Source organism: Brienomyrus brachyistius, chromosome 24 (genome assembly GCF_023856365.1).
Source record: "Brienomyrus brachyistius isolate T26 chromosome 24, BBRACH_0.4, whole genome shotgun sequence".
In the NCBI taxonomy this organism is placed as follows: Eukaryota; Metazoa; Chordata; class Actinopteri; order Osteoglossiformes; family Mormyridae; genus Brienomyrus; species Brienomyrus brachyistius.
Window position 1 is genome coordinate 592,196 of NC_064556.1, and position 118,166 is coordinate 710,361.

Sequence of the window (118,166 nt, forward strand, 5' to 3'; positions counted from 1 at the left end):
AACACGTCCGTGTCCTGCCAGGAGCCCCAACCCCACAGAGACACCCCAAAGGCAGATCTCAGAGGGGGGACCTAATTACCGACACCTGCCCTCGTGTCATGCCTGGATCTCCACCCATATTGGAGGAAGGGGCTAAGACTAGACAAACTGTTTACCAAAGCAGGGCTAACTGATCAGCCATGACTGTCCAACGGGTCGCAGAAGAGGGACAAACATCTGCAGGACATTAATGCAGCTAATTTTAAACAGCTACCAAACACGTCCCAGGTAGAGGGAGAGTGATCAGCAAGGGCTATTGATGTACGGTCCAAGCCCAGAATCACCTTTAGAAATGCCACAGAGCCAGTATTAAACCAAGGCGTAGTTACATGGTGATGAAGGTTTGGGTTTGACGGCGGAGGAAATGTAGCAATTCACCAGGTGGCCTTTATGAAACAAGGCTTCAGCTGCATGAACTACTCAAAACTTGTGTTTGCAAGATTTTCTTCAGTATTGGCCTAACAGGAAGGGTTTTTACTTTAAGGTCACAACACACGGAGGAAAGGCATGCAAATCTGGGATGGGGCCACAAACTAGCAGCAGATGAGGCTGTGGGACGGGCGGAGGAGAGTTGGGAGACAGGGGCTGACCTTGGAGTCGTAGGCGGACTGTTGGATGACCTCAGGCGCCATCCAGAAGGGGGTCCCAACGAAGGTCTCCCTCTTGATTTGTGTGTCCGTGAGCTGCCCCGCCACACCGAAGTCAGCCAGCTTCACCTCGCCGGACTCGGACAGCAGCACGTTGGCCGCTGCGCACACACGAGCCAATGAAAGAGCCCCTTATCACACCCAGGCAGAAAAATGCACAAACAATGTCGCCCAGCAACCGGGCGGCTCCACCCCCTGGAAAGCTGAGCGATCAGTGAACCAATCACGTTACAGCAGACTAGATCAAACCAGACCGGACTAATTACTAACAGCCACTTCAAACCGAGACTAGCTTTCACAAAAACGGCCATGAGATTACACAGAAACATCGCCCCCACGCGTCCTCGCGAAATGGAGGGCCGACGTTTTTGTGAAAAAAAACCTGCAAAATTTGCTGCAAGGTAGAGACCAAAAGGAAATTAAAGCAGCAGATCCAGGAAACATGGACAGTCGGTCATGGAGAACCGGCCCACACAGGGGAGTCGTTTGCTTTGTGTTTAAGCGGCACACCGAGCTGATACACACAGACCAACAATTACCATTAACTCTGGCCTTATGAATATTTCATGCAGGGGAATATTGTGCCGTTCGTACTATGCTAATCCAGGGATTCATTCTTAATTAAACAAGTTTTTCTTGCCATTCCAAACTTCACACTCTAGGTTTTATATGTCTGAAACTGTACTTTTGCACAAATGCCAAGACACTGAAGGTTCGATTGATGGCTGATTCATTCCTGATCTTAGGCTCCAGAGCTATATTAATTAAGGTGTATGAACTACTCGTCATTCTCCATTTTTTTAAACAAGGGGGGAGTAAACCGCTATTTTCACATAAGTAAGGAATTTAATAAAACAACAACAGGCCACAGGAGTTGTCAAACTCTGCCCTTCAAAGTCTGAACAAAGCCATTGGTGTTTGTACTAATTGATGCGAACAAAATACTGCATAGCAATTAAAAATAATGTTTAGCCCTTTAACATGGAATTTAAGGAGCCGCTCGGCCGGCCCACCTTTGATATCCCTGTGGATCTTCTTCTCAGAGTGCAGGTAATCCAGCCCCTTCAGCACCTCCTTCAGCATGGTGGCAATCTGCAGCTCATCGAAGGGACCAGCACGTAACTGCCGACGAGCAGGGGGAATAAGGTAGGGGCGTGAGCTGGCCTCCAGGAGCCGGCACCCAGCGCATACACACACAGGCGCACACACACACACACAGGCGCACACACACACACACAGGCGCACACACACACACACACAGGCGCACACACACACACACACAGGCGCACACACACACACACACACAAGCACCTTTTAAATCGCTCGGCGAGCCAGTTATTCTCTGTTGAGTGAAGCTCGATCAGGACCCATACTAGCTACACACACATACACACTGTGCTTATACACCTCCAGGGCCAGTCACTTAATCATGTTAGAAAGCATGTGTCCCTCCTAACTTGCCCCCCCGCCGAATCACTTCTATCCCTTCGTGATGTTAATGCATCTTCACATGTCCCATCCTGACAGGGACCCTTTGGAGAGTAAGGTGTGTATAACTAAACCCTGTTCCCCCGAGTAAATCCACCCCCAGAGTGTCCGTCCCAGTTTAAAACTAAAGCCTCCCTACGCTGAATGAATGACGAGGACTTACCAGGTCCAGAGCTGAGCCACCTCCGAGATACTCCATAATAATCCAGAGTTTACTTCCCTGGACAGGATGGACAGAGAGGGGAGGGGAGGTCAGGGCAGGTCTCCCGGGGGAAGCCCAGACAAACAGCACGTGTGGGACGGCCAACGGGGAGCAGAGGACGGGACAGACAGAGACGTGTGGGACGGCCAACGGGGAGCAGAGGACGGGACAGACAGAGACGTGTGGGACGGCCAACGGGGAGCAGAGGACGGGACAGACAGAGACGTGTGGGACGGCCAACGGGGAGCAGAGGACGGGGCAGACAGAGACGTGTGGGACGGCCAACGGGGAGCAGAGGACGGGGCAGACAGAGACGTGTGGGACGGCCAACGGGGAGCAGAGGACGGGGCAGACAGACGTGTGGGACGGCCAACGGGGAGCAGAGGACGGGACAGACAGAGACGTGTGGGACGGCCAACGGGGAGCAGAGGACGGGACAGACAGACATGTGGGACGGCCAACGGGGAGCAGAGGACGGGACAGACAGAGACGTGTGGGACGGCCAACGGGGAGCAGAGGACGGGACAGACAGACGTGTGGGACGGCCAACGGGGAGCAGAGGACGGGACAGACAGACATGTGGGACGGCCAACGGGGAGCAGAGGACGGGACAGACAGAGACGTGTGGGACGGCCAACGGGGAGCAGAGGACGGGACAGACAAATAGGCTTCCTTCATATTCATTAAAGTCCTTCATTAAACTCCTGTGCTTACACACAACATACCCACAACTAACACGAGGCACAGGCTTGCGAACAGAAAGCAGCCCCTCGTCCCCAAGCCAGCAGGTCATCCCCTGTGTACCAGATCAAAACGCACAAGATCCAAAAGGGTCTTCCGCTGATCTGCTGGGTTTGGCCTAAACAACCAGATCAACAGATCATAGATGGGGGTGGAAAGGACAGGAAGGGGCAGCATGATTAAGAAGCAGAACTGCCCCCCCCCCCCCCACACACACACACACACTGTTGGGACATCCTGACTACACCATGCCAGTATTCTAAGCAAGTTGATTTACACGGATCGCTTTAGAAATGCAAATTACACAACATGACCTAAAGTCAGTTTGGGGGGTGGGGGGGGGGGGGGGACAACAGACGTTTCAGAAATAACATCAAATCTCCACCGTGGTCTGCCAAACATTCACGGTTTGATACCAGGCGGCACAGAGAGAACACAGACCCACGCTCACATAACACACCCCAGACACGCAGGATGGCCGAATCAGCAGCGTGGGGGGGTCCTGCGATAGGCAACTTTCACTCTACGGAAGCAGCCTTTCGCCTCGGAACGAACTCGCAGCAACATCCCAGAGAGCCTCGGCAGGTGAGGGCAGTCAGCAGGTGAGTAAGAAAGCCAGCGGGACAGAGAAGCTGAACCATCACACTTATGAGCAGCACTCTGTTAAAAATCCAACCGTTTCTATAGTTTTGCTGTGGGGAAAAAACACCAAAGTCTGACAAGGAACGATCCATCACACTGTGTTTCAAATATCACAGGAAGTCAGCCTCACTAAACGGCTTAGATCTCGTTAGAACCTTTCTAGTCCTTAAACCTTACGACATTACACTTTAAAGCAAGAGCAAATGCTTGTTTTGGAAATATGTTTAATAGGTTAAAATGCAGTAAAACTGGCAGAACCAATGCGGTCATACAGCAGACAGGAGACATGAAACTTCTCTGAATTTCTTTGTTAGCAATGAAAACACTGAGTGTTTTGTCTGGGTCATGTGTTCCCCTCTGATTTCAGCCATCAAGCAAAGCATGTTTTATGCACCATTAATATGTTGCATTGATGTTAACAGCCAATGGGTGACTCCATGAAGAAGAGGAGCAAAAGGATTGTGGGTGGAGTAGACTGTAGGCCCACCATGAGGATGAAAAGCACAGCTCTGAATGACTCATGGCAATACATCACTAACAGCCTGCAAACATCCATCTTATCTTACTGTCATTTCCTTTTATTGACAGCTAAGGATCCAGATGAACAGCTCGGTGTTTAACGCTCTGCTCTTTAAGCCACTCGGTACAGAGTGGGTGGGACTCCCAAAATGCACCCTGGCACCCCGTATAAATGTCCAGGCAGGCATATACATGCCCGGGCTGGGCGGAAGTGGTCTGACCCTCGAGCCGACCTCCAATCAGGGCCCAGGCTCCCGCCTGGGAATTCATCATTTGCATGAGGCTGCATGCATTTGCATAAGGCACGACGGCAGGCTGGGTAATCGCGGTAATCAGAGGTGTGAGAGCCGCCGGAGTTAGGCTTAGGGCCACCGCCCCTACACAGGAAGCCACAACCATACCTGACCATAACCCCACCATCAAACGCGGTGAAGGGTGCAGAGGCCTCGCACAGAGCAGATACTCGACTGCTGTAAACATCTGGGACAGTCGCCTGGGCCAGCGGGTTCATGGCGGTCTGGGCTTTCCCACCAACAGCTGGAGCAGGATACCTCCGGTGCCACCCAGCCAAAGCCTGCAGGGGGCGCCATGTCCCCAGGGCCCGGAGAGGCAAGCCCATGTAAACACACCACGAGGACGTGGCTACCGACACCAAGGAGCATAAACAAGGTTCCAGAAGGACGGGGGGAGCCACTCCCAAAGGCCCAGAGGAAACACAGACACGCACGCACACGCAATGAGGTGGAGGAGTACTGCGGGCGGCGGGGGGGGGGGGGGGGGGGGGGGGGGGCGTGGCATCATATGGGGATGATCAAGCCGAGGCAGGGGGGCTGGCAGGCACGTTATACAGAGCACAAACATGCGGGCGGGCCAACGGATGTCAGCGGGCTGAGTCACACTCCTTGAAATACAGGTACAATCACATTGCGGGGCTCCGAAAAGGACCCCTCCCGTCCCGCCCTTGGCAGCACCCCGCAGACCCACGCTGGGCATATCTCCCCAGGACGCTCAGACGGGCACGAGATGGTGGGACACCCCCACCAGCCCAGGACAGCGGGCCTCCCTCTCTTCCTCCTTTCCTATACGATACGACCATCTTAAAGCTACACACCACCGAAAAGGCATTCAAAAGCTTTAGGGCTCACCTTCCTCATATTCATCATTTCTAAAGCTCAAAAATACTAAAGAAATTACCGTCCCTGATAAGAAGCAGTAAATCACCTGCACCCCCGCGTGCTGTAGCAGCGCCCTGACACCGAAAGCCGCACTTCACAACTCGCTATTACATTCAGCTCAGTCTCGTTCCAAAACACGAAGCTGTTTGCTCTGATAGGAGAAAGAAAAATAACTCATCTGTCAGAGTGATTACAGCGAGAAAAAGTAGTTCAACGACTGGAGTGAAGCAGAGAGCCAGAGAGAATGAGAAAGACGGTTAGAGGCAGAGAGAGGGGGGGGTCAACTGGGATTCGAGGCCAGTGGGAAGATGGGAACCCCACCTTTAGGTAGGAGCCATAGTACTTGGTGACGTAGGGGCTGTCACATTGGCTGAGCACGGTGATCTCCTGTTGGATGTCCTCGATCTCATCCTCGGCCTCCTCCAGGTCAATGATCTTGATGGCCACCACATTCTGCGTGCGGTTGTCGATGCCCTTGAAGACCTCGCCGAAGGAGCCCTTGCCGATGCGCTCCAGCTTGGTGAAGAGCTCCTCGGGGTCAGCCCGGCTGTTCTGCAGGGGGAGGAGCAAGGACAGGGCTCATGTCCAATCACAATCCAGTTACACAAATATACATAAATATGCAAGCCTTCCATGATTCAAGTGGACAGTCTGGGATTAACGTTGTCGAAAGTGGAGCAGAACCACCATCAAAACAGCTCACCTGGCACGACAACCGCGGCCCGACACGGAACCTGCCGGTCGGATATCCACAAACGGTACGAAGCGCTGATTAACACCGAGCCTTCTGGCCGTCCTCAGATTCGCTCAGCGTGTCCGGAGAGACATTCAAGGTTCAATTAGAAGTTTCTACTCTTTTATATACGGTAAGTTTACTGCTGTTCATTTCCCAACGGAGAGAACATTCGCAGGAGGATAACCATCGAGCTGCTCGTTTTATCATCTACCACTTTCAGCAGCCATGAGGATCAGCAAACAGCTGAAGTGAGAGATGTAGAAGTTATAAATTCTATTCTCCTCCCGATGCGCGTTGCTGGGGCGGGAGGCTTTCATGGCTACCAAACAGAGGAACTAGCAGATTAATTAAATGTCACATAGGAAGTCAAACCCGCGGTGACTCTTAGCTTGTGTTCTGCACCTACTACTGCGCTGTCAGTGAGTCGTCACGTGAAGTGGAACCCGGCGCACTAGCAGCGAAACTGAATTCATACTTGCTTTATTCAGCCAGTGGCAGCGCCATCTCTGGGACGGCTGGCCGCTGGGCTTTCCCGGCACTGGGGAGCGACTGCGTGCCCCCAGGTGCCATGTTCTGCCAGGAGGAACATCGCATCATCGCAGGGACCGCACAATTTATTCACGGCGCCGTCATGGCAGAAAACGTGGCCTGTAACCCGGAAGCGGCTGACCACAGGGATGCCCCCCGGGTCACACGACACAGAAAAATACCACGACCCTCGAAGCAGACCTTGTTGCCACTGGGGCGTGCTTTGACGTGCTAGTGGATGGCCTTCGATTACTGCCACATGCAGACCCGTGGCAAACCATTGGCTGCCTTCGACAGTCACCCCCACCGCCATTAACCATGGTACAGCTTTTTTACACTTTTTTACTGCAGTGCTTCAGAAAAGTCCATCTGCTCTGGATATTGAGGGGAGCACAACAGTAAGCAGAGACTCTAAAATCCGGCATGTCGGAGCCGCGGGAATGACGGCGTGTCTGCTACTCTGGCTTCGGGTTACACCGGCACTCCCATGGTGCCTCTGAGGCAGGCCGGTCTCGCGGCACGTCCTCGCTCCATCGGCCGCGGTGCTCCCAGGCGGCGGCGGTGCGGGGGAGGTGGCGGCTGGGCAGGATTCTTTGCGCTGAAACTCTCGCTGAATGACGCGGGCTGGGCCTCCTGAGAGGGCAGGTTCTCCCTCTTTCAGAGAGACGCCCACTTCCTCCTTTATTACCGAAGGTTATAAACAGCACGGTATAAAAGGTGCAGGAATTTAAATAGCAGATGACATAAAGCGATAAATTCCAGCACGGTAAGCATCCGTGGGTGAGGACTCCATGCTAGACATGGGCTACTGCGGCCGAAGTGAGGAGCACGAACAGCGGCGATCGGAAGGTGCTCCTGAACAGCAGTCGCTCAGCCAGCCATGGTAAAGGGCCGCACCAAGATGGGGGGGTTGACACGCAAACACAGGCTGCCAATGCAGTCAAACATTACCACACAAAGTGCAGCCTGTGAGAATAACCCCCCCCCCTCCCCAGTTGTACCACCCCCAGGAGTAAAAGATCTGCCGTGTACCATTTGCATAATTCAACACCATTATATTTAACCCATTTTTCATGAGTTTTCATTAGTTCAGGCCAATTTTAGGCCGACCCCCCCAGGCACACCGTAAAGACACCATAATCTACAAACCCTAATTTGTTGTTTTACAAATACAAGTGTTTAAAAAATGGTTAAAACCTCCCTCCACTATCCAGGCCAAATATTAAACCCACCCTAGCTCCACCTCCCAAAAGCACACATACAAATACAGACCATGAGCCAACTTTTTAGGGAAAATACTGGATTTCCATCAACGCTGGACGAAAGAATCTAAATATAGACACAGGCTGGCTGAGTGTCTTATCCGAGATCAGAATCAAGCCCAGGCTGTAAATATGGCCTTGGAAAGAAAAAAAGCAAATCCGTAAGAGAACAGCTGACACACATCTGGCCAAAGGTCCAGACAGAACGCGGAGCTCCCAGTGGGAGACCACCATGCTGTCATTACCTCGCCGACTTTGGACCTGGAGTCCAAATAGCACTATGTGGCGCCGGGGGGGGGGGGCAGAATTAAGGACTCGGCAGCCATAGGAGGGTCGGGAGGATATAAGTACACCCAGTGTAAAGCTGGTGGACTTTGACTCCGCCTGTTTTCAACCCAGGCAGAGGCCGAGCCCCCCCCCCAAGCCTAAATTACACAGGGGGTTCCTTCTCCACATTCCAGAAAAACATCCTTCAGCTTTACAGACACAGGGACCAGCTCGAGAGGTCTGGCCACTACACGCCCCCGAGTGAGAGCAAACAACTGGAGAGGAGAGGGCTGTACCCACAGAAGACAGAGCAACAAGGATGGGGACCCGGGGCCCTCATTTCACACCGAGGCTGGCCAATACGCCGACAGCGCTAACGAGCATTAGTCCAGCCTCAAAGCGCTGTGCCATGATAGGCCAAACACGGGCCACGGCCGGGCACGCTGCGGCACACAGCGGGCAGACTGCCTGCCAGGCCAGCAGGAAATATTCCTCATTATCCCGGGGGGGCACTTTAATTGTGCTCACTGAACCGCAAAGTCAGTTCATTAAATGCGAGGCGAGTGGGTGAGTAATGGCGGATGGGTGCGTCCCAGGCCCTGCCCAAAAGGCCGCCCACACCACTGAACCCCGCCACATTTACATTTATTTACTTAGCAAAAGCTTTTGTCCGACACGACATACAAGCGAGGACCAGACAGCAGGGTCAGCCTTACTGTGCCTTACTAATGGGCTCAACTGCATTATAATTACTGACAGTCATGGGATTCGAACCCACAACCTTCCACATATGGCTACACATCCCCAACCCGCTGACCTACCAACCACAAACCCAATATGGGCGGGACCCCAAATGACACATACGTGGACTCCGGGACTAGAGGCACCACCTATGCGAGGAGGACACTGGCATCAAGGCCAAGAAACACACTACACGACAGCACACAGCAAAAAGCCCAGGAGAGACTAAATGACCCGACCTGTTAAAATGGGGGGGAGGGGATTAAGGGACTTCCCGTGATAGAGGCATCCCTCATTCTCCCCGGGCCGAGACACCACAACGTTTCGGCGATTACGTAACGATCTCTGCGATCTGCAAAGGACCTGTAATTTAGGAACCCATCCCAAAAGTACTAATTTACAAAGATCTGTCCCATCCAAAGTGCCTCCATGTGTTCTGTGAGGAGCCAGAGCACCCGGAACGTGGTCTGCACTGCCCACAGCGGCCCCCGGCCAACACGGATCCCAGACCCCCCCTGAGCAGAGCCCGTCTGCAAGACAGGCCACATTCCTGTGCCTGGGCACACTCCTCCAGCAGCCTGCCTGTGTGTGTGTGACTGTGTGTAACAAGTTCCTAAATGTCACTCCTAACTTGTTTTAAGTAGTTCAACCATAAAACCAAGAATTTCAAGAATTTCGAAAGATTTAAACCTCCAGCCCCCGAAAGACACGACAGCGCTGTCATCGTGCCGGGGGGGGGGGGGGCGTCTAATGGTGCTGCCGGCCCGGTGCCTCCGGGACGGCCGGGGCGCATTAGGCGCAGCTCTGCAAACCCACTTCGGGAGGTTATTAATACACGGTTAGACACGCAGGACAGGGCCGGATAGGGCCGACCGCCGGCAGGTATTTATTAGAGGGAAAAACCAGCGTCAAAGGCGCAGTACGAGCAGAAAAAAAAACAAAAAGGCGAGTTATGCAACTTCGGACTGACACGAAAAACTTTGTTCAGGTTGATGCCTCGAAGTCAGACGATGAACCCCCACTTTTAAATAAACAGACTAAACAAAGAGGGTAAAGCGAAAGTCGGCTTGGTGGCCATTCGGGTCCCCCCCGGAACACCTGTCCGCCGCACCTGGCCACGCAGTACGACGGAGCCGCTCCCCGGCCGCCCGCTCCCCCGCTCTCTGGCCGCCCGCTCCCCGGCCGCCCGCTACCCCGCTCCCCGCCCCGTCGGCTGACTCAGCGGCCTCCGCCTTACCTGCATCCCGGGAACTTTCACCGCCACCGGCGACTCGGCCATCGCTGCGCTCGGCGGCCGGGCGCGGCTCCTCCCGGCGTCTCCTTCACGGTCTGCGACAGGCCGGCGGAGAGGGGGCACAGAGGGGGCGGTGAGAGCCGGTAACCCCGGGAGAAGTGCCTCGGAAGTCGGTCCGGCTGCCGCCCGACACTCACCCAGCAGCAGTGGAGGCGAAGCGCCGCACGGCTCCCGAGAGACGGCCGCTCGGATCGCTCACAGCACCATGCCGGCCCCGCGCTCCCCGCCGATACCCCGCATCATCTTTTCATGTCCGCTTCCCGCCGCTCTGCTTTCTTTCTCACTTTCTTTCGTTCTTCTCTTCTTTTCTTTTCTCTTTCTCTCGCTCTTGTCCGGCAGAAGAAGGCAAAGCGCGGCTCAGAGTAGCGACGCCATCGCCATGTTTGGCCGAGCTGCGAGCTGGGTGGAGCCGCCCGCGGCGCAGCGTCATGGCGCTGCCCGGCTCCGCCAGCCCACGGAAAACCTGCGCGGCTCCTCGGCTTCTGCTCTCTGCCTGTTTTACCGTCATTAACCTTAACGTGACATTAGTACTATTTATAAAGGAATGCGCCTATTATTATTATTATTATCTTTTAAAATGCGTGTATTTATGTCCTGAGTGGTTTTTATTAAAGATACACACTTATAGCACATTATTCATAGTTATGAAATATATAACTTTGCATTTAAAGAACTTGGCACATTACGTTTATTAAGAATGGAAATGTAAGCTGCGCGAACCGGGCGAAGTTACTTTTAAGTACTGGCTGAAGAAAACGGGCCGGTGGCGCCCCCTGCTGTTGGAGTTGCGTACAACATGCGCTTCATGTCCCACACGCGTTCGGCCACGTCCCAGATGGCCTGTTACATTTAAAACCTCCCAATGTGCCCGTTAAACGAACATTTGATTAAAATGAGAATATGACATTTTACAAAGTGAAAACTAGTTTCCTCTTCAATTGTGGTATTTGATTAAACGAAATATTTAATTGTTAAAAATTATTACAAAAAAAAAATAAATAAAAAAAACAAGACAAGATACCAGCAACGGGAGGTGAGTCGCGAGCGACTTGGCTGCGGACCAGGAGGATGTAGCGGCTGATTCGGGGAGAGCAAATACTCCCGGGCCTCGCCGAGGTCTGAAAACCAGCAGTATTAAAACAGGGGGTGTTCGGACTTTGTAGCCTTTAAATGTTTTTATTCATCCAATTTCCTGTTCACGGCATTTATGTGAGCTACTGTTATGGAGGTAGGTAGGTAGGTAGGATGTGTGTGTGTGATGAAATATCATCCGTACATCCATGCATCTTTCGACCACGTGTCCCGGATATCCCAGGCCGCAAAGGATCTAAGGTAGGGGACGGGTCGCCATTCCCTCAAAGCCAGTACACGCGCACACACACAGACACAAGTTTGTAATGATATCTTTGTGGGCACTCTCCATTCAGTTCTGTGGGGAAAACATTAATCCCAACATGACGACCGTAAGTCCAAGCCAGCCCTAATCTTAACCATAAGTAACGAAGACTAAGTGCGAGATTTTTGGCATTTTTAGTTTTTTGATAATATTGCGTGCCAGCGCCAGAGGAAATGAACGCACAGAACTGTCCGCTCCGAACCAAAAAGCAGATGGCACCATTTTTAGGCGGAATAATAATCCACAACGTACACAAACACACACACACACACACACACATATATATATATATATATATACATGTATAGACATATGTGTGTGTGTGTGTGTATATATATATATATATATATATATATATATATATATAAACACTGTTCAAAGTCACATGCAAATGCATGGTTTACTTCCCTATTTCCAAATACTACTATGACTGTTCAGGACAAACATTCCCATTGTTGTAAACAGGAGATTCAAAATAAAGACAAAAGTCGGCAGAGACGATGCCTGGTCTGTCTGTGTCTGTGTTACAAGGGTTTCAACAAAGCAGGCCGCGATCCATTGCTATTAAAACAGAAGGTGAATGTTTATCAACAAAAAAAGAAGACATATTTTTGGCAAATGGCTGTAATTGTGTCCTGGGTTTGACGTTAAACTGCATCCGGCCCTGCAAGCAGTCCTCCACCTTGCAGGATTGACACTCCAGCTACCGTAAAACTGCTCACAACTTTGATTTAAGCAAGCATGATACCCTTCTGCTCTCCGCAGGAGTAGCCGTGTTGCAGCCGCCCACAGGGAGGGTTAGGGTTAGGAAGGCTGCACGTACCATGAAGGGGATGGGGGAGAGCCTTTGGGAGCCCCCTCCCGGGATGAGTCATAACCGTTGGACAGCCAATAGGGTTAGGGTTAGGAAGGCTGCACACACCATAAAGGGGATGGGGGAAAGCCTTTGGGAGCCCCCTCCCGGGATGAGTCATAACCGTTGGACAGCCAATAGGGTTAGGGTTAGGGTTAGGAAGTCTGCACGTACCATGAAGGGGATGGGGGAGAGCCTTTGGGAGCCCCCTCCCCGGATGAGTCATAACCGTTGGACAGCCAATAGGGTTAGGGTTAGGAAGGCTGCACGTACCATGAAGGGGATGGGGGAGAGCCTTTGGGAGCCCCCTCCCCGGATGAGTCATAACCGTTGGACAGCCAATAGGGTTAGGGTTAGGGTTAGGGTTAGGAAGTCTGCACACACCATAAAGGGGATGGGGGAAAGCCTTTGGGAGCCCCCTCCCGGGATGAGTCATAACTGTTGGACAGCCAATAGGGTTAGGGTTAGGGTTAGGAAGTCTGCACGGACCATGAAGGGGATGGGGGAAAGCCTTTGGGAGCCCCCTCCCGGGATGAGTCATAACCGTTGGACAGCCAATAGGGTTAGGGTTAGGGTTAGGAAGGCTGCTCGCACCATGAAGGGGATGGGGGAAAGCCTTTGGGAGCCCCCTCCCCGGATGAGTCGTAACCGTTGGACAGCCAATAGGGTCAGGCCTGTTGGGGATCAGGGCTGGTGTGGTGCTGAGGTGTCACCTGCTGTATGCCGGCACTCGGGACCCAGTTTGAGGGCGGCCCATCCGGGTCGGCGTGTGGAACGTCTTGTCTCCTTGGCAAGATGAACTCCTTCCTCTGCTGTGGGGGGAGCTTCATAAACGCCGCATTTCGGTGCCAGCACTCTCTGAGGTACGCAGACCAGGGAGTGGTCAGATCTCTGTAGAGATTGAGTCGGTCTGATGGCTGCCAAACGCAGGAAGTAGCTGATGCTGATCGGCTCCTTCTGATGACGTCTGATGTCACTCCTTTCACTGAGCGTATCAGGAGACTCAGGTTAAGACCCTCCTTGGGTGTCTTGTCTGTTGACTCAGTGTATGCTCCGACCGCGGTGAGCGATGTCTCTTCGAGGGAGACATTCTACTCGCAACTTCAGTTTAGATCCAGTAGGCTTCACCTACTAGGAGAATGAGGCTGGACTTAGCCAGACTCCAAGATCAGGCTGTTTCTAATCAGTTTGCATGAGGAACTTGTAGACTTGGGTGTGACTGCTGACTCTAACGTGATTTGAGAGACCTTCCGTGATAAGATCCTGAAGGTTGCAGAGGGTTGTGTTGGTGTGGCCAGTGTTCCCAGAAGGAGATGTTTCATCTCGCAGGGCACTCTGGATATTATTGAGAGAGGAGTCACAGCGCAGGACTTGGTGGCAACTCCAGTCTGTACCGGGAACTAAGAAGGACAGCAGTGAGGCTCTGAGGGCAGCTAAGGGGGTGTTTGTTAGAGAAAACTGTGAGCAGGTGACACCCTCTGTAGTCTAGTGACCCACGTCCTGCTTAAAGAGGAATTGAAGCATTACACACATCTTTTCTGTTCCTCAAAGACTTGCAGTCAGGGCGGGTGATGGGACGGTCCTTACGGGTGACACCGCCGTTGTGACTCGCTGGGCCGGCTACTTTGAGCAGCTGTTTAAAGCTGACCCTCCAGCTAGGATGTTGGACATCTCTGGGTCGATGGCTCTTGAAGCTACTGCCTTTATAGGTGTGGCACTGTGATTTGTGCTTAATCTGTTTCAGATCAAAGGTCAGGCAGCGCAGCATGTGCCAGTGTGAAGGCGGAGATGTGCCTCGTGTCCCGGGATCCGCTGACGGTGCGGAAGATGAAGCCCAGATACGCGAAGCTAAACGCCGGGGGGGTATTTACACTGTACTGGGAACGGAACCGAGCGCAGGAGTGCGGGAAATCTGGGCTGTAAAGCATAATGGCCAGCCAGTAACGAGACAGCGTACGACATGCTTATTCCTTGTCCACTGAAGTGGTACCTCTCTGTCTGTAGCACTCATGCATGCCACGGCGAATGTATTAGAGAAATATCCGTCCATCCATCAAAATACGAAAATAAAAGACGCAATTTGGCTAAAAGCGATGGTGGTGTTTTTTTGTCGTGTCTTTTCATGCAGGCGCTGTTAGGAGTGACTTTCCACGTGGTCACACAGGGGCTGAAATGTCCCGTCCGGCAGAGCTGCGGGCATTGGGGGCTCTTATGGGTGGGTGGAAAGTGTCTACAGGAATGACTAAAACACCACGCTACAGTGGAATTACGCTTTTCATTTTCATATTTGGATGCTGCTCTGAACCCTGTCTGGAAGAAGCTATTTCTGATATTATTAAATAAAAAAACAGAGAAACCACATCCCATTTCAGTTACCAGTTACCATTAACCTGACGCTTCCCAGAAACAGCCCACAGCAGTTACCAATTAGCCAGGAAATGGAGGAACCTTAAGTGTCAGTACATGCTGGCGATTCTGAGGATTTGTAATGCAAACGTCGGCCCATTAACTGAGCAGCGGCACAACATGGATCAGACTGACCCACAGGGGGGACAAAGGGGGGGGGGGGGGTTTGGGGGGGGGGTGGGTGACGCCAGCTTCGGCGGTAAAGGAGCACAGCGCACTGGCTAATGTTCTCATCAGGCAGCTCGTATGCCGTTTCCGTTTAGCAGTGAAGCAGTCACTGTACAGTTCACAGTATGTTATAAACTTAGGGAACTGTATGGAAAAAAAAAATATTATTGAGAAACTACTTACAGTGTTTTCATGAAGAGGATCTCCTGCTTGACTATTTGCAAACACGCTTTGACATTTGTGTGTATCTGCGAGAGTGATGTCTACCTGATCTGGACCTGGATTCCATAGCAGCAATACACACTTTATACTGGGAGATTTGAACACATATTTTGGTTAGGAAAGTTTCAGGGATGTCGGGGGAGGGGGGTGACAGGTATTGGGGGGTATACCCAGGCGGTCTTACCACACAGAATGGCCAATTCTCAGCTTTCTCATTGGCTGAATTCCTGCATGCATAAAGCAGACATCTTTAAGCCGTTTGATTACGGCTGAACCCAGGTGTGTGACACCATGACTGCCGCGAGAGAATGAGAGTGGCAGCAGGAAGGGAAGAGTAACACAACAGAGACGGGGGAGAGAGGAGGCGAAGGAATCGGTGGAGGTGAAAGAATCAGAGGTGGTGAAGGAATCGGAGGAGGTGAAGGAATCGGAGGAGGTGAAGGAATCAGAGGTGGTGAAGGAATCAGAGGTGGTGAAGGAATCGGAGGAGGTGAAGGAATCGGAGGTGGTGAAGGAATCGGAGGAGGTGAAGGAATCAGAGGTGGTGAAGGAATCAGAGGTGGTGAAGGAATCAGAGGTGGTGAAGGAATCGGAGGAAGTGAAGGAATCGGAGGAGGCGAAGGAATCGGTGGAGGTGAAGGAATCAGAGGTGGTGAAGGAATCAGAGGAGGTGAAGGAATCGGAGGAGGCGAAGGAATCGGTGGAGGTGAAGGAATCGGAGATCAGGCAGCTGCGTTGTCTTCTCAAAGCATTTATTAGCCATCAGGAAAATGATTGCAAGATCAGGCTTTACGTGATACTGAGCCGTCTGTCTGACACAATACTGAGCAATCTGTCTGAAACCATACTGAGCAGTCTGTCTGAAGCCATACTGAGCAGTCTGTCTGACACGATACTGAGCAGTCTGTCTGAAGCCATACTGAGCAGTCTGTCTGAAGCCATACTGAGCAGTCTGTCTGAAGCCATACTGAGCAGTCTGAGGTGATACTAAGCAGTCTGTCTGAAGCCATACTGAGCAGTCTGTCTGACACGATACTGAGCAGTCTGTCTGAAGCCATACTAAGCAGTCTGTCTGACACGATACTGAGTAGTCTGTCTGAAGCCATACTGAGCAGTCTGTCTGATGTGATACTAAGCAGTCTGTCTGACACGATACTGAGCAGTCTGTCTGACACGATACTGAGCAGTCTGTCTGACACGATACTGAGTAGTCTGTCTGAAGCCATACTGAGCAGTCTGTGTGACATGATACTGAGCAGTCTGTCTGAAACCATACTGAGCAGTCTGTCTGACGTGATACTAAGCAGTCTGTCTGACACGATACTGAGTAGTCTGTCTGAAGCCATACTGAGCAGTCTGTCTGATGTGATACTAAGCAGTCTGTCTGACACGATACTGAGCAGTCTGTCTGAGGTGATACTAAGCAGTCTGTCTGACACGATACTGAGTAGTCTGTCTGAAGCCATACTGAGCAGTCTGTCTGAGGTGATACTAAGCAGTCTGGCTGACACGATACTGAGTAGTCTGTCTGAAGCCATACTGAGCAGTCTGTCTGAGGTGATACTAAGCAGTCTGTCTGAAGCCATACTGAGCAGTCTGTCTGACACGATACTGAGCAGTCTGTCTGAAACCATACTGAGCAGTCTGTCTGACGTGATACTAAGCAGTCTGTCTGACACGATACTGAGTAGTCTGTCTGAAGCCATACTGAGCAGTCTGTCTGATGTGATACTAAGCAGTCTGTCTGAAGCCATACTGAGTAGTCTGTCTGAAGCCATACTGAGCAGTCTGTCTGATGTGATACTAAGCAGTCTGTATGAAGCCATACTGAGCAGTCTGTCTGACACGATACTGAGCAGTCTGTCTGAAGCCATACTGAGCAGTCTGTCTGATGTGATACTAAGCAGTCTGTATGAAGCCATACTGAGCAGTCTGTCTGACACGATACTGAGCAGTCTGTCTGAAGCCATACTGAGCCGTCTGTGTGACACGATACTGAGCAGTCTGTCTGAAGCCATACTGAGCAGTCTGTCTGAGGTGATACTAAGCAGTCTGTCTGAAGCCATACTGAGCAGTCTGTCTGACACGATACTGAGCAGTCTGTCTGACGTGATACTAAGCAGTCTGTCTGACACGATACTGAGTAGTCTGTCTGAAGCCATACTGAGCAGTCTGTCTGATGTGATACTAAGCAGTCTGTCTGAAGCCATACTGAGTAGTCTGTCTGAAGCCATACTGAGCAGTCTGTCTGATGTGATACTAAGCAGTCTGTATGAAGCCATACTGAGCAGTCTGTCTGACACGATACTGAGCAGTCTGTCTGAAGCCATACTGAGCAGTCTGTCTGATGTGATACTAAGCAGTCTGTATGAAGCCATACTGAGCAGTCTGTCTGACACGATACTGAGCAGTCTGTCTGAAGCCATACTGAGCCGTCTGTGTGACACGATACTGAGCAGTCTGTCTGACACGATACTGAGCGGTCTGTCTGAGGTGATACTAAGCAGTCTGTCTGAAGCCATACTGAGCAGTCTGTCTGACATGATACTAAGCAGTCTGTCTGACATGATACTGAGCCGTCTGTCTGACATGATACTGAGCCGTCTGTCTGACATGATACTGAGCCGTCTGTCTGACATGATACTGAGCAGTCTGTCTGACATGATACTGAGCAGTCTGTCTGACGTGTATAATGTCCAAGACACCCCCGGTCCGCTTTCCAACAGGTAGAAATCTACCAGCCACAGAGGTAAATGCTTAAATAAGGACTGCTCCTTCTCAAGGAAAGTGGAATGTTCACACCCAACGCATCGACATTGCAAACTGTACAGAAGATCCGGACCCTTTCCTGAAACCCAGAGCAGAGCCCCGAGACCAGCCAGCCACCCAGAGTCACATCGGCTCTATACCCTCCATAAACATCAGCCGTCCTGGGCAGCATTGCACTTTCTTCTTTATACATATTTAATTACAAAAGTTTTCTTCATGGTAAATATCAGCAAATCAATTGCTTAAGTACAAAGACCCACAGCCATTGCAAATAATTTTTTTCTCTCAGATATTTTTTTACACCAAATGATTTCACATTATGTAACGGCAGTCAAAACAGGCTCTACAAAAGTAGAATTAAATGTGCAAATGAACAATGATCTGTCCTAAAGATAATACTTCATATTCAATCCACTGTCTTACTCTGACAAAGACTAGAATTAAAATAGAAACCCTACAGTGAACTGCATTTGATAAACTGCTGGCTAATTGCAGCAAAAGTTTGGGATTTTTGAATCCCCTTATAGCTCAGTAATGATACTGACCTTAGTTTGGCAACCATACTTGTTTTTAAAGCCTTGTTTATATAAAAAGGAATGATTTCATTCTTACCTAAATCCCAGATAAGAACTGGCCTATTAGAACTGCTTATACTGCATATCTAAAATCTTAAAACCAACCAGAAATACCTGAACCAGTTCATTCTGAAGTATTTATTTGTTTCGCTTTTATCAGAAAACGATGTTTATTTAAAAAATGTGCTTTAAAATACGTTCTGTTTGGAGTAGCACCCAAGGTTAACAGCTGCCCCCCCCCTCGCATCGGCTGTGCTCCCTTGCTGCTGCCCTCCCCCCCCCCCCCCACAGCCCTGCACTGGCGGCCCTCTCCAGCTTATCTCCTCATTTCCTGCTCATGTCGCAGCGTAACGTCATGGGCTCCTCCTCCTCCTACTTGGGGGGGGGGGGGGGGGTCAAACCCGACCAGCTAAACCTTCAGAGGAGATTTGAGATCCTGGACCGTAAACCAGCCCTCCTTCGAAAGCACCGCTAAGCGCTAATGGCCGTCCTCGCAAGCCGGAGGCTTCGAAACAGGCGGATCTCCTCTCCGGCTGTGTGCTCATTTCCCCAGGTTGAGTCCTCACTTTAGGAGGATGGAAGGCTGGAGCTGTCCAGTAGTGTGTTCCCTCAGGAGGGCCCCCCCCTAGCAGCTGCTCTCGTGGCCAGTCAAGATGTACAAGTTGCTCATGGCAGAGGGGTTCTCTGTGGGGGTACTCTGCAGGATGATGTCCCTGCAACCCGAGACACCAAACATAATCCAGTCAGGTACGACTCCCTGTGAGCCACACTGATGTCATAATAGCCAAAGATCAATGGAACTGCAAACGGCCACCCAGTAAAATGAATGTTGACAGTGCATTTAAAGGTTATTCGTGACTCAATCATACAGTAAGAGGTGCTACTAAAGTCCACATTCCGTTTAAACCGCAACATACATATGGAAAAAAAAGTGTCGAGTGACGCAAATGCCTGTTAATTGTGCAATAAACAGCAGGCAGAAAGAGCAGGGCGGCCTCTGTGGCTGGGTTCTTCCTGGCTGGTATCACCTGCCTGGAAGTTACACAACTAAGCAAACAAATGCTGTGGCTGAGAGTCACGTACCTGTTTGTTCCCAGGACTCGGAAAGCGTGGCTCTCGTCCGTGATCTCCTGGGTTATCTGCGGGCACAACATGCAGCTCAGCGTTTGACCTTCAGATCCTAATGTACTAATATCCAGTCTGCTGTGTCTGTATCTATTCAGTACAGTGTTTCCTGACCCGGTCCTCGGGAATCCAGACAGTCCATGTTTCTGCTCCCTCCCAACCCATGGTAGGGAACAAAAATGCAGACTGTCTGCAGGGCGCGCCGGTCTGTCGCGGCGCTCAGCCTCACCTCGTTGCTCTGCAGGCTTCTTCCCTGGAGGCCGTGCTTCCAGAAAGCCAGCACGCTGTCCTGCAGACACACTGCACACCACAGCCACATCACTCCCAGTGCCACAGTCCCGTTCAGTGCTTACGAATCTCACAGCATGATCGCGCAGCTGAGTATCTGCTGTACAGCTATCCACGCCTTACCCAGGGTGTCGATGGAGAACGGGAAGGTCAGCTCCGAGGTGAACCCCGTGCTCGGATTCCCCTGCAGGTTAACGATGCGCACCGTCTCTGTGGAGGAGGAGAGAACAGCCTTCACGGCTCCATCCTCCCTGCCCCATCCTGCGTCTCGGAATCAGGTTAATGAGGTATCCTTAATAAGACTGAATGAATGCTGGGCGTGGGGGGGGGTGTGTGTGTGGCTCAGTCCTGTGATCAGAAGGTCACTGGTCCAAATCCCAGGGCTGTCAGTGTGATCTCACCATTGGGCCCCTGAGCGAGGCCCCGAACCCCCAATCGCCCCCAAAACGTGCCCCCTACGTCTGGCGTGTGACACTCACTTTCCAGCGCGATGAGGACCGAGTCTCTGTCCAGCTGCGTCACCTGGGCCACCATCAGGGGGGCGCTGTCTGTTGAGACAGGCAGGTGACTGATGTATCTCAACCACCCGGCTGCCCACCACCCACCTCTGCCCCCTTCTGGCGGGTGCCCGCATTACCCAGCTGGACGCCAGGGTCTCTGTTCAGGTGCACGATGTCAAACTGCAGCGGCTCGTCGCCGCTTCCGGAATGTTCCTTCAGGCCCACACACAGCCAGGGGAGCTCATCTGTCTCCACGACCAGGAGCTCGAAGATGGGGAGGGACTCTGGGAGAGACACTGCAAGGTGCTGGGATGGGGGGGGGAGAGAGAGAGGGACATGCAGTGACCTTAATCCCTAACCAATAATTACACACTATATAGCACAAAGGATGTGAGCTAATTTTTTCATTTGCTAATTAGAGAGCCGATTCTATGACTTTTTAAGGTGCTCGTCATAAGAGGGGCCATTATTCATACACAGGGGCCATTATTCATACACAGGGGCCAACCTCATTATTAGCCAATAATGTGTTTTGAATGGGGGAGGGATGGGGATGGGACACTCGATGTGCCAATCAGATTTCAGCTGGGGCCTCTGTGGCCCCGCCCCTGCATACGCCACTGGATAATTATGTTCTTGTTGTTATACCCGCAGCTGAACAGCCCTCAGCTTCATCCTATACGTCTGAGCATCTTCAGCAGAGAGGCGTGAGCGAGCAAACGCACGGACTCACCTTCAGCTGCATGAACTTCTGCAGAGGTTCATACCACAGCAGCAGGACCAGGCCGGAGGGCAGCGCGCCGCACAGGAAGGTGCTCTCCGTGTAGGGGTTACGCACTGGCAGAGGGAGACACCGCCCGCCGCCGTTTAGGGACGGCCCAGGTATGAACACACCGCACCCCAGGAACCCAGGCACCACACGCAGAGAGCTCACCCACACTGCACCTCCGGCAGCCTTTGGTGTCCGGGATCTTCACGGAGACGGCAAACTTCCTGTCAGCGTAAGATTAACAGAATCTACACACCATCCATCTACTGCCAGGCATCTACTGCTCATCCAAAACAGCATCACGGTGAACTTAGTCCCTCCCTCAGGAAGCACAGGGCACCAATCAGGGGGCACCCGGGACTGGAAGTCACCCAATCACAGGGCACGTACCTGTACACATAATCAATCGGTACGGGGAGACGCTACAGTGCCCTTAGGAAAGCCAAACAAACAGAGCAAGAACATGCAAAGCGCACGCAGGAGGGGAATCTAACCCACGGTGGCGGAGATGGTGTTTCCCCCAGATCCAGGCCGGAATCCTGCATTATCATAACGGTTTGTGTTATCGCATTCACAGGCGCACGGCATTCTGGGTACTGCCTGCGTAGCCAGCACTAAGGCTGAATATTGTAAATATCCTTTCCACACTAGCCACTAAGCAGCACTATTCATAATACAGCTTGATTTGTTTGTACGATCACTGAGATACACTTGTTTAAAAGGCTCAGGCTGTCTCTCGCATGCCATATCTTCTACCCCCCCCGGGGGAAGACGGCCACATCCCACGTATCTGCTCTAATGGAGAGGAAATGGATGACAAGAGCAGGTCATGGGTCAGTGTACATGCTCCGAAAACACAGGAAGGCAGGGGTGACGAGGGCACGGCCGCGCCTGATGGAAGACAGCTGGGCTGGCTGACAGCTTCCCAAACCTAATCTCCCAGCTGCGCTCCACAACAGCACTGCGGCGCCCCCTAGCCACCTAGCCTTGGTAGTACATCTGAGGCCAGGCAAGATTATCAGAAGTAATCGTGACTATTTATAAGAAAACATAACTCGTGAAAATGACATGGAGATGGACAGATGGGTGCAGGACACGGCGCCCCCACCTGGCGTGAATCCTCTGCGACAGGCGGTTGGTGCTGATGGACAGGTGACCCTGCCGCTTCTGCTGATTGGTTCGGTTCTCGAACAGCACGGTCAGGCTGTGGGAGTACAGCTGGGAGGACTTCCCTGAGGTCACATGGGGAGACAGCCAGCTTAGCCCCGCCCTTCAGGGAGGTGTCGACGCCCCAGGGAGGCGGGACCTACCTGAGACGGACATGAGGACGCTGTTCATCACATACAACCAAGTACACCTCTGCGGGAGTAACTGAAGAGGGGGAGGGAAAGACAGGAAGTGAAGGGGGGTTAACAAACTGAGGCAGGAAGTTTATGGCTGTTAGGAAAGCTAACGGGGGGGGGGGGGGGCAGAGGCATCAAATCACGTCATGATGATTCGGTAAGCTTCATTCCACTGGGGGCCAACTGGTCGATCGCCATCGTCAAAGTATAGCGAGGGGGGCCACTAGGGTCGGCAAAATATCCCAAAGCCCCCCCCCACCCCAGTTGTGATTCGGCAGCCCGTCAGAGTATTTCCTTTATAGAAGTAGCTCACACGTAAAAAGGGTTGGGAACCTCATGCCTAATAATATCATCACCCACCCGTCCATCCATCCACCCGTCCATCCATCCATCCGTCCATCCATCCACCCATCCATCCGTCCACCCATCCATCCACCCATCCATCTACCCATCCATCCATCCATCTGTCCACTCATCCATACGTCCACCCACCCACCCACCCATCCATCCACCCATCCATCCGTCCACCCATCCATCCACCCATCCATCTACCCACCCATCCATCCGTCCATCCGTCCACCCATCCATCCATCCATCCGTCCACCCATCCATCCACCCATCCATCTACCCACCCATCCATCCGTCCATCCGTCCACCCATCCATCCACCCATCCATCTACCCATCCATCCATCCATCCATCCATCCATCTGTCCACTCATCCATACGTCCACCCACCCATCCATCCACCCATCCCTCTGTCCACCCATCCATCCATCCATCCGTTCACCCACCCTTCCATCCATCCATCCGTGCTGCCTGACCCTCCCCAGTCAGCATCCAGGGTAAGCACTTCCTGTGTAACCGCCCCCCGGCACAGTACCTTCTCCAAGGTGTCCTCGTGGAGCTCGTTCAGGTTCAGGGTGTAGATGCCCTCCTCCGCTCCCAGGATGAGATACTGATCTGGGGGTGATTCAGAGCAGGTAGCTCAGTGCCGGGTTCGCCTAGGGGGCCAGAGCCAATGGGTCACGTGTCCTTACCGCGCGTCTTGGGCAGCACCCAGGTAGCGGCGCAGTGGATCTTCAGAGGACAGCCGTTAAACACCTTAGAGAAACACGCTCCCATCTGAAACACATAGCAAGTCACCTTGTTTTGTATAAACGTTTGTTTGTTTTAACTTTATTTATGAATTACTAATATTTAGCATCAGCATTATTTTAAAGCTCCGCTATCCGTTACTGGCAGTCAGTGGGGTTCGTGTCGGTCGCTTACGTGCACTTTGGGAGTCGGCGGCAGTCCGTGGCAGACAGCTCGCTGAAATGACGGTAAAGCGAGTCACACGACGTCCACGCACTATTACCACGAAAGAGTGACCGTACAAGAGGCGCACCACTCACAGACTCCTCGGGCTTTCTTCGCAGCGTGCTCCACTCTGCAGAGAGAGTCTGCCGGGAGGGGGAAAGGCTCCCGTCTAGTACCATCTCCTCGCATTTGGCGCCCCCTGCTGGGAAATATGCACAACAGCCGTGCGATTCAAAAAGTTGACGCTGCATAGATTATTACACCTGGCACCTCGCACATCACGTGACCTGGCTGCTTGCCTTTAACGTTTACTGAAATTGTTTTGTACTTACAGGCTTTAATTGTTCTCTACAGCTGGGTATTTAACTGTCCCAATTTCCCTTTCAAAGGTATAACAGCGGTCCCTCGTCTCCATAGCAACTGTATCATCTGCTGCACCAATCAGCTCCCTGTCTCCCTGCCCCCCCCCACCAACCAGCCGATAACCCAAGAAATATAATTACGCAAGCTGTCGGTGATGGAGTCGGAGAGGGCGGAGTCCAGGCAGAGGGCGGAGTTACTCCAGAATCCATCCACGTCCATGTCCTCCAGGCCAGGACACGAAGACTTAAGGGTGGACAAGGGGGAGGGTTTGGACTCTGTGGAGGGGCTGAGAGCGGGACACCTCCGAACCGTCCCGCATTTGTCGGCCTCCTCGGGACTCTGCAGCCAAAAGAGGGGGGGGGGGGTGTCAAACTTTCTATATTCTGAACACTTTACACTGAACACGGCTGTCAGGTATTTCTTAATTATTGTTGCATGCACAATATATAGATGGACCATGGTTTATTTTTATTAATACTGCAGCAATATGCCCTGTAAACTGCCATAAGGATATACGGTTATATTTGGTCCTATTAAAGTTTACAATGCAGGGCAGACATCACGGTGACTCTTTAAAGCTGTACTTCCATCTTACCTCAGTAGAGGGCGATCGCTTTATCGTTAGACTCCTAGAGCAGAGTGTAAAGTTTGGTTAGCTCATGTTCTTGATCTGAAGATTAAATCAGCAGCTAAGAGCTGGTAATTAAGCAGGTAATGAGTCTGACGAGACCAGCTGAGTGTAACCATGACGAGCCCTCACCTCTCCAGCAAAGCCTCCTCTACACATTCCAGCAGACTCCTGAAAGAGAAGCACACCGGCTCCCATCAACACCACACCTTCCAGTCCAGCAACACCCTCTTACCCCTCTGGAGCCCAGCCAAAAAGCACCGGATACCGGATCATCAGCCAAAAGCACATTAGCACTGAGAGTATGTTCAAAGAATATGCTTTAGGTAAGTGATACATCTTACAAAACGCTGTCTTTGGGCTTTTAAAGACATCATTAAGCTATTGTCACTCCTGTAAGCATATCGGGGTGTACAGAATTCTCTTACGGAGAGTTCTTCTCATCTGGTGAGATGCTCCAGTCATCGTAGGAGCCCTGGGAGCAAGCAGAAATCATTGAAGTGCGTTAACAACACTGTCATTTTCAGATTCACTGTCAATTCATGCCCATAGAGCACTTACAATGGAGGCAATGAACAAATGCACACATAGCGCTTTTCACAAAGTGCTATGTTCTCCATGTGTTCCTTGCAGCCCAATGGGGGCTTGTTTGACCTCATCAGGAACCTTGCCATTTCAAGTAGGGACTTGTTTGACCTCATCAGGAACCTTGCCATCTTTAGTGGGGACTTGTTTGACCTCAACAGGAACCTTGCCATCTCAAGTGGGGACACGTTTGATCTCATCAGGAACCTTGCCATCTCAAGTGGGGACTTGTTTGACCTCATCAGGAACCTTGCCATCTCAAGTGCGGACACGTTTGATCTCATCAGGAACCTTGCCATCTTTAGTGGGGACTTGTTTGACCTCATCAGGAACCCTGCCATCTTTAGTGGGGACTTGTTTGACCTCATCAGGAACCTTGCCATCTTTAGTGGGGACTTGTTTGACCTCATCAGGAACCCTGCCATCTTTAGTGGGGACACGTTTGACCTCATCAGGAACCTTGCCATCTTTAGTGGGGACTTGTTTGACCTCATCAGGAACCTTGCCATCTTTAGTGGGGACTTGTTTGACCTCATCAGGAACCTTGCCATCTTTAGTGGGGACTTGTTTGACCTCATCAGGAACCTTGCCATCTTTAGTGGGGACTTGTTTGACCTCATCAGGAACCTTGCCATCTTTAGTGGGGACACGTTTGACCTCATCAGGAACCTTGCCATCTTTAGTGGGGACTTGTTTGACCTCATCAGGAACCTTGCCATCTCAAGTGGGGACTTGTTTGACCTCATCAGGAACCCTGCCATCTCAAGTGGGAACTTGTTTGACCTCATCAGGAACCTTGCCATCTCAAGTGCGGACACGTTTGATCTCATCAGGAACCTTGCCATCTTTAGTGGGGACACGTTTGAGTCAGATGCAGGAGTCCTCGTACTCACCAGGTCAGGACAGGGCTCAGTCTCCTTCCTCATGGGGGGGGTGAACTTCACCTGTTCAACTGAAAGAGTGCAACAGGACTCACAACCAGGGCAGTGAGACTTAAGCGGCAGAGCAGACGATGTTGATGAAGACAACATGCTACATCATGACAGACACTGCCTGACAGTGAGACATTCCTCGGCCCGACCTGAATGGTGCCCCGATGATTCCCTCACTTCCTTCCTGTCAGGCTGACATGTGGGTCACACCCTAAGGCCACAGACAGAAACCGAAAGCAGCTCCTAGTTGTAGCCTTGAAAAGGCTTTGCTGGCATTTAAGCGACGATCACCTTAATTATTTGAGGTCTCACCCTCCTAGATGTTTTACATTAGTGCCTAAAGTAATACCATTATTACGACAGTATTTCAAATCTATTACCATTCAATAAAGTGCTTTCAGGAAAAGAGCTGCATCTTTTCACTGTGATAGATGATGTTATTGCCTGTTTATAGATTTTAGTTCATTTCTGGCATAACTTCCCTTTATCATGTTATTGCAGGTGAGTGTCTATAGAGCCAATTTTTACATTATTGTCACAGTCCAGAAGACACACCTCATTTACGGTCTCGGGCTTCAGTCTGACCCCCTGACCCCTCAGTCCGACCCCCGACCCCTCAGTCTGACCCCCTGACCCCTCAGTCTGACTCCCCGACCCCTCAGTCTGACCCCCTGACCCCTCAGTCCGACCCCCGCCTCCTCAGTCTGACCCCCTGACCCCTCAGTCTGACCCCCGACCCCTCAGTCTGACCCCCCGACCCCTCAGTCTGACCCCCGACCCCTCAGTCTGACCCCTCAGTCTGACCCCCACCCCCTCAGTCTGACCCCTTGACCCCTCAGTCTGACCCCCGCCCCCTCAGTCTGACCCCCTGACCCCTCAGTCTGACCCCCGACCCCTCAGTCTGACCCCCGACCCCTCAGTCTGGCCCCCGACCCCTCAGTCTGACCCCCACCCCCTCAGTCTGACCCCCAACCACGCACTCTGAGGCCTCGACCTTCTCAGGCGTCTCTCCTAGGGAACAGAACCCACTGTGTGCTGCAGAGGGACATCCCAGCCTGCCCATCATCCAGGGCGCACCCCCCCCCCCCCCCATCGCTGTGCTTTCATCGCTCCAAAGAGGCCGCTTTGTCAGGACGTGCCTCACATACCCCCCCACGGTTACTCCCATGTCGGGAGCCTTGACAATAGGCCTTCAGAGTCCATCCCATTCCAGTGCCTCCCCCCGGCCCCATCCAAAATGGAGGGCAGGACTAGAGCGGCCACCATGCACGTAGACTGCCCCCCCCCCCCGATCTGTAAACTCCAGACACTGCAGTTCATGAGAATTATAGAATGTTACAGATAGAAAAAATTCGGAGAGGTCAGCGCCAGCAAACATACCTCGTTCAGGGTGGATTTTACGGTGTGCTGTCTGTGACTCACTGCCCCTGCCTGCAAGCTTTAAATACTGAGCCCCAGCCACATGATTCCCCGACTGCATTAGCAAGCAGGTGTACCTATTAAACTGAGCTCCGTAACCCGTGAAGAAAGAGAGAAGAAGGCAGGGCCCGCGGCACGCAGAGCAGACGGGACTCACACTGCTCCTCAGACACGGTGCGCTGTATGGAGGGCTGTCTGCCCAGGGATGGGATCTTATCGGGGAAGGCATCACACGTCTGCAGGGAAACAGAGACGCCGTTCAGTGATGAGGGTCACTTTGCGACACACCCAGGGAGCAACCTGAGGCAGACCTTTAAGAGACCACATTGGGATTTCCTCCGAGGATCTGCACATTTAAGTGGTTAGCACTGTTGCCTCACACCTCTGGGACCTGGGTTCGAGTCTCCGCCTGGGTTACATGTGTGTGGAGTTTGCACGTTCTCCCCATGTCATCGTGGGGTTTCCTCCAGGTACTCCGGTTTCCCCCCCACAGTCCAGAAACATGCTGAGGCTAATTGGAGTTGCTAAATTGCCCGTAGGTGTGCATGTGTGAGTGAATGGTGTATGAGTGAGCCCTGCGATGGGCTGGCCCCCCATCCTGGGTTGTTCCCTGCCTCGTGCCCATTGCTTCCGGGATAGACTCAGGACCCCCCGCGACCCAGTAGGATAAGCGGGTTGGAAAATGGATGGATGGATCTGCACATTTAGGAGGTGAGCAGGTGACAGCCCAGGGTTGAGTATTACCTCCAGGTCGCTCTCGTCCAGACCGTGAGAGGGGTGGATGTCGGGGTTGCTGGCCATGTCCAGTAGCTCAATGACCAGCGTGCGTGTCAACAGCTGCGTCATGAAAGCGTGCTGCAAAGCCAAAAATACACACCAAGATGAGGCCACACTGTACGGCTCTGTGAACATGCAGGACAGCCAAGAAGGATCGGCGTCCCGCCACTACGTGAGGCTGTAATCAGAAAGCAGAGGAACAGCAGAGAATCAGCAAAGCGGGGGTCCTGTTAACCCGAGCAATGCAGGAAGTCGCGGCACCCAAAAACCTGCCAGGAAATGTCACTCACTCAGGAAATGCAGCATCAGAGTCAGCACCAGGCCTAGAGCTAATGTGCACATAATGTTCCCCCCCCCAGACACACAGAGGACACGCCAGGGGTGGGGGATTAGAGATGGGGAGGAGTGGGAGGGTTAGAGCTGGGGGGTAGAGTGGCCCATGAATGACGGACACACCTGCAGCAGTTTCTCGGCCGTGGGCCTCTTACGGGGGTTCTTGGTTAGAGACGCTTTGATGAAACTGTGGAAATCAGTTGACCTTGGGAAGAGAAGGCAGGCAGGGAGGGGGGCGAAGTACAAACGGTCACTATGAGGACAGGCCAGCTCACTCCACACGCCCCCCTCCCCACACAGATCTTACCACTTGGACTTGTCTTTAAGCTTGGGGGGCTGGAAGCTGCTCTTGGACATCAGCATCAGGGCCCTGGGACAGAACCGGCAGGTTAACTCAGCTGTGGGCCCACAGCGGTACTGACCCGACCGAGCACCGAGGCCTCACCTCATGGGGTGCAGGTCAAACATGGGCGGCTGCAGCTCCGCCAGCTCGATGCCGGTGATGCCCACCGCCCAGATGTCACACAGCTGGTTGTATCCGCCTTTCTTCTCTACGGCGGCCACTTCTGGCGCCATCCTGTAAGTGCAACTCACCACAGTCATTAACATATTCACCCTGGTGCATTGTGGGGAAATCTACAATGCCGGACACCAAAACCACATACCAGTAAGGCGTCCCGATAAAAGACTTCCTCTTAGCCACCGAGGCATTGATCTCAGCCGCCACCCCCGAAATCCGCTGGGAGAGAAGTAGGATTGTATGGATGAGTTTTCGTATAATGGTCATATTACCTCACTGACGCCACCTAGTGTACAGTTTATATAATATTCATTACACATTCTCACTGTAAATTTAGACTGCGCCGGGGAGTTCAATGCTCCCATTTTACAGAATTATCAGTGACGTAAGTCACAGCTTCAAGGTGAATCATGTTGCTTTGTGTGTGTATGTTACCACACTCTTACATGAGCCTATTACTATCCGTGTGCTGTGGGTTAACTGCAGGTTTGAACTGACCCAGTTTGACATCTCCCCGCTCAGTCAGAAGGATGTTGGCTCCCTGCAGGCAGCGGACAAAGACTAAATGAGATCGTGGCCAAAAGAAAACAGAGAGGGCCTCAAAGACACCTCCGCGGTCATGAATAAGACAGTGTAATGACGCAGAGCTGCCAGGGCGAGACACGGGGCCCCATGCGCGTCCTCCCCAGTGTGAGACACGGGGCCCAGCGCGCGTCCCCCTAGGGCGAGACACGGGGCCCCGCGCGCGTCCCCCTAGGGCGAGACACGGGGCCCCGCGCGCGTCCCCCTAGGGCGAGACACGGGGCCCCGCGCGCGTCCCCCTAGGGCGAGACACGGGGCCCCGCGCGCGTCCCCCTAGGGCGAGACACGGGGCCCAGCGCGCGTCCCCCTAGGGCGAGACACGGGGCCCCGCGCGCGTCCCCCTAGGGCGAGACACGGGGCCCCATGCGCGTCCTCCCTAGGGCGAGACACAGGGCCCAGCGCGTCCCCCTAGGGCGAGACACGGGGCCCCGCGCGCATCCCCCTTGGGCCCTACACACATTCCCAGATACCTCTAATCTCAATAACAGCACCGGTGATAAACGCTCATTACACAGAGTAGTTCTTTCGATTCTGTTGCTATGGCTACAGCTGCAAGACTGTGACATGCAGTCCTGAGGGATATTACTGCCCGAGACTAAGCACAGCATGCGACGCCACCCTCCGGCTCACTGCCGTCACTCCATACCTTAATGTCTCTGTGCATCTTGCCTGCTTTGTGCAGGTGGTTGAGGCCCTGTGCGGGAGACAGAGTCAGAGTGACCACACAGAGTCAGAGTGACCACGCAGAGTCAGAGTGACCACACAGCTACACGGGGCCCCTTAAGAAGGCAGCTAGCAGGTTAACACCGAACACTGAACCAAGTCACGCGGCGTTGGCGTGACCGACCGGAACACATGGAGCGAGTACAATGCAGGCCTGCCCTCCCACAGTCACATACCTGGAGAGTTTCCCGGCAGACGAAGGCTATCTGCCTCTCCTTCAGCGGGCCTGTAACTGCGAGAACATCGATTTAGGTCATGGTGACAGCGTCCCCATTCTTTAGCAACATCAGCCTGTGATCTTGCCCAAGGAAACAGAACAGATATTTTAATGGCTACATAGCGGACTATTAATAGGCAGCTTAAAGACAGATGAGGCCGGCATGATCATTAGCCAATCGACGGCTAAGATGTATTAATCAGCTGTAGGTGTCAAACAGAAGCTAAGGACAAGGTTTTCCCAGAGTGACACCCGATGGAACTCGGCTGCAATGAGGAAACGCTACATGCAAAGTGGCAGGCCGGGGAGCAGTGCGAAGGCTCTTACAGTCTCCAGTGCGAAAACACTAAAAACTGTGCTCCCGCACCAAGCTCGAGGGCAGGATCATTCCCAAGCAAAAACAACTACATTAGAGTGTGCAAGAATGCACACAGCATATTCTTTGCACAAGTTTCAAATCTATCGTTGTTTGGTTTGCATTGCATTCAATTTGCATTTAATTTCTTTATTTATCATATGCTTTTTTCTAAAGCAACATAAATATTTCTTGAGAAGGCAAGATCAGGATCAGGCGGTGCCCAGGGGCCTCGCGCAAGGGGCCACTTTGAAATCACTGCCAATGCTGGGATTTAAACCAGCAGCCTTCTGATCACAAGTGCATCATCCAAACCCGCTGAGCCACACACACCTCCTGAGCTCCTCCACCTTTGGGCCTGAGTTTGCCCCACATCATCTCCACCCATAGCTCAGGTTACTTACTGTGGTAGATGTCTTGCAGCGATCCCCCCCCGCAGTACTCCATGCAAATCCACAGCTTGTTATTCCTGAAAATGAAGGAGATGTCGCAGCTCACAACCGCACTTTTATCTGGCATTTTTAGCAGCCGCTTCTGTCCAAAACAGCAAAGCCTCATGTCAGAGAGCAGGGGGAGCCAGTGCCTCGTGCCCCTGGAGCCGTTCAGGGCATAATCACTCAGTTACTCAGCCGGTCATGGGGTTTCTGAAGGCCCACCTGAGGTAGCTGCCGTGGTACGCCACAATGTTCTTGTGTGCACACTCCTTGATCATAGTGATCTCCTGCTGGATGGACGAGATGTCGTCGCCTGAAAGATCAGGGTGAACATGTTATGGACCATACAGGAAAGGCAGGCTGCATCTATAGTACGAGGAAAAGCCGTATACCCTCAACAAATCTCCCCTCAAAAAAGAGGCCTCGGGGGCAGTTTATCATAGGAATTACGGTTTTAGACAGTAAAGCACCCAATTGCCCAGGCAGACAAATTTCTGTGTCCTACCTGGGTCTAGCTTGACAATTTTGACAGCTGCGATCACTGATGTCTTGATGTTTCGTGCCTGAAGAAAATCAATGACAACCAAAGATTTACGAGGAATGCAGACTCAGAGCAGCACCATGTCAAAGAATCAGGAACCAGCTGCAAAGGACTGAAAGTGGCACTTATTAGTTCTGCTTTAATAGTTCGTTGTGAAGGACACAAGCTATCCCTCCCTAACCCAAAGCAGGCATGTATATATGCGCCGTACCCTTACGGTGAACATGAGCCTTACGTGTATATATGCGCCGTACCCTTACGGTGAACATGAGCCTTACGTGTATATATGCGCCGTACCCTTACGGTGAACATGAGCCTTACGTGTATATATGTGCCGTACCCTTACGGTGAACATGAGCCTTACGTGTATATATGCGCCGTACCCTTACGGTGAACATGAGCCTTACGTGTATATATGCGCCGTACCCTTACGGTGAACATGAGCCTTACGTGTATATATGTGCCGTACCCTTACGGTGAACATGAGCCTTACGTGTATATATGCGCCGTACCCTTACGGTGAACATGAGCCTTACGTGTATATATGTGCCGTACCCTTACGGTGAACATGAGCCTTACGTGTATATATGCGCCGTACCCTTACGGTGAACATGAGCCTTACGTGTATATATGCGCCGTACCCTTACGGTGAACATGAGCCTTACGTGTATATATGCGCCGTACCCTTACGGTGAACATGAGCCTTACGTGTATATATGCGCCGTACCCTTACGGTGAACATGAGCCTTACGTGTATATATGCGCCGTACCCTTACCGTGAACATGAGCCTTACGTGTATATATGCGCCGTACCCTTACCGTGAACATGAGCCTTACGTGTATATATGTGCCGTACCCTTACGGTGAACATGAGCCTTACGTGTATATATGCGCCGTACCCTTACCGTAAACATGAGCCTTACGTGTATATATGTGCCGTACCCTTACCGTGAACATGAGCCTTACGTGTGTGTGTGTGTGTGTGTGTGTGTGTGTGTATTTTGAACTTTCATAAGCAGTGTGTGTAAGTATACCATAACATTCTAACAGAGCTTAACAGAACATTCATAAGCAGTGTGTGTAAGTATACCGTAACATTCTAACAGAGCTTAACAGAACATTCATAAGCAGTGTGTAAGTATACCGTAACATTCTAACAGAGCTTAACAGAACATTCATAAGCAGTGTGTAAGTATACCGTAACATTCTAACAGAGCTTAACAGAACATTCATAAGCAGTGTGTAAGTATACCGTAACATTCTAACAGCTTTAATACATATTAATAACAAACATTACATGATTATATATACATGCTGATTCAGAATGTTCTATGAATGCAGTATGAAGGTGCACTGAATCTTTTATGAATGCATTATGAAGGTGCACTGAACGAAGGCATTATGAAGGTGCAGTTCATTTAAAGCATTTAAATATTTACTTTATTATTGCCGTCAGGTAAGCTATCTACTGAGGTATGTGGCTCATTATTAGACCGATGCTGCGGTTACATCGTAAAGGTCCTCGACCGAGTATCATTTCCGGAAGAGGTTGTAGGCGTAAAAGGTCTCAGCAGGCTTCAGACTGTGAAACCTCAGTGTTGTCACTCTGAGCTGTGATGTATGAAATTCAAACAGGGTTTATCCAATGCCAATGCAGGGCTGGCAGTCAGATAGCAGGAAGTCTTACATAATCACAGGATGACATACGGAGATGGCGTATCTCAATGAGACCTTCATATCTGCTATTTCCCACACCCTCAAAGTGCAGTGGGCAGACAACATCTCAGAGGGTCACCACCCTCAAATGTGGCTGAAGCAGCCAGAGAAGCAGGAGTCCAGGCTGAACTCCGGCTCCAAAGTGATAATAAATAATAATAATAATAATAATATAAGAATAATGTTACATTTATACTGGAGCATCATGATACCCTCGGTGCGTAATGGCGACCGGGTACAAAGGAAGTGTTCAACGCGGAACAGAATCTTTACTGTAAGGAGAGCACAGACCCAGACTGAGATTACAGGTCACTGAATGGGGAAGAGACTCTTGGTTTTATTTAGGGGAGCGCAGACCTAGACTGAGATTACAGGTCACTGAATGGGGAAGAGACTCTTGGTTTTATTTAGGGGAGCGCAGACCTAGACTGAGATTACAGGTCACTGAATGGGGAAGAGACTCTTGGTTTTATTTAGGGGAGCGCAGACCTAGACTGAGATTACAGGTCACTGAATGGGGAAGAGACTCTTGGTTTTATTTAGGGGAGCACAGACCCAGACTGAGATTACAGGTCACTGAATGGGGAAGAGACTCTTGGTTTTATTTAGGGGAGCACAGACCCAGACTGAGATTACAGGTCACTGAATGGGGAAGAGACTCTTGGTTTTATTTAGGGGAGCGCAGACCCAGACTGAGATTACAGGTCACTGAATGGGGAAGAGACTCTTGGTTTTATTTAGGGGAGTGCAGACTGAGATAAATTCCCCCTTTTAAGCAAAGCAGGATTAAAACAAATTTAATAGAGAATTCAGACTCAGACCGATTAAGGTTTTTTAAACAAAAACAAAACGAGTATTTATATTAAAGAGAATTCGGATTCAAAACAATTAGGACTTTTCAAGGGAAACAGGGAGTGGATTCTTCTTCAGGAGGACGCAGACAGGCCAATTATCTGCAGTAAGACTTTTTATGAAGAACAACATCATAGTTTATATTAAGGAGACTACAGACTGAGATATATTAACTAAAACTTTTTTTAAGCTAAAGAGAATGATGACTGACTTTAAAGAGAATTCAGACTCGTACCGACTAAGACTTCTTAAGCAAAACAGAATCACAATTTATATGATGGAAAGTGCAGACTGACACCAATTTTGACTGACTCAGACTTTTTAAGCAGAACATGATGCTGATTTATATTTCTGAGAATGCAAACTGAGGTCAGTCATGGAGGCTGGCTGCACCCAAGGCGTGACAGTGCCTCTCAGATAATGTGACAGGAGAGTGGTGAGGCATCTTAATGAGAACCGAGGGCGACTCACGTCACGTGCGCTGGGGGAGGAGCTCGCCTTCGCCTCATTCTCACGACGTGCCTACAGGAGATGAATCACTGCCGCGGCTACAAACAGAACTCAGCCCTGGGGCTCGGACTCGGCCGGCCCAGACAAACCAGTCACACCATTCACAGTGAAGTATGCTCATCCTAAAGCCTCGATTTCTGGAACGGTATAGTTAGCCTTTTCTGCCGTAATTTGTAAACAAAAAATATATAAATGTTTATATGTTTAAGCAAATAAAATGCTATTTAGAAGTTCAATCTAATCACGTGGTTTTTTATATAAAAGAGAGAACTCAACAACACAAAGGGGGAGTTTTTAATACTGGTGATTCCCAGGCAGAGACACCAAAGGCCACTATGGAACTGTAAGCCATTCTCCGGTTGTCATGGTGACAGATGCAGCCAATAGTAGAACATTCTCCAGAAAAAAAAGTGAAATCTGCCCTCACTCACTTCCTGTTTTCTTTCCTGTTATGGTCAGAGACACTATCATGTGGAGGCTCTCGAACATGAAAGGAACCGGCGACAAGCAGCAGGTGACAGAAACTCGGAACAGCGTGAAAGGCGCAGGAAACTTTCGCTGTCTGCGAACTCCAACAATGGTTGCCTGTGATGTATTAAAAATGGAGAAATGAGACAAAGCCAGGCAAAGGAAGGTGACATACTTCGGTGTGTTTACAGTAAATTTCACAGCTGCCACGCTGAGGTCCTCAGCACGGCCCCGTCACGTGGGGATTAAATAGTGCCCTTCCTTCCGCTGCGTCCTCCCTGGCTTTCCTGCCGCAGAAAGGCAGCTTCGGCGCCTTGGACCGTTAAACAGGCAGGACTGCCACTGAGAGACGACGACGCCCATTTTATTTGATATCGCCAGTCATCGTCACGCGTACGAGTACCGCTTCCTGCGAAAACAGAGGAGAGCCACCTCACTCCGCAGTGCTGTGCGTTTTTCAGTCTGCAGCTTACGTTTTACACGCTGAATTCTCCTTAGGCACATCCACACGAAACAATTCACAAATGTTTACATTTTTCAAAGTAAAGGTCATTTCAACACATTGTGTGAACACCACACACACGTATCCATTCATTTATATGAGCATAACCCTAATCCCAACACTGTCGACCTTAACCCCTACCCTGCCCTAACCTTAACCGTATGTAACCAAACAAAATACAAGAGTTTTTGAATTTTTTGTTTTTTTATTGCATTCACCAGAAAAATGTCCCCACAAGGTAAAAAGTTACAGGTTTGTATTACATTGTGGGGACACAATAACTACAAAAACACACACAAACTGATGTCGGACCACGTGCAGCTGCCCCACCTACAAAGTCCCGGGGTCACTGCGGCCTTAACAGCGATCATTATATCGAATTATTGCCTGGTCGCCGACTAACTGTTTCATCCAGAGTAACGTATAATTTCACATATTTATAGAGCAGCACTACCTCACCACCTGTACCTATATCCTTATGTTACTTGGAGCATGATTACTGAGAAATCTAAGAGATGCAGATAGCAAACGGGAAAAAAGCACAATGTGCGCGTTTTAATAAACTATCCCTGTCTTTGATAAATAGCTTGACAAGTGCACGTCCAGGTAGCGCAGAAACGGACGTGAGCGCAGAGGCGGCACGCTGCGTGCCCGACGTTAGTCAGAAAATGAAGGCGGAGCTGGTTTGGAAAGACATTCACCGCGCCTCTAACTTTACACATGAAATTATGACCTCTGTTTGGAGTTCATAAAATTGTAATTAACTGTAATTTTACACTATGAAGCTCGCACTTCGTACAACAGGCCGTGTCAAGGCAATCAATGGGAAAAAACTTTCAGCACAATAAATGGTATCCTTATGCGCACACAACTGTACAAATAGTCACATATCTGTACAAACATTCTAAATGCTGTACGATTATTAAAAATAGATGTTTTGAACAAATTTTTACTGAAATGTAATAACATGACGTATATTTATATACTAATAGAAAATAATCGGCGTAAAACTGACCAGTAAAAGCGGTTAGAAGATTGATAGATGGAGGGATGGAAGGGTAGATGGATAATGAAATATAGCACATGGAACACAAACAAGAGAACTTGTTTGCAACTCTAGAGTTATTAGGCACAGCGGTGGTGACATGAATCACTTGGCCATTGTTAAAAAAGCCGACTAGAAGCAGTGTGTTGATACTAATACAAGGCATTTAAGAGCGACGTCTGACAGCGTTTGTCTGCGGGATTCCTAGAGATCAGTCATGCAAGCTAAGCCAAAACGACGCCTGGCCGTAGATCGATTTAAATCTACTTAAATCTAAATAAGCACCAGCCATAAACCGAAAGCGGTGCTCAGATTCGGCCCCGAGCAGCGGCGCGAGCCCGCATTTATGTGCGCGCGACGGGCGCCTTACCTTAAAAACGTCGCCGTAGGTGCCGCTACCGATGCGCTGCACCAGCTCGTAGTCATCCAGGGGGTTGCTGAAGGAGACGCCGATCGCCTCCATGGCAGCCCGCTCCCCGTCTCACATCCGACTGCTCACGGCACCCTGCGATCCTCATCTACCAAATACGGGCACTTCCCCAGCAGCCCAGCCAAAGTGCCCTCGAAGATGGCAGCCGCAGAGGAAACGGTTTCATTTATTTATTTATTAATTACTTTTGTACGCCAGCACTGGTATCGCTTTCGTTATTATTTTGTCAAAAACCATGCACCAAAAAAAGATTGGACGTTCAGCGGCGAGCAGGAGCTGTTGTGACAGCTAGCGCAGCAAATAACGCGACACGGCGAGTGTCGTCGCGGAAGGACGGCGAGGTGACAGCAGTCTGCATATACAATCATGCGCTCATCAGACGCAGGAAATCTGTTCGCGTAGCTGTCATGCATTTGGCAGATCGCGGTACTGACGGCGTCATTATCTGGATATAAACATAAAATGAGCAATAAACAAGGCCGATAATGATTCAGATTTTCCTCATAATGGTCAGAGAAATTGCCTACCATTTATCTAATTAAATAATTCATTTTATACTATTCTAGAAAAAAAATTTGAATAGTGTTTTTAATTGACAAAATTACTGGCAGCCCTAAAGAATATTTTAAATAAAAAAAAGAGAGAATGCATTCTTTGTGAGAAATATTTATTGATCGAGCTGTCCAGTAAATCCTTTGTCGTCTTTGTCTGCCGTCTTTCCTGTTTCCATGGGGTAAAAATATGGAGTTACACACGAGTAAAATCCTGTTATGGTCCGTAACTGTGGGTCAGTGCGGAGAGCGTTCGCGAACGTCATCGTCATGTTCGGCGGCACACAAAGAGACAGACCTGATACCCAATGTGAAATATGATTGCTGATTGCTAATGCTTTGGGGCTGTTCTGAGTCAAGGGAACTTGGGAAGATTAATGCCAGATTGAATTCCAATAAATGTGAAGAAATTTTGGCTCGAAACTTGGTTGCCTCTGCCAGAAGGTTGAGACCTATCTGTGGATGGATCTTTCAACAAGAGAAATGACCCCGAACACACATCAAAATCAACAGAGGAACGGGATCGAGAGTGTAAAATGATAGCTTCGCAGTGGCCATCTCAGTCTCCAGATCTGAACCCAATTGAAACTGTGCTGCAAATTGAAGACTACAGTACACAAATGCAAAGAGGAGAATTGTAAGGAAGCGGAATTATTCCACATGGAGGAGTGCCAAAGTCCACCATCCCTCAGCAGTGGTGCTCAGTATCACTTCTGTGCTTCCTATTTATGAACAATAATTATTGTTTGACTATGAATGTGTAACATTTTTATGGGGGGTGTAGTAATTCTGGAGGTGACTGAATATAAAATATTATAAGATATATATATATATATGTGTGTGTGTGTACACACATTTATTTGTCTGTGTGTATATATATATATATATATAATATAGACATACACACACACACACACACATATATATATATATATATAATATAGACATACACACACACACACACATATATATACACATATACACATATATACATATATATATATATACACACACACATATACATATACATATATATACATATACATATACATAAAATATATAGACATACGGTTGTGAGGAAACCTGTGTTACGATCCTCAGTCTAGGGTTGAGGACCGCCAGAAAGGTAAAGGAGAGGGGAGGGGAAAACGAGACAACCAGGGTATGGGAAAAGGGAACACGGGACACAAAGGGATCTTTTTTTGTATTTGTTTTATGTTTATTCACAAAGACTTTCACACACAATAGGGCAACAGACTTCGGGAGTGACACCGCCAAAACAATAAACAAAACAGCACTAACGAACACGTCCCAAACTAAGCTAATTCTATACGAAAAGATAAGAAAACGAAATGACACAGACTAATCCTAACTCCCTAACCAAAACACAGAATAAGCAACACGTACTCAAAACAAAACAGCAGTCACTCCCTACGCACTTAACAGAAACGAACATACAGAACACCAAAGCCGAAACACAGTATCCGAGGGGCGAAGCAAGAGAGGAGTCAGGAGGAAGGCAAGAGATCACAAATCAGAAAGCAGTCAAAACCAAAGGCAAAGGTACCGAGGGATAAGGCAAGAGACGAAAACCAGAAAACCAAAAACTGTCATACACAATCAATCAAAAGAAAGCAAGCAAACCAATAACGCAAAAACCAACTGTGAGCAGAGCTCCTGCTACTCTCCCGCCACGGCCTTTTAACTCACAAACGCGGAAGTAACGTCGAAGCTCGGGGCGTGGCCAGGTCCGGGGGGCGGAGACGAAGGCAGCCGGACAACGATCAGGACAATCCCCCCCCCCAAACCTTACAGCCCGTAACACCTGTATGTGAGCCCTTACGTTTAACGTCTACTGTCTTCGCTCCTTTATCGAATGACGGATCCTCCAACACAGAGAGGTGTTGTTGTGGCCCAGTTCTCTGCATTATCCTGTCTCGGTTCATGCCGGTACCTGAATACTCTCCCTCAGGTTACAGCATCGCTCCTCCTCCGGGGATCTCAATCAATCACCCCGGCAGACCCCCAGCTCCTCCCCCTGGGATCTCTATCACCCCTGTGGACCCCCAGCTCCTCCCCCAGGCTATCACCCCTGCGGACCCCCAGCTCCTCCCCCCAGGAACCTCTATCACCCCTGCGGACCCCCAGCTCCTCCCCCCAGGAACCTCTATCACCCCTGCGGACTCCCAGCTCCTCCCCCCAGGAATCTCTATCACCCCTGCGGACCCCCTGCTCCTCCCCCCAGGAATCTCTATCACCCCTGCGGACCCCCAGCTCCTCCCTCAGGAATCTCTATCACCCCTGCAGACCCCCTGCTCCTCCCCTCAGGAATCTCTATCACCCCTGCGGACCCCCAGCTCCTCCCTCAGGAATCTCTATCACCCATGCGGACCCCCTGCTCCTCCCCTCAGGAATCTCTATCACCCCTGCGGACCCCCAGCTCCTCCCTCAGGAATCTCTATCACCCCTGCGGACCCCCAGCTCCTCCCTCAGGAATCTCTATCACCCCTGCGGACCCCCTGCTCCTCCCCCCAGGAATCTCTATCACCCCTGCGGACCCCCTGCTCCTCCCCTCAGGAATCTCTATCACCCCTGCGGACCCCCAGCTCCTCCCTCAGGAATCTCTATCACCCATGCGGACCCCCTGCTCCTCTCCCCAGGAATCTCTATCACCCCTGCAGACCCCCTGCTCCTCCCCTCAGGAATCTCTATCACCCCTGCGGACCCCCTGCTCCTCCCCCCAGGAATCTCTATCACCCCTGCGGACCCCCAGCTCCTCCCTCAGGAATCTCTATCACCCCTGCAGACCCCCTGCTCCTCCCCTCAGGAATCTCTATCACCCCTGTGGACCCCCAGCTCCTCCCCTCAGGAATCTCTATCACCCCTGCGGACCCCCAGCTCCTCCTGGCGGGGTTCTCTATCACCCCTGCGGACTCCCAGCTCCTCCCCTCAGGAATCTCTATCACCCCTGCGGACCCCCAGCTCCTCCCTCAGGAATCTCTATCACCCCTGCAGACCCCCTGCTCCTCCCCTCAGGAATCTCTATCACCCCTGTGGACCCCCAGCTCCTCCCCTCAGGAATCTCTATCACCCCTGCGGACCCCCAGCTCCTCCCCCGGGGTTCTCTATCACCCCTGCGGACTCCCAGCTCCTCCCCTCAGGAATCTCTATCACCCCTGTGGACCCCCAGCTCCTCCCCTCAGGAATCTCTATCACCCCTGTGGACCCCCAGCTCCTCCCCTCAGGAATCTCTATCACCCCTGCAAACCCCCTGCTCCTCCCCTCAGGAATCTCTATCACCCCTGTGGACCCCCAGCTCCTCCCCTCAGGAATCTCTATCACCCCTGCGGACTCCCAGCTCCTCCCCTCAGGAATCTCTATCACCCCTGTGGACCCCCAGCTCCTCCCCTCAGGAATCTCTATCACCCCTGTGGACCCCCAGCTCCTCCCCTCAGGAATCTCTATCACCCCTGCGGACCCCCAGCTCCTCCCCCGGGGTTCTCTATCACCCCTGCGGACTCCCAGCTCCTCCCCTCAGGAATCTCTATCACCCCTGTGGACCCCCAGCTCCTCCCCTCAGGAATCTCTATCACCCCTGCGGACCCCCTGCTCCTCCCCTCAGGAATCTCTATCACCCCTGTGGACCCCCAGCTCCTCCCCTCAGGAATCTCTATCACCCCTGCAGACCCCCTGCTCCTCCCCTCAGGAATCTCTATCACCCCTGTGGACCCCCAGCTCCTCCCCTCAGGAATCTCTATCACCCCTGCGGACTCCCAGCTCCTCCCCTCAGGAATCTCTATCACCCCTGTGGACCCCCAGCTCCTCCCCTCAGGAATCTCTATCACCCCTGTGGACCCCCAGCTCCTCCCCTCAGGAATCTCTATCACCCCTGCGGACCCCCAGCTCCTCCCCCGGGGTTCTCTATCACCCCTGTCTGAACATTACCCAGGGAGCCCTTGCCCTGATCTTTGGAGAGCGCCCCCCTCCTAGTGAGAACAGTAATGATGCCCAATCTGCTCCATTTGTAAATCTGCCTGCCTGTTGACTGACAGAGTTCTAAGTCTTCAGCGATTCTTTTGTAATACTTTCCAGTCTTGTGAGTTTCAACATTGCTTCTGCAGTCTTTGGATTGGGGCTTGTTACATTTCCACATTTGAACTGAAGAGCAGGCAATCAAAAGCTGACATACAGGGACGCACCAGAAGAGGAAGTGGTAAATTATAAAAAAAATCTCATTAGATCAGATCAGATGAGACTCAACTGTTCTGTCATTGTCAGGTGCAATAAAATGCGATTTAGCATCTATCAGGAAAGTGCAAATGGTAGAGTAAGGTGCAGTAGGCAGTTGGGTGGAAGTAGCACAAAGTGCAATACAATTATTTATACCAATAAAAGGTTTCTCCCTTCGGTGTCTAATTAAAATTGAGCTATGAGCAAACAGGCAGGATGAAGAAGTGCTACTGTTAGGACGGTCTGCTGTTAGTGAGCTAAACGGCGCTTTGGGCATTAGGCCTGAAGAAGGTCTGCATGATCCTCTAAGGAAAATACATCATTACCAAAACTCTGATTTTAGGCATGTATCTGCACGATTACTGCAGCAGCCGTGCTGTGCTTTATGTTTCCTTGAAGAGTCAAGTTTTGTGCAAAGCGTGAAGGTTGTTGGATCCATACCTGGTCTAACTGGGAAGTGTGTGAATTTAAACATCCACTGGTGACCTGTAATGCGGCTGGTGCTGAGGTCCCCAGGAGTCTGTTCAGCAAAGCATAAGAGCAGGTAAAGGTGGAGGGCACACACACACGCACACACACACGCAGACACGTGCACACACACACACGTGCACACACACGCACGCACAGACACGTGCACACACACGTACGCGCACATTCATGCACACACACGCACGTGCACACACACGCACGCACAGACACGTGCACACACACGTACGCGCACATTCATGCACACACACACACACACGCTCACACACACGCACACACACACGCAGACACGTACGCGCACATTCATGCACACACACGCACGCGGACACACAGCTCACACACACAACAAAGCCATCGTAGAATAAACATGTTATGAAAACAGCCGAAACGCCATAGAATCCATGGAGCTCAGGGGCATGTCACACAAGCACCGGAGAATGCCTGGGAATGCCCTAAATTTTTAATTACTCTCACCAGGGCTGGACTAGAATTAACATTTAGTGCTGGTCCAATCCTACCCCCAAATGAGAGGAGATCATTCAGCCCATCAAGCTCGTCTGGGGAGAGCTCAACTACTCATCTTCTAACCTGGTAAGGGCCACAAATATTAAGATTCCAGTGACTGAAATATTCATTCAGGTCCACTGGAAAACTGGCCATGGGCCTCAAAAGGAAAGAAAAATGTTCATTAACTGAGACCAGGCTCATGTGCCTAAGTGCACTGTTTACATCATCATCTCTAACATTTAACCCAAATGAAATATTTGCAACAAGCAAAGCATCTCCTCCCCTTGGAAACTTTCTCCCAGCTGCAGCTTGGTGTGTTTATGAAAGGCCTTATGGTCACTGTACCAGGGAGGCAGATACAGTGGCTGGATCCTGTATAAGGCAGCACAGGGCCCAAAGGCCAGCCGAGGCAGGACATCAGCTCATCACAGCACCACATGTAACCTCATACCACAAGCTGGAAGCATTCATATTTTAGTTCATGTGAAGCCTAAATTTAAAATTAAAGATTATTATGATGTCATACCCATCTCCCTCCCCTCCCCCAAACTGCCGCTCAAGCACTGATCACTTTACATGTAGGACTCTAAATACAATTATTAAAATATTATAATGTGTGCAATACCTGTTTATACTGCATACCTATTTACACTGATTACCTGTTTTACACTGCATAAATGCATTTATAATGTGTGCAATACCTGTTTATACTGCATACCTATTTACACTGATTACCTGTTTTACACTGCATAAATGCATTTATAATGTGTGCAATACCTGTTTATACTGCATACCTATTTACATTGATTACCTGTTTTACACTGCATAAATGCATTTATAATGTGTGCAATACCTGTTTATACTGCATACCTATTTACATTGATTACCTGTTTTACACTGCATAAATGCATTTATAATGTGTGCAATACCTGTTTATACTGCATACCTATCTACATTGATTAACTGTTTTACACTGCATAAATGCATTTATAATGTGTGCAATACCTGTTTACACTGATTGCCTGTTTTACACTGCATAAATGCATTTATAATGTGTGCAATACCTGTTTATACTGCATACCTATCTACATTGATTAACTGTTTTACACTGCATAAATGCATTTATAATGTGTGCAATACCTGTTTACACTGATTGCCTGTTTTACACTGCATAAATGCATTTATAATGTGTGCAATACATGTTTATACTGCATACCTATCTACATCGATTAACTGTTTTACACTGCATAAATGCAATTATAATGTGTGCAATACCTGTTTACACTGATTGCCTGTTTTACACTGCATACATGCAATTATAATGTGTGCAATACCTGTTTATACTGCATGCCTGTTTACATTGATTACTTGTTTTACACTGCATAAATGCAATTATAATGTGTGCAATACCTGTTTATACTGCATACCTATCTACATTGATTAACTGTTTTACACTGCATAAATGCAATTATAATGTGTGCAATACATGCTTACCTGCACCGTTTTCTTTTTACTTTAATTTGTATTTTATATTTTCTGGGTTGCTGTCCTCAGAGCTACTGAATAAAGTCTTGCATAATCACAATTACAATAAACTCATATCTTATCTTATTAGTAAAAGTACTGGATAATCTAAGAAGGGAAGAACGATGGGTAGCACTATTACCTTATACCTCCAGGGTATGGAGTTCAAACCCTGGCGCTGCTCTGTGTGTGGAACCAGCTTATTTGAACTGTGCTTAAGCAGCTACTGCTGCCACACATTAACATTGTGTGTTCGGTGTGTCAGGCCACATGTGTGGTATTTATAAGTTTCCTATACAAAACTTTAAGCTGACATCAGACTCAGGACTTGCCCCTCGTCTGGAGGTCCCGCTCCTCTGGCTTGTCAGCAAAGGGTCCCTGGACGGCTCTGTCCAAAAACTCCCGCCCTCTCCGTCCCAGGGTCGCAACCCACTGCACACGCCTCGCTTTGCCGTTAAAGCCCACCTCTCTCCAGCACAGGGTCTCGACCCACTGCACACACACGAGTCCTTTTGCCGTTAAACCCCGCCCCTCCAGTGCAGGGTCTCGACCCACTGTATACGCCTCGCTTTGCAGTTAAAGCCCGCCCCCCCTCCAGCACAGGGTCTCGACCCACTGCACACGCCTCCTTTGCCATTAAAGCCCGCCCCTACAGCACAGGGTCTCGACCCACTGCACACACCTCCTTTTGCCGTTAAACCCCGCCCCCTCCGGCGCAGGGGCTCGACCCACTGTATACGCCTCGCTTTGCCGTTAAAGCCCGCCCCACGGAACACGCCCCCTCGCCAAGCTCTCCGTCCGCGGCAGCGCCAGGCGCTCCCCCTCGGCCTCCGCCTTCCGAGACGCAGCCATCAGATCCGATAAGGAGAGAAGCAGAAGGCGCTCCGGACGTTTTCGGCCGTCTGTAATCACGTCGCCAAAATGGCAGATCAGATGCACCAGTCTCCCCAGGTCTCCTCGTCGGGAATGAACTCTCCTGCGGCCAAGGACTCTAAGCTCTCCGGTGAGACGCGGACCTGGGTCTGACATCCCATAATCTGTCAGGGCGAGACGGGGGCTGCGGCGGTGCAAAACAAACCAGATTATTCGTATTGTTAACGCTTCGGGGGTTTTGGTATGACACGCCTATGCATTAATGCCGCATTAGGCGTCATTTAATAGCTGAGGCTTGAATGTAAAGAATAACAAGCGGTCGATGTCGTTAATAGCCGTTAATCTACGTGATATGGCGGTGTGACTGGCGGCTGCCCCTGTGCCGCGCTGCCAGCCCGGCTTGCCGCTCCCTGCCGCATACTCCACGGCCGCTGTCCGCCCCAAGCCGCCCCTGGCCACTGCGCTTTCCGCCTTCCTTACAGATAAACTAGGCCCCTCTTTTATGCAAAGTGGGCTCGCTGCTAACCTTATTTTATTATTTTATTTTATTTTACAAAATAATCCTATGCATTTTCGCAAACGCCATGTTGGGCATAAACAAGCACAGCCGATAGGGCGTTTCGCGTTGACGTAAATGCTGATAATTTGGTAATAAAAAAAAATATATATCGCGGCCTCGTATTAAAGTGAAACGTTGGAGATTCAAATATCAAGCATTTAAATTATTAATGTATTATGTGGGCGGACGGTGCATGTGCGTTTGAGGGGCTCTGAATGGAGGTTGCGTTGTCTTCGTCGGGGCTGTGAATACGCAGTAAACTGATCCATCCTATTCTTTCAACATAGCCCGACTTTTAGCCTAAAAAGTCCTTTCGTCACTCTCGTATTTGCGGATGGTGTGATTTGAATAATGAGAATCAATGATTATGGTCCCCTGCGATTTGTTCTGTTTTTAATGCGCTATATGGGCCAAGCTTTGTATGTGATCGTCGCCATGCAGGTTACAGATAATAAACAACCACTGAATTTTTAATGTTTAATCGAATGCTTTGTCCGGTATAACCGCTGGAATGACGCTGCTTTTCCGTCGTAGCACCTACAGAAACTGCCTGCGTATTTTTATTAATGATGAAGCATTTCTCTGGGCGTCTTCATGCATCGCGGACAGCCCTCGCAGCTCCGGGGTGCAAGAATTGAACCGGCTCCAGCGGTGACATACAGACACACTTGCCTGCTTTGCAATAGCTTTTCATCTCAAAATGACACGTTAATTGTTTTTCATTTGGTTACGTGTTTTAGCTGGTTGATTAACTGTGACACTGGAGGTATTTTATTTTTGTGAAATGGCAGTGTTGGGAAGGCTTGCTTGTCCCCTGAGGATTATGGAAATATCTGTTTCAAATAAACGGCAGGTTTAATTTAGGCAATTAAAATATCCCCAAACCACTGGCCCTTTCTTTACCAGTTTGAAAAAAGGAGGACAAAACCATGCATGAAAATTAAGGGTATAGCAGAATATTAGTGTATAGATTATGAAAGTATGACACAGTTTATTCAAAATGTAGTGAATCCTGTGAGATGGGAGAGACCGGCACACTGCTCCAGCACTGCATGCAGAGACTCTGTGTCTCATTTTTGATGGAAATCTGCAAAGGACCCGGTCACTATATATTAGTGTTTTCATTTTGGGTAAGTGGTCTCCAGGCTGGATGCCAGTGTCAGTCAAAAATGTGCAAGCACTGAGGTCCTGATTAGGGTCTGAGCCACATTTACCGCTAACTGCCTCGTTAATGATGTGTGACTCGGTGTCGCGGTAAACCGGGAGCCTGTCGCAGGAATTGCAGGGGATGCCTGGGACAGGACGCCATCCATCGGAGAACAGACACACAGTCGCACACCGTGGGCAAAACATTTCGCTCCTCGCTAGGTTTGTGTTTTGGAAATTTTGGCTGGATATTGAATAGCCACTTACTATATGACCGTATTCCCCCTGTGGATGTGATTGCCGTTATGCTAACATGGACGCTGGCTGGCAGAGGGGGTGTTTCTGCAGGACGTACAGAGTGCTGACCCCAGCTGTTTAGTGTGAGCGGCGTAGAGGCAGGCCTGTCCTGCCCTGTCGGACTGAGGCTCCGCAGCCCGTCTGCAGAATCAGCATATCGTCTGGTGCTCAAGAGCCGTTACTAGACTGTGCTGGAAAAGGGATTGTAATGGCCGACATGACACCGGTGGCTGGTGTGGGGGCCCCTGGGGAAGCCAGCAGGGCGGCCCTGGGGAGGCCTGAGAGGGCAGGCTGGTGTGGGGGGGCCCGGGCAGCCCAAACACCAGTGGAGGAAGGATTATGGATACTGTCTGGATTGGCAGCCCTGCAGCCTATTTAATGTTTTCCAGACGACTGTGAGTTGGGTCCCATCAGCTGGGCGTTTCCACGCGGGATTTTCTCGGCTCTGCAAATGTAGGACAGAGGATACAGGTCAAACAGACGGTTTGTAGGATGCGGGGGTCTGTTGAGGAGGAAGAGACATCAGAGCGTGTGAGTGCCGCGGCAGGACGCGGGGTTCCGGGTCCTGTGCCGGAAGACGTGCCGTGACTGTGCACTGGCCCAACCTTAATCTCACCCCTGTGAGATCTGTGCGTGAAATTCAGGGTGTGACCTTCTGGGTATGCACTGCCCCTCCCGTCAGCAGCCAGGGAATGGTGTCTGGCTCTGCAGCCTGGTCTGGGCTGGTCTGGGTGCGTCCATCCCCTGAAATGTACCCGGCCAAGCCTGTCTGTCAGCTCCCCAGGGAGCCTGCAGTGCTGCAATCACCTCTGTGAGTAATGTTCAGTGCAGTCTGGTCTTGTCCAGGGAGACGTCTGAGCGCAGCTTTCGCTGCGGAGAGGCTCACCGCGCCTCGTATGAGCCGTTTGTTTCCTGTAGTTCACTCCCCTTGTGTCTTGTGCACCATAAGATCTATATATGGCATGAAGGCAAGGCTCACTGCTGTACACTTTTACTACAGACGGTAGCGTAGCAGAGAGTTTCATATTTGGGGGAAGCAAAATGAATGAAGTCAAATATTGGGGGGCGGTATATGCCCCCGCCGTCCTCCCATGTTCCTACGCCCCTAAGTACAGGTCATCTTCTGCAAGTCCGTGGTCTGTGTCTGGCCGCGCCGCGTTTGTCTGGCCGCGCCGCGTTTGTCTGGCCGCGCCGCGTTTGTCTGGCCGCTCCGCGTTTGTCTGGCCGCTCCGCGTTTGTCTGGCCGCGCCGCGTTTGTCTGGCCGCGCCGCGTTTGTCTGGCCGCGCCGCGTTTGTCTGGCCGCTCCGCGTTTGTCTGGCCGCTCCGCGTTTGTCTGGCCGCGCCGCGTTTGTCTGGCCGCGCCGCGTTTGTCTGGCCGCGCCGCGTTTGTCTGGCCGCGCCGCGTTTGTCTGGCCGCGCCGCGTTTGTCTGGCCGCTCCGCGTTTGTCTGGCCGCGCCGCGTTTGTCTGGCCGCGCCGCGTTTGTCTGGCCGCGCCGCGTTTGTCTGGCCGCTCCGCGTTTGTCTGGCCGCTCCGCGTTTGTCTGGCCGCGCCGCGTTTGTCTGGCCGCGCCGCGTTTGTCTGGCCGCGCCGCGTTTGTCTGGCCGCGCCGCGTTTGTCTGGCCGCGCCGCGTTTGTCTGGCCGCTCCGCGTTTGTCTGGCCGCGCCGCGTTTGTCTGGCCGCGCCGCGTTTGTCTGGCCGCGCCGCGTTTGTCTGGCCGCGCCGCGTTTGTCTGGCCGCGCCGCGTTTGTCTGGCCGCGCCGCGTTTGTCTGGCCGCGCCGCGTTTCTCGTATCATTCCATCATTCCCCTCTTTCTTTAATTCCCTTTTCCCTGCTTCTTCTCTCGGCCGTGTGCGTTTCATTTCTCGCTCCCCCCTTCCTTCTACCGTGTCACGGCAGAGTCACCTGCGTGTCTCCAGTCTGCTCTGTTGGTTGCACTTTTCCTCCCATGGACCGGCGCCTAAGTGCGGCTATTGCGTGGCCAATGGAACGGGATCCTCCCTCTTGTCCATCGTCCTATCATGGTTGGCTTCCTCTCTTTCTGCAAGACGTTATGGCGTGTGTTTCCTTAGCATGCGGCTAATGCTAACTCACCGTCCCTGGGGGGCGTTACGCTAACTCTGCGGTGGCGAGCCCCTCCTGTCTTTGGCGGGATTCCAGGTGATTCAGTGGGGATTTCACACTGTATGCTCAGGTAACACGCTGTGCACCTGATGAACGGACCTCAGAACCAGTGAGCAGGACAGGGATCTGCCACACGATACCAACCAGCTTAGCCTCTGCAGACCAGACTGAGCGTTTATGTAATCGCTTTATTGCCTGAGGCTGTTTTATTCAAGCTGACTTTGAATGAGTTTTTTTTTTTGCTGTTGTTGGGGGAAGGGGGCTGTGACAGGTTGTCTGTTTGGGGTATTTTCACGACTGGGGTGCCCCCTTCCAGCCCTCCACATGGTCTGCAGGAGAACATGGAAGAGCTGTGTTAGGGGGCCAGGAACCTCCAAAGAGATACACATGCAGCCGGGACGTTTATGGTCTTGCACGGTTCTTGCGTAACTGAACAGCATTCCAGCTATTTATCTCCCTGCCAAAGAAAAGCTGCATTAAAGACTCTTTTTGTAATGTTGTCCTGAACAGGCTCCTTTGTCTCTGTCGCCGTGTTTATTCTGCTATTATATGCAAAGGATGGCCATTTGAAAATACCTCACCTCCTATTAACATGTTTTTAAAGACTTTTAAAAACCGTGTCCTGGATAGGGACGATGCACCCGGAGACCCAGCAGGGCAGGTGATACCTCCGCAGCATCGTCAGCCAGCAGATCCACAAGGCCAAGCTTTGTCCCGCATAGTGTTCACTGCGCCTGGAACATGCGGATGCTTATATATTAACCACCTTCCCTTCAAACCACAAGACTGTAGTAATATGAAAGTAGTTCTGCTTTTTTTTGCTGTAGTAAACATTTTCAGCAATCTTTATTAATAAATGAAGAACTTAAATGTCTTACCCAGGCTGGTATAGTGGCTTAGTGGGCAGCACTGTTCCCTCACCATTGTGGGTTCAGATCCCACCGCACTTTGGACTGAGGGTGGACCCAGTGGGTGCTCATGTAAACTCCACAAACAAAGACTAATTTTGTCCCTGAAGGGGCATGAAACAAATGATGTACTATTTCCCAGAACAGATAGTCAGATGTTTTCAGTTTCCTTCATTGCTGGAATTTACAGTGTAGCACATACATGCGTGTGTCATTTCACATGAGAAGGACCTTGGTGTGTGTGTTGATGCTTCCATTTAAATCCAATAGGATGTTAGGTTACATCTCTAGGTATGTGGAGTTTAAGTCAAGGGAGGTGATGCCAAGATTATACAATTCCTTGGTAAGACCCCACCTAGAATATTGTCTGCAGGTTTGGTCACCATACCTTAAAAAGGACATTTACTCCCTTAGAAAGGGCTACAAGAATGATTCCTGGCCTTATGAGGAAAGGTTAGCTGAGCTGAACCTGTTCAGCCTTGAGCAAAGGGGACTAAGGGGGGACATGATCCAGGTATATAACATTCTAACAGGTCTGGATGCTGTTCAGCCAAATAGTTACTTCAATATTAGTTCAATTACAAGAACTCGTGGCTATAGGTGGAAATTAGTGGGAGAACATGTTAAACTGGATTTGAGAAAACACTTTACACAGTGTGTAGTTAGAGTATGGAATAGTCTACCATAGTAACTTCTGGGTGTCACAAAATGCATCTCATTCATATTTTAGCTGTACTACTAGTCTGCCTACCAAATTATAGGCGTTCCGTAATGTACCAGAAAGCTGGTGTTCGGCCAGATGTTTCACCTGTCATCTGAAGTCCTGCTGATTTTTGCACGTGCAGGATATAATATCGATGTGATGTCGCCCAGGCCAAATTGTACCCATACATGTATCCATATTGTCAACATTTCGGTTAGGAAAGCTGAACTGTAGCCTGCTCTCTGCTTCACATCTGTGCTGAATCTCTGTCACTCGTGTGTCGGTGTATGTAGACACTGCACTCCACACCACAGATACCGAGACCCTCCTGGGGCATGCTGGGATAGAGTTGGCCTCCTGTGGTACTTGGCATTGAAGCTCATCTCCAGGAGACACCTGAGAACAATGGGTGGCTTTCCTGTGCCAGACTCGACTCACAATGAAAATACTCTTATTTCTCTACTTACGCGGACTTGCTAAGCGTGACGGCACTTGCGAGCTCAGCTCACATCTGCAGCTAGGCACAGTGAGAAAACATGCCCCGTTATTTGCATGCTACTGAATGGAAATATTGTCCATGAGAGCCTGATATCTAAACAGCTTCTTCTTGTCTTCGATGTGAAGCATGGTGATGGGCAAAGGGGACGCTCTCTTCATGTTATGTGAGATCTAATTGTAAGTCTTAACCTGGTCATTCATTACATCAAAGCTCACAGGAAGCAGAATATTAAGTGACATTTCTCAAAAGGCCATGCTGTAAACTATCGGCCCTCATGTGATGCACCGGGGGGGGCTATAGTGCACACCTGGGCCCACAGGATGGGTTTTGCCACTTCGGACCTGTAGAGCTATTTTTACCAGCCCCATGATCATTAAGATGCAAAGAATTATAATCAAGTGTATGAAGATGAATAGGTTTCTGCCTAAAAATCGTTCTTTGAATTAATAATAAATATAAATTACAGTGTAATAAGTCTACTATTGTAGCTTTCATGTGATATCCTTAAAAATTGCCCCCCACTGACCACAGTGAAGCTTGGATTTGATATAATTGCCCTGGAAAAAATACGGAGCCACTGTTGCAAATCACACCTTCGTAGGAGCCAAACGTTATGAAAATCCCCAAAAAAAATGTAATTTAAAAATGACAAGCCAAGAGAGAAAAGACGTTTGGATTGCTGTCACTGCATTGGCGTTGTCTGTGACGTTTTAGTGGGAGGTCACACAGGACGAGGACGAGGATTTCTTTCAGCTGGGTTATGTTAAGCATGAAGTAATGATTGTCCAATAAGATTTTAGGTAAAGAGTAAGGTGGATTCCTATTGGACAGTCCCCCCGCTCTTTGCCAGTGAGTCCATGAATGGCATGGAGTAAGGATTCCTCCATCTGTTTCCCCGTCCTGCAGTGAAGGACCTGGTGTACTGGCGGGAGCCCAAGAAGACAGGCGTGGTGTTCGGCGTCTCGCTGGTGCTTCTGCTCTCGCTGGCCACCTTCAGCGTCATCAGCGTGGTCTCCTACATCCTGCTGGCCCTGCTCTGTGTGACCATCACCTTCCGATCCTACAAGTCGGTCATCCAGGCAGTGCAGAAGTCCAGCGATGGACACCCCTTCAAGTGAGAGACGCCGATGGGGGAGCGGGCTGTCATTGTCAAGCGATGACCTCGTTTAGGAGTCACTGGGCTGTGTGTATAGACTTTGTGGTCTTTCAGATGTGGCTTAATGTGTGGCTCCTTGTTGACTTGAAGGGCGTTCATGGAGAAGGACATCTGCGTCGCGCCCGAGACCTTCCGCAAACACGTGGACGTCTGCCTGTCCCATGCCAACTGCGCCATCCACCAAGTGAGGCGGCTCTTCCTGGTGGAGGACCTGGTGGACTCCCTCAAGGTCAGCTCACCGTTTTTATGAGGGGGGTCGTAATTCTGCATCACTGATTACTTTTCTTGTGATTTATCAAACATGCTGGTACAGTAATCCATCATATTGTAAATGCTGTGTTTAATGTGATGTGGGAAGTGATGGCAGTTCAGAGGAAAGGATTTGAGGCCAAATGTTCAAAGCACGAGAGAAAACAAGTGATTTATTTCTGGAATGTTCTGTGATGTTTTCATGTTTCCTTCAAATTTACATTAAGACTTCAGTCAGTGCGGCATAACGCCCAAAGCTGAGCGATCCTGTCCCAACTGGGGGGTATGGGGCAGTACGGTAAGGGTCAAGGGTCAAAGTTAGGGTAGCATGGATGACATTGGTCCTTGTGCTTTTCTCATTCCAGCTGGCCGTCCTCATGTGGCTGATGACCTACGTCGGCGCCATCTTTAACGGCATCACCCTCCTGATCCTGGGTAAGACAGACCGCCGAGGACCCCCGGGCTGACCCCCCAGTGCCGGCTGATGTATTAGGGGATGGGGGCCCCAGTCAGGGGACTTCAGGGGACCCCCGGGCTGACCCCCCAGTGCCTGCTGGTGTATTAGGGGATGGGGGCCCCAGTCAGGGGACTTCAGGGGACCCCCGGGCTGACCCCCCAGTGCCTGCTGGTGTATTAGGGGATGGGGGCCCCAGTCAGGGGACTTCAGGGGACCCCCGGGCTGATTCCCCAGTGCCTGCTGGTGTATTAGGGGATGGGGGCCCCAGTCAGGGGACTTCAGCGGACCCCCGGGCTGACCCCCCAGTGCCTGCTGTTGTATTACGTAAGGCTCAGGTCTGAGTCATAGTCTGTTTGAAAAACAGCTTCTTCATTCCAGCTGTAAGGTACAGCTGGTACATTTGTCCGACTTTGGAGAATCCTGAAGGTCAGGAGATCAGCCTGGCAGAACCACTATACATATTTTTATATTTTATATGCAGTTTAAGATGGATATTCCGGACTATTCTGAGCTGTAGCGTATTCTCTCTGGCTGTTTTATCCTACATTTTTTTGTTCCTCAAACAAACAGTGGTATGGGCAGTAACAAATGGGGGGGGGGGGGGGAGGTGGGGGTTGTTAAATAGCTAATCAACGCACATGCTTTTGCTCTCTCCTCATCTCTCCCCTTCAGCGGACATTGTTCTCTTTTCCGTCCCCCTGGTGTATGAGAAAAACAAGGTGAGAACATCCGCTCCTAACATTTTACCGTAAGATGAGTAACCTGGTGGGTGGAGACTGAAGGTGGGTAAGGGGGGGTGGGTCAGGGCACCAAGGGGACCCTCCTCGCCCCCGCTGAGCATGGCGTCCTGCGTCATGTTCAGCCTCATCGTTATTCTGCTAATGTCACTCTACACCTGAGTTACACAATCAGATGTCTTGGTCCCACCTCCTCTACAATCTGATTGGTTGTCTCTCTGAGCCAATCATTTTGCGTTATGCCCTCAAAACATTTTTAGTGTAAGTAAATCTCCCATGTGCATGTTTCCTGGTATGTGGGATTTCCAGGTAAAAATTTCCCAGAACACAATCCTGCATCTGTAGGCTCATGATGTGTTACACATATAACTGTATCATGTGATATCTGTTAAAAGTTTTTTTAAAATATTGTTCAGCCAAGTTTAAGAATATTAAAATTCTTCTTTTCTCCCCTCAGACCCAGATCGACCATCACATAAAACGCGTCCGCACCCAAGTGGACAGTACGCTGGCAAAGTAAGGAGTCACTGCGAGCGGCACATCAGGGAGGGAAACGCAGAGGGGTCACAGTCAGCGTGTGACTGGGAGTCTTTACACTGCGGGGTGTTGGCCCACTGGGCAGAGTGTAAACCTTCCGGACACCATCATTATGACTGGGAGGCTGTCCTGGTTGGTTACAGGCAGCTCTGCTAGTCCGTGTTGTAGTTTAGTTACATGTAGCTGCCCTAATTTTATTTTTTTTTCCTTCTTTCTTTTTGGCAGGTTACAGGAGAAGCTACCTGGTGTGGTGAAGCGTAGCAAAGCAGAATGATGAATTACACCCCCCCCTCTGCCCTTGTTCCTGCCCCCCCCTCCCTACGCACACACTGCACTGAACCAGCGACCATGTAAAATCCCCTGAGCATTGCCATGTAACACACATGCACTGGCGCCCTTGCAGCCACCTCCCGAAGTCACTAACATGCCCCCCACCCCCCCCCCCCCCCCCCCCCCGTCATGGGCAGCTGAAGTAAATGGAGACCCCCACCCCCGAGCCGGAGTCGCGAGAGGCTTTCCGGCTTGGAAGTGACTGTCTGTGTTCGTCTGCTGTATGTATGAGGTCTGGGGGGTGAAAATGAGTGTTTTGGTGGCTCTGTGGGCAACTGTCCCACTCCCCATGTGTGCCCGGTCCTCCCCTTCCTCCGTAGTGTTACTTGTGTATGTTACTTAGTTCCTCAGAGTAGCACTTGCTCGTTTGCTAGAGAAACACTTAACTGGAGCCCTCAGTGTTTTGCAAGAACCATGTGAACGTCGACTAACATTTTCCGGAGGGGTTGGGGTCGGCCAGCGGCCCTGCACCTCCCGCTTCCCACCTGAAGAAGCACTCGTCCGTTTGTCCACGCAGTCGTAACGCCATCCCTGCTGTCACGGAAGCAACACTGTATCCTACTTTCTTTTTAAGACTTTCTGCTGTTATCGTCGCGTAGTTAAGAAGTGAATTTTTACATGAATGTTATTACTGTTGTCATGGTAACTGCTTTAACGCCTCGGCCTGTTTTCGGCGGCACTGTTAGAGAGCAGCCTTGTTTAGAGACCCTTAGAGACCGTAGGATTTTCACCCGTCTGTTATGCATTTTCCCTTAATTTCACACGTTGTAGACTTTCGGTGTACTTTGATTCCAAAAGCGAGGTTGTCACTTTTTGTTTTAAATCCTTAGCTCGTGTATGAATATCCATTGTATGACGCAGACTACTGACCCTTTCCCTGGAAAGGGGAAAAAAACCATTCTGGAACATTCCCAGTGTATGTGAAGTTCTGTGGGCGGGGGTAGGGGGTTTGTTGGGTCAGAGAGCCTCGCAAACGTGCGGCCGTAACGAGCTCCTCCCCCCGGCCTTTGCATTCTGCACTGCAGTAGCTGAACATAGGTACTATGAAACATCCGCTTGATGTGCTTTTGCCGCGTTTCCCTGGATATCTGCCTCAGCACCACACACATCTGTTGGATATTGATCTGTTCCCCAGCACCCAGCCCCCCCCCCCCCCCCACCCCGCTACCAGTTGAAAAAACACTTGGCTACTTGATATTTGATGTTCACTAACCAATAAATGTCTTTTAAAACTAGACCTGACCTGAATGAATCATTTTCCCTGCCTCAGGTGCTGCTCTTGGGCGGACGCTGTTTTTAGCAAGCTGATGAAGGCAACTTGATATGTTTATGTAGATCGCATTGTGCTGTTGTATGATACCGAGTAAAGAATTGTCCCTTTGATGCTCTATTTATGACTTCATTCTTCCCGGACCGGCTAAAGAGTCACGCCCCCGTCTCCCATTTCCTGTTAAAGGGCTAGATTGTGTCAGCGAGGGCTTCTGCAGACCAGAACTTTGATTTACGTTTGGAAGGGGCAGCTGCCAGACATCTGAAACTTTAAAATGAGCTTCGGTGACGATGAAGTGCATGAAAGAAGCCAGACAGGGACGGTGGACCAAACATCTGCAGAGGGATGATCTCCATTAAAACAGACATAAGGAAAACCAAGGAGGGTGGAGTCCAGGTATGGATCTGCTCCCCAAGTGAGACAGATTCTTCTGATGACATCAGAGAGGTCTTGGGGCCCCCCGTGGATCCCTGCCACAGTACAGCCTCCTCGCCTCCCAGGTACATCAGCATTTAATCAAAGGATTAGTGGGACTTTAATTAGCGCAAGTATCAGGGTCTACAACGCAAAGCTTTCATGAACATCATCACTTCAGTCATCCAACATATTCACCTGGTTTCCCTAATTTAACGGCTAAAGTTTGTATGTAGAGATGGCCAGCCTGGAAGAGCATGGAGTTAGATGGTTGGAGGTTCATCTCCCCTTATGCCATGCAGCTTCACAGGGGTCCTCTGGTGTTAAGAGCATCAAGTCCTCGATGCTGCCGTGAAGATTTCTGCGTATAATATTAAAAGGCTGTCTAATAAAACTGCCTGGCAGCATGTATTCTGACTGCAGGTTCCTATTGCAGAAGATGCATGCCTTACATCTTTCAACTGCATTCACCCAGCGTAACTTATGGATATTTCACTGCGACTAAGGGTACATCAACAGACCTTCTCCAGGAACTTGAACCAGCAACCTTCAGGTGCATGTCCTGAACCAGCAACATCATGCATGTGGGTAACGGTCTGTTAAATTTGAGGTTGTTACTTAAGACACAGTAAAATACGATTAACACAGACTGATTTTTTTATTATTTAGCCCAAAAAAAGCACCCCGGGGAGATTCTCCCTTGCTAATTTCATTTGTCCTTCCTGTTGTGGGGGGGGGCTGTGTGCCTCCATTTCTTACCGGGTAACTAGTGCTGTCGTGGGCACAGCCTCTTTGGTCCTCTTCCTGACCAAACACCGAGGGGGGGCCTCTAACCTTTGCAGCCAGGAGGCCCCCCCCTTCACCATCTCAGGTCTGCCAGTCCATCTGCTGGTCGCATGTCTGTGTAGCGTCGGCTGCCTTGGCTGTCTGTGTCGATGCCTGGAAATGCAGGCGAGGTCTGACCCGTGGTGGGGGGGGGAGGGGGATGGCCCACTCACACCTGCTACTCCACAGCGTTGCCAAACCCCCAGCTTTGTGTGGAGCCCGAAGCGGCGTCGGAAGGCATGTCTCTGCGATCGTCAGCTGGGGCCTCATGGTCTGGTTTCAGGGCATCGGGGCTCTCAGGTGAGGCATGCTCTGGGTGGGGGGAAGGGAACAGGGTTAGGGACACAGGCATGCAGGCAGACACACACAGTCAAAGAGGAAAGGGGTTAGGGACACAGGCATGCAGGCAGACACACACAGTCAAAGAGGAAAGGGGTTAGGGACACAGGCATGCAGGCAGACACACACAGTCAAAGAGGAAAGGGGTTAGGGACACAGGCATGCAGGCAGACACACACAGTCAAAGAGGAAAGGGGTTAGGGACACAGGCATGCAGGCAGACACACACAGTCAAAGAGGAAAGGGGTTAGGGACACAGGCATGCAGGCAGACACACACAGTCAAAGAGGAAAGGGGTTAGGGACACAGGCATGCAGGCAGACACACACAGTCAAAGAGGAAAGGGGTTAGGGACACAGGCATGCAGGCAGACACACACAGTCAAAGAGGAAAGGGGTTAGGGACACAGGCATGCAGGCAGACAGACACAGTCAAAGAGGAAAGGGGTTAGGGACACAGGCATGCAGGCAGACACACACAGTCAAAGAGGAAAGGGGTTAGGGACACAGGCATGCAGGCAGACACACACAGTCAAAGAGGAAAGGGGTTAGGGACACAGGCAGGCAGGCAGACACACACAGTCAAAGAGGAAAGGGGTTAGGGACACAGGCATGCAGGCAGACACACACAGTCAAAGAGGAAAGGGGTTAGGGACACAGGCATGCAGGCAGACACACACAGTCAAAGAGGAAAGGGGTTAGGGACACAGGCAGGCAGACACACACAGTCAAAGAGGAAAGGGGTTAGGGACACAGGCAGGCAGACACACACAGTCAAAGAGGAAAGGGGTTAGGGACACAGGCAGGCAGGCAGACACACAGCCAAAGAGGAAAGGGGTTAGGGACACAGGCATGCAGGCAGACACACAGCCAAAGAGGAAAGGGGTTAGGGACACAGGCAGGCAGACAGACACACAGCCAAAGAGGAAAGGGGTTAGGGACACAGGCATGCAGGCAGACACACAGCCAAAGAGGAAAGGGGTTAGGGACACAGGCAGGCAGACAGACACACACAGCCAAAGAGGAAAGGGGTTAGGGACACAGGCAGGCAGACACACACAGTCAAAGAGGAAAGGGGTTAGGGACACAGGCAGGCAGGCAGACACACACAGCCAAAGAGGAAAGGGGTTAGGGACACAGGCATGCAGGCAGACACACACAGTCAAAGAGGAAAGGGGTTAGGGACACAGGCATGCAGGCAGACACACAGCCAAAGAGGAAAGGGGTTAGGGACACAGGCATGCAGGCAGACACACAGCCAAAGAGGAAAGGGGTTAGGGACACAGGCATGCAGGCAGACACACAGCCAAAGAGGAAAGGGGTTAGGGACACAGGCAGGCAGACAGACACAGTCAAAGAGGAAAGGGGTTAGGGACACAGGCATGCAGGCAGACACACAGCCAAAGAGGAAAGGGATTAGGGACACAGGCATGCAGGCAGACACACAGCCAAAGAGGAAAGGGGTTAGGGACACAGGCAGGCAGACAGACACAGTCAAAGAGGAAAGGGGTTAGGGACACAGGCATGCAGGCAGACACACACAGTCAAAGAGGAAAGGGGTTAGGGACACAGGCATGCAGGCAGACACACAGCCAAAGAGGAAAGGGGTTAGGGACACAGGCAGGCAGACACACACAGTCAAAGAGGAAAAGGGGTTAGGGACACAGGCATGCAGGCAGACACAGCCAAAGAGGAAAGGGGTTAGGGACACAGGCATGCAGGCAGACACATACAGCCCCCTGCCCCTCCCCACTCACCCTGCCCCCAGCCCTGCTCACCCCCCCCCCCCCGCCTCCACTCACCCCAGCCCCGCAGGATGTGGTGCTTCTCCTCGGAGCTGTACACCAGCGAGTCGGGATGTTGCTGCAGTACGTGCAGTTTGACGTGCTGCAGATGCGGCGCAGGCAGCTGGGCTCCGCACACCATGCACAGCAGCCGGCCCCTCCGCCGCACGATACTCCATGAGGAACTCCTGCCGGAGCCAGGCACGCAGCGTGTCGTTGGCATAGCGCTCCAGCGTTTGGGCCAGCGGATCGCGACCCCCTCCGGGCCCAGGCTGCGCAGGCTGTGGCTCCTGCGGTGCCGGCTCTGCCTTTGGTGGGACACCTTCACAGGAAGGGAAAGGTTTAGCTTAATAGCCGGCCAGGGCGAGTCAGAGCAACCTTCACCGGGGCGCAAGTCCACCGGCCCTCCGGGGGCGAGTCAGAGCAACCTTCACCGGGGCGCAAGTCACCGGCCCTCCGGGACGAGTCAGAGCAACCCTTCACCGGGGCGCGAGTCACCGGCCCTCCGGGCGAGTCAGAGCAACCTTCACCGGGGTGCGAGTCACCGGCCCTCCGGGGCGAGTCAGAGCAACCTTCACCGGGGCGCGAGTCACCGGCCATCCGGGGTGAGTCAGAGCAACCTTCACCGGGGTGCAAGTCACCGGCCATCCGGGGTGAGTCACCGGCCATTACCTGAGGCCTGAGTCACCGGCCACTTGGGGCAAGTCGGCATGACCATCCCCTCAGGCACCAGTTAGCGTTTTACCGCCAGTATGGGATAAGACCATTTAACCTCCGTGCTGATGCTTCACATTCTTGTCTCTATCAGACACTTCTATCCAAAATGACTAGGGGTGTAACGGTACACAAAAATCACGTTTCGGTACGTACCTCGGTTTCTAAGTCACAGTTCGGTACATTTTCAGTACAGCGGGGATAAAAGAAACAAAATATAAATAGTTTTTTACTCTTTATTAAACATTGGTTTACTGAACTAAGTATGACTGTCCTACTTGAAAAAGTCTCCATCAATATTGCTGCAACCTAATAAAATAACTAAAATAAAAGAGTGAATAAAATAAAATGAATATCCATTAAGGTGCACATTTAGAAAATTAACTGTACCTTCACATCCTGCTTCATCTGTGTCCCGCTAACTGCGAACACACGTACAGTGGCGTGGCTCCATAAGCCCCTTTCCGAGTGTCGCTCGGGGGAAAGACAGAGTGCTTCCGCATTTGCTGTATTTCTGCGGGACATATGCGTACCCAGCCGGGTTAAGGGCAACAATGAAATCATTCTGCCGACCCTGGGATTGAAACCAGCAACCTTCGGCCTGCTGAGCCACCCGCGCAAAATAAAGACGGGCCGAAGAGCACTTCATCTCCCCTGGTGACAGCATACCTTCACTCTCGGGCCCCGGGGCCCCAGCGGAGCCCCTGGGTGTGTGTGCGGCCTCCCAGTCGCAGAGCAGCAGCTGCTTGTCAGCGGGGGCCCACAACAGCGTGTCGGGGTGCTTCTGCTGGATGTGCCGCTTGATGGTGCTGAGTTTGAGGGAGGCCAGCGAGCTGCCGCACACCATGCACACCATCACGCCGCGCGCCGCCTCAAACTCCATGAGGAACTCCGCCCGCCACTGCTCCTGGTAGTTCCGCCGGTGGTCTCGGCCCTGGACACGCCCCTTCCTCCTGGCCCGATTGGGGCCCGGCTCGCACTGTGGTGACCCATGAGACTCGGGTAACTCCGATGAGCTCGTGAAACTTGCTGCGCCCACCCCTGTCTCCGCCCCCTCATGTCCATTTATGGCAATGTCGTCCATTCAGTCTCTGGACCCAACCTAGGAAAGTAAATAAGTGAGGAAGTGAATTTGGGGTAATATTTCAAAACCAGCCCTAGTCCTCTACTTCATTACCCAACAGTGGAAACACTGCACCCTGTCACCCCAATATCCACACTGCACCCTGTCACCACCACCCCCAATATCCACACTGCACCCTGTCACCCCAATATCCACACTGCACCCTGTCACCACCACCCCCAATATCCACACTGCACCCTGTCACCACCACCCCCAATATCCACACTGCACCCTGTCACCCCAATATCCACACTGCACCCTGTCACCCCAATATCCACACTGCACCCTGTCACCACCACCCCCAATATCCACACTGCACCCTGTCACCACCACCCCCCAATATCCACACTGCACCCTGTCATCATTCCCCCCCCTCCAATATCCACGCTGTACCCTGTCACCACCACCCCCAATATCCACACTGCACCCTGTCATCATCCCCCCCCATCCAATATCCACGCTGTACCCTGTCATCACCCCTCAATATCCACACTGCACCCTGTCACCACCACCCCCAAAATCCAGACTGCACCCTGTCATCACCCCCATGCCCAGATTCTGCCCCTCATACCTCCACTGTAAACACACTGGACACTGTGACCCTGAGCGCCTCACTGGGTTGTATGCTCTCTGCCAGCAGGTAGAGAAGCCCCCCTCTCTGTCCCCCAAACAATCAACTGCCCAACAGTTAATACTCACAAGTCCTTCTAATTCCGGGAATAATTGCTAAAAGCTTTCATGGGAGAACAGTCTACATCATCAAGAATGTATAGCATAGTATGCCAACCTTCCTCAGACTATGATGGCACAAGAGACCATCGCTAAGTCCCTTCAATTTTTGAATTCAACCACAACACAGGCTCTGTAATCACTACTGGCGGTATCCAGCACTGCTCTTGTATGTATTTACTCTTTAATGACATTTTTAAATTGACTGTCGTCTGTCATTTATTTCATCTGTTCTCTGTTAGAGGTCACTGAAAGCACCAGGACAGGACAGACTCTTTCTTAGTGTGACCTTGTACACGAATAAAGCTCGTCTCAAATTATTCTGCACAACTTCCGTCATTACAGCTAGGAGTCGGAGTTATATCCGCTGGCGTCCAGCAGGGCGCGCCCTCGAGTCTCCGCCGCAGCTCGCCTTCTTTGTTTATTAAGGAGACAGGAAGAGGCCATGCCGATAAACAGTACCGACAGTCATAGGGGCTGATCTGAATGAGATTAGGATACAGGGCGCTGGAAATGCACGCTATCTCGCATATAAATAAGATATGCTGTACCTGCAAAGGGTCCTGGGTCACTTGTGTCCGATCCTTTCCGGAGCCTAGAGCGGTTCGCACATGTGCACCGCCGCGTCCGATTTTCTTTGCTGTGCTGCCCAGTTTACTTAATGGTTATATTATTACATGGATACCGGGGATCAGGGCATAATGCCGCGGTCACAACGTCATGCTAAGGCAAGCTGGCGATACCAAAGTGGCGTGCAGTTAAATACACACACACACTGCGCAGCGCCCCTCTGCGCCCGTCCGAATCCCGGCAACTTAGTTTAGTTTCTCTCCGATCGCCCGTGCAGAAGCGAGCTCCGGTCGTTTCTGATACATAAAGTGGTCTCTGGCCGCTTTTCAGAAACACTGCCGCTATTTTGAGTGAGGAGCGGGTTTTGGGCCCCTAGGGCTCTTTAAGGGGCTTTTGGGAAAATTTAAAGGGACAGCTGCTCTGTCCGTGCAGGCGCTATAACAATCATGCTTACGGCTCTGCATTTGCGGATTGAAAAGTTCTAACACAGCTTCCAGAAACATCGATGATCAAATACGAAAGACTTTTTTATCTGTTGGAAACCCCGTACAAATGTCGCCAGATTTGAATTTATTTTTAAATTAATTTATTATTCTTTCTCAAGGAATCATTATTGAGTAGCTCTGCGTTTATATCTTATGATCCGTCAATTTTAGGAGGTAGATCAGAATAAATTAAAAATATGAACTGGAAACGCCTTAATAAATCTTGTGGGATAAAACATTTTTTTCTTCCAGTGTTTATCGTTGTATATAAAATATGGGTTGAGCTAAAATAACACGTTCAGTTTGGTTACTAGTTAAATAAGCTATATTGACTACCCATCCTTTTTCTGCGATCGCTTGTCCTGCTGAGGGTCGCGGGGCGTCCGGCGTTTGTCCCAGGGGCTACATGTAGGCGCAAGGCGGGGAACAAGCCAGGATGGGGGGGCAACCCCTCACAGATATAGTGATTATATAATCAAATAATATTTTCTATAGGCTCATTACCGATTATTGCACTGGTTAAATACGCACTCACTTAACAACGATAAGCATTTGGAAAATGTTTTGACTGAAAAAAACTATTTATGCTATGTTTTTAAATACCATGTAAATAATTCGGTGGAGAAGTATTACATTTTGATCAAATTGACCGTCAGAGTTCGCCATGGCCAGTCCTCCCCCTTGGAGGCAGACATGCACTGGGCTGCATAACCTTCGGCGGTTTGTCACACTTCAGTCCCAGCAGAGCTCGGGTCAGCTACTGTGGCAGGAAATATAACTGATGTCCTAGAAAACTGACAATGCAAGTTAGTCATTATTGGAAAATGCCTTTAAAATAAAGCATTAAAGTTATGGCATTCGTTAACAGGCATAATACTGGACGCCTCATGTCAGGCAGACGGGTCCTCTCATTGTCATTGCTGGGGGTGGAAATAAATGAGTGAGCAGCACCCCCAGCTCCCCTCCCTCATTTGTGTTGCCTCACTCATTAAGCCTGGGGAATGACGTGTGTGACGCTGGAGTTGGGGTACACTGGCTACCAAATTGCCAGAGTCACACATTAAAGGAGGAAATGGCCATTATCAGGGAAAAGATCATCATCGGGAAGCCCACCATCACCCTAGACTGAGAATCCTGTTATTTATGATCCATTTTCTCTTTCTTTTCTTTTTAGTTTTATGGTGTTTTAATCATGCTAAGATCAAATGGGTTGAAGGATAATCTATCATCACCAAGTTTTTTCTCTGAGGTGACCTGTCCATCTCCCAACCTCAGCCCGGTCAGGATGCAGTGGGCGTCTGTCCCAGGTGGCACCGGGCACAATCCCAACGGGATGCCGGGAGCTACTAGAATAATTTAATAATATAATAATTGTAATATATATATATATATATATATATATATATATATATATATATATATATATATATATATATATATATATATCAAAATTACCTTCCATGCCCATAGAAAATGGGTAACACTTTACTTGAGGGGGCACAAATAATGCAATATTAACCTACTACTTAAGTATTAATTTACCAGAACCTAAGTCCTAGTTACATGCTGATGTCATGTTCACCTGTTTTATCTGAAGCAGTTACTATATTTGTTACTATTTCTGTTAATTCAGACACCTTCTGACCAACTACAGAAGGAACTACTGAAGGAAGAAGTCATGAATAACACTAACACAAGCGAAATACTGATCTGTTTTTTACCATTAATGAATCATGATGCATCAATTTAATTAATTAATGAATCATGATGCATCAATTTAATTAATTAATGAATCATGATGCATCAAGTGGGGAGTATATTTGTCTATTCCGCACCTCCCCACCAGATGGCTGGGTGGAGACATTCAGGGAACATTTGATCCAGTAACAAGTTCAGCCCCCCCCCCCCCCCCCGAAATTGGCACTATGCAATAATAAGCTGGTTCAGAAAACCATCATTTGGAAATACGTAAGTGTCATGCCCGGCTCGTCCGCTCCTCGTGTGTGCCACGCCCCCTGCTTACCCACCTGTGCTTCTCCGATTGTACCCATCTGTGTCTGCTTATTTTGATTAGTCACGTCCTACTTAAGTCCTGGTCTTACCTGTTCCCCTTGTCCGTCATTGTGGTTAGATGTGCTTCATGTCTCCTGTTCTCCGGTCCCTTATTAAAACCTTTAGTTTACCCCGATACCTGCCTGTCTGCCTAGTCTGTGCACGCCTGCCCGCACGATCGCCGTTCCGACCAACCACGACCGTCACAGAATGACGGACCTCCGAAACAAGGCAGCGTACCTCTCCGAGGAGGACTACATCCACCTCGGGGAACAGGTATTGTTCTGGATATCCCGACCTGGGATCAAGGAGGATCTCCCCGCATGGAGCCTCATCCGCCGGAGCAGGGATATCCTCGACGAACTGTCCCTCGAGGAGGGCTCGCACCTTGCAGAGGAGGTGCGTGAGAACCTCCTTCGAGTGGCCCGGCTCCAGCCCGAGTGCTACGTCGCTCCCAGCGAGCCGGGGCCCATTCTTCTGCCGTCCGTGTTTGCGGACGTGGCTCCACCTCCTGCCACTGCCAAGAGCCGGAGGAGGAGAAAGAGGGGACCGACGAAACCCCGACCGGGGTCCCTCCCGGAAAGCGGGAGAGCTCCCCGATCACTCCAAAGGCCCCCAGCTCTGCTAAGCTGCCTCCCCAGGCAGCCTCTCCCGTCCGGAGAGCACACCGGGCCGCAGGGCGGCTTGAGCAGCCGACGCCGCTGCTCTCTGTGACCGCAGAACCCGAGGAGCTTCCCCTGCTCCTATCGCCTGCGGACCCCACGCCAGAGCAGCCACCTCTGCCGGCAGATCCGGCACCGGTGCAGCCGCCACCTCTGCCTGCGCATCCCGTGCAGCCGCCGCCTCTGCCTGCGCATCCCGTGCAGCCGCCTTCGCTGCCGTCTGCAGAGCCCGCGCAGCCGCCGCCTCTGCCTACAGCTCCAGTGCAGCCGCCCCTGCCTGCGGCTCCAGAGCCCGAGTTGCCGCCTCTGCTGCCTGATGTCCCTGCGCAGCAGGAGGTGGTCCCTTTGCCTGCTACAGCTTCCGCGCCCACGCCCGAGGCGCTACCCCTGTCCCCAGTGACTCTGGCCCAAGAGACGCTAGTCCTTGCCCCGCCTCCAATCCCTTCGGCCCCAGTTCCCGAGGTGGTCCCAGAGGACTCCATCGAAGCTCCTCCCTCTTCGGAGGTGGAGGAGCTTGAGTGGGACCCCTCGGGAACCTTGTTTGTGACTCTGGTACCCTCACCCCGTCGACCCCGGGCACGGGTCCTTATGTCTGTGTCCCATAAGGGGAGAGGACACAGACGCTGGGCTAGGGTCCCTCCCACCCTGCCCCCTGGCTCGCCCTCTCTCGCCTGCGCTGGGGCTCGGAGAGCGCCTGCGGGTCCTGGCCCTCCGGGTTGGCTGTCGCCTGTGGGTCCCCCTCCGCGGCCTCGTCGCCCTGCCTCGCTCCCCCCCTCCGGTGCCTGGTCGGTCGCCTGCGGGCTCCCCAACGGCGGCTCCTCTGTCGCCTGCGGGTCCACCCGCTTCTGCACATCGGAGGACGTCGCCGCCTGCTGCGGCTCCCCCCCTCTCCTTGCCCTCGCCAGGGTCCCCTTCCGCTCCCTCGTCCCCTTCCCTGGTGCTCCCTCCTCGGCCCCTCCGTCGGTCCCTCGCCCTGCCTCCTCTGCCCCTCTGAGGTCCCCTCCTACTCCGGCCTCCCGGCCGCCTGCGGCCCCTCCGGGTGCCTCCCGTTGCCCGCTGGGGCTCCCTCGGGCTCCCCTTTATTCCCCCTCCTTCTCTCCCTGCTCTACTGCCCTAGTCCCTTCTTTGTTGGCTCCTCCTCCAGTCTTTGCTCCTCTCTTTGTCCCTCATCCCTCTGTTCCTCCGGCTTCTGCTCCTCGTCCCTCTGTTCCTCCCGTCCTGGCTCCTCCTCCTCCTGTATTCCCTCAGTTCACTCCTGGCCCTTGTGTTCCACCTGTTCCCTCTGTGTACCCTTTCCTTCTCTGTCTCTCAGCTTTCCCTGTCTTGTGCCAAGTCTCACATCTTGTCGTTGGCCGTGTTTTGTGCTTCGGTGTTGTTTCCTGTCATTCGTTTATTTTGTTCTTCGGTTCCAGGTCCCGTTTCCCTCATCCCGTCCGTCGCCTCCTCCTGGGCGCGCCTGGTGAAGCGCGCCTTTGGGGGGGGGGGCTCTGTCATGCCCGGCTCGTCGGCTCCTCGTGTGTGCCACGCTCCCTGCTTACCCACCTGTGCTTCCCCGATTGTACCCATCTGTGTCTGCTTATTTTGATTAGTCACGTCCTATTTAAGTCCTGGTCTTACCTGTTCCCCTTGTCCGTCATTGTGGTTAGATGTGCTTCATGTCTCCTGTTCTCCGGTCCCTTATTAAAACCTTTAGTTTGCCCCGATACCTGCCTGTCTGCCTAGTCTGTGCACGCCTGCCCGCACGATCGCCGTTCCAACCGACCACGATCGTGACAGTAAGTGTGAACTTAAAATTTATCAGGTGATGAATGCTAACCGTCGCTGCCGCACTCCCGAGTGACTGTGACAACCACCACTGTTCACACATTAATTAACAGGAGTCTTTAACTTTTCAACATGTAGGCAAATTTGGCAAACTGCCAGTTTTAGCTGGGTGTAATAATTTTTTAGAATCAACAGTGTATCTAAAACTAATTAAACTGAAACTGCGGTAAATGAATGGCACAGATGCCCTACTTTACATTATGAACCACAACACCCTCCTTCCCTTTTGGTAATGATTCTTTATTTCATCAAATAACCTATATTATCTTATGAAACTTGATAAATGATGGTTCTAAAAATTAAATCCATGAAATAATAAAACAGCACGAGTGTTTCATAGTATCTGTCTTACTATTTAAATGAATTTAACAGTTCCACATTAGTGTCATGTAAAAATGCAAATGGAAAGCAGGAAACAATTCTCATACTTAGGAAAAAAAAGAAAAACGAACCTTTAATAATCAATGAGAATGACTTGTTTTACAAGCTGATACCGTATCTGAAAATGTTTTATGGACGCCCATCCGCTTACAACGTTTAAAACCATTACATATTAACTTTGACAGTTTAAAATGTTACTCTTTATTAGTACGGTTAACATACTGCCCTATATCGCCACAAGCTTAACTCTTAATTGCGGTCAAACGCGGGCCCGGGTAACTTCAGCGGCATCATTGAGTGATCAGTCACGAAAAATTACCTACGAAAAATGTCAAATGTAGGCGATGAAACATTATTAATGAACGTCTGAATTATATCTGCGTGGTTTAAACACCAATGTGATTTTTTAGGCCAAGGAATCGATATTAATTACCATAGACTGCACGATAAAGGTGACGTCACAAGAATTAGCTGAATATCAGCTTTTGGCACGAGGCAAAAAAGCGCACGGTGAGGTGAGCGGGCTTCGAAAATGCCGATAAAAACGAAGAGGCGTAAAGTCAGGATATGTCTCAACTTTTCTAAAGCAAACAGGCAAGCGCAGATGACTTTTATCCCTCCCTTATACCTGGCCCCCATGTTCACATGCGTTGCGACGTCCGTGCATCTTTACTATTAGTGCGTGCTTACCGGTTTGACGTGGTGTTGAGCACTTGTGAAAATATTCATATAAATACGCGTGACTACAGCATATTTGCCTTTTATTTAGATGTGATTATAAACGCTGAGGCAGACAGGGGGCATCCAGGTTGTGTGTCTCTAAACGTGTGTGAATATGCTAACTGTATTTTATCTGGGAGAAAAAAAAACTGTCACCGGTTTCCAATGTTCTCGAATAAAGATTACAGGAAAGTGGTCAAAGAAATCGTTTATGTATTATGTACCGGTTTCATAGCATCACAGTCTATCTCTGATCCCATTACAGAGGTAGTTCAGGATTTGGGCAACAGATAGAACGAACTGCTGACCTCGGTGTGACCGTCTTTTTATAACCATTAACTCAACTTATCAGACATTATAAATGTAACCTAGTTTACTTAGAAACGTGCATATACCTATATAGAATTTGCGAAAAGCCATGTCATAGTGGGATCAGTCTTGAGGGAGACTGACGAGCGGGCATTTTTCCAGACAAGCAAGAATTTAACTCCAGCTGCGAGCAGCGGGTTTAGTGGCGACGCGCAGCGACCGAACCAACGCTTTTGCCTTAACCTGCAGAGGTGGATATAGGCACACTCAACAGGTCTCGTTATTCCGACCGTGCAATGTTGTAAAAGTCTGCTGTCTTGCCCGTTTTGCAACGCAGTTCACCGGTACACTTAGCTCGCAGGTGCTTAGTAAAAATGGGGTTCGCAGATATTTTAGATGAGATCGGGGGTTTCGGTCGCTTCCAGATGATTCACGTCGCACTGTTATCCATTCCCGGTCTCCTTATGGCCAGCCAAAATCTACTAAACAATTTCACAGCCGGTACTCCGGGGCACCACTGCAAGATACCTAACCGGACCTCTCTAGCTCTCGGACAGAACATATCAGCATCAGATCTGAGCGACAAAGAGGTGCTACAGGCGTTCATCCCGGTAGCGGAGGGGTCCGGGCTGTCAAAGTGCACCAGATACACCGAAGCGCAGTGGCACCTTGTCAGGGGCAATGTGAGCGGCACCTGGACTCGAACCAATGTTACAGACGCGGAAACGGAGACGTGCCAAGACGGCTGGATCTACGATAAGACCGAGTTTCAGGCTACTATAGTTTCAGAGGTATGTGGAAAAGCGCACATCCAAGGTAGTGTGCCTATGTATGCATAGTACTGTGCAGGGCAGTCAAAGGAAATGTTTAAAGCTATTTATATGGGTAGTAAGTGTTTTCTCTGAACAAAAACCACAACTTAACACTAGAACCTATGCAAATTAAGAGTAATACAATGAAAACTAACAAGAATTTTCCCAGTTCTCCAAAAATCCCTGGTATCTCATTGAATGGCTAGATGAACCTCGCTTCAGTTCCCGAACCTCCTCCATTCCATGTACATGCGAAATTTCAGCACCAGCTCACTTAATTGATTAAACTAGTAGGTGAGCTAGTTGTCCTGTCTAAAAAAACTATGGGTGCATTGGATAGTCACTGCAGATACTGGAGTGATTTCAAGAGAGGTTTTGATATGGTTACCCTGACACACTTTTACAGATATAATATCAGAGTTTTACACCAACGTGAAGATCATTTAAACATCATTTTCTTTGACTGCCTAAGACTTTTGCACAATACTGTATGTACGAATGAATACATACTTCTTAGGGAGCATCTTAAAAGTTTACTGCATTTATGCTCTGAGCATGAAAAAATGCTCCCCGGCAGGGCCGTAGCCCGGATTGTTAAAATAAAGGCTCATTCTGGGGTGTTTTCCGAAGCACGCACCCCGAGAAATAAATATTACAACTGCAGTGCAGCTACATTATGAATTTTATTTCTTTCTGAGAGCAGCAATAATCGTTTTGAAACACAATTTTTGACAAAAGCTACTTAGTAAAGAAATGCAGGAACAATACAGAGGACGTGACCTTGGTGCTGGGCGGGAATGTACCATGGTGTCGAATCCCAGGGGGGATTTTGGCTGTTAGACCTTCAAAAAAAAAAACCTGACCCGAAATGACCGATGAAGCCGTAGAAATCAATGAAATTTACCAGCTGTGTTAAGTTACTTTTCCTAACACTGGCGAACACATGAGATGATGATCGCGCCTGTATTCCACAGTGGGATCTGGTATGCACTCTCCGGCCTCTCAAGCAGATGAGTCAGACCATTTATATGGGGGGTGTCCTTGCTGGAGCCATCATTTTTGGGGGACTGTCAGACAGGTAAGCTCGTTCATGTTGAGTCTCTGAGCCACCTACAAACTCAGAACAGTTTCAGCAGTGGCACACATACATGCTTTACCTCAAACTACAGCAAACCAGTGACTGTTGTCTATGACACAAATCAAATTATGTCTGTTGTCACTATGTAACTTTTGGGCCTTAAATGATAGGAAGTCTGTCGTTAAGCACCCTACAAACACCTGAACTTAAACTTGAAGAAGGAGGTTGGTTACCCGTGTTACACTAACGTATCGGCTGGTTTATTTCAGTTATGTTGTAATTTGTCACTCCTAAGCCAGTCACCCCCTGTGGACTACGTCCTGTTTCCTTCTAACTACACATAACCCATCACTAATCATTTTGTGATTAATACCCTTTTCTAATTACCCTCAGCTCTTTCTTTGTCCAAAAGTTGCTCGTGTTGATCCAGGCAGAGCCAAATCAGTCCAAGTGCCGGATTAAAATTCTCCGAATGCCAGCAGCTGCTTCTAGTACTTAGCACCGATTTTTACTGCAGTCGGCACTTTGCTTGTGCACAAAGTTACACTCTGCAAGGTGCTAGTTCCTGGTCGGCCTGGAAAGACCAGCGTTATATGTGTCTTACACTGCATGGCTCTAGTAGACCTGGGAGAATTGGGGAAAGGCTCTTTCATATGTCTCAACAGAAAATGACGTAGACAGGAATTCCTGTGCAAATATATAGTATCTAAATGATCCGTGGCCAGTTTAAGTGAAAGGTGTAAGTGATTAACTGTCAATGATGACACACCACAGCTCACAGTGCACAGCAATAACATGTGTCCTCTACATTTACCCCATACATGACATAGCAGGGGGCAGCTAATTCAGTGCCCGGGGAGAGGTGCTTGGGGGCGGTACCTTGCTCAGGGTACCTCAGTGATACCTTGCTGGTCAGGGATTTGAACCAGTAACTTGTCAATCACAAGCACGCCTCCCTAACCACTAGGTTTGCTTTCTAATGTAAACCGACAGCTCATGCAAACAGCCAATCATGTGACCCATATTCAGCACATAGACAGGGTCAAAAGGTAAGTGGGTAAATGAAACGGCCAAGATGCCTGGTCTAAGCAGTTCTGAATATGGTGTGATTGGCAGTTCCAGCATTCGAGAAACAGCCACTCTCTGGGATTCTCACACACTAGAGGTTCGAAAGGGTGGTATGAGTAACTGAAAGGATGCAAAAATGGCATTTCTGGAGCCAAAACATTTGGATGAATTCATCGTAAGTAGAAAATATCGTAAGTTAAATATGAAAATGGTTTAATAAATACATACCTAAATACATAGCTACTATCACTGAATAAATAAATAATTACTGTAACGAACTAGGTACCAGTAATTGAAAAGTAAATAAATTACAGAGACTGGATGCCTGGCTGTGTGGATGATGGCATCGCCCCGGCATCAACAGAAACTATTATATGGCATATTTTTAGACAGGGAACAGATTCAAAGTTGACTACTAAACATGCATTGCTATTGCATCATAAAATCGTCAGGAGCATCGGTATATAAATAGAGACATACAGGAATTTATACGTTTATGACTGTAGATATACGAGTTAGCACTTGCTTAACTGAATTGATCTTTTACTGTGCCTGGTGTGTATCTCACATTTGGAAATATTTGCCACTGCTCTCTGTGCGTCTCTCGCCTGCCAGTTAAGCTTGATGACCTTTTAGCAATGCAGCCCAAACTGAGAGGAGGGCCTGGGAGCAGCCCCACCCCCTCCTGTCACCATGCCTCTGCTGTCCTGTCCTGCAGGTTTGGCCGCAGAGCGCTGCTGATCTGGTCCTACTTCCAGCTGGCCACCCTGGGCACCTGCACGGCATTCTCACCTTCCTACCTCGCTTACTGCATCTTCCGCTTCCTGACAGGCATGGCGGTGTCAGGAATCATTCTCAATGCTGTCTCCTTAAGTGAGCCCCCCTTGATGAGCTGTGCTGTCTCTTTGGGTCGTCCCCCCCACCGCCCCCCATCCCTGCCCTGCTATCCTCAAACGTTCCGGTGCTCAGTCAGGATGGAGTTTTTGGACATTTTTGATGAGATTGGGGGGTTTCGGGCACTTCCAGATGATGCGTGTCACATTGTTGTCCATTCCTGGTCTCCTGACCTTTCTAGTTGAACCTCCCTAACTAGGTTTCTCTAACTAGGCCTCTCTTGCCTGTCCTCTCTAACTGGATCTCTACCCTGATCTCTCTAGCTAGAGCTCTCTAACCAGGTTTCTCTAACTGGGTCTCTCTGGCCAGACCTCTCTAACCAGGTTTCTCTAACTGGGTCTCTCTAGCCAGACCTCTCTAACTGGGTCTCTCTAGCCTGTCCTCTCTAACCAGGTTTCTCTAACTGGGTCTCTCTAGCCAGACCTCTCTAACTGGGTCTCTCTAGCCTGTCCTCTCTAACTAGGCCTCTCTTGCCTGACCTCTCTAACTGGGTCTCTCTAGCCTGTCCTCTCTAACTGGGTCTCTCTAGCCTGTCCTCTCTAACTGGGTCTCTCTAGCCTGTCCTCTCTAACTGGGTCTCTCTAGCCTGTCCTCTCTAACTGGGTCTCTCTAGCCTGTCCTCTCTAACTGGGTCTCTCTAGCCTGTCCTCTCTAACTGGGTCTCTCTAGCCTGTCCTCTCTAACTGGGTCTCTCTAGCCTGTCCTCTCTAACTGGGTCTCTCTAGCCTGTCCTCTCTAACTGGGTCTCTCTAGCCTGTCCTCTCTAACTGGGTCTCTCTAGCCTGTCCTCTCAACCTCTTGGCCAGAACATATCAGCATGATATGCTGAGCGTTCACCCTGATGGCAGAGGTGTTGCAGCTGTCTTCAAACGTCTCAGCATGGAATAATCCACAGCTGAGTTAGCCAGGAGAACCTAGTTCTTCACGGTTCAGGTGACTGAAACTAGTTACAAGCAATATCGATGACCCCTTGTTTAAATGATGAACTTGAAAAGAACGGCTTCTGTGAGTCTTCAGAGGGCCTTCTGGTAAACTTCTTCATTTTTGGAACCTCATTAAACCATAAGATCTATATGCTTTTAGCTGACGGATCACAGTGGATGCCAGTAAAAGCCAGATGAATGACTTCACTAATCAGCTGAATGTGAGATACTGGAAACACAAAAACCCTTAACATCAGCCAAGCTTGAGTGATTCAGCAATGTTGAGTTTGAATGAAATGTGACCACTTTGCCAGCTTTTTTGACCATGGAAGATTAACATAGTATGTTTCTATCTTGTCCCTGGTCAGAGGTGGAATGGATTCCCACCAAGTCCCGGACCTTGGTAGGAACCCTGTCCTCCTTTTTCTTCACCTTTGGCCAAATGATTCTGGCGGGCCTGGCCTACACCCTCCGGGACTGGCGCAAGCTGCAGATGGCTGTGTGCTCCCCCTTCTTCATCTTCTTCATCTACAGCTGGTGAGATGTTACATCCTGCTCTCAGATGTCTTTGATATTCTCCCCTCGACCGCTCAGTTAATGGTTGGAACTGTTGTGTCTGCATAATCAGCACTGAGGCAGTTGAGTTTTTCGTGTAATGCAGGATTTTCATTTTAGGTGGTATTCCGAGTCGGCTCGCTGGTTGTTGCTGAGCCGGCGGCCAGACGAGGCCCTCAAACATATCCATCGTGTGGCGAGGATTAATGGAAAACCAGAGTTGGCACGAAAAATCACTGTAGAGGTCAGTAGGGAGGTTTGGGAAGGATAGATGCAAAGGCACAGATCTGACACAGAGATGACAGTGAATTTGGTGGGTGCGGGATGGTGGGCAGATATTACCAGACTGTCAAGTATATTTTGGCCTGTTTGTATTCGGTAGATGCTGGAGTCACATATGCACAAGGAGGTCCAGTCCAGCAAGAAAATCTACACCGTTTATGACCTGCTGCGCACTCCAGTGATGAGGCAGATATCCATCTGTCTGATGGTGGTCTGGTGAGGTTTCTCTTCGTGGTTCAGTCCGTTTAGCTGGTTACTCTTTTGGTAGATAAATGCCTATGTGATATGTAAAAATGTAGGACGGATGCCAGCTTAGTGTTCTATGCAATTGGTCAAAGTATTCAGTCCTGCCAAAACTAAACCATCATTAATCTGTGTTAATGGACAGCATGTCGCAAAGCACAATGTCACTCTGGGCCTGTTCCCAGTACAGGTTGTGACTCTGCCTTCACTTCCGCTCAACAGGTTCTCCACCAGCTTCGCCTATTATGGGCTGGCAATGGACCTGCAGAAGTTTGGCGTCAGCATCTACCTGATCCAGGTGATCTTCGGCGCCGTGGACTTCCCGGCCAAGCTGGTGGCCCTTGGGACCCTGAGCTTCTTCGGTCGCCGCGTGACTCAGTCTAGCTGCCTGGTCCTGTCGGCTGCTGTTATCTTCGCCAACATCTTCGTCCCTGCAGGTCAGAGCTATTCTGTGTCTGCCTTTGAGGATTGAATGATTTTGCTCAATTTTAATGGCCACAGGAGCTCATGTGGCGTTTGTGTCTGATTGTGACCGCAGAAATGCAGACCATACGCACCACCTTGGCCGTGCTGGGAAAGGGGTTCACCTCAGCTTCCTTTACCTGCATTTACCTCTTCACCGGAGAGCTGTACCCCACTGTCGTCAGGTATCACTACCCGGGGGCAGCAGTCTGAACAGACCTCTGTCTCACCAGCCACCCCCTCCAGCTCCACCAGGGGAACACCAAGATATAATCTCTCCAGCGTGTCCTGGGTCTGCCCTGGGGTCTCCTCCTGGCTGCACATACCCAAAGCACCTCCCCAGGGAGCCGTCCAGGAGGCACCCTAAACCTCGTTTCCACCAACCGCATGCTGGTGCTGCACTTTTTCCCAATCTGGCACTGGTTCCAAGTGTTTCCACTGCAGAAAAAATGGTCCGGGGCCAGAAAATACTGCTGCAGCATGACAGACAGAAACACTGGGCTCAGAAAGTGGGGCGGGCTGTAGTGTCCGGACCTGCCGTTTACCCAGAAAAGTCAGGCTATAACTCTTATAGTTCAGTCTAACATGTGATGCTGGTAGTGAAGCGACTTGCCAGCTTGTTAGCGGAATAAGGTGACATCATTCCTTGTATTCTGAGAAAAACGAAAGATCGATCTGCTGGCCAGATTTAATAATGACGTATAAATATGTTGTAGGTCGAATAAATAATATATTATGGCGTTTGAGTGGCAAAGAAATCATAAAGCGGACAGAAGTTCAGTTTTTGGAATTACTGCACGATCCGCTGCAGCGGTAAAACAATGAGCGGGAATAAAGAACAAACTGATTCACAAAGAAAGATGGGGAACCTTTAAGGGGACAAAGGTGGATACAGGCAATAGAGACGAAGTGTAACCAGTCATACTTTGAAACTTATTTCGGTTCGGAAAAATAAATCCAAAGAATGAAATACGAATGAACCTTTACTTTACTTTCACTTCCGCCTACGTAACATTTCTTTTCTGTTCATTTTTGAAACCAGTGGAAACGCAGGCTAGTTCTAGTACCAGCACCAGGTCCATGTTGGTGGAAACGAGGCAATAGATAGACGCTGGAACCCCCTGCACTGGTTCCCCCCCCCCCCCCCCATTAAACCCAAATGTCAGGACCATAAAGATAGATAATATCCCAAATGGTTATATCTAAGCTGCAAACCGGATACCAGTCCACAGTATACTGCCCCTAGACATCCCATCTCCATGCTGCCCCCTACAGGCAGACAGGGATGGGCCTCACCTCCACCATGGCCCGCGTGGGCTCCATGGCAGCACCCGCCGTGCTGATTCTGGATGAGGTCCTGCCGGCTCTACCCAGTATCGTGTACGGCGGCTCGGCACTGGTGGCAGGCATCTTCGCCATCTTCCTGCCTGAAACCCTCAACGTGCCACTACCAGACACAATTGAGGATGTGGAAGAGAAGTGGTGGGTCGAGTCGGGACTTCCTGTGCTTCCCTCAGGCTCTAATTTAAGCTAATCGCCAGTGTGTCTTTAAATTGGGGTCAGGGTCCATTTACAGAGACGACTTGAATGCTGTGTTGTGTTCCAGGGCCAAGCAGAAGGGAAAATCTACCCAGGAACCAGCAGAAAAGGAGTGGGCACTTCTGCCCGAGGTGAAGGACGGCTTGGAGCTTGTGGATGGGAAAACGATCGGGCTGAATGCTCTGTGAGAGAATGCGAATGAAAGTTACGCACACATACGCTGGCTGATTGAACCCCGTAGCGGCAATGTAACGCACTGTAGGAAAAGGAATCAGAGCACCAATCGGAGCACTGCGTATCCCAAGGGCGTAGATCTGGGTATGCATTGAAGGGTTCGGGGCTGATTTGGTCCCCACCAATACTGAATCAAACCTACGTCCTTGGGGTGTCGCACGGGCACCTGAACAGCGAGAGCGGCCAGCGACACTCAAGTACACACAACACGACTGTACGCGTGTTGGCCACACAGGCAGTGAGTCACTGGGCTCGACCGCAGTGTGTCCAACACATGCAGGCTGCATTTTCACGTTCCGTGCTTAATTATAATTAACAAATTATTTGTACTATTTGTATTTGTATCAACATAATAAATGATGAATCAGATTCTGATTCGCATCTTTTCAGGTTTGACAACCTTCTATTAAGACAAAAGCAAACATGGTACTAAAAGCATCGACAGGATTGAGCATCCGGGTTGATACACAGGGCTCAGATTGAAGGGAACCTTTTTGTCCCAGTAAGGCCACCGTAGTGACTTCATAGGTGGCCATGTTCCTGTCTGTCCCCTCCATGCTGCTCAAAGGATTTAGGCACAAACGTTTGATCCAATGTGTTCTACCGACTGCAATGTCAGCAGTCGTATAGGTTTATTACAAAGACACACTGTGCAACATGGATACACTTGGGTATGACATCAATGTAGACCGTAGGATGATAAGTTATAGGCTACAACACAAATCAAATTCACATTTTATGTGTCACATGCATTATCATACGTAGTACAACCTTCAGTGAAATTCTTATTACTGAATTTGAAATCAATAAAGAATAAAATACCATCAGCATTGTTTGGTTAGTAGACATAGTTCTTACTAATACTGAATTGATAACATTGTCACAAATTTGTCCAAGCCTATTTTTGGTTGCAGGACCACAACAACATTCACCTCGGAACACCACAGACCTGGAGAAGTTTTGAGAAATGTATCGGTGGTAATACTGAATAGCGTAGTAGACCCTCCTGATTATTAGCAATTATTGGAATAATTTGGGCAGGGGTGGCTTAATGGTTAAGGGAAGCGCACTCATAATTGAAAGATTGCAGGTTCCAATCCCTGACCAGCAAGGCACCACGGAGGTGCCCTGAGCAAGGTACCGCCCCCAAGCACTGCTCCCTGGGCACTGTGTTAGCTGCCCCCTGCTATGTCACATTGTCATATATGGGTTAAATGCAGGGGACACATTTCGATGATGTGCACTGTGTGCTGTGGTGTGTCAATGACAATCTCTAAATTCAAATTGTAAGTAATATCTGAAGAAAGACATGGTTTATAGGCTTATGGCTACAAAAACACTGCAGATCATATCCAGTGTAAATAATGTTTCTGAGAACGTAGTAGCAGGGTGCTGTACTGTATACATATTTGTGGAACAAGTGACACACGTGGCACCGAATGCCGTAATGAGGACCAAACCATCTAAAGATCAAATGTTACACGTGGTCAGTGAAGAGGGTGCATGCTGATCATTGAGCTCTGTAAGATCTCCAAGATGGCTTCCTTCCAAATATAACTGGTCGTGGCATTCTGTAGTGCGTCACTGCGACCAGAAGGTCTGTTTGAATGTGTCGCGTGATTATTTTTTTAGTGACGGCAACCATGCTGTTTGGGGGTAAAATTTTAGGTACAGTAGTGACACCCCCTGCTCCTGACTGCGCCTTTGAGGGAGGGTGTGATCATCCGAAGCACCCAGGAGTGGGGGGGGGAGCATTCTGAACGGCTCCATTGTGCTTAGCTGCACGCCTGGGAGCTAAAAGCCGACTTTCCCCGTAACTTTCCATCGGAAACTCCTGCAACTCCTTTGACTTCACACACAGTGGTTTTGCTGGGCCTGGCTAACCCAGCGTGCTTGGTTGGGTCGGACGCCCAGAGCCCGAGATGAATGCTTCTTCTGGACAGCTCCAAGCAGCGTACGCTCCGTCTTTGGACTCCAGGCTCTCCTGCACATCCAAGGCGCAGCCTGTCACGGGCCGCCGGTTCTGACCCCTCCCTTCCCATTTCTACTTTCAGGACGTATGGCCAGGGTTTTAGTCTCAGACCCTATTAAAAACATTCATTAATTAAAATCCCCCCATTTCCTTGCATGGCTAATCTACCCAAAACATAAAACCAACCTTCCTTTGCGACCGAACAGACCATTGGGTGGAAACCGCAGACCCACACAAACCCTAACCTGAGGTACGAGGGGGACCAGCTAAAAACGTTTTAGTGCCAAAGATAAAAAAATACCATATGTGTCTCAGTTCAGGCCGTGCTGTACTCGCGTTTAAACGCGCAAGCAGAGGACCCGCCTTACACACTCCAGGCAGTCAAACAGAACTGCTGGCTCCCGTGACAAACACTCACCATTGGCTGCCCAGACTACACCGGCTCAAAAAGGATGCATCGCCTTTCTAATTCAGAGCATCTCTGACCGTCAGCTTTCACAGAAGAATGCAGGAGTTACATTTTATACCACATTTATTGGAAGGTTAGACCCAAAAATACATATGGACAGACTGTTCAATAAAATTGCATGAAAGCCACTGAATGTCAAATGCCAAGAGAAGCACGATTTGCCAGGGAATATCAATCTCTCGCGGCTCCGGATCCTTTTCTGTATTTTATAAAACATACACTTGTGTATTGTCACATAAATAATAATTATGAACATATAATAATTATGGTTCTGATTCATTATTACTTTGCTGTTGTGACTGTATAATACTTATTTCTTGTACACAGTCCAATATCTTAAAGAAAATTCCATAAATAATGCAGGATGAATTATTATTGCAGACGGTCGGTCTGCGCCGGCAGTGAGCGAATCGCCGCCTGCTGATGCGGAGGCCTTCCTGACTGACAGGATGTCGCATTCGAGAACACTACCTGTTCTGCGGTTACAGTGATCCTGTGGTTCTCGATCCTATTCCTAGTGCCCCCCCAGAATGTTTCCATTCCATCCCTGCCTTAATAAGGTTTATACGGCCCTTAATAGGCTGATAATGAATGTGGCAGGTGGGTTGGAATGGAAATGTCTGGCGGGGTCCTATTCAACTGTCTACTCAGTTGTGTTCTATTTCATGCCCTAGAACATTCATCCACTGTGCTGCTCACACATTCCTCCAAGGTCACCATAACGGGCCAGGTGGCGCCCAGAGCCCCCATCAGCGATCACTGCTTCATAGCTTGCCGGTGGGGGGGCTCATCTTCCAGGCCTGGCTCCACCTGCTCAGACTCCCCTGCCCGCTGAATCTCCCGGGGGGCAGACTCCAGCCGGAAGAGGGTGGGCACCCGGCTCAGCATGGGGTTGGTCTGCTGCAGGCCTGCGATCCACTTGGCGAGGGTGGCCTGGTCCCCCCGGCTGGCCATACACATGGCAAAGATGGGACCCTCCTCCACTGCAAAAGCACGACAGGCCGCTGGTCAGAGAACGACTCGAAATCGGCTGTGGAACTAGCACCGAGAGTAAATCCACCATCGTTACTGCTTAACTCGAGCTCAGAGAATCCTCAACGGTGACCAAGTGAAACAGTAAAACAAAGCTGCATGTCACATGATCTTCGTCATGGCGATATCACCTCACCACAGCCAAGTGCCCCGTGCCACCTTTGTATGTGACTGGCAGGAACAGGAGGTCACCAGCACCGATCGAATGGTGACCATCAGACATTCTAAACCTCCAGCAGAGTTGCTCTGTTTTGCTCAGGAATCAGATTAGCATTTCAGCAGTACAGCGGCGGATTCCTGCCCAGTGAGGGTCGCGACCCCGCTGTAAATTCCCCTGCATCTTTGTGTACCCAAGGTTGGCCCCTCCTGTTCACAATAACGCCGCTCGACAATAAACAGCTTTAAGCTTTCTGCGCCGAGAAACCATTCAACTCCCTTATCAGACAAGGACCGGAACAAAGTTCAAACCCCCCCACAATTCTGTAGACTTCTTAAGCTGGCGACAAACAGGAGACAACCCCCAACTCTCTTTATTGTAGTTCATAAAACCTTTTAACATATAACCAGATTTGCTGGAGGCACAAAGTTACCTTCATCCACATCGAAGCTGTCGTCATCGCCCAGGTCTCGCTCCAAATCCAAGTTGAGTTCCAGCGGGTAGAAGAAGCTCCTCTCTGGGTCAACGGGCTCTTGAACCTGACAGGAAGGACACGGAGTGTGAGTGAATGCCAGGGTCGCCGTAGCAACGAGGCAGGAACCACTGCGATGGAGAGATGGTCATCCTGGTTTCCTGCCATTTACGCTGTTAGTATGAATGACACTGTACGCCAGCAGTGCAACTGGGTATATAAACAAAAAACCCACATATATAACAAGTATGTGACCCCGGGCCAAGAGGAACCCGGGACTGCGCCTGCTAACTTATGAGCGGTTCTCAGACCTTTTCTTCCGGCGGCACAGGCTCGGCCCTCAGCACATAGTAGTGCACACAGGTCTTTCTCAGCCACAGAGGAAAGGGTCCTTCCACAAACACCGGCCTGCTGGCATCGTGTTTGGCTAGCAGGCTTCTCTGCTCCAGACTCTGAATTCCTGTGGGGGAAGACGCGTCAGCCGGCAGCACATTGGAACGTCTCATGGCGTCTGTATCAACAGGCAGGTAGTGGGCAAAGAGGGCGGTGCTTCGTACCGACAATGTAGGGGAGCGACACGTCTGCTCCGGTCTCAGAAACATCTGTATAGGGCATCTGATTAAGGAAAACATCTGCAGTTAGATGAGGTTAAAAGTTAGATGCGACCAAGGTCTCTCTCCTAGCTGGGGCACTGGACACAAGCATGATCTGAGTTTTATTTTTGTAAATAACAGCTGGACCAGCAGGTGGCATAGTGGCTAAAGCATGAACTCAGATCCAAATAAGAGGATGAACCCAAATTAAGTTACTGTCGGTATTATAAACAGGTTCCAGTCCGTTTAAGCTATTTAACCTAAATCGCTCTGGGAAAACTGCTGCAATTATGGGTTAATCCTGCTGATTGTTAACCAATCACAAATAAGAGGTCTCCCAGCTAAATATCACGCATGTACCCCTTTGACGGGGGGGGGGGGGGGGGGCACACCTGATAGACGGTGACACACGCATCCGGGTCCGCCGCTACGCGGGTCAGGCTGAGGCGTGCCAAGTCCAGCGGGTCCTGCGGGAGATCCCGGGGGACAGGGTACGGGTTTGCGTGCATGAATTTGGGGAACCAGTACATAAGCCGCTGGTACTTCCGCATGGGGTGGCTCTTCTCTCCAAAGATCTGCACCAAGAGAACTTTGGTCTCCACGTTGGGCAAGATCCCTTAGGACACAGGTGAGAACATGGGGCACCGTTTCAGTGTTTCGGCAAAATGAGCCAGAACATTTCATCTATAAAGCAGACACTTTTATCCAAAAGGCAGGTCAGCCAGTGCCTGAAGCAGTCAGGGTTTAAAGGCCAGGTTTGGGGCCAGATGGGGATTTGAACCAGCAACCTTCTGATCACAGAGTTCTAGTCTGCAGAGCCACACATCACAAAATAATAATAATAATAACTATCAATAAGAATTAGAATTTAGTGATCAGTGGTCATTGTTGAGGGCGGCATGGTGGTGCAGTGGTTAGCACTGTTGTCTCACACCTCTGGGACCCGGGTTCGAGTCTCCGCCTGGGTTACATGTGTGTGGAGTTTGCATGTTCTCCCCATGTCGTCGTGGTGTTTCCTCCGGGTACTCCGGTTTCCCCCCACAGTCCAAAAACATGCTGAGACTAATTGGAGTTGCTAAATTTCCCATAGGTGTGCATGTGTGCGTGAATGGTGTGTGTGTGCCCTGCGATGGGCTGGCCCCCCATCCTAGGTTGTTCCCTGCCTCGTGCCCATTGCTTCCGGGATAGGCTCCGGACCCCCCGCGACCCAGTAGGATAAGCGGTTTGGAAAATGGATGGATGGATGGTCATTGTTGACACACCACAGCACACAACGAAATGTGTCCTCTGCATTTAACCCATATGTGACGTCGTGACATAGCAGGGGGCAGCTAACCCAGCGCCCAAGGAGCAGTGCTTGGGGGGGTACCTTGCTCAGGCTACTTCAGTGGTGTCTTGCTGGTCAGGGATTTGAACCTGCAATCTTTCAATTACTAGCGCGCTTCCCTAACCTTTAAGCCACCACTATTCAGCAACCTATTCAGGGTTGTGGGGGTCCAGAGCTAATCCTGGAAGCTATGGGCACAAGGCAGGAAATATTCCAGAAGGGGGCGCCAACCCATCACAGGGCACACATACACATTTATATATATATATATATATACACAGTATGTGCCATTTGGCAACTCCAATTAGCCTCAGCATGTTTGTAGACAGTGTGGGGAAACCGGAGCACCCAGAGGAAACCCCATAATGACATGGGGAGAACATACACACACAGAGTCATGGCAGGGACTTAACACACCGTAGTTCTCCATCTGTTCCAGCAGCTGCACTGCACACTCCTGTTGCCGGGGGTAGTGGTTAAACATGCGCTGGATGAAGTTTCGGGGCACGAAGACCTCCTTGGGGAAGACGTCCAGGAGCTTGTTATAGACGGAGATGTCGCGCTCCACCCCGAACTCAGGCATCTTCCTCAAGGCCGCATAAATGAACTCGACGTGGCCCCGGCGCCGAATGTCCTTCCTAACGAAGACCTCCAACACGCGGTTAAACATGGCCTTGGTCTGGGCCTCCACAGCCGCCTGCTCAAACAGGCTGTCATGAGTAACCAGGGATCCCTCATGTCCGGGATGCTCATCGCCCCTGGAAACGGGCTGGTCCTTAAGATGCCCGAAGCCCACGTGGAAAGCCCTTAACGTCTGAAGGAACAAAGCCAAAAAAGAGAAAAGTCACGTGGTCAAATCCACGTCTGCGCCTCCTTACCAGTTGCCATTTTTAATAAAACGTCGTAAAGCCATAGAATGGCTTGCATTCAGAGCGACAGCCCCAAGCAATGACTTGAACAGACAGGAAAAGAAAAAAAGTATCACAGACCTGCGACTACAGCAGTTAACAATGAAGAAAGTGTCAGAAAACACCCCGTTTGAGCATGTGATGATACTTAAGTGATTTTTGAAAAGTAAACATACACGAAGTTGCTCACCTGAACGCCACTCCCGTAAGGATTAAGGCATTTTGCTGACTCCCGGGCAGTTACCCTTGCATAAGGTGCAAATCCCCTAATGGCTATCCGCGCGAGACGGCGTGCACAATTCATGGCACTATAATCCGTAACTGCAACTTTGACATGCAGGTTTCAAATGTCAGACCCTCCGAAAAGTGACGAGTTTTCGTGCAAGCTACATGAGCCGTACAGCTATAATGTTCCCGTCTTACGGATTACATCTATGCAATTCAACAAACACGATGATATACTAACACGATAATAACCGTGGATGTTAAGCACTAGTTATAAGTCGCAATATCACATATCGGGTTCCATAAACCGGCTACTCTAACAGTAAAACATTATATTTGTCGGTGTCAAAACAATTTTACTCAGCCATTACTTTAGACGCTTACGAAATCTTTGACTACATTATAAACTAAAATTTAATATAATATTGCAATATCCCCCATGGAAAAACCGGTCTCCTTCAAACGTGACTTCTAGGACGCCATGTTTCCTATTTCGTCGGCGGAAATTCTGGCCGCCTCTAAACCAACATAAAAGGGTGTAGCGCCACCTACTGCGCAGGAGGGCGAACCAGATAAAACACGGTGACTCCAAGCTTCAGGTCCGCCAGCAGTTGCGCTTACTTGAAAACAGAATAACCCAGAATAACCATCATCTGCACGTGCCTCCTAACCGTTTCTGCCTGTTCAGTGTGATGAAGAATTCATCCGTCATCCCAGTATAGGGTCACAGTGGATCTTATCCCAGACAAAAAAACAGGGCAAAAGCCAGAGGACTGGATGTAATTACAAATAAGGTTATATGCAACTTTATACACTGCGTGGTGTCTCCCAATCAGACAGAGTGCATAACGCAATCTAAGGTTTCTCCCTGATGCATGTCCTACAACAGCCCAGATATTTCAGGCTTTGTGTTTTTGAACAGGACAGTCATTCAGTTATTCCTCTCTGCTAAAATCCGAGCTGTGGAATGAGAACTCTGGCACTTTCTCCCTACTCTGGCAGTAAGGACGTGTGTACACAGTCCCAGGGTGAGCATCCTCACTGGCCATACACACCCTCACAGGGCACGCACGACTCCTTACTGACCAATCAAAAAGCAAAGCCTCAGCTGGTCTAATGGGAAGAAGCGAATGAAGCAAGAGTGTGTGACATCAAAGGGAAGCACCAGCCAATCAGTGCCCACTGTGGACTGATGTTCTGAGCAGATTTACAAGCCATCAATGCAACTGGACAGGTCATCTGAAAACCTGCAGATCCAGAAAGCCCCCCTCCCCTGACAGGAGGTGTTAAAGTGCCTATTCCTACTAAAAAACAGATGGAGAAACAACCCCCAGTTTAAGACCTATAACTGTAACCTATAACTGTACGCGTATTACGAGGCGATCGCTGCGCTGGAGCTGCACCCAAACCATGCAGGAGAGAGACCCGGCGAACCTCGTGAGCATGTTACGAAGCGATCGCTGCGCTGGATGCAGGCGTCCTCAGCCGCTCTGCAGCGGGAGCTCAGACAGGCGCCGTCTCAAGAATTCAACAACTCCAAAACAAAATTCAACAAAATTCCAAAAATGCAAGTCCAATAAAATTTTCGCTTGAGTACTGTGCCTGCATTCAGAAGGTCATGGGTTCAAACCCCCCGTCTGGCAGAGCACTGTTTGATCGAGACTCTGGCTTCTGACCTGAAACTTAGTGTCTCATAGGAATATGTGAAAAATAAAGATTTCCTTTGTACAAATGGCAAATAAAACCTTTTCTGTGTAAACTGCCACTACCTCTAGCCTTGGGTCAGTCAATAGCACATTCATATGCGTGTATTACAATGTACTGGTATTGCTAAACTTCCCCTTTTGTGCTGGTATCGGTGTATCGGTGTATCGTGCCGTCCAGGGTGCAGCCCCTTCTTCCTGCTACCGGCCGCCCGGCTGTCGTGACCCTGCACTGGATGAGTCTTTATGGGAAATGGATGGAAATTAGAGGCTATTAAAACTGCAGGATATTCTCCGTATTGTCATGGGTAGTTCAGGGTTTCATCCTCAAGGAGACGCAATATCATCAAGGTAAATCTCAGTTCCCATAAATCCGGTGAAAAATACAGTAAGAGAGTAAGTGCAATAAAAAAAATAAGGAGGCATTTAAACTTAGGAAGCAGGCTATGTTATGCTTTTATGACAATTATTGGTTTAGTATCTCAAGTGTGTTTTACATTGCAGGGTAAACATGAATACGCAATTTTGAGAGCAACTTAAAGAGATAACTAAATCACTTTGTTAATGCCACGGAGGTGCCGAATAATTTTTTTTTCTCTGGTAAAGCCTTGGTAGCTGAACTTCGGTTCCGCAAACATATCTGAATAACAAGTACAGTTACTGTTGTGGGATGCAGTACACCGATCTACCGCACAGCGGCGCATGACTGTTCAGGAAAATGCCCCCTCCCCAGCAGTGCTTTTCGTTTACACCCAAGCCTGGTTGTTCACATCGCTTATTAGAGGAATATCATGTGCTTTTCTCACCGAACCCGCACATGAGCTGCATGAAACTCCTTACTGGACCCAGGAGGTACTGGTTCGCATCCAGTATTGTTAACTGGTGCACATATATAGTATCGCTAACGACACTTCGAAAGAATACAAAGAGAGACAGATAGATACGCTCGTGTGCAAATATGATTGAAAATAAAGTTGAGAAAAAACATAGTTAGAAGTTGCGTAAAGTTTTGTTTTTACTGGTTTTTACACCGACACTGGTTTTGTAGGAATAAACAGAAAGTGCAGCTGAATGTGTTTTTTTTTTCCACCTCGTTGCACTGCTCATTTCCTGGATTTGCTTTCAGTCTGATTTCTAAAGGCGAATAAATGTGCGCCGATACGCGGTACGATCGCAGCCGAGCCGCCGTCCCGACTGCGGCGGAGGACTGATGCGGTGAGGCGCCTCGCTGCCTCACAGCTCCGGGTGTCCAGAGACGGAGGAAAAGGCCAAAAGATTAACACTTAACAAAAACAAATTGTTGGAAATAAACACTCAGGCGTCATGGATGGCTTGGGAAATAGCCTCGGTAAGTCAGTTTTATCCTTCATATCGAATATAGCCTAATACCATGTAATGTATGAAGCGAAACGATTCGGTATCTTGTTGGTTTTAAACTGAACATCTTGACTTTAATTGCCACTCACTATTACCCCCGTTCCCTGAAAATGCGTGTGGGTGTGTTTTTTGCATTTGCAGCAGTAATTGTGGACAGCCAGCGATGTTCGTCGTTGGTAATATGCTCGGTGATAGAAATTATTCATTAAAATTAATCTGAAACCTCCACAGTATTTAGACGTATTTAGTATTTAGATGTTTCTGCAGAACAAAGTTGTCACTCGCAGATTTTTGGTTGTGTGCGCATTATATTATATTATTAACCTGGGTTAGGTTTCATAAACCGTCACGCGCAGACTAATTAACTAACCCTAACCCTGATAGAAACACTGGAAAATGTATTTGTGAAATAGTACGGATGTTTAGCAATGCGCAACAGCTCACAGCCTGCTGGTTTATCAGTCCCTTCGTAACGCCGTGCGGCTGTAAACGAAAAACAAACAAGGGACCACTTGTGACACTCCGGTGGGTGAAATAAAACCCCTGTATTTTTTAGTAATACTCTGGTTAGAGTGTTTGCGTTTTTGCATCTGGGGGTTATATATTTATTTGTTCATATGTATTCATGGTCTTTAAAACTAAAAAAGTAAAATTCACAGTTACAGTTTTGAAGTGGCCCCTTTATTGGCTGGCTGATTCTGCGTCCTGCTTCCCTGTCTCCTTAACGCTGGATCTCATCCTCCGTTGGATGAGCTCTTGTCTAAACACCCGACCGGTAGCCCACAGCTGTACAAATGTGCATTTTAATTTTGTCATGTCGTGTCGAACAGCGCTTCGCTTTCCCGACCGCTTCCAAAACTATAAAGCCTGCGAAATGACTTTTTAAGGTTAGGCTGTAGCGCTTTGGCGCCTTTTTAACGGAGGTATTGTCGGTAACGGTAGCCTCTGGCTGGACCACCCTCCTCGTCTCGTTTTATTGCTCTGTAAATGTGTGCTCCTGAAAAACACTGTAAACTGCAGCATATGCTGCGTGATGCCTGGCGCGCTGTGAGAGTGTCGAGGCTCCCCCGCTTGGAGACCGGGCGTCGAAGCCTTTCCGATGTAGCCTGTAGCCTCAGAACGCCGCCACCTGTTGAACGGTGCGGAACGGGCCGTAGGAAGTTCGTGCTTTGTTGGAAATGTTCGCCCGTGGCTCATCAGAACTGAGATGCCTCTGGCTCTGACACCCCCTCCCTCGCCTTGTCCTGATCCCGACCCTATTTAATCACCCTTTTTTTTTTACAAAAAAAATTGTCAGCAAGTGGTCGTTTCCAACTATTACGATTTCGTCATGGCCTGCCAGATGTGGTTGTCCACTCCGGCTGTGTCCCGACCTTTGCGAGGCCCCCCCGTGTGGTTTTCGCATTCCCCCCCATGCCCCGGTCCCATACAGTGAGCCGTAGAATCACACGCTCTGTGCCCCGGGGCAGGATGTGGTGCGTCGGCCCGTAGGTGGCAAGTCACACCTCTCTGAGCTGCACAGGAAGTGGGGGGGCGGACGGCAGGCTGAGACGGTGGTCTTTACGAATGCCGCCCCCGCTAGTGCGGGTCCTGAACTGCGGCTCGCTTTGGGACATCACACATGAAGTGCGGAGGAATAGGGGTGTTTGAAGTTCTACAGGGTCTAGAAGGTCACACACCTGAGTAGGTGGCCCAGTTTGGCTGCTTGAATAGTCCAGATCAGGTTGTTGGGGTTTCAAAGTGCGGTTCACAGGGGATGAGGTAGAGGCGCTAGAAATGTGTAAGGCAGCATCCACAAAGCCCACAGATGGTAGGAGGCCATCTCCGTTTGACAGGCATCACTGGGGACAAGTGTGAAGTTAATGTGCCTGTGATTTCGCAGGGGTGTCTGTAGGGGGGTGAAGTCCACGTCTGACCTCTGCCACTGGGACGAGCTGGAACCAGCATCGCTGAGTGCTTGTGCGTCTGTAGGACAGCACGGTTATGACAGTCGTGTGCCGTGAGTCACAGCCCAGGACTCTCACATCCACCTCTGACCATCCTGAGCCACAGTACATTTCCTCATGATTCTGCTTCTGCTTCCTTCTTGGTGACAGAGATTGCTTCACCCCCCCCCCCCCCCCCCCACTGGTCACTATAGACAGATCGCTGATATCCGCTTTGCCTGTGATTTTAATTCCTCTGGATCTGTCTCCCAAACTCACCCTTCAGCTCTCCCTCCCTGAAGTTGGCTCCTGTCTTCGCTAACTTCCCCTATCTGCAGTGCCCCACTGGGCTGAGGAACGTGGCCTAATTTCTGCTGACATGTGATCCGCCGATGCAATAGACCTGCTATTCATTAAATCCAGTCACAGTTGAGGTGTCGCCTATTAAGATTGAGAAATGCTCTTGGCGAGAGGGAGTGACGCGCTGCCTGTTCTGAGAAGAGAAGCTTTCTGTGTCATAGCTGTATTTATAATTTTGCTTGCTGCTTTTTCCCACAAGGCCTCAGGTGACTTTATATTTAAACCTGGCCTCATCTCCGAACGACAGCGGCGGGACGCCGTGATACTGGACGTCTGTGTCTGGTCACGTCGTGCTTCAGCCAGGATCTTTGTAATCAGGATCTGATCATCTGTGTTCAGTGGCAGAATTGTTTTCCTACTCCTGTTTGCAAAACTCGCAGACCAAAGCGGCCCAATTTTACACCGTGACCAAATCAATAACGGCGCGTATGAGGTGGTTTGGGTTACGGTTAGGGTTACAGTTTGTGTTCGCGTTTGGTACTTCTGTTATAACGCTACAAGACGAGCAGACGTTTAAAAATAATAAATTGTAAATAGGGCTTAGAATCAGTTTTTTTTTAATTAGCTGATTAATTACACTATTTTCTGTGATTAATCGCAATTAATCGCAACTAATATTACAACTCTTATTCAGAAATAGTTATATGTTGAATCCCCAATTTTTAGTAGAAATAACACAGAGTGGAGTACATTGTCACAAGCCCATTCCCATAACACATTAACTTTCTTTTCAAGACAGACTCAAGTTATGCAACTTCATTGTCTAAACTGGTGGCACAGTGTGTGGAGTTTGCATGGTCTCTCTGCATCATTGTGGGGCTTCCTCCGGGTGCATCATTTTGGCCATCATTACTGGGGAGTAGTGAGCCACCATAACCATACGGTGGGGCATGCACACTGCACAAATACACCCGATTATGGTATGCAGAAGAGCACTGAAAGCACATTGGCTACAGTCAGTCTATGAAAAGCAAATGTAAGTGAATAAAAAAAAAGTTGCTGTGTGTTTTATATGATAATTTGATCAATATTTTTAGATTCCAAATCTAAGACTTTGACCTGTGCAGCGCATGGATGTAGAAAAGGTTTGATTCTTTTAGATCTGAAAACCAGTTCGACCAATTTACTGGAATGAACTGGCCATCACCAGTATTGGACTTGGGTGCTAACATATCAGTTACGCTACAACAGATTCACGTTGTGATACTATCAACAATATACTGTGTGGGGCAGCGTGACCAAAGAAGCCTTTAAACTTAACGCCATTTTAAAGGGCTTCAAAATGAATGTATCACATTAACGCGATACATTTCCCAGCCCTAACTGCAACATCAAACAGTCCAACCAGGGTGTCCTCTGGTTAGATTTTGGATGGATAGATGTAGCACGAACGCTGGTGACCCAGCTCAGGTAAAATGGCGGTGAAATGGATGGAGGTGTGGGTCAGTCAGAAGGAATGGCGGGCAGGTCTAAGCGGAACGTCAGACTGTGTCTCCATCCATCTGCACTCAGAAGGAGCCAGTCTGCAGTCGCCATGGAAACAGAAGCGGTCTGAGTAGCATGTGGCTGCTGGTTCCAGAAGCAGATAGACAGCAAAGGGCTACTTCAGGCACATGGCTGGGGGGGGGAATTAAATGGCTGTCACGTCTAAGCTGGCAACTCGAAAGCCGGACGGCAGCTAAGGACTCGGCACATTTACTCACTGAACTGAGCAAAAATATCATCGCTTGTGGCAATTAAAAACCCCACGAGGAAGTCATTAAGTGAGATACGAGCCCTTAGCGAAGATTTCAGCCTGTAAATTCTTTAGCCACCAGGTGTCCCTGGCTGTTCCTCTGTTTTTCACATTCTTGTTTTGATGAATGACTCCCAAGCGTCTCCGTGGGACGGAACTTGCAGTGCACTTGTCTGTGTTTCTAACTCTTATTATTCCACAGTAGTCAGTTGTACACATACATACATATATTAATATATGGACACCAGGAAAAACAACATGGCAATTCATTTGGTCACAGAAAGAGTCGCTTCGGGACTCTTTGTGGCCAACAGGGGGCCCCCAAACCCCAGGGACCCGCACCAATCGCCAGCACTGCCCACATGGAGCTGATTTTCTGGATTGTTTGTCATGCAGTAAAACATTAAGCAGCTAGGAGGTGTTACCTGAGAAACAGCCTCCGGACCCATTTGGGCCCCCAGTGAGTAAGTCATAGGTGACAGTGGCAAGGAAAAACTCCCAAGAAGGAAGAAACCTTGGGAGGGACCATCCTCCAGGGGCCGGCAGGGAGACCATCTTCGTTTGTCCCTGTACCTTTGTGTGTCTTTTCAGTAAAGGTCTGCTGCTTGTATGGCTGCATTTCTTAGTCACTCTGAGTTATTTTTAATTAAATATGTCTTCTGGCTCAAATGCCGGATTGGGTCGGTCAGCCAACCAGGCTGGACCCAGCTGTGGAGATGAGGGTCATGTAATGCTGTCTCATGCATTATAGTCACTGACAGATGTTCTGTCCAGATGGGCTCCACGTGGTTGGTGGGTCTTGAGCCTGCGGTGGTCTCAGGCCCCGGGCTGCCCCCGGGGCGTGTCCCTCGGCCCTTCTCACCGCATGGTTATGGGTTCTCTGCTGGTCTCTCCTTTCTGCTGGTCTCTCCTTTCTTCTTTGGCCTGCCTCATGCTCACCGCACGCTTATGGGTTCTCTGCTGGTCTCTCCTTTCCTCTTTGGCCTGCCTCATGCTCACCGCACGCTTATGGGTTCTCTGCTGGTCTCTCCTTTCCTCTTTGGCCTGCCTCATGCTCACCGCACGCTTATGGGTTCTCTGCTGGTCTCTCCTTTCCTCTTTGGCCTGCCTCATGCTCACCGCACGCTTATGGGTTCTCTGCTGGTCTCTCCTTTCCTCTTTGGCCTGCCTCATGCTCACCGCATGCTTATGGGTTCTTTGCTGGTCTCTCCTTTCCTCTTTGGCCTGCCTCATGCTCACCGCACGCTTATGGGTTCTCTGCTGGTCTCTCCTTTCCTCTTTGGCCTGCCTCATGCTCACCGCACGCTTATGGGTTCTCTGCTGGTCTCTCCTTTCCTCTTTGGCCTGCCTCATGCTCACCGCACGCTTATGGGTTCTCTGCTGGTCTCTCCTTTCTTCTTTGGCCTGCCTCATGCTCACCGCACGCTTATGGGTTCTCTGCTGGTCTCTCCTTTCCTCTTTGGCCTGCCTCATGCTCACCGCACGCTTATGGGTTCTCTGCTGGTCTCTCCTTTCCTCTTTGGCCTGCCTCATGCTCACCGCACGCTTATGGGTTCTCTGCTGGTCTCTCCTTTCCTCTTTGGCCTGCCTCATGCTCACCGCACGCTTATGGGTTCTCTGCTGGTCTCTCTTTTCCTCTTTGGCCTGCCTCATGCTCCAAAAATTAAGCCCCCCTCCATCTCCTAAGCCATTCGGTTTGCCTACTAACTGTGTCCCCTAAAGGCTGCCACTCCTGCTCCGATAGCCCTTACGCCGGTTCCTGAACATGCACTGGAAGCTCAGCCTAGTCAGCTCCTCCGCTTACACCGTCTGCTTCGCTTGGTATGTCGCTGTGTACAAAGGTGTCTGCTAAACATGTAAATGTCCCTTTGGGCTTCTTTCATTTCCCATGATGGACTCGGGTGCTAATGCAGGCTGGGAGGAGGAACGTTCCGGAAAGAGCCTTGAGGAATCCTTCCTAACCGTGCAAAAACTGCACCGTCCACATTCCTGCGACTGGGAACAAACAACTGCAGAGTGAAAATGAAGAGAACAAAGTCGGTTTTCATTCTCGTCTGAAGGCTGGGCCCGGCCGGGCCGGGCCGGGAGTTCACCCGCTCTGCCTGGTCTCCTCGGGCCTTTGCCGTCACCATTTACACCATGCCCCCTTTCATGCCATGTTGACCGTGGATGACTGCAATCCGACCTCCCTTAGGACCCAGAGGAGCTTGCCTCATATAAACAGCACCCAGTGAAGTACAGAGATTTAAATAGTGCACCATGATTGATGTTTTTGCATATGGTGGCATCTTAGAGAAACGCTGCTTATTGACTAGATTACCTCGAATACCTCGGTTAGACACTGGGAAGTTTAGACATTTTCCAGCACAAGTAAGGAAAGGGTTTGTAGCTGTACAAGGTGGTGGGCAGCGAATGTGTCAGGCCCGTCGCATTTCCCAATGCGAAAGACTGTAAGCAGCGAATGTGTCAGGCCCATCGCATTTCCCAGTGCCCTATGCTGCAGCCGTGTTGGTTTAAAACAGAGGCGTTGACAGTGGAATCTCATCGGGTCGTGTCTGTGCCTGTCCTGTGCGTGCGTCTGTGTGTGTGCGTGTCTGTGTGTGTGTGCGTGTCTGTGTGTGTCTGTGTGTGTGTGTGTGTGTGTGCGTGTTTGTGTGTATGTCTGTGTGTGTGTGTGACTGTGTACGTACATCCGCGCACTTCTGCTGTGTAATTTGCAGCTGTAAACGAAAATTTCCACAGGAATTTCATGGCGATGCCTTTGTTGGCGGGATGTAAAATAGGAAATGAAACGGAAAGTCGTGCAGCTTACGACACCATGCTAAGATGATTTAGCCTCACAAGCACACAGTCAGCCCGTAAATGTCTCTCTCTCGTGATTTATCTGCCGCTCTCGGTAGACGGCAGGAGTCACACCGGGCCGTCCTCATCCTTAAGCTTCGCTGAGCTTTAAATGTCACTGAGCTTTAAATGTTTGCATGGCTCTGCTTTTCCTTGAGCTGTTCAGGAATATTTGAACGGACGCCCTGAAAACGGGCGAGTGTGACTGCCCTGTGCCGAGCCTGGATCCCACAAAAACAGTGTAGGCTTTCGCTGGCTCGGAAACGCAGCCTCACACGTCTTTTTGTTTTGCTGGGGGATGTCAGCTTGTAAATGTACGGAGGGCACTTGGCTTCTTCGCTTAGCAGTGTGATGGTCAGTCGTAAAGCTGAATGCCAGGCTGTGCAAAGGCTTTGGATCGCGACGCGCGCCTCACTTTTTTGACTTGTTCGGTGCGAGCCTGGCTCCCGCCCTTAAGAAATGTCGTTTTTGGTTTCCATTACTGTCACCCCTCCCCATCCCTCGGAGGTTATTATTGGTTACAGACCTGACAGGAAGCTGGTACGACTGGTCCCAAGGTGGGAGCCATAGGCCGCAAAGGTGGGCGTGGCCCGTGTGCCTGAGCGGGCGTGTGTGGCCATTTACAGCTATGTGTCGCTGGCAGTGCCTCCCATTCCCCTGCCTGCTCACCCCCCTCCTCAAACTACCTCAGGTAACCAGGCGAGCACAGAAAAACTGTGCAAGAAGGGGCCTGAGAGGGGCATGCGTGTCTGTGTGTATCTGTGTGTGTGTGTGTGTGTGTGTGTGTGTGTCTTTGTGCCCGTCTGTCTGTATATGTGTGTGCGTGTGTGTGTGTGTGTGTGTGTGTGTGTGTGTGTGTGTCTTTGTGCCCAGCAGCCTGCTTTAAACCTTCCTCCTGAGCACTATTCCATCACATGCTTTTACTGTCCGACTCTGTTCTCCTCCAGTGCCCCTAAAAGTATAATAACATAAATTCTCCACACATGAGGCCCTGAGGTGTTGTGGAGCGGGGGGGGGGGGGCTCTACATCTCCCTTGTGCTGCTCCCCCAGCTGTAATCAGACCACCTTTTAGCATCTGCTGTTTTCTTGTTGCTTTGACGCTGACCTGCTGTTCCTTGATGGCCCAGTATGTCCGGTCAGTCTCACATACGCTGCATTTTGAGGTCCTACCCGCTAACTTGTTAGCTGTCTTCGTCACTGCCTGCTATCTATTTTATGTAACCCACAGGCTTTGCTTGTGGTCCCCTTGCCGTCCATGGACCCAGCTAGCTTCCCATTTCCTTCCCAAGTCTCAAAAGCCACAGTTAGAGGACGCGGCTGTTGTGTGTGGTGAGCGTGTTCCCAGCCAGTGTCGGCCCAGCATCTCATCCAGGCTGACAGTGCAGCCTTTTACTAGAAAGGTGGCTATGGAAGATTTGTGGATCATGTGAAATTATGTATGAACTCAACAAATGAATGAAATCACCAGAGGCGAAAGCTTTTAACGAGCTATAAATCTTGGGAATCTCCTACTGATGCCGCATGTTTAAGTTATGTCATGACAGGGCGTTCCTTACTGGTGCGGCGATTTGCATGGCCACACCCACGGTGGTGGGGGGGGGGGGGGCATTGCCAGCACCCAACCTTACAGATGAGCTTTACAGTGCTGGGCTGGGCTTCCTCTAGGTGTTTTGCAGTCAGGACAAACGTGCCTAGCTGGGTGTTTCTCGCAGTGTAAATCACTCGGCGAGCCTGTCTCCCTGCGCTAATCCATCTTTGTTCCCCCCCTTCCCAAAATGCCGTTTTCTGGCGTGACTTCCTCTTTTCAGAGTTGTAGAATCGGAAGTGACCTCCTCTTACACTCTTCCTATAACATCTCCTACACTGTCTAGTGATTGCCGACCAGGACATAGTATATTTTTTGGTTTTGGTTTTTGTGTAATCATCTCAGAACTGTAGAACATGTCTCCTGTTATTTGGATTCCTGTATTTCTGTCTTTATGGACCTCAGCTGAACTAACGGAAACCTCATTGGAAACTTACCACTGTAACATAACAAGTTTCTCGGATAATGATCCTGTGGGCCCCTGGGTGACGATCATGCGGGCCCCTGGTGATGATCCTGTGGGCCCCTGGATGATGGCCATGGGGACCCTTGGTGATGATCCTGTGGGCCCCTGGGTGATGATCCTGTGGGCCCCTGGGTGACGATCATGCAGTCCCCTGGTGATGATCCTGTGGGCCCCTGGATGATGGCCATGGGGACCCTTGGTGACGATCCTGTGGGCCCCCGGGTGATGACCCCATGGCCCCTGCTCCTCCATGCGGTATAATAACTTCCCTGCTCTCCCCTGCAGACGACGTGTCGGCCGACAGCAGTGTGGAGTCCTCTGACCGCGTGTCCCTCATGGAGGTGCGTCTGCAAGCGCAGGAGGACGAGATCACGCTGCTGAAGTCGTCGCTGGCGGATGCCCTGCGCAGGCTTCACGTGCACGAGCAGCAGATCCCACTTCTGCGGCAGCACATCATCGCAGGTGCGGCGCCCCCTGCTGGGCACCAGCTGCCGGTGCTGCGGGTCCACTGAACAAACGTCCTGTGTCAAGCTCCGCTTAGGACCGGCAGAAACCCTTTGGCGTTTCTTTCCAGTAATTCTGTGTGAATGATAGATTCCTTCTTTCATATTTATATAAGCAACTTTTTTTACTTGTTTACTTGGTTATTTGTGCAGCAATGAAATTGGCTATTTAAAAAAGGATGGAAAATGGAAAGCATTTTAATGAAGAAAAGGTGAAATAACACGTAGACAGAAAGCGGACTGGCAGTGAGGGTGATGGAGCCTCTGTTTTCAGTTATTTGCCATATGGATCACATGTGTGTGTGTGTGCGTGCGTGTGTGTGCGTGTGTGTGTGGGTGTGCGTGTGTGTGTGTGTGTGTGTTCACCTTCCCCTTCCCAGTAAACCCATCTGCTGCACGGACCCTAAACCACTCCTTCTGCTTGGACGGCTTCTCCAGGACGCGGAAACTATCCACCAACTCGGACATCCCCCAGCACTCCTGCAGCAGGTAGGGGGTGGGGGGGCGGCTGGTGACGGGGGGCAGTGCAGCGGGGAGCCGTGAGGTGGGGGCTCCACCTTCACACGTTGGCACCTATGCGCAGGTGGTTTGTTCATCCTTTTCAGAAAATGCAGACAATGTGAAAACACTAGACTCTTCGCAAATGGTTGGTTGCCCATTTTCACAGAGCCGGTTTATTAATAATTTTCTGACATCAGCAGCCGCTTCATACTCCACTGTGACCTTTCAGAAACACACCTTTGGGGAGGGTAGCAGAGATTCAGCCTAAACTGGATTCTTGGCCCAGTTGATACTGGCCCGTTAAATTCAGATTTCCCGAACACTGACTCTCTGTACCTGCAGAAGGTCACTGGTAGAAATCCTATAGCCAGCAGAGTGATTATATCCCTTTGGACCCTTGAGCGAGACCCTTAACCCTGAAAACTGACCCCGGGACCCTGGAAAGGTTGGCGTCCCTTTGCTCTGAGCCCAGGCTTCACTCTCACCTCTGTATTTATCTCCTGAGAGAGCAAGACAAGGCATGTGTACCTGTACAAATGAAAAATCATATTGCATTCTATCTGTCTGTCTGTCTGTCTGTCTGTCTGTCTGTAAATATTATTAGGAGAAAATGATGGCATATGTGAAAACTAAAGAATTAATGTACATCTGTGCTCATAAAAACGGCAGCGTATCATTAAACATGTATGAGAGTTTAGAAGAGAGAGCTGTGTGACTTTGTGGCACCTACATCTTTCTATCCTTGTTATAACTTTTTGTTTTCTTTCTTGCTCTTTCAATAACTGCCCTCTTGGGGGCGCTCTTGATGTCATGGTGCCTGCTTCTAGCCAAGTGTCACATGCCGGTAAGGACGAGGACGGCGAGGTCCCCAAGGTGCACCTCAACGCCTCTGGGTACGGACTGGGGTTGGTCACCCACGACAGGGCCACCCAAACGGACTGCACTCTGCCGACCAGTAAGGCGTCCCTGGCCCAGACCAGGGCGCTGCAGAGCCTGTCGCTGGAGGATGCTCTGCTGGCAGACGCTATGCTGGGGGAGGAGGCCCCAAAGGAGGTCCAGGGAGCATGTGAGGGAGCCCGCGATTGGAGAGCCGTGGTGGAGGAGCCCATAAGACCAAGCTGCGTTGGTGCCTTCGTTCAGGACCCTGCCAGCCAGCAGGAGGCGATCACATCCAAGGACGACAGCCCGGAAGGCCAGGGCAAGGCCAGGATGGACGCTGTTCAGCCACCTGCCTTGGTTGCCGCTGTAGGCTCCTGTCCACCCGGCTCGGCCAAGAATGCAGCTTCCAGGAGCCAGCCCCTGTCCCCCGTCCAGGAGGGGGACAAACATCCACCCTGCGTCCCGCCTGTGTCCACGCCCTGCTCATCTGGCCCAGCCCACATGTATGGGCTGCCCCGCCCTCTGCACGTGGCCACACCCTCTGCCGGTGGCCCCGCCCTCTGCCGGTGGCCCCGCCCTCTGCCTATGGCCCCGCCCTCTGCCTATGGCCCCGCCCTCTGCCTATGGCCCCGCCCTCTGCCTGTGGCCCTGCCTGCATGATGTGGGAAGCCCCCCTAACCCTTACCGACCTGACGCTGCCTCTGCGGCCCCTAGACTCGCACCCGGCTCTGGTTCTGGAGGAGAAGCTCTCCCACAGCATGCGGCATTAACACTGAAATCTTTAACATGCGCTAATCCTTGTTTTTTTTTTTATTTAACCGGAATCACTGAATGGGATGCGGAAAATGAACGCATGCACCGATTAAGGCATGGAAATAAGCACATTTGTAACCCTAATCATACATCACGAGATTAATGTAACTGGATTCTAGTGTAGCTTTCATTAGACACGCGTCAGTTCCTGTCAGCTCCTTCTCAACATCAGCAGGTGTTTCAGGACTGCCGAATGCCGCTCTGTCAGCTGGTGTCCTGATGCTTAGCCATTGAAGGGTTGTTTAGGGTTTGTTAGGGCTGTACTCAAACTGCTGCATTCTGTGAAGTGCAGTGATGTTCTCTGACCAAAACTGCTACTGTGTGCTTATTTTCATGAACGTATCAGATTTGTCTCCAACTCACAGCTGTTTCTTGCTGGGTTTGTGTCAAACCTCCGTCTTTGAATCGGCACTAATTTGCCTTGGGATTTCTCTGCTATGTCTGTCCAGTGACCAAAACCAAATCCTTGTATTTTTGTTTTTTCCTCGGAATCCTTTTGATCCCCGACTTGGCTCGGCTGATGTCATGCTGCATGTTTCCCTGCATGGCTGAGCCCGTTCGCTCTGCACTGAATGCGCTTGTTCGCCAGGGTGTGTTCTTGTCTTTCTTTGGAGTCCGTCTGCGTGGGTCTCTCCGCCGCGGTGCATGGGGGGGGGGTGTTTGTGGGAGCCTCTGTGAGCCGCATATTAGGAGGATGCACTGAAAATTAACTCTTTGAAGCCACTTGATGGAAAATTCTGGTAATATTTTCCAGCGAAAGCCTATTATGCCCGGGCGTCTTGCCAAAATCAAAGCCTGTTTTCTTTGACTCAGCCAAAGTCAATAGTGATGGCAGTGATGTCTGCCTCACACTGTGAGCAGACCTTCAGGACAATAGGCTGTGTAATATACCGGTTATTTATTAAGTACCCAGGTCAGTCTCTAAAAATCCTGCATTCCTCATAGTTCGATACTTGCAGAGCGTAATACATCTCAGTTCCTGTCCATAATGTCCCATTTTATCTTGTTTAATGTAGATAGACAGATTCTTTATTGCTAACTTTCAGGTTTATAGTAGCTGAATACACACTTCTAAACGGTAAAAAAAAAAAAAAAACATTATACACAGTAACAATAAATAATAGACAACAGTAAACAGTAACAGTGCAAAGAACGTCAGGGAAAGTATTGCACGGAACTCCGTAGTATCTTATCTGTGGAGCTGGTATCAGAGTGGCTTTCGGAACAGGGAACAGCATCGTTCAGAGGCCGTGCGTCTCCGGACCCTTCTGGAAGGTTCGGCCACGGGTGTCTGATGGCCTGTCTCTCTCTTCCAGGGTTCGCAGGAACAGCTCATCCGACAAGCTGCTCAGGGAGGCCCAGGACCGACCCAAGCAGAAGCTGGGCAAGAAGGCTGCGTCCTCCACCAACCTGCTGACCCGCTCCCCGAGTCTGGAGAAGTGAGTGTGGCTGGCTGGGGGAGCTGCCTGGGCTCGGGCCGGGGGAGCCGCCTGGGCTCGGGCCGGGGGAGCTGCCTGGGCTCGGGCCGGGGGACCTGCCTGGGCTCGGGCCGCTTTGCTGTCAGGTGTTGAGGTGTATTTTGGGATTGTGAGGTGTTGTTCTGACAGGTCAGCTTGTCCCTCTGGTTGATGTTACCAATTCAGGACCTGCAGTGACATTAAGCACCTGTTCTCTGTTTGTCTTCACAGCCGAGCGAAAGATCTCATTTCCAACTCAGGTATGGATGCAGTGGATTTTGTGTGTGTGTGTTTGTTACCTTTGTATGTTTACTTAATTAGGTCAGAGTTTCTATGTCAGGTGATTCCTGCATTTAGTTTAACAGAGGTCTTCATTCATCGTGATTATGTGAACAGCTGAGGGAAGGTTTGCTTAGCAAACAAATGTTCTGATATATGAAACATTGTGTGTTCCCTTTGTTCTTCCAAAGGCTTCACTAACTTTTTCTTTAGGTAGTGAGCTGTGCAAATATTACACAATTGAGTAAAATTTCTTGTGAATTGTGAATGACTTTTAGATCCAGAAATCCCACGTTCTTTTGTCCTGCATGTTAATTTGGCTTCATTGAAACTTGGACACCAGGAAGGCAGGTTTAAAACTGATTTGCTTTCAGTGTTAAAGTCCACTTTTACTGGGGAGGCAGAACTAGTGTGACGTTTTAAATGCAGGCTGATTATTCCGTCGTGAAGCCTGGCACCGAGCGCCGGCGCTGTCACAATGATGGATGACGGCCTTTTCTCTGGGGTCTTGCTCTAACCCCAAAGGTAACAGTTTTGGGTTCTGACTAAATTACTTGAAAAAACATGGAACTCTTCGGTCCTCAGGTTTATGGGGTGAGAGAGAAGGCATTTTGGAATATCTGTTTTCTCAGCTCTGATCTTATCCTATGTTTGTCTTATCAGAACTGTCATCTCCCTGTATTTCCTGAATCAGGTCCTGCAAACTTCCAGTCTCTGTATGCATGGACCATGCAGCCCTTCTGTTGTTGTATATAACAGAATACAGTGGTATATAACAATTAGAACTGGGAGCCATTCTTGTTTTCTAATGCAAGAATGTCCATTTTGGAATAAGACGACCAGAGCTGTATTATTTTTTTGAGGTCTCGGAAGTCTGTTGTATAGTTTCTGAGTTTATTTTCTTCATCTAGATGTTCTTCATATGCGTCATACTGCTGCACAACTTTACTGCGTTCATGGGGGTACCAAGACGTGCTACACCCCCTGAGAAAATGTTAGCTTGAGCCCCCTCCCAATCTTACATACCCAAGGGCCGTTGTATATTGCTGGGGTCCCTGAATCTACAAATAAGCATATCCGCCCCCCCCACCCCCGCTGGCCCTGAATGTCTGTCGTATGCAGGGTGATTATGCCAAGATGTTTGCTGTATGTTGTGCATAAAGATTAGGAAGAACGATAACCTCAAAACAGAGCCCTTAAGTAGCTCTTATGATTAAATGTCATCTTCGTGTGTTTATGTGGTTCTGCGTTCATGTTTGTGCCGCAGAAATTCGTGCCGGTGCAGTAAAGGCTCTCAAATCTGGCAACATCGTGTAGCATAGTTTAATTCTCTGGGTAGCTCGACGTTACACTTGAGAAATACTGAATCGTAGCACATTTCCTAGTTGCTGTAATCCTTTTGTACACACATGCCGATGATTATTGTGCTGTTATTCTAACATGCTGCAGTGTCACTGCCGTCATGCTGTGATTGCGAAGTGAAGAGAGGTGGAGCGGCAGAAAGGCGATTAAAACAAGTCGCACTTTAGGGAGTGCAGTACTGTTCTTATTTCAGTTAGTGCACATTTTTAATGGAATCGTGTGAAGTTTGGCACTGAAATTTTAGAATTGTGGCAGTTAATGAGTTTGCTGGTTACTTAATACCAGGTACACAAACTTCTACTGTAGCTGATTGTCAACTTTTTGGTGTGATTCTGACCATTTCTCTCTCTGTCTGTCTGTCTGTCTGTCTCTGTCTGTCTGTCTCTCTCTCTGTCTGTCTGTCTGTCTCTCTGTCTGTCTGTCTGTCTCTCTGTCTGTCTGTCTCTGTACTGAATGGTGATCCTTTCTTTAGGGTCTAGAAGAGGAACCTATGGGCAGGGTAAGTACCAGCCACTCGGGAGTCACATGACATGTCCATTTTGTTGCTAGTTTTTGTGTTACACTGAACCCTTCTGGACGGTACCGCAGTTAAAATATGCTGCACTTTTCTGAGCACTGCTCATCATACATTTTTAATATTAAAACGTTTCTGTCATCGTGAAATGTTCGTGTAACTGTGAGTACAATCACAACAGGATATATGTTTTAACACATTTAGGTATTGCAGTGATATTAGTTTTTAAAGTGTTTAACAAACTACTCAAAAACGGTGGAAACCGAAGTACAATCGTTACCCCACACTAAAATACAATGTCTCATAGTCACTTCAAAATGGTAAATGGATTGCATTTATATAGTGCTTCACATTTCACGCCTCACATTCACCCATCCACATTCACACACCCATGGCGGAGGCTGTCATGCAAGGCATGGACCTGCTCACCGGGAGCAATTTGGGGTTCAGTGTCTTGCTCAAGGACACTTTGATGGGGTCAGGAGGAACCAGGGCTTGAACCTACAACCCTCCAGTTGCTGAACGAAAGCACTACCTCCTGCGCCACCATCTTCCCTTAGTAACATTCAAATCTTCACCACAAATGTTAGCCTGCTATAACCAGCACATTGCCTGCTAAAAGATGTAATGGCAGTTGTTCTATATTTGTGCACTTATAAGGCCTCGAAGGAACACTGTGACCAGAAAATGTATTTTACAGCCTTGAGACAGGATGCTGTAATCTCCCTCTGTCCTGAATCCATCATAAACGCCCTGGCTTGTCTGGCAGGTCATTCCATAAAGATGTTCATTCGCGGGCGGCCCATCACCATGTACATCCCCTCCAACATCCAGAACTATGAGGACCTCCGAATGGAGCCCCCTGTGGAGAAGCTGGAGCTCGACTGGGTGTATCCTCTGATCTGCAGCCCGAAACCGAAACTCGCTGCTTATCGAGGCCCATGTGCACTGAAAGTAACCCTTAGGATTTCTCTCTTGGCAGGGAAGTAGCTACAGGAAGGCTGCCTGCGTAGCCTTCTGGCCTATCGAATAACGTTGTTGTTCTTCAGTTCTGCCATTTGACATAATCTGGGAAGGCGCTGTTTGCGACCTTCCCAGCTTCGTTGATGTTCTGGGCTTTTCTGGCATCACAGACGTGGATTTTCCTGAGTCAGCAAGAGCGGGGCCCTGTCTGCCAGGCCTGTGCTTGGTTTGAGGCTTAGGGATGAGGCTGTAATTTTCGGGGAAATGAAAGGGGACTTCGTAGACCTGCCTGCTGGTCCTGCTTTATGAGACCCTCTGTCACTCCACCCCTGTTTATCTTTCCAGGGAGAATTACCAAGGCCAGATTCCACGTGGGTAATTGGATTCATTCCTGGCCTTATTTTTAACGGCCATTTAACTGAATTCCAAAATAAATTTACTTGCACAAGCCTCTTTTTCTGCACCTTGACTTGTGTTAAGCTATGGGTACCGGGGGCGGGACTGCAGAGAGAACCTCTACCTGCTGCCGACGGGGGAGGTGGTGTACTTCATCGCCTGCGTGGTGGTACTCTACCACATCCACAAGCAGACGCAGAGGCACTACATCAAGCATACCGACTGTGTGCGCTGGTCAGTATGCCCGGTCTGGCTCGGCTCGGCCTGGCTTGGACTGGCCCAGGTTGGTTCAGCCTGGCCTGGTTTGGTTTGGTTTGGCTTGGCTTGGCTTGGCTCGGCCTGGCTCGGTCTGGCCCAGGTTGGTTCGGCTTGGCTTGGCTTGGCTCGGCTCGGCCTGGCTCGGTCTGGCCCAGGTTGGTTCGGCTTGGCTTGGCTTGGCTCGGCTCGGCCTGGCTCGGACTGGCCCAGGTTGGTTCGGCTTGGCTTGGCTCGGCTCGGCCTGGCTCGGACTGGCCCAGGTTGGTTCAGCCTGGCCTGGTTTGGCTTGGCTTGGCTCGGCTCGGCCTGGCTCGTTCTGGCCCAGGCTAGTTCGGCCTGGCCTGGTCTGGCCTGGTCTTTAAATCCTACCATGACATTCGGATCTAGGCTAAAATAAACACTCAGCATTTTTGTAATATGTCGGATAATCTGGTGTAGACAGAGCCAGCATTTGTAAATGAAATGCCCCCAAATTGATGTGGGAATGGCGTTAAACTTTCTGACACATTATTGGTCGGGGGACGCCATTGACGGGGCTCTGAATTGCGTCCCCATTGGACGCGTGGCGGAGTCTCTCCCTCACCTGTGTGTGTCTCACCCTAGCCTCGCCATTCACCCTGACAAGGTGCGTGTGGCGTCTGGACAGATGGCCGGAGTGGACAAGGATGGAAAGGTGAGGCCGGCGTCCCCCACAGAATGCCAGGAGCAATAAGAGAAAGCATGAATTGGATTCATATTTATCATTTGTTTGAATGAACTTTTTTAAGAGCCAGAGGTTTTTAAGAGAGTCAATTTGGAAGCAGAGACTCTCCTCTATGTGAAGTCGGACAGAGTATGTCTTGACCTAAAGAGGGCCAGCGGCCGGATTTCAGTTGCTGGACGAGGTCTGTTTTCTTGTATCTGCTGCATGTTCTGCCCGGGTGTCACCCCCTCAGCCTTTACAGCCCCTCGTCCACATCTGGAGCTCCACCACGCTGGTCACCCTGCAGCACATCGGCCTGGGCAGCTTTGAAAGAGGAGTGGGCTGTGTCGCCTTCTCCCACGGAGTGAGTATCTGCAGGACCACGGGAGTAGCTGGTGCTTCACTCGACTCCATGTTGTTTACGCAGACCTGATGATCAGTAGATTAGCTCGGCAGTACTAAGGAGGGTGAAGGCGAGTAATCTTCAGTATGTCATGCTGAGCATTCTGGGAGGAATAGCAGATATGCATTCACTCAAGGGAAACGCTGTTCCCAAGTGTTCCTCTGAAAGACTCTGTCTGAGTGGACGTGCCGCTTTGTGCCCTGGAATGTTAGAGATGCGATGACCTTTTGAAAAAGTGGCAGGCAGCCATAATGCACTGAAATCACATTGTCTCATTCTCGCTTCCTCCTCTCGTCATTCTCTGAAGGATTCGGGAACCTTCCTGTGTGTAATAGACGACTCCAACGAGCACACGCTGTCTGTGTGGGACTGCGCCAAGTGGACCAAGCATGCGGAGATGAAGGTAGACCTTCTAGTTTTCTTCATAACGAGACCATGGTGAATCTTGTAGCTTCTTCATGCAGAGATCATGGTGGAGCTTCTCGATGCTTCATGCAGAGATCATGGTGGAGCTTGTTGCTTTCTTCTTGGCAGTGTCACTGTGCACCACCATTTCACTAGACATTAAGCCTCATTAAGCACTAGATGTCAAGTGGTGGAATTTGCTGGGTGCTTGAGGACTTTCACTACAAATATTATTTTACAAATCAGGAGAAAATACCAGATTAACAAGATTGGCAATGCCCGCTGTGAAGGGGGCCATCCGGCTGGACTAAAGCCTTCCCTGAAAGTCTTTCCCCGAAAGTAGTTTTTCCTGGGTTGTCATGGCAACTGTGTAAATATTTATCCAGCATATTTGCATCCGGGGTTTCTGGGGAAGTGCGGAGGTGATGTCATATTTTTCTTGCTGAAAAGACTCTGTTGCCAAGAAGCATACATATCTGGGGTGTGGCCTTTCTATGGACATCACGTACCCTGAATGCCTGGGGTCGCTTCCAGGTCTCTCTTTGTCTCCTTCCCCCTCCTTTGCTAGGATTTAAGGCAGGATTTGAACCGAAGTGCATTCTGGGAAGCATGTCGGGGGTGGAGCCGGGCCGTGTGCTGCTGCGTGGGGGTTCGGACCTCCACGATTTGTGGGCTGTGGGCCTCTCTGTGTCCTCATCTCCTCTGCCAACCTGCTGCTGCAGGATCTTTCGGTTTCAGTTCTTCATTAAATGCTTCTCAGAGCCGAAAACTGCCAAAGGGGCCGTTTGACATAAACTCCCTGCTTCCTGTTCAGCAGGCTGTGCTGGTGCCTTGTAGAGAGGGGGTCGCGGGGGTTGGGGTGCAGCCTGGTCCCCCTACCTCAGCATCTGAGCTCTCCGTGCTTTGCAGACGTGCCTCTAGACCCCCAGTCACAGCCGCGATTGTGGGGGCACGCTGTCAGAAAAAGGTTCAGCCCTGGGACAGTTTTGTTCCCCAAGGTACAAACAACATGAACGAACTTCCGATGGTACAGAAATGTTCTTCAGAGTTAATTTCTGTACCGTAAAAGTTACATTTACTTACAGCTGAGATACAACTGGTAGACCCTTCAGGGGTCAAGTAACAAGTAATTATACCCTCAAAGGTACAAATTGGTACTTTTTGTCTGCCAGTGCAGGGGGCAGGCTCTGCTTCAGACTGAACGGGGCGCCCCCTAGGGATGCTCCATGTGCATAGCTGCGCCTGTTCGCGTCTGTATGCCACCGTCTGCAAGCGAGGTTGGGTTTGTGTGTGTGTATCTGCCTGTGTCTCTGCCCACGCGTGTGGCCACACCCCTCATGATCAGCTGACATCCCCAGACCACCAACGAGGCTGTGTTTGCGGCGGAGTTCAGCCCTAGTGACAGCAGCAGCATCGTCACCTGCGGCAAATCGCACGTCTATTTCTGGACGCTGAGCGGCGGGACCCTGAGCAAGAAGCAGGGAATCTTTGGGGTGAGTGTGTGTGTGTGTGTGTGTGTGTGTGTGTGTGTGTCTGTGTGTGTGTGTGTGTGTGTGTGTGTCTGTGTGTGTGTGTGTGTGTGTGTGTGTGTGTGTGTGTCTGTGTGTGTGTGTGTGTGTGTGTGTGTCTGTGTGTGTGTGTGTGTGTGTGTGTGTGTGTGTGTGTGTGTCTGTGTGTGTGTGTGTGTGTGTGTGTGTCTGTGTGTGTGTGTGTGTGTGTGTGTGTGTGTATGTGTGTGTGTGTGTGTGTGTGTGTGTGTGTGTCTGTGTGTGTGTGTGTGTGTGTGTGTGTGTGTGTCTGTGTGTGTGTGTGTGTGTGTGTGTGTGTGTCTGTGTGTGTGTGTGTGTGTGTGTATGTATGTGTGTGTATGTGTGTTTGTGTGTGTATATATATATGTGTGTGTGTATGTGTGTGTGTGTGTGTGTGTCTGTGTGTGTGTGTGTATGTATGTGTGTGTATGTGTGTTTGTGTGTGTATATATATATGTGTGTGTGTGTGTGTGTGTGTGTGTGTATGTATATATATATATATATATATGTGTGTGTGTCTGTGTGTGTGTGTGTGTATGTGTGTGTGTGTGTGTGTGTGTGTGTGTGTGTATGTATATATATATATATATATATGTGTGTGTGTCTGTGTGTGTGTGTGTGTATGTGTGTGTGTGTGTGTGTGTCTGTGTGTGTGTGTGTATGTATATATATATATATATATATGTGTGTGTGTCTGTGTGTGTGTGTGTGTATGTGTGTGTGTGTGTGTGTGTGTGTGTGTGTGTATGTATATATATATATATATATATGTGTGTGTGTCTGTGTGTGTGTGTGTGTATGTGTGTGTGTGTGTGTGTGTCTGTGTGTGTGTGTGTATGTATATATATATATATATATATGTGTGTGTGTGTGTGTGTCTGTGTGTGTGTGTGTATGTATATATATATATATATATATATATGTGTGTGTGTGTGTGTGTCTGTGTGTGTGTGTGTATGTATATATATATATATATATATGTGTGTGTGTCTGTGTGTGTGTGTGTGTAGATTATGTGTATATTACATTGTGGAGACCAAATGTTCCCCACAATGTGATAGAAACAAGTTATTTTGATGTTGTGGGGACCATTTTTCAGGTCCCCACAAAGATCTGTGTCTGCAATGAAAAATCTAAAAGACTTTTAAAGTCTTAAAAAAAGTTTTAATCGATTTCTTTGACTGCCTGAGACTTTTACTCAGTAATGTTGTGTCACTGACACAGTTTCCCATCCCGGTCCTCGGGGGCCCCCAGACAGTTCACGTTTTGCTCTCTCCCAGCTCTGTACTGGATATGCCTTAAATCCACTGGGTCATTGAGGGGCTTATGATGCAGCAGATAAACTTGGATGTATGATTTACCAGTAACCTAATGGTTATTTGGGGAAAATGTCACTAGCTCAGAACATCTAGGACTATGACAGAGCAGAAGTAATGCATTAAAATGGTGTTTAACAGAGTTTTATACAAAATGTTCCTGCTGAAATTCAGCATGATTAGCGTCAAATCCTCGACTACTGATAAAAAGATAATTTAAATACTGAAAGGTCAAGTTTTCCACTAAAGTTAATTTATACCTGTTTTCGCAGAAATACAAGAAGCCAAAATTCATCCAGTGCTTTGTGTTCAGTGGGACGGGGGACGTCCTCACTGGGGACTCGGAGGGGAATATTCTGACATGGGGAAAGTCTGCCGCAGACACCAAGACCCTGGGGAAAGGGGCAAAAGGTAGGAGAGCCTGTCTGGGCTTCAGACGAGCCCGACGGTAGCGGATAATTCTGCTGGCTTGGTAGCCAGGGACTGTGGAGCGATGGCTGCCAGTCTTATGCCGCTCCACCAGATGGCGCTTAACTTACTGACATGTGTCCGATGCGCAGCTTTGAAAGGAAGGACAGCTGGCGGGGCAGCGAATCAGACAAGCGTGTGTCAGATTCCTGGGCTCGAAGGCGGCCAGCCGTGGGCAGGGAGCTCTGTGTGCCGAAATTAAACTGCTAAAACTGCTGGAATGAAAATTTAATGAGCTACTTTCAAGGAGGAAACCCGTTTGCAGATAAATGTGAATGTGATTATCCCTCACCAAAAAAGACAAGCATGTTTGTTTTTTTTAAAAAATGTATAGATGCAGCGATTTATAAACTAAAAACTAAGAATGATTGTCATGGTTGATATTTTTATTTTAGAAACAATAAATCGCAAATATCTGTCTCTCTTCACTGTATTGTCTTGCAGAAACATATCAGATCATGAGGCAGACGCGAGCTCACGAAGGCAGCGTCTTTACCCTCTGCGTCCTGCAGGGCGGCGGCATTCTCAGCGGTGGGGGGAAAGACAGGAGGGTCATCCGCTGGAGCGTGGACCTCGCGCCTGAGCGAGAGTGCGAGGTCAGGGCCTCCATGTATGTGCCCACTGTGCTCTGTGATGCCATGCTGCGTCCATGGGAACCAAAGGCTAATGATCCCTGATGTGGTAGATCCCAGAGAAATTTGGGGCAGTGCGTACCATCGCAGATGTGGATGGAGAGGAGCTGTTAGTGGGCACGACCCGGAATGCTATCCTGAGAGGCACGTTGTCGGACGGCTTCGTGGCCATTGTACAGGTAGGAAATTACAAAGCACATTTCCGAAACCCACTCAGTCCGTCTGTTGTTGCGTGTGAGATGAGACCGCCAGTGACCTAAAGTCAGGCTTCCTCATCATATGTTACAGTGCGAGGATCCCAAACCCACTCAGTCCGTCTGTTGTTGTGTGTGAGATGAGACCGCCAGTGACCTAAAGTCAGGCTTCCTCATCATATGTTACAGTGCGAGGATCCCAAACCCACTCAGTCCGTCTGTTGTTGTGTGTGAGATGAGACCGCCAGTGACCTAAAGCCAGGCTTCCTCATCATATGTTACAGTGCAGGGATCCCAAACTCACTCAGTCCGTTTGTTGTTGTGTGTGAGATGAGACCGCCAGTGACCTAAAGTCAGGCTTCCTCATCATATGTTACAGTGCGGGGATCCCAAACCCACTCAGTCCGTTTGTTGTTGTGTGTGAGATGAGACCGCCAGTGACCTAAAGTCAGGCTTCCTCATCATATGTTACAGTGTGGGGATCCCAAACTCACTCAGTCCGTTTGTTATTGTGTGTGAGATGAGACCGCCAGTGACCTAAAGTCAGGCTTCCTCATCATATGTTACAGTGCAGGGATCCCAAACCCACTCAGCTCGTTTGTTATTGTGTGTGAGATGAGACCACCAGTGACCTAAAGCCAGGCTTCCTCATCATATGTTACAGTGCAGGGATCCCAAACTCACTCAGTCCGTTTGTTATTGTGTGTGAGATGAGACCGCCAGTGACCTAAAGTCAGGCTTCCTCATCATATGTTACAGTGTGGGGATCCCAAACCCACTCAGTCCGTTTGTTGTTGTGTGTGAGATGAGACCGCCAGTGACCTAAAGTCAGGCTTCCTCATCATATGTTACAGCCCTAGGAACCGAAACTCATGTAATCCATCGAAGAACTTTTGTTAAATTTCCACAACTTCTTGAAAAAGTATCCTGTAGACTAGAGTGTTTTGAAAATTTGCTCTTCAAACATGAAAATGTATCTTCTGCACATGCATGTCACCTGTGTGGTAAATGCTACAAAAAAATTGCTTTTCTATATAACTGAAGACAGTCATTGAAAGGTGTTTCACGTGGCTCGAGTAGACGGCTTTGTGGCTTACTGAGCAGTACTGTTCCTCCCATTTCCTGCCATGGGGGAGCGAATCCCCCCTCCCCCCTTATTTGTGGAGTTTGTGACTTCTTCCCATGCTGTGTGTCGATGGCTATATTAGAGATGCATGCTGTGTAAGTTAACCTTTGGGGTATCAACCGATATTTGGCAAAACCACGGTATTGTTCCGATGTGTCAATTTTGGGCGATATTTAAAGCTTATCAAAAAAGTTACAATGTATCAGCTTTTTTTAAATAGAAGTCAGCACTAGAGCCAAAGACATATAACTACCAGAGTAACGGCGAAGACGTCATTGGACATTCGGCCCTTTTCCACAGTGGAGGATGAGGCCTGAGTTTATAATGAGTTATTATATCGGCCACGTTGATTGACCTCTCGTTTTCCAGAATACAAACAATGTAATGTCATTGCACTGATCTATGTCGCGACTCTTCTGCTCGACAAATGATGAGTTTATCACTCATTCAACAATAAATATATCAGTTATAGATTCTGCTGCACAGCTATGACGTGTAACTGCACATTAACGCCTTTCTGTACTCATGAGCTCATCGCGCTGTCCGGCAACGGGAAGCGGGGATTTTTCTCGGTGTTCAGTGATGCCCTCTGACTGAGCACGTCTTTGGCTGGCAGGGTCACGTGGACGAGCTTTGGGGACTGGCCACCCACCCATCCAGCAACCAGTTCCTGACCTGCGGACACGACCGGCAGGTGTGTCTTTGGAATGGGGAGGAGCATACGCTGGACTGGTGTACCACGCTGGAGGTCAGGTCCCCCGAGTGCCCTCTGTCGCTCTGCATGTACCCCCTGCCCCGCCTTACCCCCTAACCCGTCGCCCTTGTGTTTTTACAGGAGTTGGGCCTGTGTGCTGATTTCTGCCCCACTGGAGGCGTGGTCTCAGTGGGCCTCAACACGGGCAGGTTGGTCACTCCCTATGTGCCCCACTCTGCGTGCAGTGGGTCTCGCTCTGCGTGCAGTGGTGCATTCATGCATGTCCTTCGACATTTAAATGGCCCACAGCGTGTTCTTCCTGCATCTGTAACTGGCGTGAATCAGCTTCACGCATCTTTAATTCCCTGTTAAACTACGATGAGATGGGGGCGGCATGGTGGTGCAGTGGTTAGCACTGTTTTCTCACACCTCTGGGATCCGGGTTCGAGTCTCTGCCTGGGTCACATGTGTGTGGAGTTTGCATGTTCTCCCCATGTCGTCGTGGGGTTTCCTCCGGGTACTCCGGTTTCCCCCCACAGTCCAAAAACATGCTGAGGCTAATTGGACTTGCTAAACTGCCCGTAGGTGTGCATGTGTGAGTGCATGGTGTGCCCTGTGATGGGTTGGCCCCCTATCCTGGGTTGTTCCCTGCCTCGTGCCTATTGCTTCCGGGATAGGCTCCGGACCCTCCGCGACCCAGTAGGATAAGCGGTTTGGAAAATGGATGGATGGATGGACTATGATGAGATGTTGTGTCTTCCTCTCCCGCAACCTTCCTGATAAACGCGAATTTCGAAGCCGGTAGATAATCGCTGGCTGGCCTGTGTATAAGCATGTCTAAAGGAGCCAGAAAGCTGAATGTCAGGGCTAAGGGGGAGGTTGCTGCCCCATGACAGGTGGGTGGTCCTGGACCTGCAGACCAGGGAACCGGTATGGGAGTACACCGACGGCAACGAGCAGCTCTCCGTCATGAGGTACTCGCCAGGTGAGCGGGCGGGGGGGGCTCCTGTCAAGTTCACAACACGCCGCTGTCTCGTAGCACATCCTTCTGCAGCTGCTGACACGCTCGCCGCTTTTATACTGTTATCTTGCCGTCCTTCTTTCCCTCCGTAGTAATACCTCATCTTTTATGTATGTCCCTCTGAGCACAATGCTGGACGCAGGTGGGAGAAGCATTTCACAGCACAGATGCAGAGTTTCTGTGTTTCTGACGAACAAAACCTGAGACAGGATGAGTGCGAGATCATAATAATTCAGGAGTGGATTAAGGAGTGAGTGACACCGTCGTGCTCCCCATTTCAGACGGAAGCTTCCTGGCTGTGGGTTCCCACGACAACTTCATCTACATCTACAGTGTCACGGACGGCGGCCGGCGCTACACTCGCTTCGGAAAATGCACGGTGAGCTCAGCGTTCCGGGACATGGGTGCCGTTGCCTTTCAGGAAACCGGTATGATATGGGTTCGCTGCCACATCTTGCTGCCTGCTTGCGTTTCCAGGGTCACTCCAGCTTCATCACTCACCTCGACTGGTCCAAAGACGGAAAATACATCATGTCCAACTCGGGCGACTATGAGATACTCTATTGTGAGTCTGCGCAGCCGTGAAGAACAAGCATTGTCACGACAACAGGACACGACCTGCTAAGACCATTTATTTTTAAGAAGAAGCACAGATTGTTTTTCTTAATCAGTTTATCTAGCGTTGGGTTTTGTTGTCCTGCTGTTATAAGTAATTATTTCTCAGACGTCCCCACAAAGAGGGTAATGCAGACTTTTGCATGACAGCCATGATAGGAAAGATGTGAATTAGACACAGGGGTGGGTGAGTGCAGCCCAGGGTCCTACTGACCTCTGTGTTTGTGGCCCAGGGGATGTGGCTGGCGGCTGCAAGCTGCTGAGGAACCGCTTCGAGAGCAAAGACCGCGAGTGGGCGTCCTACACCTGCGTGCTGGGCTTCCACGTCATGGGTCAGCAGAGGGCGCCGTGGCGTCCTGCGCCTGCTCCACATCTGCCCTTTGTGTCTTTGTGCTAAATGTCACGGAGAGCATGGCTCACTACCGGGGCTTGCAGATGGGTTTGCCATGAATATCACACCATGTAATAAGTACAGTGAAAGCTCTCGTATGCTCGGGACTGAGGCACTGCCGGCTAGTCCAGTTTTCCAGATGATTTTATGTTCCTCCTGAAAAACACTGAACTGGATTGCATCGGCATGCTGATCTGCAGGCGCGAGCAGGAACTGACATGTATTGCTCAATGCTTTTCTTTGTTATTGCCAGATACGAGAGCTTTTACTGTAGATGAAGTCTGATTCACAGAAATTCATAGAAAGGTGTATGACACCTGGCCAGTTTCCCTGTATGGATCTGGGTCGTGTCTGACACGGTGTGAAAGGTTAAAGGTCACGTCTTCCCTCCCAGGCGTGTGGCTCGAGGGCTCGGACGGCACGGACATCAATGCCCTCTGCCGCTCACACAGCGAGAGGATGGTGGCCGTGGCTGACGACTTCTGCAAGGTCCATCTCTTCCAGTACCCCTGCCCCAAACCCAAGGTCAGTGCCGGCCGGTACCATCGCGTACCTTCACAAGGAACCCGATCAGGTGCATTTTCAGCAGCGGCATCACTAAGGCTTACTACCTTTTTCTAGGGTACAATAGCAGTGCCTATTCTTGGCCTGAATTAAATCTAATTTTACGTCATTTTATTAAATATACCATTAGCAGAAACACTTTATGTATTAAGGTAGGGTGACCGGATATTCCATGTCAGGAGGGCATTATGATAAAGGACAGAGTTTGTAACTAACATTTCAGTTAAAAGGACCTGAATTTCACTTAAGCACCGAGTTCTTGCTGTGTGCTGATTGGTCAGTCTCCTGTAATCATGCACGTGTCACTAATGTTAATGTAAAACAGCCGGATGAGTCTCTCAATCAAGGAAACAAACCAGTCAAACACAAGATGAACTGAACTATATATCCGAGCACAGGAGCATTTCAGTTTTACAGTAGTTTGAAACGTTAACCAGCACAGTCACAGAGACGATCCCGGTTCTGGTTCACACTGACCAGCACAGTCACAGAGACGATCCCGGTTCTGGTTCACACTGACCAGCACAGTCACAGAGACGATCCCGGTTCTGGTTCACACTGACCAGCACAGTCACAGAGACGATCCCGGTTCTGGTTCACACTGACCAGCACAGTCACAGAGACGATCCCGGTTCTGGTTCACACTGACCAGCACAGTCACAGAGACGATCCCGGTTCTGGTTCACACTGACCAGCACAGTCACAGAGACGATCCCGGTTTTGGTTCACACTGACCAGCAGTCACAGAGACGTTACCTCTCTCTCCTTCTGTCTCATTCCCAGGCTCCCAGTCACAAGTACGAGGGCCACGGAAGTCATGTGACCAACGTCTGTTTCACACATAATGACAGTCACCTGATCTCCCTCGGGGGGAAGGATACGTGTGTCCTGCAGTGGCGTATCATCCCGGGGGGGCAGAGCAACTCGCTGGACCGCAGCGCCTCAGCGTCCTCCACTTCCATCAGTTCTCAGGAACCCGGCATGTAAACAAGAGAGAGGAGAGGGCAGGGGGACCTTCTCTTCCTGTGTTTGTGCCTGTGTGTTTGTGTTTATATGTTGGGCCTCAGGAGGTGCTGACTGGACAATAAAAATGTAGTAAGCAGGTTAGACAATGAGGAGTTCATGGGGAGGAGTTCATGGGGAGGAGTTCATGGGGAGGAGTTCATGGGCTCTGAAGCGTGGATGACAGACATGAAAAGGAAGACAGGAGGACAAGAGAAACAGGAATACAGACAGCTACCAAGTGCCTTAACTATCCAGAGTGGAAGGAGGGACCCTCTTTGCCAAAACTGGGATTCAGCTCTCCGGAGAGACATAAAGAAGGTTTTCTTGTTTCTTGGTATAAAAAGCTGGAGGTGGTGTACGCTGACCCAGCGACCGGTCGGCGCTCACGTTTCCGAATGGCTTTTATTGTTCTTTCTCTTTTTCCTTACTACTCACGGTTCATCCTGGACCGACCCTCAACCATTTTCCAGTGACTGGCCTGACGGATTGCGACGGACCTCCATGGGCGGAGACTCTGAGCACTTTTCCAGTAGTCGACCAAACCAGTACAGACCAAAGTTTAGGACAGAATTCGAAAGACAAAGAACATTCATTGAATTTTGCTTTCACTTCTCTGCTCTTCCCTTGATCTAATCCAGTATTGATATTATCATTACTAAACTGTGGCTTTGGATCCTTCGTGCGGTCGTCGTTAATGAAAACGCTCCGAATGAGCTTCATTAATGGAAACTATAAGATGTTCTTCGCTGTTAAATGTGAGTTTGCACCATGTCTTACTTCCCTAACTGCAGATGTGATCCAAGGGTACAGCTTTGGTTTGGACATTGGGGGGGTGAGGTGTCCAGCATGTATAGAGGGAGATGTGATTAATGGGGGGGGGGGTTCTATTAGCCGGTTTTGATTATTGGGGGGGCCAACTCCCCCCGTTTATGTGGTGCTTATTTGAGAATGGTGTGTGCTCAGCCCCTCTCCTGAGATCTTCTGAAGAAGGATGATTCCCTGCCTGTCTTTTCAGATGCTTCAGCCTTCCTGTTCGGAGTGCAAAATCAGCCACAAAGAAAGTGACATTTTTACTTTCTTGGCTGACAATATACCAAAGTGACTTTTTCAGCAACTGCTTTTTGTTAGATACTAACATTTCTTTTCCACAGTCCTGTATGAAATGTGAGTCTTCGTTTCGTTTTAATAAAAAGGCAAATGTGATGTTATTTTTGGAAAAGCTTTTATTATGTGACACTTACCCTGATGGGCAAAACTATATTATACTGAAGAATAAACATCTTTAAATGTCTGTATGTTTGTCCGGGGTGATTTTTATTCATGCTGAACCTAACATTAATTTGTGACTATCCTTCTCATACATACGGCCACTACATGACCAGAACACAAGACTTATTCATCTCTAAAAATAATGTGACTGTAGGCAATTTATAAACTCCTCGTCACTGTTAGCAAATGTATGGCCCAAATATTATTTTCACCCTTGTCAAACTTTTGACGATTTTCGCCAATTGGGCGGATTTCATTCTCTGTCCCGGTGTAATTCCCAGTGCACCATGCATGAGCAGGAGGGATTACATTACTCTGACGTTTTAAGACACAAGGAACGGCTTTGTTTTTGACAAGCATACCATTTACAAACAAACAGGTACGTGTACTTTTCTGCATAATAACGACTGATTTTCCCGGTGGTGGTCCGGTATAATGACTGCCGGTCGCCGGCAAAATATACTAAGGGTGATTCCCCCAGTCTGCCACAAAATATGAAACTGGTGATCATATCGTTAATAAAATCATAATAAAAACATAATTAATCACGCGTTTAATGCAGAACTTTCACTAGAGACGCAGCCTGCAGCATCCGCGCCTCTAGTAAACACTGAGGTTAATAGATCACGCTGCTTAACCTCCGGTACGACCTGGCGACGACGGGAAATATATCAGACTCATCATAAC

General features: G+C 49.9%; 9 protein-coding genes across 33 annotated transcripts in view; 3 read left to right on the forward strand and 6 right to left on the reverse strand.

Moving 5' to 3' along the window:
- The window catches only part of stk26 (serine/threonine protein kinase 26), a 15,584-nt gene extending 4,868 nt beyond the window's left edge, over nucleotides 1–10,716 (reverse strand). The window contains exons 1-6 of one of the 3 annotated variants that reach the window (XM_048995169.1): nucleotides 10,419–10,716; nucleotides 10,225–10,316; nucleotides 5,775–6,005; nucleotides 2,338–2,394; nucleotides 1,700–1,808; nucleotides 630–787 (exon numbers count right to left, since the gene is read on the reverse strand). In XM_048995169.1, the coding sequence (XP_048851126.1) occupies nucleotides 630–787; nucleotides 1,700–1,808; nucleotides 2,338–2,394; nucleotides 5,775–6,005; nucleotides 10,225–10,266 (597 nt within the window). In that variant the 5' untranslated portion in view covers nucleotides 10,267–10,316; nucleotides 10,419–10,716. The other 2 variants (XM_048995171.1, XM_048995170.1) reach the window with 2 other exon arrangements.
- A 5,345-nt stretch (nucleotides 10,717–16,061) lies between these two features.
- On the reverse strand, nucleotides 16,062–17,989 carry LOC125720094 (uncharacterized). Of its 14 annotated transcripts, none has more exons than XM_048995166.1 (2): nucleotides 17,820–17,989; nucleotides 16,062–17,123 (listed from the first exon to the last, which is right to left on the reverse strand). In XM_048995166.1, the coding sequence occupies exons 1-2, from the start codon at nucleotides 17,987–17,989 to the stop codon at nucleotides 16,109–16,111; spliced, it is 1,185 nt and encodes a 394-aa protein (XP_048851123.1). In that variant the 3' UTR covers nucleotides 16,062–16,108. The 14 variants fall into 14 exon arrangements, with proteins under 14 accessions (XP_048851123.1, XP_048851121.1, XP_048851118.1 ...); XM_048995164.1 differs by having other exon boundaries at nucleotides 16,062–17,219; XM_048995161.1 differs by having other exon boundaries at nucleotides 16,062–17,363.
- map4k6 (mitogen-activated protein kinase kinase kinase kinase 6) lies at nucleotides 16,062–38,460 on the reverse strand. Of its 4 annotated transcripts, XM_048995148.1 has the most exons (32): nucleotides 37,868–38,460; nucleotides 32,369–32,426; nucleotides 32,086–32,176; nucleotides 31,834–31,898; nucleotides 31,034–31,089; nucleotides 30,781–30,828; nucleotides 30,034–30,093; nucleotides 29,698–29,771; nucleotides 29,478–29,609; nucleotides 29,340–29,402; nucleotides 29,156–29,237; nucleotides 28,667–28,777; nucleotides 28,080–28,158; nucleotides 26,465–26,523; nucleotides 25,415–25,461; nucleotides 25,119–25,157; nucleotides 24,954–24,987; nucleotides 24,499–24,697; nucleotides 24,091–24,197; nucleotides 23,966–24,007; nucleotides 23,734–23,818; nucleotides 23,577–23,656; nucleotides 22,663–22,723; nucleotides 22,461–22,584; nucleotides 21,518–21,576; nucleotides 21,317–21,420; nucleotides 20,721–20,889; nucleotides 20,563–20,631; nucleotides 20,207–20,293; nucleotides 20,025–20,095; nucleotides 19,754–19,809; nucleotides 16,062–19,383 (listed from the first exon to the last, which is right to left on the reverse strand). In XM_048995148.1, the coding sequence occupies exons 1-32, from the start codon at nucleotides 37,958–37,960 to the stop codon at nucleotides 19,296–19,298; spliced, it is 2,592 nt and encodes an 863-aa protein (XP_048851105.1). In that variant the 5' UTR covers nucleotides 37,961–38,460; the 3' UTR covers nucleotides 16,062–19,295. The 4 variants fall into 4 exon arrangements, with proteins under 4 accessions (XP_048851105.1, XP_048851103.1, XP_048851104.1 ...); XM_048995146.1 differs by lacking the exons at nucleotides 30,781–30,828; nucleotides 32,086–32,176; nucleotides 32,369–32,426; nucleotides 37,868–38,460 and having other exon boundaries at nucleotides 30,051–30,093; nucleotides 31,834–31,896; XM_048995147.1 differs by lacking the exons at nucleotides 31,834–31,898; nucleotides 32,086–32,176; nucleotides 32,369–32,426; nucleotides 37,868–38,460 and having other exon boundaries at nucleotides 24,091–24,194; nucleotides 30,051–30,093.
- LOC125720097 (uncharacterized) lies at nucleotides 25,523–26,452 on the reverse strand. 2 transcript variants are annotated; one of them, XM_048995172.1, is made up of 2 exons: nucleotides 26,229–26,452; nucleotides 25,523–26,186 (listed from the first exon to the last, which is right to left on the reverse strand). In XM_048995172.1, exons 1-2 carry the CDS (start codon nucleotides 26,414–26,416, stop codon nucleotides 25,544–25,546), a joined length of 831 nt encoding a protein of 276 aa, XP_048851129.1. In that variant the 5' UTR covers nucleotides 26,417–26,452; the 3' UTR covers nucleotides 25,523–25,543. The 2 variants fall into 2 exon arrangements, with proteins under 2 accessions (XP_048851129.1, XP_048851131.1); XM_048995174.1 differs by having other exon boundaries at nucleotides 25,523–26,282; nucleotides 26,409–26,430.
- A 7,515-nt stretch (nucleotides 38,461–45,975) lies between the features above and the next one.
- Nucleotides 45,976–57,037, forward strand: LOC125719989 (reticulon-3-B-like). The gene is made up of 7 exons (XM_048994915.1): nucleotides 45,976–46,228; nucleotides 53,243–53,450; nucleotides 53,583–53,721; nucleotides 54,107–54,176; nucleotides 54,871–54,917; nucleotides 55,393–55,451; nucleotides 55,698–57,037. Exons 1-7 carry the CDS (start codon nucleotides 46,147–46,149, stop codon nucleotides 55,744–55,746), a joined length of 654 nt encoding a protein of 217 aa, XP_048850872.1. The 5' UTR covers nucleotides 45,976–46,146; the 3' UTR covers nucleotides 55,747–57,037.
- Nucleotides 57,038–57,440: 403 nt separating this feature from the next.
- LOC125719988 (zinc finger translocation-associated protein-like) lies at nucleotides 57,441–63,992 on the reverse strand. Of its 3 annotated transcripts, XM_048994913.1 has the most exons (4): nucleotides 63,551–63,987; nucleotides 61,817–62,249; nucleotides 60,452–60,755; nucleotides 57,441–58,623 (listed from the first exon to the last, which is right to left on the reverse strand). In XM_048994913.1, exons 2-4 carry the CDS (start codon nucleotides 62,229–62,231, stop codon nucleotides 58,608–58,610), a joined length of 735 nt encoding a protein of 244 aa, XP_048850870.1. In that variant the 5' UTR covers nucleotides 62,232–62,249; nucleotides 63,551–63,987; the 3' UTR covers nucleotides 57,441–58,607. The 3 variants fall into 3 exon arrangements, 2 of the variants coding, with proteins under 2 accessions (XP_048850870.1, XP_048850871.1); XR_007385312.1 differs by lacking the exon at nucleotides 57,441–58,623 and having other exon boundaries at nucleotides 60,613–60,811; nucleotides 60,862–62,249; nucleotides 63,551–63,992; XM_048994914.1 differs by lacking the exon at nucleotides 57,441–58,623 and having other exon boundaries at nucleotides 60,626–60,755; nucleotides 61,538–62,249; nucleotides 63,551–63,992.
- Nucleotides 63,993–70,295: 6,303 nt separating this feature from the next.
- On the forward strand, nucleotides 70,296–78,461 carry oatx (organic anion transporter X). The gene is made up of 10 exons (XM_048995096.1): nucleotides 70,296–70,793; nucleotides 71,789–71,892; nucleotides 73,679–73,833; nucleotides 75,146–75,314; nucleotides 75,453–75,576; nucleotides 75,715–75,830; nucleotides 76,080–76,294; nucleotides 76,396–76,504; nucleotides 77,595–77,801; nucleotides 77,926–78,461. Exons 1-10 carry the CDS (start codon nucleotides 70,377–70,379, stop codon nucleotides 78,044–78,046), a joined length of 1,737 nt encoding a protein of 578 aa, XP_048851053.1. The 5' UTR covers nucleotides 70,296–70,376; the 3' UTR covers nucleotides 78,047–78,461.
- Nucleotides 78,462–80,578: 2,117 nt separating this feature from the next.
- On the reverse strand, nucleotides 80,579–85,773 carry ecsit (ECSIT signaling integrator). The gene is made up of 7 exons (XM_048995098.1): nucleotides 85,213–85,773; nucleotides 84,532–84,928; nucleotides 83,180–83,403; nucleotides 82,752–82,809; nucleotides 82,506–82,654; nucleotides 82,156–82,261; nucleotides 80,579–81,516 (listed from the first exon to the last, which is right to left on the reverse strand). Exons 1-7 carry the CDS (start codon nucleotides 85,324–85,326, stop codon nucleotides 81,290–81,292), a joined length of 1,275 nt encoding a protein of 424 aa, XP_048851055.1. The 5' UTR covers nucleotides 85,327–85,773; the 3' UTR covers nucleotides 80,579–81,289.
- Nucleotides 85,774–87,681: 1,908 nt separating this feature from the next.
- On the forward strand, nucleotides 87,682–117,501 carry LOC125719896 (echinoderm microtubule-associated protein-like 3). 4 transcript variants are annotated; one of them, XM_048994737.1, is made up of 25 exons: nucleotides 87,682–87,802; nucleotides 88,077–88,298; nucleotides 97,526–97,702; nucleotides 98,124–98,232; nucleotides 99,072–99,626; nucleotides 101,253–101,375; nucleotides 101,625–101,653; nucleotides 103,507–103,533; nucleotides 104,318–104,438; nucleotides 104,992–105,141; nucleotides 105,769–105,838; nucleotides 106,101–106,211; nucleotides 106,558–106,653; nucleotides 108,014–108,148; nucleotides 109,773–109,911; nucleotides 110,413–110,564; nucleotides 110,654–110,779; nucleotides 112,537–112,668; nucleotides 112,756–112,823; nucleotides 113,511–113,599; nucleotides 113,917–114,014; nucleotides 114,113–114,200; nucleotides 114,484–114,582; nucleotides 115,036–115,166; nucleotides 115,989–117,501. In XM_048994737.1, exons 2-25 carry the CDS (start codon nucleotides 88,274–88,276, stop codon nucleotides 116,190–116,192), a joined length of 3,054 nt encoding a protein of 1,017 aa, XP_048850694.1. In that variant the 5' UTR covers nucleotides 87,682–87,802; nucleotides 88,077–88,273; the 3' UTR covers nucleotides 116,193–117,501. The 4 variants fall into 4 exon arrangements, with proteins under 4 accessions (XP_048850694.1, XP_048850695.1, XP_048850697.1 ...); XM_048994738.1 differs by having other exon boundaries at nucleotides 87,697–88,298; nucleotides 106,110–106,211; XM_048994740.1 differs by lacking the exon at nucleotides 99,072–99,626 and having other exon boundaries at nucleotides 87,697–88,298.
- The last annotated feature ends 665 nt before the right edge of the window (nucleotides 117,502–118,166 follow it).

Coding starts and splice junctions, on each gene's coding strand:
- LOC125720094 (XM_048995151.1), bottom strand. CDS start 17,989: ATGTCAGACAGACTGCTCAGTATCATGTCAGACAGACGGCTCAGTATC. Junction 16,692..16,739: donor GACAGACTGCTTAGTATCAC/CTCAGACAGACT, acceptor GCTTAGTATCAC/ATCAGACAGACTGCTCAGTA.
- LOC125720097 (XM_048995172.1), bottom strand. CDS start 26,416: ATGGCAAGGTTCCTGATGAGATCAAACGTGTCCGCACTTGAGATGGCA. Junction 26,187..26,228: donor ATGGCAAGGTTCCTGATGAG/GTCAAACGTGTC, acceptor GTTCCTGATGAG/GTCAAACAAGTCCCCACTAA.
- map4k6 (XM_048995148.1), bottom strand. CDS start 37,960: ATGGAGGCGATCGGCGTCTCCTTCAGCAACCCCCTGGATGACTACGAG. Junction 24,198..24,498: donor CTCCATCACCGACAGCTTGC/GTAATTATATTT, acceptor CATATTTCCCAG/CAGGGGGCGCCAAATGCGAG. Junction 21,421..21,517: donor CTGCCGGAGGTGCAGTGTGG/GTGAGCTCTCTG, acceptor TCCCTCTGCCAG/TGCGTAACCCCTACACGGAG.
- LOC125719989 (XM_048994915.1), top strand. CDS start 46,147: ATGGCAGATCAGATGCACCAGTCTCCCCAGGTCTCCTCGTCGGGAATG. Junction 53,722..54,106: donor ACCTGGTGGACTCCCTCAAG/GTCAGCTCACCG, acceptor TTCTCATTCCAG/CTGGCCGTCCTCATGTGGCT. Junction 54,918..55,392: donor TGGTGTATGAGAAAAACAAG/GTGAGAACATCC, acceptor TTCTCCCCTCAG/ACCCAGATCGACCATCACAT.
- LOC125719988 (XM_048994913.1), bottom strand. CDS start 62,231: ATGGACGACATTGCCATAAATGGACATGAGGGGGCGGAGACAGGGGTG. Junction 60,756..61,816: donor CCCGGGGCCCGAGAGTGAAG/GTATGCTGTCAC, acceptor CTTCCTGTGAAG/GTGTCCCACCAAAGGCAGAG.
- oatx (XM_048995096.1), top strand. CDS start 70,377: ATGGGGTTCGCAGATATTTTAGATGAGATCGGGGGTTTCGGTCGCTTC. Junction 73,834..75,145: donor TCTCAATGCTGTCTCCTTAA/GTGAGCCCCCCT, acceptor GTCCCTGGTCAG/AGGTGGAATGGATTCCCACC. Junction 76,295..76,395: donor CAACATCTTCGTCCCTGCAG/GTCAGAGCTATT, acceptor TTGTGACCGCAG/AAATGCAGACCATACGCACC.
- ecsit (XM_048995098.1), bottom strand. CDS start 85,326: ATGAATTGTGCACGCCGTCTCGCGCGGATAGCCATTAGGGGATTTGCA. Junction 82,810..83,179: donor CGTGTGTCACCGTCTATCAG/GTGTGCCCCCCC, acceptor TTCCTTAATCAG/ATGCCCTATACAGATGTTTC. Junction 81,517..82,155: donor CAGCTTCGATGTGGATGAAG/GTAACTTTGTGC, acceptor GTGCTTTTGCAG/TGGAGGAGGGTCCCATCTTT.
- LOC125719896 (XM_048994737.1), top strand. CDS start 88,274: ATGGATGGCTTGGGAAATAGCCTCG. Junction 105,839..106,100: donor GAGTGGACAAGGATGGAAAG/GTGAGGCCGGCG, acceptor TCACCCCCTCAG/CCTTTACAGCCCCTCGTCCA. Junction 115,167..115,988: donor ACCCCTGCCCCAAACCCAAG/GTCAGTGCCGGC, acceptor TCTCATTCCCAG/GCTCCCAGTCACAAGTACGA.